Source organism: Myiozetetes cayanensis, unplaced genomic scaffold (genome assembly GCF_022539395.1).
Source record: "Myiozetetes cayanensis isolate MyiCay16 unplaced genomic scaffold, myiCay2020 scf5-8, whole genome shotgun sequence".
NCBI classification, from domain to species: Eukaryota; Metazoa; Chordata; class Aves; order Passeriformes; family Tyrannidae; genus Myiozetetes; species Myiozetetes cayanensis.
In genome coordinates, this window is record NW_026087742.1 from 15943193 (window position 1) to 16082121 (window position 138929).

Consider the following 138929-nt stretch of genomic DNA (forward strand, 5'->3'; position numbering starts at 1 on the left):
GCTCAAGCCCCGCGCGGGGGTTCAAACCTCTCCCGAGGGCGTTCGAGCATCTCAGAACCGGGTGTCCAGGTGGGTTTGACAGGGAGAAGGAGCGCAGTCCCTTGTGTTTGGGGGAGGGATATATCCCATCAATGCCACCTCTTGGCTCGTAGCCCCCCGCGACGGGGTCCAGCCCAGCGGGTCCTTCCAGCTCCCCGGCCGGGCTGCAGGGAGGCAGGGGTTAACCCTGCGGCTCCCACACTACTCCCCGCCCGCCCTCCCTCCGCCCTCCCGCCGCCGAGGAATTTCCTAAAACACCCCCCAAAAAACTAGGAATATAATAATAATTTATATATATATAAAAAACCCCAAACAAACAACACAAAACCCACCCTGCGGATCCCCCCTCCAATCTCCGCCTTTAATACCAACAAACAAACTCGGCTCTCCCTAAAGGAGGCGCCTTTGATCGGAGCGAGACGAGCCCCGCCGGGCACGGGCACCGGCACCACCGGCACCCCCGGACACCGGCACCGCGGCACCTCCGGGCACCGACAGCCCCAGGAACTGGCACCCCCGGCACCGGCACAGCGACACCGGCACCGCAGCACCCCTGGCATCGGTATCCCACGGCACTGGCACCTCCGGCACCGACAGCCCCGGGAACCGACACGCCGGGCACCGATAGTCCCGACATCTCGGCACGCCCGGGCTCCGACACTCCTGCCCCCGGCACCGCAGCTCTCCCGGCTCCGACAGCCCCGGCACCGGCAGCCCCGGTACCTCCGAGCATCGCACACCGGCATCGAAACTTCGGCACCGTCGGGCACCGACAGCGGGAGCAAAGCCCCCGGCACAGACACCGACACATCACCGGGCACCGCACCGGGAGCAGCATCGGGACATCGGGCAGCGCACCCGGCACCGACGCCGATCGCCGGGCTGCGATGCTTCCCGGGGCGGGTCCCCTCGTCTTCCTTCTCCGGTGCCTGCTGCTCCTCTTCGCCTCCGAGAGCCGAGCTCGGGCTCGTAAGTGTCCCCCTCTCCCTTCCCGGCTGCTCTGCGTCCCTTCGTGCCTCAGTTTCCCCGTTTCTTCAGTCTCCAAGGATGTGCAGGGGTGCTTTACGGGCATGGCTGGGGACACGGGGAGGTTCCTGACCATGGCAGGTGTTGCATGGACCTCCATGGCCGGGATGTCCCAGATTTCCCATCCGGCACTGTTGGGGACATGACTGTGTCCCCCTCTGCCCGCTGCTGTCCCTAGCTGCTCTGAAGGGTTGTACAGCGCCGAACACATCCCTGCGTGCTGATGAGGGGCCTGGGGACTCCGTGGGCTGGCAGGGATGTACCGTAGTGCTGGGACCCCCTTTCCATGGGCTAGAAATGTCGCAGGGCAGGGGGTTGACTTGCACACCTTCCCCTGCCCAGATCCCACCCAGCACGGGTACATCTCCCCTCCGAGAGTGCACAGGGCAGGGGCAATTTGGGGAAATTACTCCTCCCAAAACAAAGGTGGGGGCTTTACTCCATGTCCATCCCTTTTCCATCTCCATGTCCATCCCTTGCTCTCTCTCACTCCTGCTCCCACCAGGCTGAGTGGGGCAGACAAAAGTTTGGCATGGGGAAGGGAAGGGAAGTTCGGCACTTGTATAAAAAAGCTGGAAGGAGCTGGCCGGAGCTGTTTAGGAGCTTGGAGGGTACTGGAGGTTTAATTGGGGCCAGGAGGTGCGTTTGGCTTGGGTAAAGCACTGGGACCCCACCAGTGGGTGCTGAGCAACCCCTGCAACACCGCAAAGCCACCGGAGCTCCGAGCAAACCGGAGCAGGACCTGTTGTGTCCCTCCATTTATTCTCCCTTTTAATCTCCCGGAGTCCCAGCGGAGTCAGTCGGTGGCTGTGTCAGGGTGATTTACAACCTGCCCGCTGCCAGCAGTGCATTAGGCAAATAAGCGTCCTGCTGGAGCGCTGTGAGCACTGGATTGCTCATCCCGGCAGGAAGGAGGGGGGCTGAGGGGGCGGGAAGGCAGGGGCATGGATGGGGCTGCGCAGAGTCCTGGAGAGCAAAATCTGGATGAATTTGGCGCTTTGGCTTTCCTGGGCTCATCAAAGGCACCAGACCTAGAACCACAGCAGCTGTTCTTGCACAAGGGATGTTGGTCTGACTCCCTGCCTCTGCCGGGGTTGCTGTGGTACCCAGATTAGGAGGAGGATGGAATCTCTCCCGAGAATGAAACAGGTATTACGTGATGTTTTCACTCTTTGGAGGTGCCTGCTAGTGGTAGCAGAGCCCCTAAATCGTGCATAAACCATGATGAGTAGGGGCAGAAAGGGTTTTTCTGCTTTGGGAGAAAGTGTTGGGGTCCGTTTGCAGGACTTATAATGGTAATAAAGAGCTGGGAACTTAGGGGTAGAAGTAGAATTGGAGCAGGGAGGTCCAGGATCACCCACCCCCCAGCTCTGCAGCACTTTAGCTTTGCTGCAAGGCACATCTCATGGTGCCAGGGCTCCAGCTGCCCCATGGCTGAGAGCAGGGGGTTTTGGTGACAAGATCCTAATCAAATTGTGGTCTTCTCTCCACCACCCACCTCTGCAGCCTCGGATTTTTCTCAAGGCCAAGTGCTCAGGGAGAATGAAGACAGGAATAAATTAATTACGAGCAGGCTCATCAGCCAAGGGACTTAGAGTGTCGTGGCTAAAAATAGGTGAGAAGCAGAAATGCTGAGGCCTGAAGGCAAGTCAGAAAAGAAGAATTTACCCACAGAAAGAGGTTATGTTAGGGGATTTGCACTCCCAGCTGAAAAAAAATATCAGAGTCACAGGTTACTGGGCCAAATGTGCTGCTTTTTGAGTAATTTGGGGCAATAGCTGAATGCAACCATGTTTTGGCTGGAGGCATTTAAACATCAGCATCTCTGGAGAGCACAGGGCAGTGGTTTTCCCCAGGAGCTTGAAAGTTGCTGTTTCATTTCTGTTTGACGTGGTTGCTGGAGAAAAGGGCTTTCATGGGATCCCTCTGTCCTGGGAGTTCGGATCCAGCGTGCTGAGGGACTGGGTGCTCCAAGAGGGGAAGGACCAGGACGAAAAGCAAATGCTACCAATGCCATGGTAAGGGGGAGGGTAAGTTGCTCTAGACAACTGAACATTCCCTTGGGAAGGAGTGGGGGGAATTTGGGCCCCGTCTGCCTGCTCCGGAGCCCACAGGGATCTTCTAGGCTTGTGACTTTGCTTGAGTTCTCTACCCTGAGGAGCTCAGAGTTGCTTCATGAGGCTGCATTTTTGGAGCTACAGAGTTTTCTAGGCTCCCAAAGTCCTGAGAAGGTATTCCCAACCGAGAACTGAGTGAGGCAAGTTTGGGAAGCGATCTGGAGATGTGAGCGGAGTCTCTGGGATGCCACATGTCAAGGGCCCAGTGTGTTTTAACTAGTCCCTTCTCAGCTAAGTTGCATTTTAAGCCTTTCATAAATACAGGGCTGTCAGAGGAGCGCCTGGACTCTGTGTACCAGACAGTGCCTTTTACACTTTATTTATGGCCGCTCTTAAAACTTGCAAACTGGTTTGCATAAACTCCACCCCCCCACCCCCCACCCCCCATGCCTGGCACAGCACGGGCTGGCAGGTGTGGGACCTCCAAAAGAGCTGCTAGGGCTGGGAACCCGGCTTGGACATCCCCTGATGGGATAAAGCTCCAGGGCTGCCATCTGGGGATGTAGCAATGCCCCCCCTACCCCTGCCCCAGCCACGGGATAAAAAAAGGAGAAGCCCTGTGAGGTGTTTCAATGACATCCTTGGTGGAACCAGTTTGGCACCTGGAGTGAAGGTCCCTGCTTGGGAAACTGAGGCACGGGACTGGTGGAGGCTTCCTGCAGTGGGTGAGCTAATTGGGATGAGCATTTTCCACGCTTTGAGGTCTTTCAGCTTTGAGGTGTATCAGCTCCTCTCTAGCCTGTAGCAGGGATTCACCTCTGGAGACTCCCAGTGTCCTGGAGCATAGAGGAGCTCCAATATCAGTCAGGACTGACTGACAGAGCCACAGCTGGGTAATGCTGAGAGCTGTTTCCTGGGATGGTAGAGCAGGGATGTAAAAGAAGCTTAAAGACCATTCAGAATCTTCTGCTCAGGTCTGGAAAACCCAGATGTGGGAGAAGGGGGTGTAGGGGTAGGGTCTGCTGCATCTGTGTGTGTGTGTGTGGCTTGACTTCACTGAGTCCTCCAGAGGGAGGTGAAGTGAGCGCGGCTGAGCCTGAGCCAAGGGAGGATTTGGCAGCAGAACGTGGTATTTCAGTAGCCATCATGTGTGCAAGTTTTACAGCTCACCTTGGTTCCTCCTGCTGTGCTTGGGGTCGGTGCAGGAGATGATCTGACCTGTTTTGGCCCCTAGTGAAGCCGTGGCCAAAGTGCCCAGGCAGTGGGAGGAGTCACACCACCCATGGGGATATCTGTGTCCACTGTGAATGTGGAAGGGTGCGAGGAACTGGCTCAAAGGGGCTGTGCCAGTGGGCTGGAGAGCTTCAAGGGACAGGTCTTATAGATGTGATAGCCCAAGAGGACTTGTCTGCATGCAAGGTCAGGAGATGTGGTCAAATTCTAGTGGAAGGTGTCCCTGTCCATGGCAGGGGGTTGGAACCAGATGATCTGTAAGGTCCCTTCCAAACCAAACCACTTTGTGTTTCTGTGATTCTGTATCTGATGGTCCAACAAGGAGGTTGTGGGATCTTGATCATCTCCCATCATTTCATGGATTTTCACTGTGTCTAGAGCAGGTCAAGAAGAAGTGGGGTAACAACTCATGGTATCTGGTGTGTGAAGCTGTTGAGACACATCTTGAAGAAACATTCTGTTCTCATGGTGTGAGAGATGTTAGCAATTACTGGATGCAGCACAGGATGGGTTGGGTTTCTCCTCACCATTCACTTTTTCACCCTGGATTGGTGTCCCTAAAGCATCTTCTGAAGGTGCTCCAGTGCATTCAGACTGTCTTAGACCATCTGTGACAGCCTTTTGTGAGGTTTCAATCTCCTATCAGCTGGAAATCTTCCCACAATACATATCCTAAATCTTCCAGGTTTTCCCTGAGCTGGTTGCTTTTTCTTGTCCCTGCCATGACCAGAGATCACCCTTTTCTTTCTTAACAGCCCTATCTTGCCTCTTCCCATTTTACTTCCTATCTCATATTACATTCCTCCTTACCATCCAGGATGCAATTGATGCTAATTAATGACAATTAACGATAACCAAAGCACATCAGGGCCTGGGTATAGCTTCAAGCTATTTCCCAAGGGTGTCCAGACTCTTGCTACAGGTCTTGGCTGGTGCCAAACTGGGCTTTACCAAATGCCTGGAGATAGCAAGGCCGAGGTGTCTCCAGCAGGTAAGTATGGACACGAGCAGGACCAGGTCAGTGGGCGGGGTATCCCATGATTTGGATGTAACCAGGTGGTCCCCAACCCAGAAAACACTGGAGCCTTGGCAGAAAGCAGCTGTTGGATGGGAAGAAAGGGAGAACCTCCGTCCTTCAGGATGTTCCTGGCAGAGCTCTTTGGGGTGGGCAAGGTGGAGCAGCTCCCCCGTGGAGGAATCACTCTCCAGAGCATCTCCCACCCTCCCTCTGGGCCTGAGGCCACAGGACTTGCTGCTGGGCAGCAGAGGAATCACTTCCATGGCTTTCAGGTTTTTTTTCTGGTCCATAGAAGCCATAATGGAAATCTGAACACCAGGATCTTGTACTGGGAGCTTCTTGTATTTGAGAAGAAACTGGTTAGATGGCACCTGCTCTCAGAGGTTTTTGCAGCGGGGAACTTGTCCCTTTCCACCCTCTGCTCCCACTTCCAGGTCTCATAGGGCCACTTCCAAGCACGAAGCTTCTAGTTTGCAATCAGCAAGCTCTGGTTGTGTCTCCAAGCTGGTGTGGACCAGGCTGGCCAGGTCCTTGAGAAGGAAAAAAGGTGATGACTTCACCTGGATTTTTGGTGCTGCAAAGCACTCCACAGTTGTCGAGCCCTCTCTGGAAAATGAGAAGTAAACTCAAATGACTTTTCCAAGCATGCTCTTGCTGAAGACTCAATAAATAAGGTGACTGAACAGCACAGGAGCAATTCACTGCCACAAATGGCTTTTCACTCCGAATGAACTGGGGGGATATCCAAAGTGTGACCTCTGAAAATGAAATTATTAGCCTGGCATGGCAAAAAATGATCCAGAGCCTCCAGGTCTTAAGCCTTCTCCATCCATCCATCCATCCATCCATCCATCCATCCATCCATCCATCCATCCATCCATCCATCCATCCATCCATCCATCCTCCATCCATCCCCAGCTTGCTGCTACCCAAAATTGCAGGCACCTTATGCCAAATGGAGATGCCGACAAGTGTCTCCTGCTGCCCAGCGCTGCCAGTTGGCTTTAATTTTACCAGCAGCCCCTTCACAGACATGAATCAGGCTGCTTTCGAGGGCTGGACCCAAATCAGGGCTCCACTGGTGATTAAATGTTCGCACGGAGCAGCCAACTGGCAGGAGAGCCTGCAAAGCAGAGCGGGGCCACAGCGCGTGGAGGCAACTCGATTTCTTCACTCTCGGCGTAATTCATGAAGATGCTGCAAGCAGGGAAAAATGAAGTCATTTTCTCACCCTTTCGCAAAACTATTTTTGTGGATTTTTTTCCCCCCTCTCTCTCCTGGATTTCTGCATTTTCCAGCTGCATGCTCACCAGTTTTGTGTAGTATGCTGTAAGCTCGTGTCGTGCGTGGCTGGGAGTAGGGGTTTGCTGGCTTGTCAAGGGGTTTGGAGCAAGATATGTAAAGGATGATGTCAAGTCCTGAGCAGGGAAAAGGAAGGAAAATACCTCTGCCTGTCCCTCTGATGACATCCACTCCAAAATTACTGCAAATCTCCATCTCTGCAGATGCAACGCTGGCCCCACACTGCTGTGCTCACACAAGGAGGTCTGGACAGCTCCTGTCCAGAGGTACAGCTTGGGGAATCAAAGGCTTAAAGCCACCAACGAGGAGCTCAGGGCTACTGGCAGAGACCTGTAGGGATCATCACAGACCCATAGGGCTGCCCTTCCTGCTGGCCAGAGGGTCTGGCCATGGTAAAGCATCGCTTGGCTTCATCCTGAGGATGGTCAGGAGCTGGAGGAAGGACTGCAGCCCAGCCCAAGCGTATTTGGATGAGTTTTGTCTGGTTGGTGGGAGAAACCCATTAAGCGGGTGACATCTCCAGCTTTGGCAAGGTGGGACAGCACCAGCTGGGCTCTCCGAACCACTGCTGGGCCCCAGGTGACAAAGCAGAGCACAGGATGGCTTTTAGCATCTTTGAGGTGGTGAAGGCCATTGGGATCATTTTGGGGACCCTCTGCTGTTCATCAAGGAGCCCTCCCAGCAGCCCAGCAGGGTAAACATCCGAGTTCACGGAGCTAGGCACTGTGCCCTGGAAAATAGCCCTCTCCCACATCCCCAGGGTGCTGTAACGTTTTAAAAGACCCATAAAAGCTTCAGGGAGCATAAATGTCTCCACTGCCTTTGGGCAACGTCATCGTCCAAACTACCTCAAATCCCTTCAATGACGTAAGCTTTAAAATCACCTACAGTTTTCAGAGGAGCTGTGAGCACTTAAATCACTAAAACCACATCAGGCAGGTGTGTGCTTAGTCATGAAACAGCTCAAGTCCCAGTGTGACCCTCTGCCTGGTCAGGGCCTGGGGACATGTCACAGGAGAGTGGGGGCAGCCATCAGGGCTGTTACAGGGTCCAGATTCCCGTGGGTTGGAGCTCAGTCCTGCAGGACCAGGTGATGCTTGTGGATGGGAACATTAAGGATGACTGAATTGGGTTTTTTGGCCAAACTCCTGGGGTTTGTGTGGTGATTCTGGCCATGGTTTGTCCCACAGGCTCCTGCTGCAGGCGGGCTTGGTCCTGTCAAAGGATTGGTGCGTGACCAAGGACTTGGAGATGGAGGAGGTTGATAGGGAACTGCTAAAATACAGGGAGTGGGGGGGACATCTCCTTCACCATTTGTGCTGGGCACCATCTAATTGCTTTCCCTGCTCCGTGGAGAGGTTAAATCCATGCCAGTGTAGCCAGGTCTGGATTATTTCTGGGACAGACACTTCCTGTTCAGGAGCACAGCTGGAAACTGGCTCTTCTCAGGATAATAGGATCAAGGAGGAAGAAAAAGAATACATGTGTTTATGCTTTTGGGGGCAAAAAATGGATGAGGTGGATTTGCTGTCCCCATGGACAACCCCAGAAATGAAAAGCCAGTCACTCCAGTCAGACCAGTGCTGCACTAAGCCAGGTAAAGCCAAGGGGATGGGACAAGCCAGCCCAGTCCTGCTCCTCAGGGAAGATATCTGGCTGCTGGTGTTGGTGATAGTGCTTGTCCAGGGATTCTGGAGATAATGAGCTGAAGTTCTTAGAGGGAGCAAAAGATTTTCCTCCAGAACGTGTTTCTACCCAAAATTGTCTTCCTTTTTTCTTTCTTCTGTTTTGTTGTTGTTGTTGTGCAACAGTGAAAATGCCTCCCAAATTTAGGCTCTCCTATCTCTGTCACCACTCCCTGGGGGAAATTCCATCCTATACCATCACCCATCCATCTTCCAGTGAGCATTTCTACTGACCTGTTTTAGAGTGAAATCTCACTTTTCTTGCCTCCAAACCACCCATTCTTTTCCTTGCTTGCAAAGGAACTCCAGTTTACTTGGAGGAGTTGGCATTTGGGTCACATGTGTCCCAGCATAAACACCCCCCCTCCAAATCATAACAAAAAGAAAAAAAAAAAGTGTTTTGGGAATGTATTCCATCTGGGATTTGGTGAGTGGGATGTGGCCATCAGCTACTCACAGGGAGCAGCATGAAGGCACAGGGCTGTCCTTGCTGTTCTTGTTGCCAGCGGGAGGGGAGGTCTCGTGAGGACCATCTCCTTTTCTCACGTGGCTTCTCCTGGTTGACTTTCAGGGCCGGATACGTTCTGCGACTTCAACGGCAAGAAGTACAGCCCCGGGGAGAGCTGGCACCCCTACCTGGAGCCCCAGGGGCTGATGTACTGCATCCGCTGCAGCTGCTCTGAGGCACGTCCCCCACCAGGGCCACGGGAGGTGATGGGGACACTCCTGTGCTGGGGCTTTGCTTTGGCACCTAATTTGACCTGAGTGTCTAATCTGACCTGAGATGCCCTTTCCAGCCCCGTAGCGATGTCAGATTAATCTCTTCCCTTTTGAAAAAGCCATCCCGTCCCCCTGGGGGTGTTGGGTTGACCTTGTTGTTGACTGTGGGGAGACCTTTTGGTACTCCAAGGGAGCTTACAAAAACATGGAGAGGGATTTTTTACATGGACAGATAGTAATAGGACTAAGGGAATGGTTTTAAACCAGAAGAAGGGAGATTCAGATTAGATTTTAGGAAGAAATTCATCCCTGGTGAGGGTGGTGAGGCACTAGCACAGGTTGCCCAGAGTAGCTGTGGCTGCCCCAGCCCTAGATGAGTTCAAGGCCAGCTTGGACAGGGCTTGGAGCAACCTGGTCTAGTGGAAGGTGTCCCTGCCCATGGCAGGGGGTGGAACTGGATGATCTTTGAAGTCCCTCCTAAACCAAACCAGTCTGTGATTGCATGATTCTGTCTCAGCAGAGTTGGTGGGCTGTGAGTGGAGATGGCTCAGGGCTACTCTTGGACCGTGAGTGGTCTTTGCTGATGAGGCACCGTGAGCTGGCTGGGTTTGGACACAGTTTGTTGTGATAATGTGGCCACTGCCCAACATCTCCCTCCTCTTGCAGGGGTGAACATGAACCAAATGTTCCCTGTGGACCTAAACGAACCATCTTTGTCTCTCCCCAGAACACCAACATCAGGTGCTACCGGATCCAGTGCCCAGCCCTGCAATGTGCCAACCCCGTCACGGACCCCCAGCAGTGCTGCCCGAGGTGTCTTGGTAGGTGGACATCCCTCAGGGAGCGGGGGACAAGGTGGCCGTGGTCCTGCAGAGTGGTCCCTCAACCGCTCACACCCGTGGCAAGGCAGAGATGCTGGGTTTGATCCTGCTCACGGAGTCACCACAGCTCGGGCTGCTCGTGATACTTTTTCCCTCCAAAAATGTGATTTTTGATGGAAAAGGGCTCTCTGCCAGTCCACTTTCTCATCCCCTTCCTGAGAGATTTGTAGGGGCAAAATGTTATTTCACATTTCAGGGACAAAGCAGAAACTGGCACTTTATTCTGATCATTTGCCAGCAAAATTTCTTGGATTAAAAAAAAAATTAAAAAAAATTTGAAAGATTTTTAACCACCTAATTCTCTACACTGGAGATTATCTCACGTTTTATCCCCAAAATTTTCCCTCCCTGTCCACTACTGATGACCTCAGTTTACCTCTATATTTTCATTCTCTCCCTATAGATTACTATGACTTCGCTCCCATAATTTTCACTACCTGTCCACTACTGTATTATGTAATTTTTACCTCAAAATCTTTCTCTCCCCTACAGACTAACTCACATTTTATGCCCAAAGTGTTCATTTTGTCCCCTCAGATTTTTCCTCCAAAATGTTCCTTGTCCCTTACACTTTACCTCAAGTTTTGACCCCCAAATTTTCCCTAACTCTCCACTACTCAGTTTACCTCAATCTGTTCATTCTCACCCCTATACATCACCTCAAGATTTAGCCCCAAAACTTTCCCTACCTGAGTGCTGGCAAAGCCAGTCAGAAACCATCAGTGATTTGAGAAATTAGGAAGAAAAACTAGGAAAAAAATTAACCCTATTTTTAATTTTTAGCTAATTAACCACGGGAGAAGCCCTTTTTACGTGACTCCATCTGAATTTGAAGATCATTACAACCAGGGGAGGGAAAAAATCAAGAATTTTGTTAGAGGTCAAACTTCCAGGTTTTGCTTCGGTGCTGAGCTCAGTGCAGTCAGGGCAGCCCCATTCCCCAAAAGCTTTTGGAATCATAATTCCCAACCAACCCTGGCCACTTCTCCATGGGAACTGTGGTGCGTAAAGGGCTCCTTGTCCCTTCGGGTTGGGGTCATGGGGAATCTGCAGAGCATCCACGCTGTGTCAGGTCCAGGCAGGGCTGGCTCTCATCCTGCTCCATTCTCGTGTTCTTTTCCAGAGCCACATTCCCCTTCTGGCCTCCGGGCGCCTGTCAAGTCCTGCCAGTACAATGGGACGACCTACCAGCAAGGGGAGACGTTCAGCACCAGCGAGCTGTTTCCCAGCCGCCAGCCCAACCAGTGTGTGCAGTGCAGCTGCTCCGTGAGTCACCTCAGAGCCCACGGGAGGTGGGGAGGGCTTGGACTCTGCTCCTGCACCCCGACACTGTCCCACAAGCTCAAAAACCTCAAAAAACCTGGGGGTACCAGCCCATGGTGCTTTATCATCAGGATCAGGTTACCAGTGCAGAAGAGAGATTTGCCGGAGATCACATGGTCGGTTTTGGGTGGGGCCCGTGGGGCTCCTTGGGGTGGGCATGGGGACTGTCCCCATCGAGCATCCCAGTGATCTGGGCCTGTGTCTGACAGCATCCAGCTGGGATGGAGGGCCCCCAGGGAACCTGCAGGAGCTCAGTGTGCCTGCAAGGCAACATGGACACGAGGTGCCTGTGCTTGGGATTCAGAGGTTCTTGGAATCCATAGTTTTGTAGAAAGGCCTGGATTGGAAGGGACCTTAAAGCTTACTCCACTCCAACCCCCTGCCATGGGCAGGGACACCTTCCACTATGTTACTCCAAGCCCTGTCCAACCTGGCTGTGAAGACTTCCAGGGATGGGGCAGCCACAGCTTCTCTGGGCAACCTGTGCCAGGGCCTGATCCTCCTCACAGGGAAAAATTTCTTCCCACTATCTAAACCAAATCTCTCCATGGAATATTGACCTCTTGCTGTTGAGTTGCTGGGATTGAGCTGAGCTGCAGAAAGGATTTGTTGGCTCCCAACCACCACTGGGTGCCTCAGTCTCTAAGGGTCTCCAGCTGCCTCTGGCTCCTGCCCTGCATGGCTGGAGCTCCCCTAGGAGATGACAGCAGAGACACAGGGTGGTGGGCAGTCAGAGATGGCAGTGGGATGGCAAGTGGATCTTCATCCCCTTTGCTTGAGTTTAAGTGGGAGCTGAACCCAGGGCTGAGGTGTGCTTGAGCACCAGGAGCTGGGCTCCTCTAGAATCTCCTGCAGTGTTCACCAGCCCTCTGGGCCAGCAGAGATGGGCCCTGCAGGAGGGCTGAGCATGTGCTTTTCAGGCTGTCTACAAAAAGCGTTTGCAGGAAGCAGCTCCTTTCCATGCTCACTTCCAGTGACCTTTGGCAGCACCATTGTATTCCCTTCTTCCCTGACTGGTCCTCATTGTCCCACCTGAGGGCTGTGACGGTAGCCAGGACGGCCTCAGTGTGCATCTCAGTGATCATCCATCACTGACTGCTAACTCTGTTGGGATGTTCCTTCTCCAGCAATGCCCTGAGACAGGGCTTGGCTCTGTTCTACCCATCCCTCTCCCAAGGGTTGGGATCCTGTGAAAATTCATCAAGAACTGAGTTCTGACACCTTCTCGGGAGGCATGAGGTCAGCAGTGATGGGATGGTGTGTGGAGTGCCAGGAGCTGAGTGTCAGGAGATAAATGGATCAGCTTCTCCTCCTTGAGACAGAGTGAGGATGGGGGACTGGAAGTGCTGACACTGGACTCGGACACTGTGAGGAACTGCTCACACTGGCTGCTGCCTCTGCCATGAAAGAGAGTTGCAGGTGTGGCTTTCACCACCCATCATTCAGAGCCCTTGGATGGGCCCAACCTCCACAGCTCCGTGCCTTGCTTGCAGCAAATAATTGGACTAAGTTTGGCCAGGAAAGAATAAAGAGGCAGGAGAGTCCAAACCACCTCCCTCTCTCACACACAGGGGTTACACCAGTTAATGTTTGGTAGCAAAGTATCCATGATACTGGAATAGCTGGTCTGAGCCTCCGGGGTTTGCTCACACCTCAGAGATTGGTGGTGAAAGGAATAACTCAGATGTAGAAATGATACAGTTTTTGAGGCTGGTCCCTCTCTTAGGGACCCCAGATGGATGGTGGGAAACACCAGGAAGGAGCTCTTGGATCCTACTCTATTGGATTCTACTCCTACACCTTGCCCTGCTTTCCCACCTCATCCCCAGGAGCCCGTGGAGTTCCATGTCCCTCTCGGCTGTCACTCGGGCTCTGTTTATTCAGCAGGATAATGCCTTGGATACGAAGGAGAAAATAAAAGGCTGGCTGTGGAGGGGTCTCTGGGCTGTGTCTGCTGTCAGCTGCTGGAACAGCTGCGGGAACAGCTGGCCTAACCCTCCTCAAAAACCGCCCCGAGACTGGAGCCTCTGGGATAAATCCTGCTTTTTATGACATTTGCCCGAGGCAGGTCATTGCTGTGAGCTGCTGGTCAGAAGGAGAAAGAAGGAAGAGGCAGGTCTGGACTCCATGAAGAGGAGAGCAGGGTTTGGTTTGCAGTGACCTCCACCAAACCCTGTTGTTTTACAAACTTTCCTCATGCTCCTCATGTTCCTTGTGCAAACCGTTTGGCTTCCTGGTGGGAGAAGAAGCTGCTTTGGTTTGGTTTCCTAAGGATATCCTTGGTTGACCTCTTGGTTTTTGTTCAGTGGGAGCTTGTGGACACCCCAGAGAAAACTGCTGTGTGAAGAAGAGGACCTTGCTGTTGAGCTCTGACTGCTGAACATCCTTTTTTTACCCTTCTGCAAAGCAGCAAAAACTTAGTCCTGCAGTGCAAATCCACTGCCTGAAGTGGGACTGAGATGTACTAAGGTCGAGGCTGGTCTTGATCTGTGGTTTTCAGTTTGAATCACTGCAGAAATGAAGTTTCCAAACCAGCCACCCAGCCTGTGGAAGAAGGTCTACACCTGAACGTGCATCCACAGCTCCGGATCTGTGTCTGTGTGCTTGGTTCTGGTGTTCTTAAATAACCCCAGGCAGAGGGAGGGCAGAGCTTTGGCGTGGACCTGTGTCTGGGTTCAGCATCAGGCTTCCCATTTCTACCTGTCTCCTCCAGGTCCTTTTCCTGGGAGATGTCAGAGAAAATCTTCTTGTGCCCCTTCAAATCAGGGGGTTGTTACGCAGAGTTTAAAGGTGTGTCATGGCCTTTTCAGGTCTGATAGCACTGAGCATTGGTGAGGTTTGAGGATGGACTATCAGGGGGCTTTTGATCGTGGAATCATGGAATAACAGGATGGTTTGGTTTGGTTTGGAAGGGATTTGAATCTCACCTAGTCCCACCCTCCTACCATGGCAGGGACACCTTCCACTAGACCAGGTTGCTCCAAGGCCCATCCAACCTGGCCTTGAACACTTCCAGGGATCCAGGGGCAGCCACAGCTTTTCTGGGCAACCTGTGGCAGGGCTTCCTCACCCTCACAGGGAGGAATTTCTCCTGAATGATTTACGGTGGGTCTGCGATTTGAAGTGCTGGCATCCCAACACAGGGGTCATACAACCTTTTGCAATGCTGACAATGATTTTTTTTCCCCTCCTGCCCTCCTAGGAAGGCCAGATTTACTGTGGCTTGGTGACCTGCCCGAAGCTGTCGTGTTCCTCTCCGTTAACCGTGACGGATTCCTGCTGCCAGGTCTGCAAAGGTAATGAGGCTGGAGGTGAGGGTGGGATACTCCAGTTGGTTGCCACTTGACAGCAGGAGCCATTCCAAGCCACTTTAGCAGGATTTTGGAGGCCTGTGCCATAAATCAGGCCACTTCCTAGTGCTTGGTTGTACCAGGAAACAAAGATGGGGGCTTTTACCTTGCACGTTTCCCCTCCCTCACTGAGTTGTGATCTGCCTTCCTGCAGCCCCAAAAGCTGGAAGGGCTGAACTCTTTGCCCTGCCACTGGTGCATTGTGCAAAGATGGGACCTGTGTGGAGGGAAGTCCTCCAGGCCGCTCATCCACCAGGACCATGTGAAGGTGATGCATTTTACTGTTGCTCCAGGGAAGTTTCCAGGACAGTCAGGGAAAAACCCTCTTTCCACCCCATTACAGCATGGCTGAGTTTCACTCTCACAGCTCTCTGTGAGGGACAAATTCCTGAACTTGCTGCTGTTTCCCCTGTCTCACACCTGGGAGAGTGAGGAGAGAGTTAAGCTCCATGTCTCCAGATGAGACAGATCCCAGCGAGGATGGGCAGATTCACATCCTGCTGACAGTGAAGTCACAGCATAAAATGACTCTTTAATACAAGAGATATTTATGAGGCTGGAAGGCCATGGTTGCCTCCTGACCATGGGCATAGAATGACCTCCTCCAGGTACCTCCTCCAAACTCTCCCCTTCTGCCATTTGTGTTCCTCCCTCCTGGTTTTCTTTGGTGCAGCTGGGATATGTCACTGACTCTGTGAGAAATGTCTTTGGATTTATTTTTAATCATTCCCCATCACTCTTACTCTACCTCTGGGGTGTTTTTCACACCATCCAACTTCAGAAGCTTCAAAGTCATGTCTTTCCTGGAGCTGAGTTGTTGTTGATAGTGGGATAAAATGTTTTTCTGGGGTATGGCTCCATTTGCTTTGGATAATATGAATTGCATGTTCAAAGTTCCCCTCTTTCCAGATCTCCCAGGTGGGCCAGCACCCATAGGAGAGCTGCTTCCAGCCAAAGAGAGAGCAAATCTCCAGGCAGCATCTCACAGGACAATGTTCTTCCCTTGCAGATGGCTCCCATGAGAAGTCCACAGAGGAGGAACCCCTGCAGTTAAACAGAGGTGTTGTACGTGATATTTGCATTTTAAAACTCAGATTATTGCTTCTGGCACACTGCAATTAAACAGCTCAAAGAATGCCCTTGGCCATTGTCTTCTACAAAGAAATGACCCCAGCAGCTCTCGGAGGGCACTCCGGTCCTTGAACAGCAGAACCATGGGAATCTGGTTTGCAGGGGAATCATGTCTTGGAATTCAGTCTAGGTGAGGGATATCAGCACAGGTGAGACCTCAGACCACCAGGGAAAGACTCTTCTCTTCCTCCGAAGCATTTTGAGGACATGGTTTAGTGGTGGAGAGCACTTTGGCAGAGCCAGGTTAAGGGTTGGACTCAATGACCTTAAGATATTTTCCAACCTAAATGATTCTGATTCTACGACCTCTTCGGTCTTTGGAAGAGCAAAAGACCTTTGGGAACTGAAAATCTTGGACAGTTCTCCTTTTTTGCTGAGGGTTCCTTCACAGTGACATTTCAGACCCAGGTCTGTGGGATTAGGTCAGTTAGCTCTTGGCTCTGCCCTTCTCCCTACTGCTCCACCACCTATAAACCCTCCAAAATAGGCACAAGGGGACCCTTTGTGCTGAGTGTCTTGTCCCAGAACTTTGCTCTTGGAAGCCTGGGACGCTCCTGGGATTTCAGTCCCGCTAGCTGGCAGCCCCACACCAGCCCTCCTGCTGCCCACCAGGTGAGAGAGCAGGATATGGCCCATCCTTACCTTTCTTATCCTGTTTGGGTCACACAGAGGCCAGTCCTCAGTTTCCCAGTGGGTATCTAGGAAAAAGCAGCCCATTTCTCTGCCCGTGTCAGGGATGTAGGACCTCACATGCTTCTCTGAGGGCACTGGGTTGAGCATGGGAGAAAGGTGCTGTCCCAATGAAGGTGACCACACACAGCTTAAGGAGGACACCAGTGTAGGGCCTTGACTCCAGCTACTCAGTACTCCTTGGGCAGTGGCAGCAGCAAGATGGGGAAGGGTCTGGATCACCAGCAGTGGCTGAGGGAACTTGGGGGGCTCAGCCTGGAGAAAAGGAGGCTGAGGGGGGAACTTCCAGCTCTCTCCAACTCCCTGACAGGAGGGTGCAGCCAGGTGGGGGTCAGGCTCTGCTCCCAGGGAACAAGGGACAGGATGAGAGGAAATGGCCTGAGGTTGTGCCAGAGGAAATTCAGGTTGTATGTTGGGAAAATTTCTTCCCTGAAAGGGTTGTCCAGCCCTGGCACAGACTGCCCAGGGCAGTTCTGGAGTTCCCATCCCTGGAGGGATTTAACAGCCCTGTGGATGTGGCACTTAGGGACATGGTTTAGTGGTTGGTTTGTCAGTGGTGGGGGAATGGTTGGACTCGATGATTTTGGAGAGATTTTCCAACATAAATGATTCTGTGATTCTATGGCTTCTGGGTCATTGCTTATCCCTGTGACCCACGGACCTTCCACTCCTGATGGAAGGTGTGCAGGACACTGCATGGCTTTTTCCAGCATCCTTTGGAGTGAGGACAACCCAGCTGCCTGGGTCTGAGCCCCCTCCTTTTCTCTGACTGCTCACAGAGGCACTCGCAAGACCAGTGCTCGGGGGAGGTGACGGGCAGGAAGCCACCCGGAGCCACTGTGTCCACTGTCCTCAGTTCTTCCCTGGAGTTCATTCCCAGAAGCTTCAAACCCAAGGGGGCAGGTGGCACCACTGTGAAGATCGTCTTGAAAGAGAAGCACAAGAAAGGTAAGGGATGGAGAGGCTGAGAAGTCTGTGTGTGGCTTGAGGCGACTTCTCCAGAACTTTGAATTCCCCAGGGAATCTGTTTCAGCAGCAGGTTTCCAGTAACAAGTCTTACTTCCCACTTCTCCACTGCCAGCCTCGCCCAGCTATCTCAGTCCTGGAGCCCAGAGCCTCTTGACTGCATGAATCTCCCACTTTCCAAAAAGACTTGGGAGGAAATTGGTCCTTGGAGCATTTTGGAGATCTGGGACCTGGGAAGGGAGGTGCTCAGCTGGAAGGCTCCACATGAACCTTCCAGTACAGTGCCACAGAGGGACAGGATGTTCCTCCTTGCGCCTACCTGCCACGTGCTGGGTCTGTCCCAGGTGTTCCTCCTGGAGGAGAGAGTAGGAAAGTGAGATGAGGAGGCAACCCCCTTGATCCAAAGGGGGAATAACAGGTCCTTTCTCCCCCTGGCGGCTCTCCCACCATTGTGCCTCCAGAAAAACTCTTTCCAGTCCTTGGAGACAAAGCCCTAGAGAAAATTTTGGGACCTCCAAAAATTTCCGTGGTGGAGTCAGCAGGTGGCACTCTTCACTGTGCTTCATTCTGCGACAGCCTCCGAGGGACCCTGGGCTTCCAGAGGTTGGGAGGCAGGTGAGGTCCTGCCCACACTTACCCCTCGCTCACACCAGAGCGGTCAAACCCAGCAGCCTCCACCTCCTGGTGCCTGGGCCCTCTGCCCCGTGGCACCTCCTGGGTGGGGTGGCTGCAATATCCCCGTTCCCACTGCTGCCGGATCCACTGCCGGATCCTGCTCCTCGAGGCAGCAGGACCACCCACCTGTGAGGTGGTGAAATGGGTTGAGCTCTACCAAGCCTTGGGTTTACAAAGATGAGGAGGGTTCATTTCCATCAGCAGGTCTTTTCTCTGTCTCCTCCAGCTTGTGTTTACAACGGGAAGACCTATTCCCACGGGGAAGTGTGGCACCCTGTCTTTCGGCTCTACGGCCTCCTGCCCTGCATCCTCTGCACTTGCAGGGACGGCGTCCAGGACTGCCAGAAGATCACGTGCCCCAAGGAATATCCGTGTGACTATCCAGAAAAAGTAGATGGGAAATGCTGTAAAATATGTCCAGGTAGGTGGGATCCCACCTGCGCCTGCAGCTGGCTTCCAGATCCTTCCCTACCTTGGTTTAAAGCCCTGGGATAGATGTGTAGGGTTTCACATTCCTGGTGTCTTGAATCCACATCAGATGAGTTCAGATGGAAGGGTTGGCTTGTCTTGGAGGGCAGCGGGACTTTCCCAAGGTGAGGAAGCTGCAAGGACCCCCAAAAGGTTCCATCTGTTGGGAGGCCGGAGTCTGGAGGAAGATGCTCGAGGAGGGACGTGCTCAGACAGACAGAAGGTGATTTCTGGGGAGAGGGCACATGGACTGCTCTCCAGAGCTCCCTGTGGGACAAAAAGTCAGAGGGTTAAATTGTGACAGGTGAGATGTAGGAGAAAGGAGGAGAAGGAGAAGATTTCCCAGGAATGGGGTTATCTGTGGTACTTACAATTTGTTGGAATGGGAGCTCCCCATACCCGGAAATGGACGTTGGACACACAGCTGGAGCGGACCAGGGGGAGCTGGGCTAGTACTGGGACATGGGAAAGGGGCTGGAGCACAAGTCTGATGAGGAGCAGCTGAGGGAGCTGGGGGGCTCAGCCTGGAGAAAAGGAGGGTCAGGGGAGACCTTATCACTCTACATCTGCTTAGCAGGAGGGTGGAGCCAGGTGGGGGGCAGGCTCTGCTCCCAGGGAACAAGGAATAGGACAAGAGGAAATGGCCTCAAGTTGTGCCAGGGAGGTTTAGGTTGTATATTTGGAAAATTCCTTCCCTAAAAGGGTGTCCAGCCCTGGCACAGGCTGCTCAGGTTGGTGGTGGAGCCCCCATCCCTGGAGGGATTTAACAGCCATGTGGATGTGGCACTTGGGAACATGGGTGGCCTTGGCAGTGCTGGCGGAATGGTTGGACTGGATGATCTTAGAGGACTTTTCCAATCTTAATGATTCTGTGATTCCATGGTGGAGAAGACCTCTTCTGTTTTCTAATGTTCAGTGTGTTTTGAGTCTCTCAGCTGTTCCTTGGTCTTTGGAAAACTATTTTCCTTAAACCACAGAGCTGGTAAAGATGCGGCAGGGCGTGAGATCTCCTTCTGTTCCCGATGGAGAATGTTTTCCAGGTTATACTTGTCTGTACTGTCATTTATCAGGAGATGTTCAGCTGATGGACCACCCACTGCTTCCCTCTGGAGACTTTGAGTGTCTTTGAGCCTGGCTGGAGGTCTGTCAGGTTCCTTGTGATCTCCTCTGATGAGCATCTTCAAGGGGGCTTTGTGGAGGGGTCTCGCCAGGGAGAACAACCAAGGGGCACTGCCACGTTTCGGAGTGGGGGCAAACAGGCTGCAAAATCATTTGAGCTGGGATTTTTGAGGCTTTCCAGCCTCTGAGCAGGGAGGTTCTGGGATGGCCTCTATGGGGGAGCAAAGGGCAGAAGCTCAGCTTGTTTTAATAAGGTTTCTGATATGTTTATGAGCAGGATTTATGATGTGGTGCCTAGTGGGAATGGGATGTGATGACTGAGCAGAGCCCTTCCATTCTTGCATTCCCATTATAGTGGGTCTCTCTGCTTTCAAGTCGACAACTTTCCCTGCTTGGATCTCTTGTCTGCTGTTCAGTACTCTTTTTATTTCCAGTTAAACACCCTGATGCAGCCAAAATGATTTTGTTCTTGCTTTCCAGTTCTCCCAGACAGTGATCACACACACACACACATTACTCAGCCAGCTTACATCCTTGCCCTTTCCTTCACTGCACGGAGGTTTTGCCCATCTTCTTTCTCCAGGCAGTTTCTGTGACTGTTCTCCCCTTCCTGCTTTGTATCCAGTAGCTTGGATTTCTGCTTGCTAAAGGGGTGCTGATCCCGGGATTGCGGCCATGCATTGTTTGGATGGGGAGGTCATCGGAGCTGCTGTGGGCAGAACAAGTGACCTCGACCCGTGTCCCTGCTTCTCCTTCCCAACACTGTTGGGCCACTGAGTGGCCCCAGAGTGAAGCTCCAAAGCTGTTAAATGCCTGTTGAATGTGGGGTTCCTTCCCTGGCTTGAAGGTGGGGCTTTAATCAAGGACTCCATGATCTTAGAGGTCTTTTGCAGTTTTAACAGCTCCATGATTCTATGAATGCCCCAGAGCAGGGGAAGTTTAACGGTCTGGGGCAGAGGTTTTCCTGCACCCTGACTCTGTGGTGGAAAGGATGAGGGTGCTGGGCTGTGGTTGTCCCCCTTCGCCTCATGCTGAGCCTGCAGAGCTGAACGCTTGTATTCCTGGTGCTTAACCCTTTAAACTGGGATTTCCATCCCCTCTTGGAGAAAAGGAGCTCAGGACCACCCCAGAAAGCCTGGGGGAGAGCAGAATCAGGCCTGAAATAACTGTCCTACTAAAATACACCCCACGCATCTATTTATAGCCAAGCTTTCTTTCGAGTAGCGTAAAAAGTTTCAGCATCCAAAATGGCTGGGAGAACAAGGCTAAATTCAGCAGTGCTGGGCTCCTCTGCCTTCCAAGGCTCACAACCAAAGGCAATAAATCTCCTTCCAAAACCGTGGGGGATTCTTAATTACTCCAGATACATTAAAAAAAAAAAAAAAAAAAGTGAAATGTTAGCAGCTGTCCTTTACCGAGGATGTTGCAGAAGTCACGTAGGGCCCCGGTGTGGGTGGCACCCCACGTGGGGAGAGTGCTGGGGATGGTGCTGAGCTGGGCATATTGCCCAGGCAGTCCAGCCACAGCTCTGGATCCTACACTGCTGGCTCATCCCTTCGCTTCCCTGACGTTCCTCCTCCAGGACAGCAGTGGGAGTGAGATGGGGAGCGGGGAACCCAGCCTGGGCTTTGTGGTGATGGTGGCACCACGGTCCCTGCGGTGAGATACAGGTGCTGAAAATCCCCTGCCCTGCTGCCTGAGTCAGAGGGAATGGAAAACATCAGGATGAGCAGGTCCACAGGTCCTTTAATAACATCTCCCCTCGCTGCCAGTGCTGGGGATCAGATCAAGGTCCTACTCAGAGACGCAGCTGTGCCCGACGGCACCAAACCCAAGGAGATGCCTTTTCCATGGCCCGGGGGCTGAGGCAGCTCCTCCAAGCTCCTTCCTGCCCTGGTTTAATGAACTCTGTCCTTGTTTTTGCCCAGAAACTAGAGTCAAACCCACGGATGAAATAGTCACCACCCGGTGTGGCAAGAACCCCAGCCATGTCCTGGTGTACATGTTTGTGCCACCGCGCTCGGAGAACTCCAAGGAGATCCTCAGGACAATGGCCATCGAGAAGGAGCTGACGGAGGAGGTGGAAATCTACAACTGGAAGCTGATTAAAGGTGAGTACCATAACAAAACCAGCCAGGAGTGCGAGGAGCGTGTGGAAACCTGAAGCTTTCCAAGCTATGGTCAATCTTTCAGGCTTTTCTAGTGGTGCTCCAGCCCTTGAGAGGTGAATCAAAACCTGCTGACAGCAGGGTGGCTTTTCTGGCTCCCTCATTTCACCCTCTTTTCCTGCAGTTCTGTGCAGAGCAGGGGCTGGAAATCACTTTTGGCCCCACCACAAGCTGCAACACTATCTGGAGGCACAGCATGTGGGCAAACAAGACAAGGACCATGGGGCTGTTCCCCTGAACCTTTCATGGTTTTCATGCCAAATGCACATGGAAGAAACAAACAAACAAACAAAAATTGTTCTGGTTTTTGGTTTTGGTTTTGCTCTTTTTTTTTTTTTTTAACCCTAGTCCACCCACAGCTTCCGAAGGGGGAATGAATTGTCCCCTGGCTACTTTTTGGATGGGTGGGTTTGGATGCTCCCTTTGGTGAGTCCTCCAGAGGTCAAAGCACAGCAAATGCACTGTCAAATGGCACCAATCTCTTGCTCTCTCCTCATGCCTTCAGCTTTGCAACACTGTTATGGACCAGAGGGTCCCAGGGACACCTGGTCCTGCAGATATTTGCGTTGTGTTTCTCTTGGGCCCAGGAAAGTGTCATGGTGCCCCAACCCTGAGTTTCTGTTGGACATTCTCTATCCAAAATACTTGAGCATTTGAGGTTGGTTGTACCTTTCCTATGGACACAGTGACCCTCAGCCCAGGTGTTCTGGACATGTGTAGGCAGATATTCTGGTCTCTTGGTTACGGTCATGTCTCACCTCACTCCCTAGGGAGACCTCAGCCAGGTTCTTCCCCTTCTTCACAAAGGGTGGGCACACATGGATGGTAGCCAGAGAAAATAACTCCAGAGATGGACCCTTGGTTGCCACCATGTTTCCATCCTCCCCCTGCCGTTCTCCATCCTCCACGGTGCCCCTCTCCCCATCCTCCCCCTCTTCTCCTTCACAATGGCACCTTGTAGCTAGAGGACAGCTCTGAGCCCACACTGTCTGGGCCCCACCGTTTCCTCTCCTCGCTCCTTGGCAGAAGTTGACACCCAAACCTTCTTGGTACCTTCTGAGGCCAAAAACTTCATGCCTGCATGGAGCTCCCGAGCCCTGCCAGCCAGGGACAGGGAAGGCCCTTGTCCCCGAGGCCAACACAGCTCTTTTGCTTGGCAGAGCGAAGTGTTGTTATTGGGAAAGAGTCACATATGGATTCCACCTCTCCGTGGTCCATCTACTCTACCGACAGTGCAGCATGTGTGGAGTAAAGAGGCTGCAAGTCACACCTGGACCTCATCCATCTGCCTTTGTATGGCTTGTGATACCTACATGGCCTTCGCTGTTTCTGTCCTGGGAGGTTTTTCTCCCTGAAGCAGGAGCTGAGAGGAGAAACCAGTGCCAACATCCACCCAAAAGTCTTACCCAGCTGGCTGGTGGTGCATGACCAGCCTCCAGAAGAGCTGCAGTGGGGGCTTCCCCATGTTTTTAGGGGTCTGAAAACCACCAGGCATTTTGAAAAGTGACTTTCCAGTGTTTTTGAACAGGAGTTATTCGTGGAAATAGAGGACAGTGAAGGAACAGGCAGGATCAGAGAGGGACCAGCATGGTTTGGAGGCGCTGCTGTTGATTCCTGCCCTACACCTGGATTGGAGGTGTGGTCCACCCATGGACCCCTTTCCCACATTTACCCTGCCAAGCTGTTGATTAGACAGTGATCAAAATACTCCTTTCTATCCTGAAAACTGGCAGCTCTGGGTCTGCCAGCCATCCCTGGGGTTTCACCATGCTCGTATTCCCTCACACCTGGGCTGGAGGAGACCTGCAGGGTCCACACCAGCCACCCCCACGCTTTTCTGGTGTTTTCTCCTGCCATGGAGATTCTACAGCCCACCTACTTTCTTCCAGACCCACAAAGTCCTTCCTAAGGGAAGACTTTTCCCAGTGTGCAGCTCAAGCTTGTACCTTCTCGTCCTCTCCACTGCAGGTGTCAAGAGCACAGTCCTTTCCTCTGAAGATGCCATCAGCTCCCACCTCTGCCCTCTCTTACATGGTTTAAGCACTTGAATATTTTCAGTCTTTCCTTGATTTTGGAATTTTCTGGTCCTTTGTTCCTTCCCATGGCTCTGCTCTGGACTCTATGTGCTCTACTTCTGTTTGGATCCTGAGGCAGCACCTAAAGCATAGAATTTTCAAATCACAGACTGGTTTGTGCTGGAAGGGACCTTAAAGATCATCCTGTTCTGACACCCTGCTGAGGACAGAGACACCTTCCACTAGATCAGGTTCCTCCCCATCCAACCTGATCTTGAACACTTCCAGGGATGGGGCAGCCACAACTTCTCTGGGCAACCTGTGCTGGGGGCCTCACCACTCTCACCATAAAAAATTTCTTCCTCCTATCTAGTCTTAATCTCCCCTTTTTTAGTTTAAAACTATCACCCACTGTCCTCTTTCTACAGGCCCCATTAAAAAGTCAGTCCCCATCTTCCTGATAAATCCCCTTTAATGCACCAAGGAAGGTGGTAAGTGCTCAACAGCCCCACCACCTCCCTCCATCTCACCCAAAACGTTGCAAGGAATGATCCTGCCTGTTGGATGGGATCAGCTTGCTGGGAAGTGTCACTGCCCTTTCGCAGCTCCATCCCCTCCTGCCTCTCTGGTGGGTGCACTATTCTTATCTGTGCCGCCTTGTGCTCTCCTTGTGCCTGCTGGAGCATCCCCTGCATTCCTGCACTGCTCTCCACCTCCTGGCATCTGTCAGGGACGGTCATCCTGGGGCAGGCAAAGGTCTCAGCCAGCTCTGAGAGAGCTCTTGGGGGAGCATTATCTGGGTCCGTTGATTAAAAGCTGTTTATCTCTCATAGCTCTTGTTTAAAATATCCTCTTCATTACTAATGTGCTGGAAAGTGCTTCATCAGCCATGGGCACTGCAAGCACAGCCTCCTGCCCCTTTCTAAGTATAGACCAGAAGGATTTATTGAACACTTGTGCCTTCCTTGCGTCATTAACAGTTATATTACCTCCATCCAGTATCTTCTTTTGTTACTGGTAGGGCTTCTTTTCCCAACCCACTGAAAGGACTTATTAATAGTCCAAATACCCACATATTTCTCTGTATGTTTTTGACTTCCTGTGTTAATTTTCCACAGTCCGTAACATCTCATTTAGATGGACTGCAAGCCGGTTCCCTTTCATTCTGTACTCTTTTTATGTGTAATTGCTGCTGGGAATCGGGGAAAGTGTCTTAACCAAATAAGGGGGACCACACTGCCTCTCACATCTGCTGGCAGCAAGAGGCTGGATGCTCTGGGAGCCCGGGGGAGAGGTGGGGAAGGATATGCCAGGCATACCTGCCTGGTTTGTCACGCTTCGGAATATCGTAACCCCTAATCCCACAGAAAGGTCACTTCCATTGCTAAATGCAGGTTCTGGTTTGCTTGGGTCAGACGCCTGAGTCAGGCACCTCCACTGATGGGATGGTGCTGGCACGGGCACAAATATCAATCTCTGCTGAGGTCACTCGTGTTTTTTCTTGTCCTGGAGGAATTTCAGGGCTGGTGTCTGAGAGATGGAAAACTTTGGTCCCTGGCTGCTTCCAGGAAAGGAAAACATCCTAGGACGGAGGGGTATCAGCAGTCAGGGGAGATAGGTGGTCTAGAGAGAGCAGAGGGCACAGGGATCTCAGCATCTTCTTGGTCTCACCTCTATTTCTTTTATGGTTTTTTGGGGAGCTCAGAACTTCTTCAGCATGAGATGTTTTCTGGAGCAATGAAATCTTACTGTTTTCACCTGCTTCATGGTGTCCCTGCTGTGTCCTGATTTAATGAGCAGTACTGTTTGCACTGAACCATAAGGTCATGGAATGGTTTGGGTTGGAAGGGACTTTTAAAGCCCATCCAGGTCCACCTCCCTTCCATGGGCAGGGACACCTTCCATTCAGTTGCTCCAAGCCCTGTCCAACCTGGTCTTGAACACTTCCAGGGATGGGGCAGCTTCTCTGGGCAACCTGTGCCAGGGCCTGCCCACCCTCACAGGGAAGAGTTGCTTCCTAATATTCAAATGAGATCTCTCCTGGCCTTTGCCAGCCTTGGTTTCACTCCCAAACTCCCACCAGGCTTCACCAGCAGGTCCTGCACTGAGCCAGGACGCCAGGGCATCCAGGGCAGGCAGTTTCCCCTTTGCATCTCAGGAGGGGACAGAACAATCAAACCTGGGTGAGCCTTAGATAAGAATCTGATGCCTTGTGTTCCCCTCTGCAGGAATATTCCATCTGATCCAAACCAAGAAGATCAGCAAACAAGAATTCAAGCAAGAAGCACAAAACTTCAGGCTGATCACCCGGACAAACGAAGGTAGGGAGAGAAAAAATCCCTTTTCCTCACTCCTCCAGCACATCCTGCCCCAAACAACCTGCTGTTTTCCTGCTCTGCTCTGGCCATTGCAAAAAGACTGCATAAATCCCAGCACGGCATGGGGAGCTGATCCATAGGGAAAAGGCTTGTGCAAGCTTAGTGGGGTTGGAACTGACCTGTTTTCACACCCATATGCAACACTCCTGGTTAACAGCCGCTTTATGGTATTGGAAAGGGCAGCCAGCTTTCTAAAAGTGGATGCATCCTTGTGAAATCCAAAGGATTTGTCTCTCCAAAGCCCATAAAACTGTTTGATTTTTATATCTAATCCATCTGGTCTTAAAGGGTGGGGGGGGGGGGGAGAAAAAATATAAGTGATGCAAGGGATTAGAAAGAAAATAAACTGTCAAAGTGTTTTTAAAAATCACTCTGAGTGTTCTTGGATGTGCGTAAATGTTGCGAAAAGCAGGAATGCCAGTGCACATGCCGGGAGCGGCTGGACGGAGCGAAACTGCCATGCTATTTCCTGCTGGCTGCCTCTCCTCCTGGGCTGTGTTGGAGTTTAGTGGGATAGGTCGGGATCAGAGCCATTCCCGTATTGTCCAGCACCCACAGGTCACTGGGTCAGTCTGGAACAGCGCTGCTGCCCAGTGCACCCGGTGCTCCAGGGAGCCTGGAGATTTGTTTTCACCCCCAGTCTGCTTGGGACAACATCTCTTGAGCAAACCCCGGGGGATTTTCCAGTCCCTGCTCCCAGGCTGGGTTTCACACCTTCATGGAGCAATGTGCCAGCTTCTTCTCGCCTCAGTTTCCCCTGGCAAATAATACTGCTGAGAATCTGCAGCTCGCTGGTGAGGCTGCAGGCGATTGAAGGGGGTTCCTTCTCCTTCTGCACAGGATTTTGCTGTACCATAGGTAGAAGAGCCAAGGCTGATGCAGCAGCAGGAAAATGAATATAAATGTAGGGGTTTTTAGAAAACCACCCCGAAGAAATGGGGCTGACAGAAGGGAGGAGAGAAACCTACCTGCCCACTGCCCATGAAACTGAAATTTTGGCTTTCTGAGGGTGAGACAGAGGACATGCAAAATGCTTCTTCCCCCTGAAAGGCAGGGAATCATCCCAAATCCCAGACATGCCAGACAGGACATGGCCATAGATCATGTCCAAGCACCCTTTGAGGAGTTAGAGAGAGGGATTTATCCCTGTTTTGGTCTGAGCTCCTTTTCTTTTAAGACCATGCGAGGGTTTACCAGGAAGAACATTGGAAGTGCCGTTGACCGTGCCATTAATTGCATTGCAGTGGGTAAGAAGGTCCCTCTTGACCTCAGATACCATTTTAACTGCAAGGTGACAAAGTCTAGAGCTGGATGGTGAATCGCTGATGAGCTGCTCTGGCCATGGCTGGTGCCGTGGGTAGATCTCTATCCCAGCCTCTCTCCCAGCATGGTCCTTGCAGATCCTCCAGCACGGAAAATTGTGCTTTCCTTCTCCAGGGTTGTTGCTAATGTGTGTCCCTCTCTGCTCATCCAGGTCACTGGAACATCTTCCGAGCCCAGACGTCAGAGCTGAGGATGACAGAGAGCCCAGAGAAGGAAACAGAGAACTTGTAAAGCAAAAAAACTTTACCCTCGCTTTTGATTTATCTGCACCCCCACACATACACATATATATGAGAACCAGAGCTGCATTATTAGACTGGCACTTCAATAAAGGATGCACTAGTGTAAGTTCCAGAAACTCCAGATCCCAGTTGATCCGTGTCCAAGCCGCAGCCATGGAGGTGCCTCTCTCCCTCTTCTGCTATCCTTGGATATGCAGAGGGAAGAGAGTGAAACGGCAGAGGTGTGAGACCTGGTGTGACATGAAGAGGTGGGATACATCCCTGGCACCCCGGCATTCTCAAAGAGCACCAGGAGCAAAGCTTGACTGCGCATCTTTCCAATCACCGCCGCAAAGATGACCTGCAAGGAAAGAAAAATCATCCTTTGTTTCTTTTCCTGGAGCCCCTGTGATCTGCAAAGGGTTTTTTTTTTGGCTGAAAACCCTCCAAAGGGTGTTTTGTGAAAAGTCTTGTGTCTTTTCTCCTCTGTTCCAGCTGGGAGGATCCTTTTCCCTTCTTTGCAGATCGTGTGAAGATGCAGTTTTTGGGAAGACCCACCTGCTGACAGGGTCTGAGACCCTGAGCACTGCGCTAAGGTCGCTACTAAGCAGGTTATTATGCTATATACTTATATATCCTACATAATATCTACTGGGCTGTATTCACTGGAGGGGCATCTCCCAGAGGGTCAACAGGACCATTTCTGCAGCGTGGAGAGGAGGGTGGGCAGCAGCATCACCTTCCCCCTGTCTGGAAACAGCTTTGGGGGATTTTCAAGTTGGTTTTGGTACATGTATTTATCCTTGGATTCTTGTTTTATTCTGTTTTGATAAATCTATTTATTTGGAGATCAGAATCTGTCTGATAAATCTGATTAAAGCATCTTCTTGATTCAGCTTTCTGTGCTGTTTTTCCTTTCCCTCTAGGGTCTGTATTACATCTCTGGGTGGGACCCCCATCCTGGTGGGGTCTGACCCCTTGACCCCTCAGAGTAGGGATACAGGATCCTATGGATGCTTTGCTCATCAGCAGGCGATCATGCCTCCCCATTTCCTTGTGGTCTGCACATGGTTTTGGGATGAAAACAGAGCTTAGGGCTGGTGGTGGACATGGAGGGCAGGTGATAAACCCAGGCCAAGAAAGAGGAAGTCCTGGAATGCTGGCTAGGAGCCCAAGCAAGCTGCTAAGTGAGTGTAGGAGCTCTGTCTTGGACAGGCAACCACTCACGTGGGGCTACGAAAGGATAAATGTGAGCAGCTCCCACCCCATGCTTTCCCTTTCTCTCTTCATTATGCTCCAAAAAACCAGGTTTGGTGGATACAAAGTGGATGTAAACAGGTGCCAAAGCATGGAGGAGTGAGAGAGGATGCAAGGAGCAACCAGGGACAACTGGAGCAGCCGGCAGGCACTGAGCTGCCAGCACTCACCAGAGCCAGGCAGTGATCCTGGGGCTGAGCTGGTTCAGCTTGTCCAGGAAAAAATCCCACTGATGCTTTGGCCATTAGGGGTGTTCTCCATGGCATGAGGTGAAGGGAGAGGGGCAAAGTCACCTCCTCACCTGCGTGGCTATAGCTGCAGGGAGGATGCTGCCAGCCTTGGGCAGAGCCTAAGCCCTTGCTCGTCAGCCTAATTAACTCACCCTTGCTGATCTAATTGGAGCTGAGGGGAGCTGCAATTTGTGCTCATTTACCAGAAGCAGCAGGAGTTAAAAAAAAAACCTGCTCTGTTGGGTTCATGGGGAAGGCTGGGAGAAAACCAGCAAGAATTCTCATCCAAAGGGGGTTTCCTGCAGGTATCTCTGGGTTACTGAGCCCATACAGGTTGTACTGGGCCCATAGAGGTTCTACTGAGCCCATATAGGTTAGAGGGAACCCATGTAGGTTGTACTGAGCCCATATGGGTTGTACTGGGCACGTAAAGGTTATTCTGAGGCCATATATGTTGTACTGGGCCCATGCAGATTGCACTGAGCCCATAACAGGTTTTACTGAGTCCATTAAGTTCTACTGAGCTCTTAAAGGTTATACTGAGCCCATCTAGGCTGTACTGAGCCCATCTGGGTTGTACTGGGCCCATAAAGGCTGTACCGAGCCCAGACACAGACAGGCCTCTTGGGTGCAACTCAGCTGAGTGCTGCGCACATAGAGCTCCTCTACCATGTCTAGGAGGGTGGTGGATGCTTCCAGATGTTCCGTGACCAGGAGAAACCCTTTGGAGAGCAACAACAGAGTTGCATGGAGTTGGTCATTTCTCCCAGGTAACAAGTGATAGGGCAGGAGGAAATGGCCTCAAGTTACACCAGAGGAGCTTTGGGTTGGATATTAGGAAAAATCCAAAAGGTTGTCCAGCCCTGGCACAGGCTGCCCAGGGCAGTGATGAAGTCTCCACTGTCCTGGAGGAATTTAACAGCTGTGTGGATGTGGCACTTGGGGACATGGGTCAGTGGTGGCCTTGGCAGCGCTGGGGGAATGATTGGACTCAATGGTCTTAGAGGGCTTTTCCAACCTTAATAGCTCTGTGATCCCATGATTCTATGGATGTGGTCCCTGCTATCCCTCACTGAGCAATCCTTACCCTCAGCGTGGTGCTTTGTATTTCTTCCCAAAAGCATCACGTGTCTGAAGTGACCACAGAGCTGCATCCCCCCAGGGCTGCATTGCCTGGAGCCCTGGGTGAGCTCTTCCTTGGACAGGGAGGTTTGGGGATTAACAGTGATGTAGAAGATAGAGTTCCTGTGGAGAGAGGTTCATGGGGCATGAGATGGAAAAGCAACCTCATCCTAAGGAGCTTCCCACCAAGAGACGAAGCTGCTGCCTGGTCCCTCCCTGGGAAACATGCATGGCATTGTCCTGGTGCAGATGCTCTGAGGTGTGCTGGGGTGGCTCTGCTCCTTCTTCTGCTGTTGTCCTTGCACTGAAGGTGGTCTCAGCAAACAGGGCTTGGCTCTGAGTTGGTGTTGAGTGCACCCATCATGAATGGGAGACATGAAAATCTCCAAAGAAGCTGTCTGAGTGATGTAGCTGTTCCATCCTCCCATAAGTTTCTTTATTGCCCAGACCCATCACATCCACTTTCCCTGGCTGCCTCCAAACATCATTTCATCATTTCTGGTATCAGCTTCTCCCCCACCATCAGGCATCACGCCCCTGCCAGCTCTCTGTTGGTGGGAGTCAGGCTTTCTGCTGCCTCTCAGTTACCCCTTTACTGCAGCCCTGCTTTGGAACACTGTCATAAAAGGCACCCCATAAATTTTATATGGAACAGTAAAACATTTTCGCCTTGGCTGCAGTTCCCTCTCTCTTGCTCCGGCAGCACAGACCAAAGGCGTGAGCTCCAGGCTCCGTATCTCGGCTGTCGGCTCCTGGCACACAAAACTGGGATGACATTGCTTTTTGCTGCTTTGGTTGCAGGAATAAGCCTTGCACTGGTCCTGGAGCAGCACTGCTGCCTCCTGTCTAAGGGATGCAGCCATGGGGGGCACAGGACAGTTGGTCTCCAAAAGGAGACCCCAAAGCCTCCCCTTTGCTCTCTGCAATGAGGCAGGAAGGGCTCTTAACCCTAACCCTAATTATGAATTAGGGAATCACAAACTGATTTGGGTTGGAAGCGACCTTAAAGCTCACCCAATCCTACTCCCTGCCATGGGCAGGGACACCTTCCACTACACCAGGTTGCTCCAAGCCCCATCCATTCTGGCCTTGAACACTTCCAGGGGTGGGGCAGCCACAACTTCTCTGGGCAACCTGTGCCAGGGCCTCCCCACCCTCACAGAGAAGAATTTCCTCCCAATATCCCACCTAACCCTGCCCTTGGAAGTGGGAATCCATTCCCCCTTGTCCTGGCACTCCAGGCCCATGTCCTAAGTCCCTCTGCAGCTCTCTTGGAGTCCCTTTAGGCACTGGGAGGGGCTCTAAGGTCTCCCTTGGAGCCTTCTCTTCTCCAGGTGAACACCCCCAGATCTCCCTGCCTGTCTCCAGAGCAGAGGGGCTCCAGCCCTCAGAGCATCTCCATGGCCTCCTCTGGACTCACTCCAGCAGGTCCACATCCTTCTGATGTTGGGACTCCCACAGCTGGAGGCAGCACTGCAGGTGGAGTCTCACCTGAGCAGAGTAAAAGTGACCCCTGAGCCAACAGAGATATGAGGGGTGGGCTGAGCTTTCCCTTCAGAAAACAGAGGTGCAGCCATGGGACCCCACTCATCATCCCTGTCCATTATTATCCAGCCAGTCAGTTGTCTATCCACATCCATACTTTTCCAGACATAACCTTTTGGGTCCTTTGGCTTTCCCTTCTGTGCAGTGGCATGGAAGAGAGAAGAGCTTCACCTTGGTTTATCCCGAATGCTGACCAGTATCAAAGCCCTCCGTTTCTCCCAGGACTGTAAAGAACCATCCCAGAGGAGCTCTGGGAACACACACCAGGCCCACGTGGGCTGGTGACAGCCCCTAATGACCAGGAGCCTGCCCTAATGACCACACCTCCCCGCAGGGGACCTCTCAGGGGCCGCCTTCCCCGCGGGGGTGTCTCTGGGGATTAACCCTTTTAATTGGATCAGCAGCCACAGATCAGAAGCCAACACTTCTCCGTGGGTGGCATCGCCTTCCTCGCCCTGCTCCTCCTCCCTGCGTCCCTTTGCCTCGGCAGGGATCACCCCATTCCCACCCCGAGCTGTGAAGGTGGGGCTGGTCCGGGGGCAGAGCTGACACAGTGCTATGGGACCTTTCACCTCTTGCAGCACTGGCTGTGTTTGCACATCCGTGAGCGAGGAGAAACCTCAGCTTTTGGACGCAGAGATGATCATGGAAGTGTAGAACTGGGTTTGAAAAGATCTCCTCGCTCTCCACAAGTCCCTGACAGGAGGGTGGAGTCAGGGGGGGTGGGGGTTGGGCTTTTCTTCCAGGTGACAGGACAAGGGGAAATGGCCCCAAATTGTGTCAGGGGCTGTATTAGGTTGGATATTAGGGAAAGTTTCTTCCCCAAAAGGTTATTCAGCCCTGGCACAGGCTGCCCGGGGCAGTGGTGGAGTCCCCATCCCTGGAGGGATTTAACAGCCACGTGGATGTGGCACTTGGGGATATGGGCCAGTGGTGGCCTTAGCTGTGCTGGGGGAATGGTTGGACTCAATGATCTTAGAGGGCTTTTGCAACCTAAATGATTCTATGCTAAGCTCAGTCGTGGACTGTTTGGGAAAAGATGAAGCTTTCCAAGACCCCTCTGCATCCCCTGGCTGATGCATCAGAAGGAGTTTCAGCCAGCCTGGACCTTTGCTGATATGGATAAAACCCACGAGAAGAAATCCAGCACCCACTGGTTGCACCACCAAGCTGGAGGAGTGTCATGGGTCTCGATGCTGTCCCATGGAGGCAGCCTGATGTCTTCAGAGCAGAGAAACCTCACAGCAAAACACCCAAACCCTACTTTGGGATTTCAAATATCTTGTCCAAGAGAACCTGGCGTGGAGTCAGACACTGCCTCTGACCCGAGCCAGGAGGAGAGGGGGACATCAGCTCTTCTCTATCCTCAGGGAGATGTCATGATTTAATTGCTGCTTCTGCAGGATTTGCATCTCCTGGCACTTCTGGAGGACCCAGATCTCCTGTTGCACCTCCCCTGGGACCTGTATCTCCTGCCAGCCCTCCTGTAATCCTCTCTCCTCCTGCTGTGGTCTGCTTTGAGTTCAGTAAGTGCACCATGGCTGGTCCAACCTGCGCTGAGACATCTTTGGACTCTGCAGAGAGCATTTGGGCACAGTTTGGGTCCCCAGTTCCAGGCAGACAGGGACTGGCTGGACCCAGTCCAACTGGAAGATACTCCAAAAACATTTTCCCCTTCAGAAGTGCTGGAACTGCGACCAAGGGAAGGAGGGGCGTCCCATCCTTGGAGAAACTCAGCTTTTGCCTGGACACAACCCTGAGCAACCTGATGTAACTTCAGAGTTATCCCTGCTTGGAGTCAGAGGTTGGACCAGGGACCTCCTGGGGTCCCGTCCAACCTGAATTGCCCCGTGGCTGTGTGCTGCAGGGTGGATGGCAAGTCACCATCAGAAATCTTGGCTCTACCTCCGGGGTCTTAGGGCTTTTTTTACGTCAGAGCCGTGCTATTTCATGCTCTATTATCAGGTCAGTCAAAATACTTCTCCAAACTATATGTCCATGCCAGCTACACTCACTTCCTTGGCTCCTGCTGCTTTCCATTGCATTGGATTTTCAGTCATGCAAAATATCTACTTTCACCTTTATCTGCATGAAGGGCAAGCCAGTACCTCTTGGTTATGTTCACCAGAGCCTCGTTCCCCACTGGGCAAGACAGGAGAGCCAACCCTGGTGACGTGCACTGCTCACTTTGAGGTGTCACTGCATCACTGGGGCTCTGCTACGGGGAAATAAAGTCACATAAAAGAAGGTTTTGCTGGGTTTGGTGCTGCTCCAAATGTCCTGGGTGAAGCTCTGGGGATGGGTTGAATTTTTAAGCATCTCCCTATGAACTGGGATGTACATTCTCGTATCACCTTCCCTCAGCCAAAGGGGGAGAATTTCTCCTGAAAAGGATAGGATTTGCCTTAAAATCCAGGACTTGCAGCTCCATAGAGACCCACATGCCATGTTGACTCTCCTCTGTACATCCTTTTCTTTTTCAGCCATGAGAAATGGAGAAACCAGAGGGCTGTCCGTGCTGCACAGCTCACAGGCTGTTCTCGTGCCACCACAGACCTGTCTCCTCTCCAGACTAAACAGTCCTAACATTTCCTGTCTCTTCTCACAGAGAATGTGTCTGTGATCACTGTTTTCTCCTGTTTCTGCACCTTTTTGGATGCCAGAGCAGCTCAAGGTGTACCTAATCTGGGGGGTTGTCCGAGCTGCTGGGGAAATGAGCTCGCATTTCCTTGCCTCCATCTTTGTCAAAGCTCCCCAAAACTGAGAAACAAAGAAATCCCTGCAGAGAAAAGCTTTGCCAGCAAGTCAGGACTACCCAGACACTGGAAAAAGCCCCTGACTGCCTGGAACATGGGTGCAGGGAAAGCGGTGATGAGAAAAACAGGGAAACCCTTGGAGGTGGCGGCTGGTGGGGCTGGAGCTGGGGGAGGGATGGGTGGTGGAGGAAATGGGACCAGCATGGTGTGACCAAAACCCCAGAGGTCCTTTCCTCCATCGTGATGCTTCTCTGCCTTCCACGTGTGACGTGGCCATCCCCAAATGTGGGGTTTCCAAAGGACAGACCAGAGGTACAAAGGAGCTGGTGGATTATCCCATGGCTGTCCTGTCCTGTGGGATGTGAGAGAGCCACCCACGGCGAGGGTTTTTCTCCCTCTCCTATTTTTTTTGGCCACTCAGTTCCCAGTGGAGACCCCTGTTTGTACAGGCTGGATAAATGTGAAGGGAACTGCTTACAAGTCCTTCTCACCAGCGTTGCCAAAAGACCATGATTCAGTGCTGTTTTTTTGGGTAGAAATGAATTAGTTCGGGCCCATCACAATTATCTAACTCAACAGGCACAACAATAACCCACTGTTTAATGGTTGTTCATGGCCCTTTAGCACCATCTGGGTTGTCTGATGAGGGACTTTGAGAACAGTTGAAAATGAAGTAAGAAGGATTGCTTGGCCCAGACACCCCTTTTCGCCTCCCAGCTGCACAGACAATGAAAATAATCCTGATGGACCCATTAGACACAGGGAGAGGGACTGTGCAGCAAACATCAACACGTGCCCTCTGAGCTGCAGGTCCGTGTCCCCAAGTGGTAGGTGGTGGCCTTGGGAGGAGCAGGGGAGAAAAGCTGGCCATGTGTCTAAACAGCAAAGAGTTGCACCCTGGACGTGCTCCTCTTCAAGCTTCGGGGGTTGAGTTTGAGTGGGTGAAGCTTGAGACATTCCCACGGCAAGGCTGGGGGTTGAAGAGGCCTCTGCTGCTGCTCAGGAGGACTTGGACCACTCTGGAGATGGGGCTGTTTCTTGTGCATACTGGAAGAAACAAGGCTCCCCATATCATGTACATGAGGTGATGCCACCCCTGATAGCCCCTGCCACGGCCTTCCCAGCCTCCAACCTCCAGGTCCCAAGGTCTCTCCAGTAGCTGGCTGTGATCTCCCAGTCCCACCAGTCCCACCTTCCAGCCCCACAATCTCTCCAGTCTCCATCCCAGCTTCTCCAGCACCCAGCTGTGACCTGTGTCGCTGGCACCCAAACACCCAGATGTACCCGCAGAATAGAGCCAGGACAGGGAAAACAGTTAGAAATGGATCTCAGTGAAGGAAATGGAATCTAATTAATCAGACAAACTGCTCTAACTGGGGACAAATGAAGTGACCATTCAGCTGCTTTGACAGGACTGGCCCATTTATCCACTTATCCTTCTATTTTTCACATTTGTTTCTCTCCAGACCCCCTTCATGCCTCCCTTTGCCCACGATCAATCTGTCTGGATGGGAAATGTAGGCAAGTGCGTCCTCCCCCCCCCACGCCACATTGTCAGTGTTCATCCAAACAGGCCCAATTTAGTTTTTATTAATTTCTTTTTTACACCCTGCCTGTCTCTGTGTCTAGTTTTAGCTTGGTGCTGAGTGCTCCAGGCTGCAGTTTTCACAGGAAGACCTGGGAAAGTGGAGTGTTGCTCACCGAGGCAGGAGTTTGCAAGGAGGATTTGGCAGGGCGGCTGCAGAGAGACCCTCGGGGGCTCCTCCAAACCCCGTCAGGCTTCCGGCTCCTGTTCTGTGGCAGGACAATCCTCCTGAATAATGAATAATGAATGGAAATATTGATCCCCTTCCAAGCTGCTTTTAGCACGTCCCGAGAAGTTACGCAGACGCTGTTGTGGGCTCCTTCTCCTCCCAAGTGGAGCGAGGGAATCTGTATCCTACTGACGCAGCTGCCCCTTGTCCTGCCCTCCATGACCTTCCTGGGAAGTCAGGAAGACCCAGTTCCACAGTGGGTGGAGGCTTTTAATACGTGACCGTGGCTGCATCGATCCGTGGTGAGGCTGTCAGGGATCACCACCTGGGCCAAGAGGTTTCCAGGAGAAAACCTGGAGCTGGAAATCACTTTGCTGCCTTCCCGAGATGGATTATTGGCATGTGAAGCTGAATGTGAATCTCAAAAATGAACAAAAAAAGGTCAAATAGAACTGAATATAATTTGGCCCTTCATCTAAACAAACACCAGCCAGTGATAGATTCCCAAAATTACCAGGACAAACTCCCCAGACAGTGTTGATCTGTTAATAAATAAGAGATCACGTGACTCATGTTGGATTTCCAGATCAGCCTCACCAAATGCTGGCCATGGTCCTCCAAAAAGGCATTTGGGTGCCTCTTGCCCTTGAACCTGCCCTGCAGACCTGAACAGCTCTGGTGCAAATCGGGACACAATCCAAGGGAGTTTTGTCCTTCACAGCATAGCCAGGGTTAACTGTAATGCATCCCAAAGGATCTTGAGGGTTTTGTCTTTGAAATGGCAACTTAACCCTTTCTAGCTGATCATTGCCTTGGTGGAATCCTTTTCCCATCAGCCAAAACTTGAGTTTTACCTCTCTTCCTTGGCCAGGCCAAGGAAGGACTTGGTGGCCCCTGGGGTCATGTTACAGGTCCCAGGGGAAGACAGAGGATGGGCTGCATGGGGAGAAGTGGTGGGAGCTGGAACTGGCTCAGTTCTGGCTCACTGCTTGTTCTTTTGGTGAGACCAGCAGAAGAGTAGCCTGATCTCTGCATGGGGCTCCAAAATAAGCCTGGGGTGATGCTCTTACCAACCCCTCTTCATGGTGGGGATGGTCCCTCCTCCCTCCCCCTTGGAATTCTGCACCCCCGGGGAGCAGCCGTGCTCTCCACACCTGGTCTGGGGAGGAGGGATAACGTCATCCACAGCTCCTTGGCACGCAGGCCGTGGCAAAATCCCAGCCAGAGGAGAGGCCAGCTGGGGGAAAACTCATGGGTGAGCCCATGCCAAGTCTCCCAGCTGGGAATTGGTGGGGAGGGCTCAGGCTCTGCTCCTCGTGGGGCCTGCGGTTTAATTCCCTGTACACCAAGGTAAGGGCAGGGAGGAGGAATCTCCTGCAAGCAAAAAAACCCTGGGATTTGGTTCTTCAAATGTCCTGGTTAGGGATGATCCAGTAGGGAATGTCAGTGGAAGATACATTGGAAATGACATCCCGGTGACCCTTCGGGATGGACTCAGCAGGGTGGGTGCCCCGTGACTCTGTGCATGCTCCTCTCCTGTGTCCTTCTCCCTTCTCTTCATCATTTGGGTTTTTGACAAATCCTAGAGCTTTTTTTAGAGACTCATCAGGCATTGTGATGGGACACATGGGCTCCAGTCCTTGCTTTGATGGCAGCAGGGCAGAGTCTGCTCCCTTTCTATCCTGCTAGAAGAGGTGGGATGTTGGGGAGCAAATGCTGCTTCTTGATTTATTTTTTCCCCACTGAAGTGAGTTTTGAAGTTGCCAACCCCTGGCTGTGGCACTGCTGAGACCAATGGAGGTGAGTGTGCAGCCTCCTCACCCTTACAGCCTTGTCTTCCCAAATTAAGGAAAACACAAGAAACAGGGTGGGTAGGAGATTCCCCTTCCTTGGGGTGACTTCCCTCTCCCAGTTCCTTGCAGGAGATGGGTCAGGGCTTGGATGAGAATGTCACATCCCAAACCATTGTGCTCAATAGCCAAGGACTAACCTGGTACCTCTTTGAACCCACCCACAGTTTTTGGTCTTGGAGAAGGTCTGAATTCAAGGCTGCAGCACCAGGAACAACTTTGGCACCCAGTTTTAGGCCTTTTTCTACCCAAGTGACTCTCTGATTATATTCCTGATTTGCACCCAAGTGGGCGACGCTCCCAGCACTTGGAGATCAGGTTAGAAATGCCTTTCTTGATATTTGATATTCCTGAGTTTCTGTCTCAGGAAGACATCAGAGGCTTTTTCCTGCCTGGTGGGCATCATGGGGGGACATCCAACCAGCCCAGGAGACCAAAATGCTGTTTTCCAGACCACAGGAACCAGATTTTCTTTCCAGCACTCAGCTCTGAGCCAGGATCCTGCCAGTCCTGGCATAGGAAACCCTTTTTTTCCCCAGCTTTATCCATACAAGTGACAATGCTGGTGTGGGATGGACTCGGATGGACAGGGTGAACCTCCTGAAACCCATCCATAATTTTGGCCTCCACAAGGACTTGGAGAAGTTTTGAAGACGGGTGCAAGCATGGATCAGGACCAACCCAACCAGGGATGGGATATGCTGGGATTTTAGCAAAGCTCTTGGCATCATCTCCACCAGCATCCTCATGGTCAAAACTGGAGTGATGTGGGGTGATAGGAACACTCCTACTGCAGGAATCCCTGGGATGCAGGGATGGGACTGTGTCAGGTTGGTTGTGGGTGATGTAGCTGGTCTCCTTTGCAGCACATCTGCCAAGTCCCATACCTCCCAAATTTACTCCCAAAATCCTTCCCCAGAGGAGCACCAGGGAACTCAATGAGTGTGGGTAAAAAGGGCTGGGGAGTTGTGGCCATGTGGGATGGGAAGGATGCCAGAAATCCATCATTATAGGAATAATCTTATAATTTGAATATTAAAATATAAAATGTACGGGGGGGATGGCCGTGGTGTTGGTGGGTGAGCAGGACCTGCAGCAGCAGCAGCAACAACAGAGGAGGAGGAGAAGGATGAGGAGGAGTAAGAGGAGGAGGAAGGTCAGATCTCCTCTTGGATAAACAGGTCAAAAGCCTTCAAGACCCCAAATTTAGCAGGACTAGGGTGTGCAGGTGCCACGGTGGTGACGTGATGGTGTTCTGTGCATCAACAGTGTGGATGCAGCCACCAAACCCATGGAAACAACTCCCAAAAACTTGCAAACGGTCCCTTGGCACCCACAACACAGAGGGGAGGTGGAGGAGGAGATTTAATTCCCTGTGGAAGGGGGAGCTGTGTCCCAGTTCCAGCATCCCTGGGCAGGTGTAGCCCCTCGGTTTAGCCCCGTTGGCTACATCACTGGGTAAGGTTGTTTCGCTGCTGGAGCTACAACAACATCCCAGAAAGTTAATTCTGGCACCTCCTGCCTTGGCACAGGGCAGGCAGGCACCACATGGCACTGAGCCAGACCCTCTGCGATGCCGGCAGGGAGCAACAGCAGCACCGCCCGTGCCAGGCACCCCATCCTGGGGCTGTGCCCCCTTGTCGGGGGGGTGGCCTGGGGACAGTGGAGTGGCTTTTGGGGATGTGGCTGGGATACAGGGGGATGAGAAGGGGTGTAGGGCTGAGATCCCAGATTCGAGGGGCCAGATCTCTCCGTTAGTGCCTCTATGGCCTCCCTGACTGGCTCTGCCTGAGGTGTTTCAAGGGCCATGGACAGGCCTCGGTACAGGGATGGGGCTCAGCCCCAGAGACACTCCTGGCCATCCTATGAACCAGAAGGGATCTGAGAAAAGCAGGGATGTCCCTGGGGTGGCTCAGATCTTGCAGCTGGTCTCTGTACTCTCCCAGAAGACACAGGTCTCCAAATTGGTGGGACCAATCCCCACAAGCATCCCTGTCACTGAGGATGACAGTGTCCCTCAGCAGCTGGTGCTGAGCTCTGCCACCTCTGCCCAGCCTCAGTTATCCCCTTCTGGGTGTAGGGCAGGATGACATCCCAGTGCCAGCCCCCCAAACTCCCCTGGCATGAGGCTGACGAGTCGTCCCCTGCACCGGGGTCCTCTCCAGTTGCCTGCATCCCCCCTCAGAGCAGGGCCAGTAGCCGAGAAGCTGCACTGGGACCAGAAGCCCGTCCAGGGAATATAATAAAATTAAAGCTCATTAAGCACTTAGAGAAGGGTTTGCATTGAGGGGGGGTGGGCGGGGGAGCCGGTGGGGCCGTGCATCTCAATACTGGGCTATTTAGAAGGGAGAATTTAATAACAGGGGGGGTTGGTTTTTATGGCAATAGATTTATTCCACCTGGGCTAAGAAATACATTCCACATCTGCCGAGCCGTGTAACCAGACTCTAATTAAAATCGTGTGCCAAGCGAGGGCCTGGCTGGAAAACACAAAGCTGGCTTTTAGAGCGGCTGGGAACCGCGGCCGCGCCGAGCCCGGCCCCGGGCCAGGCGGCTGTGGGGCGGCAGTGGCAGGCACTGGTGGTAGGCACTGGTGGCAGGAGGTGGTGGCAGGAGATGGTGGCAGGAACCTGTGGCAGGAGATGGTGGCTGGCAGGACGGGCACGGGGGTGTTGGAGGGGCTGTGCCACCTCTTGCCTGCGCCACAGTGGGGTAGGAGGGGTGGTGGAGGGTGGGGGGTGTCCGTGTGTGTGCGGGGACCCTGGGACAAGGTGGCATCTGCATGTGTGCAGGGACCTTGGGGACAGAGTGGTGTCCGTGTGTGGAGGGACCCTGGGACAAAGTGACATACCTGTGTGTGGTGACTGTGGGGACAAGGTGATGCCCATGAGTACACAGGGACCCCGGGACAAGGGGACACCTCTCTTTATGCAGTGACCATGGCGACGAGGTGACACCCACGTGGGTGCAGGCACCGAAGGACAAGGTGACATCTCTCTGTATGTAGTGAGTGACCACAGGGACAGAGTGACACCCCTGTGTGTGCAGGCACTGTGGGTCAGGGCCGTGTCCATGTCTGCACAGGCATCCCTGGGGACAGGGCGACGTTGTGTGCATGGTGGCAGTGACACCTGTGGACATGTGGTGACAGTGGAATGGGGCAATGACCTCGTGTGCACAGTGGCCACTACACAAGCAGTGACACAGGGAAAGGGTGATGTCTCCCGGAATGCTGTGACCCCAGGGACAAGGTAGATGGTGTCTGTGCACAGTGGTGGTGACACACATCTGTGGGATGGACCATGGGATGGCTGATGTCCCTGCACAAGCAGTGCCACGGAGATGGGGTGACAGCCACATGTGTGTAGCAGCAGGGACAGCGTGACACCCCTGTGTGTCTGCAGTGACAACAGGGAGAGGGTGACACCCATCTGTCCACAGTGTCCACAAGCATAGGGTGACATCAACACATGTAGCACCATGTGGGTGACATCCACACACCTATAACGACCGCAGGATGGGGTGACACCCTGTGCTAGTGACATGGGGACAGGGTGATGGCCATATGTATGTTGTGACCACAGTGACACCCACAATGTGGGATGGGTGATGACCATGAACGAGCAGTGCCACGGGGATGGAGTCACACTGGTGACAGGGTGACACTGGTGACGTGGTGTCCACACAGCCGCGGGCACTGGAGCAGCGGTTACGGGGCTGAAAGGCCGCCCTGTGCACCCCAACATGGGACAGATTTTACAGTCCTGCTAAGTCGAGCCTAAAATGTCCTGAACAAACAGCAGTTCTGTCTCGGGTTTAATAGCCCCGTCCTCCAGACAGCAGCAGGAGCGCCAGTTCTGATGGAGAAACTCATGAAACCTTTGAAATAGTTTGTACGGGAGTAGTGAAGTGAGAAAAAACCCCAGAGCGCTCGCTGCCAAGGAAAACACACTTACCTAGTAAAGCATGAGTAATAAGTGGCATTTTTTACAGTGTGAAGATATAACTTTTCACGAAAATACCAAATAAGGCTCCGTGCAAAAAGTGGACGGCCTTTCTAGTTGATTTTTTTTTCCTTCCCTTCTCTTTCTTCCCTTTCTTTTCGTTCTCAAGGCACACGTGTGTTTTCCCCAGCGCCCGTTTTGCAGGACCCTGTTTACAGCGCCGCCTTCCCGCCACTCCCGGGTTCCTCCGCCGTGAGATGAAACGAGGAGGGAATGGAAAAACAAGGGCTGCTGTTCTGTGAGACTTTCTATTTTTAAAAGGTTAAAAATATCTATTTTCAGACACTCAGCCCAGGAAGCGCTGGGGTGAAGCGACGCGGCAGGACGGCAGGAGTAAACAAGCGCCGGGACGTGCCGGGAGGCGCGGGAGCTGCGGCTCCGGGGATGCTCAGGGGACGGGGACAGCACGGGACACCACGAGCCGTGGGTGTGGCCACAAGGAGAGGTGGCTGCAGGGCCCGGTGCCAGTGGGGATGCTCAGCCCCGAGGGAGGATGCTCCGCATCAAGGTGGGATGCTCAGCCCCTCAAGGGAAGGTGGTCCATACCCAGGGGGATGCCCAGCCCCAAGGTGGGATGCTCAGCTCCAAGGCTGGGTGATGTTCAGCCCCTGAGGAAGGGTGCTCAGCACCCAGGGGCATGCTCAGAGGATGCCCAGCATGCTTGGATCCTGAGGGGGAATGCCCAGCTCCTGAGGGGGATGCTTTGCACCCAGGCAGAACGGTTTATCTGCCCCCACAGCACAGGTCTTGGAGCCCTCATGGCTCAAGTGTGAGGGATGGAATGCTTGGCTACTGCCCATGGAACCCACTGAAGGAGAGGGATGTGGTACCCACCGTGAGAGGAGGGATGTGGAAAAACCATCTCCAAAATCCCACAGACGCTCTTCCTCCCTGCGTTTTGCAGCTTTGCTCCCCTCTCCACCAAGGTGAAGGTGCTGGTGATGCTCTCTGAGCTGGCTCCAGCAGTGGCTGTGCCCTTGTGCTCATCCCTTGGCCACACCTGGGCACCTTCTCCTGGGGTTTCCTGTTGCAGACATCAAACACGTCACGTCACAGCCCCCCAGAGCAGTGATTTCAGGGGTGACCTAATTGTGGGAGCCTACAAGGCGGCTGCAGGGGGACTTTGGACAAGGGCCTGGAGTGACAGGACCAGGGGGAATGGCTTCAAACTGACAGAGAGGGGGGGTTAGATTGGATATTAGGAAGAAGTTCTTCCCTGTGAGGGTGGTGAGGCCTTGGCCCAGGTCACCCAGAGAAGGGTTGTTGAACGTTGGAAGAAGGGGCTGCCCAGGGAGGTGGAAGAGTCCTCATCCCTGGAGCTGCTCAAGCAATAACAGGACATGGTACTCGGTGCTCTGGTCTGGTTGACAAGGTATGGATCGGTCACAGGTTGGACTCTGATGATCACAGAGGCCCTTCCCAATCTACTCAATCCTGTGATTCCATGATCCACAGCACTGACACACAGCCCTGGCCCGCTCTCCCCTCTGCCAGCGCTGGGACTCGCTGAGCAGTGCTTTGCTTCCTTATAAGGCCCTGCTGTTCCCTGCTCCAGTATCTTAGCTGGCATTGTCTGCTGGGAGGGCAAACAATTCCCAGCAGGCTGCTGGGACACCCTCCTGCCCAGCACAGTTATCCTGGATTAGCAGCGCTTCCCCACATCCCTCCTGTTTTCCTTTATCTACCCCCGAGCGGGAAGAGCCAGAGGGCGTTTTCCGAGCAGGCTCTGCCCCGCGGGAAGGAGAGTTGTAAATCAACTCTGCTACCTCCCAAACAAAGGATGGGGATTTTTCATCCCTCAGAGCAGCGTTTCCAGCCCCTTCCCAAGGGCTGCTGGTTCTGAGGTACCTTGTCCGACTGGAGCCTGGTCCATCAACAGTTTTAGGTCCAGAGGACGGTGCACCTTAGCCCACATGGAAAACAAGGATGAAACTTCCTCTGCCTGAATAAAAGGCCTTCAGGGAGTGAAGAAACACTATAAACCACACTTTATTTAATACATGAACAAATACCCTCTCCCACTGCCTCTTCTGAGGCTCTTCCAGGGGTGTAAATATGGTGGGGAGATCCAGGGGGAAAAGATTTGCCCTTGGAGTTGGATCTCCAGTTATAAATCACACATACACAAAGACCTCTGTATCTCCCAGTAGGAGGTTTTGGACCCTGAGCCCCTCAAATACCACATCCTGAGGTAGGAGATGTGGTCGTTGCTCCAAGAGCCAGAGCCTGGCTCCTGGACATTTCACCCCCTGCCAGCCCCCAGGTGACAAATGGATGACATCCACCTACAAAGGAGCCTTCTCCCTCTAACCAGCTCCATTTTCTTGCTCCCAGGCAGTGTCTGGGGACACTTCAGCCTCGGCTGAGGGGGCATCCAGGGACCTGAGGCCCCCCTGGGGCTGGCAGACCATGCAGTGCGGGAGTGGGGAGTATTAGATCATAATTTTTGGAAGTCTGAAGTTCGCCCAGGTCCTGCTCCTTCAGACATTAAGTCATTTTCCTGAGGAAGTGGCGTGTGACGTTGATCTGGTTATAGAGGGAATATAGGGGTGGAGCAGGGAGCTCCAGGGAGACCACGGCAGAGGTGAGGAGCAAGAGCACTGGGACACCATGTCCTGTCAACATCTGCCAGGGGAATAGGACTGCAGGGGTCCAAATTCAATACAAATCCTGCTGAGATTTCAGGTGCACTACAACGCTCAGTTTAAAGCTTCCAGTTTTCATGGAAGAACTCTTTACACGCTTCACCAGGGAAACATCTTTGATTTCCATGCAGTCAAATATCATAATGACCCCTGGAAACCAGGATGTGACAAACCATTTAATGAATATAGACAATAGAAAAAAATATCTGCGTTTAATGGGATATTTACTTATCGTGGGTTTTTCTTCTAATAATTAAATTGTCTTCCTTAAGCCAGAACAAGATTGTTTTTTCTTTCCCCAGGACACAGCAGTGCCACAAACCCAGTGATGCCACTGGTTTGCAGTGGATCCTCTCACACCTTTTGGGGTTACAAACTGCCTTGGGCGACATGACTTCAATCCAGCCAATTGGTCACAACCGGTGTGTGCTCAAATTTCCCGAGTCCCCAACCTGATCTCCAGGTCAGAACGACTGTAAACACACTCAGTCAGCCCTTTCACTGGCCACAGGTCAGGACATTTTCAGCTGGGTGGCAGTTGTTCCATGGTCACACTCTTCAGATTCTATCATTCTGCCAACCACAAACGCTTCATAAACCCGTGTGTACATCCATATCCATACACATGTCAGCCTAACACCACTCAACCAACCGCTGGTTGGACATCAGGAACACTCACTGGCCCAAGCTTCAGAAATGCTCAGCATCCATCCCTCTGGAAAATCTGGCTTTTTACATCTGTCTATCAACTTAAGCATCAGAAAAGCAGGAGGCACCCAAAACAACAGCTCCTTTCTGATTAACAGGCCGGTGGTGATTTACTGCTCTCCGTTAATGAGGTTCCTCAGGACCATGTGCTGTGACACACGTCCTTCAGCAGGCAGATGATGAGGTGTCCCAGAAAACTCTTCTCTTGTCTGGGTCATGCCTGTAAAAACCACTTCAGGCAACCCAAAACCTGCCAACCCCAAAATGCAGCAGGTGCCTGCCTGGTGTTATCAGCAGTGCCCTCTAATCACTCTCCCCTCTCACTCATCAGCCTTTAAGGTTAAAGATCCAGTTGCTTTCCCAACAACAACAAAGCCTTCCTCCAATTCCTCTGGAGCCAATTGGGTGGGAAGTCTCAAAGCTGTTTTTGTCAAGCCAGAGCACCAACAGTGTCGTGGTCTATAATTAGGCATCTGAGCAGTTTACAGGGGATACATTCAAGGAAGACAAGAGTAACAGGGTTTTATATGCACTTTTTTGTCCAAAAAAAAGGTTATGAAAGGCAGGGCAAAAACTATTTACCAGTCTTAGGGGAGAAATTAAATTCATTTCATTCAGTTAAAGCTGAAGCAGATGTTCAATATTTGTGCCTGTGTCTGAGGACCTGCTACGTTACGGCTTCTACCCAACGTGAACATTCAGAACAATCTGGAGAGCTGAGGGTGTAAAAAGAGAGAAGAATGCCACAACTCCTCTCCTAACTTAGCAACAAACAGGTGAAAGGCCAGATAAAAAAATATAATTTCATGTGAACAGATTAACAGTCTTCCAAGAGTTCCTCTAGATGTTGCTTCTGGCTGGCAGTTCCCACACTGCTTAGCGAAGATGACTGAAGTTATTGCATTAACAAAGAAAAGCTTTTCTCTAATACAAAATCTAGTCCAGAGGGCTTCCTTACACAGTAAGCAGGATCCCTTATGTAACCCAGGGTTGCATGTTGTCCTCCTCCCCCAGCAGCAGCAGCTGCTTGCAGAGAGACATGCAAAAACGGGGAGCTACACTCCCCCAAGCTGCCAAGAGGACCAGGAGAAAGATCCAGTTCATTTCTTCTGGAAAAAGCCCATGATGGAGACCTGTTTGTTGGCTCTGTTGGCAGGAGCTGCTCCTTTCTTCAGGGTCTTCCTCTCTTCCTTCGGTTCCTTCTTCATGGGCAGCACAGGCTGTTTGTGTGCAGCTGGTGGCTTGGGCTTGGGGAATTCCTCCTCGCTGTCTGTGCAGGACTCGCTCTCATACACCTTCTCAGTCACTGGTGGGAGGAAGAGAAGAGCAGATGATGATGATGGTTAAGGCTGCATATCAAAGAGCAGAGACCTTCCCACTGCAGCCTTCCCACTGCATTTCTGGAAAGGAGTGTTTGGGTTCAAGAAGCACCTGTCAGGAACTAAGCCCACTGCTCAAGGTTAAACAGTAGGAAATGGCCTCAGGTTGTGCCAGAGGAGGTTCAGCTTGGATATTAGGGACATGGAAAAGGTTGCCAGGACAGTGGTGGAGTCCCCATCCCTGGAGGGATTTAACAGCCGTGCGAAAGTGGCACTTGGGGACGTGGGTTAGCGGTGGCCTTGGCTGTGCTGGGGAAATGGACTCAATGATCTTAGAGGGCTTTTCCAACCCTCAGTGATCCTGTGATTTGAATTCACCTTGCAGAGGCTGACAAACAGCCCTAAGAAAGTGATGAATCTGAATGAACCAGTTTAGCCATAGACGATGGAACATCTATTTTATGGTTAAAACCCAGCATTCTGACTTGGTCTGACTTCCACAGGGGCCAAAACAGTGAGATTGTCCAGAAATCCAGACCAGACAACCCTAGAGACAGCCCCAGCCTCCCCTCACCAGCACATCAGACAGTCAGGGAAAACCAAGCAGTTTTCACCCAACTCATGAGAGACAGAGCACAAAACCTCTGGGGCACTTTCCTTCCACAGAGGTGGCCAAACGTGGCAGATACAAAGAAATCCTTTTGGAAGAAATAAAACCAAAGCCACGGCTGAAATCAGGGATATGCCTGAAGGGGATTGCCAGCTCACTGCTGTCAGCGTTCAGTGATGGAAAGCCCAGGGATATAAAACCAGGCTCACGGAAATTAAACTGGAGGCAGCTCCCCTGATGAAAGCCACCGTCAGATACTGGTAAATGTTGTTATATCAGCTTTCCCAGCAGTGTTCTGGGATTCTTCTACTAAAGCTATTTTTCTTTAGCGACTGTATTCTTTTAAATAAATGTCTTAACTTCCCTTCTTCTGGGAAATGGGCTTTCACTTGTATTAATGCATCAAATTTAAGAATGTTTTCTACGTAACCAGAGGCTGGGAAGAGGAATGCTATGAAATCCTGCTCGGCAGCGCTGGGAGAACCTCAAACAGGGACTGGAAAGCAGCCTCCCTTCAGAGGTAACAGGCTTTTCAGGGAGCAGTTTTCACAGAGCATTAGCCAGTGGGTGAGCTTTAAAAACTTACTGTGTTGCCCACCACTGTGAGGAATCTCTGGGAAACTCCCTAAGTGTGCATTTAATCCCCTGCAACTGCGAGATAACACAGTTTAGATCAACTTTCTTTGACTGCAATCTCAGCTGAACTTAAAAGGTCTGTATTTGCAGCACACAGATATAGTTACTGATGCCCCACTCCCAGTCAGACTCCCCAAAAATCACAGTAACTCAAACAACATGAGCTCTAAAATGCTGTAAAACAAATATCTCTCCAATGCACACATCTATATTCTAATATTCAAGCCCACATGTGTCCTTTCAAGCTCCAGAAAGTGCAAGGTAGAAATGCTCTAGTTTAAACCTTGGTAATTCCCCTTTGTTATAGACTAAGAGCAGGAACTCAATCCACGAAATCCCTATTGATACATGGGAACATGTCTTGTGCTTAACTCCACACATACTTTAATTGCTCAATTTCCCTCAGGGCTAATCCCTAAATTAGTTTTGCTTTTTGACACCAATTCCTTGCTATTGCAGCTATTGTGAAAACCATCACTTAAAATTGTGGGGAATGTAAAGTACAGCCTCATTCTAATGTTAGGATTTAAAGTCTCTTAAAACCTAGTCCTGGTTTAAAAAATAATAAAAAAAAAAACAAACCTCTATTTCAAAGAATAACAACAATTTACGTTACTCTGGGAAATTTATGAGTTATTTAGCCTTTGAATTATTAGGCTTGTGCGTGGAAAGGGTGGGGGAGGGAAGGCAGAAGAGAAACTGGGCAATAATCAGACAGCAAGTTTTGCACTACAGGCTTGGAGGGTTTTTAGTAGGGAAAGCAGTTCCCTAGTTCCTCAGTATCCCAGCTCCAACCCCCTGTCCATCCCAGAGGATCTGTCTCCCAAGGGCACAACAGGGGCTCGCATTTCCTCTTTCTTATAAAATGGTAGTGGATGTGAATTATAAAACCTAAAGTCCGGATTTCCCAAGGGACTATGAAACCCCTTGAGGATGAAGAGCAAAGAAAGAAAATCAATATTCCAGGTGTAGTCCATTGGGAACGGTTGAACAGAGGTAGAAGGGCTGGAAGCTGAACCCGGAACAGCCATTCCTCTGCTCTGGACGCAGAGCTTGTTCAGCTCAGCTCCCCAGCTAATGCTATTTTGTTCCATTTTCCTTCCAAGTGTTTTAACGGTTCTATCTGGGATGGGAAAGCAAAACACTCCCTCACGTCACGAGCCAAAACTGCCAATAACTTTGTGCAAGTCCAATTCTTGGACAGAAATCCAGACCTTGGGATTTCGGTCCCTAGTGCAGCCAGTTGCTGAGTGCTAGAGCTTTACATTTCTTTAAAGGAGACACCCCAAGTTAATCGGAACCACAGGATCCAGCTCTGCAGACAGGTGCAAACAGACACAGGCTGACTCAGGGCCAGGCAGCTCCGGAGCCGGGCCAGGAATGCCCGTGTCTGTCCATGCTCAGGCACCACAACAGACCTGGACGACAGCACCAAATCATCTCCCAGAACTGGCTGAGCTCCCCTGACATCCCCTCTGATCACCAAGGCTGGAGAATGTTAAGCATCCCACACAACTGAGTTGACAACAGCATTACGAAACCTGTGTTCCACACTCGTAAATGTATAAAACCTTTAAAAAAAACCAAAAAACAAGACCCAAACGAACATTATTCTGAACTTTTGCAGCTCTACTTCAGTGTCAGAACACAGAGGAAAAAAGTACAGCAACTTTCTCCAGGTCACAGGAGGAAGCAGTGTCCAGTCAGGCTAGAATTCAAAGCCCTGGACTTCTGTAGGGACTCTCTTCTCTCTCTTCCCTCCACCTTCATCAGAAACACAAATCTCTGAAGTATTTAACCCCCAACTTATTCCTTGTTTATCTGGGATACTGAAAGTTTTTTTATTATATAATCAAGTTCTGTTGCACAGCTCTGGATTTATCCCCACAGGAAAAAAAGCCCCAACAAACCCAAACTTATCTCAGCCAGAATTTATCCCAAACCCTAAACCTCTTTCTGCACCACCTTGAAAAGCTCACAGCTTTAGGGAGGAGAGTCCATGAAGGTGGTTCTCATGCTGGCAAGAGGAAAGGGAAAAGAACTGAAAGAAAATCTATGGATAATCAAAGAGAGGTAAGGATTCAGCTCCAGCTCCCTGACTCCCTACCCAGGCCTCCACCAGAAGGGCAGTTCCCTCAGTCTGGGAGCACAAGTTCCATGTGGAATAACAAAGTGATTTCATGAACCTGTAAAAGTCCTCAATAAAGTGAGTTCCACTGAGGGGTAGGGCACAGTCAGCCTTACCCATGCAGCCTTCTTCTTCATCAATAAACATCTTGGATTTCAGCACACGCTTCCTCTTCCTCTTCCTCCCTCCAGCTGACACCTGAAGGGCATGGCAGTATTGTGAGAAACCAAGAGTTAAGGCCCCATCACATACATAGGTCACAAAAGTGTCAGCTCCAGGTCAGAAATTGGTCTCTCTACTGACGATGAGCAACATTTGATAACTAACTTTGCCTTTTCCCAGGATATCTTGGTCAAAATACAACCTCAGTGAGACAGCAAGCTCTCCTGGTGCCAGCACAGGGAGCACATTCCATCTCCAGGACATGAGAGGTTTGGAAATGTGTTTGGTTATGTGAGAAGGGATGTCCCATCACACCTCCAAAGGAATGAAGAAAGGACAAGGTGTCCAGGACAAACTGCTGAGATTTCATAGAATCCTGGAATGATTTGCATTGGAAAGGACCTTAAGCATCATCCAGTTCCAACCCCTGCCATGGACAGGGACACCTTCCACTAGAACAGGTTGCTCCAAGCCCTGTTCAACCTGGTCTTGGACACTTACAGGGATGAGGCAGCCACAGTTTCTCTGGGCAACCTGTGCCAGGGCCTCCCCACCCTCACAGGGAAGAATTTTTCCATGTATCAAACTTAAATTTCCCCTCTTTCAATAAAACTACACCTATTTTCTCAACTCAGAGTTTAACTTGCCAATCTCCCTCATGCAGGAGCTCCCTTGCAATAAAAGGTTGAATACCAAGACTGTCTGGTTTAATTTCTGGAAGTTAATCATTCTAATTTGCTCTTACCTCCATGGCTGCAGGCTCCAGTTCAGTTTTCAGAGCAGGTATAGGTGGTGGAGATGGAGCTTTCTCTTCCTCAGGTGTGGGAGGTGGTGGGACATCTGCTAAGAAGAACACTTTGATAGCACATGGGTCTAATGGCTCCCCCTTCAGCTCCTCTTTTGTCTCAAATAATTCCATTTAACTCTTTTAACTTGTGTTTAGACCAAGGTTTATAATTTCTCACTCGGATTTGTGGAATTCAAATCAGGACACATCACTGGAAGCAGTCAGAGAAGGTTTACCCTGTCCTAAGGTGCGACACACTGCAGTTCCCAAAGAAAGGAAAGTGGGAGAGGATGGGAGAAGTGCATTTGGGATTTTTATGCCAAGGCAAAACAATCAGTTCCACCAAATGAAGCTTTAAATACAGGCACAGGAACGGGCTTGTTTAAGCCATACATTTCACTTGCACATTAAAAGAGCGATTGTCATTTGTTTAGAAGTCAAGAGAGTCAGGGTGTGGTAAAACAGTTGTTGCTTCACTGGTGGTGCTACACATCCCAAACAATCCAAGAATTAATTAAGTGCAATATGCTACTACCCATCCTAAAAGATTGTTAAGGGACATCTCAAGCTTTTATTTGAAAAAAGGAAAAAAAAAAAAAAAAAAGGATCCAAAATCACAAAACCCCCAAACATACAAAAAACGAAGCCTGTTCTCTCGTTGTGCCATCTCCTCGCTCTCTTCTGGGTACAAGGACAGGGACACTGGAATCCACTCAATGCCAAGACTAATTGAACCATTCAAGGACACCTTCACGAGTTTGCATGGAGCAAAAGGCAGGGTCACCCTTCTGTGGGGCTTGAGGAGCTCCAAGAGATCCAAGTGAGAAACAGTGTCACGCAAGTTCCCAGTGTGTGGCAGAGCTGGGAATGTGGGGGAAGAAACTCCTCATCTGACCTATTGCTTCATCCCAACAAGGATGTGGCTGGCTGGGAGGACAGAGCCTGCTTGGCTCCTGCTCCCAGCCCTGCTGGCTGTGGCACCGCCTCCATCCCGCTGGCCTGACACGGATTCAGGATCCGTAGCTGTCCCAGAAGATTAGGTCAGTGTGAAGAGTTATGGCCCTGCCAGGCACGCGGCCAACTGACCTTCAAGGGTTAAGAAGGGCTCAAGTGAAACAGTGGTTGGCTGCCAAGGCTGAATAACAAATTACATTCTTCAAACAAGGACTCAGCCTCCCAACTACTTCAGTAAGCGAGGCACGGAAACGCAAATGGAGTGGGATAACATGACTCGGGGTTTCACCTTACTCCAGAGGGCTGGGGCTGGCAAAGATAAAGCCAAACAACAGCTCCGCTCCGAGGTGTAAGTGCTGGGGCGGCCAAGGAGCTGCGGGGAGCTCGAAACTCTCAATATTTTATTTATCACAGTCTCACGGCAACTGCAGAGCACCAAACCTGCTTCAGCACTGCCCAGCCGGGCCACGTCCATTTGAAATACATTTTTAAGGGAGGACAGGCTGAGAAGAGCTGAAAACCAGCCTCCAGCAGAGGCTGCTAAAGGTATTTTCAATGTGCCCGCTCCACTATGGGGAGAAATTTCCACTTAGGGGAAATTTGGGCTTCTTTGGGTTTTTTTCAGCTTCCCTGAAAAAAGTTCCCCCAGCATTTGGCCGGCAGAAGGTACCTTCTCCCCACGTCAGTGTTTAGGACTATTATCAAGCTCTTTATTACTTTGTTATCCTCCTCTAGCCAACACAGCCCTCTGACATGTGATAACTCCTGAGTCAACCTCTTGCTGCTGCCCACAGTTTACTCAACAGGAACAGCTGCATGAAATGGATACAAGTTGGGCAACTGGATGTACCAAAGATGTAAATCCTGGCTTTGTTCGGTTTGCTCTGACCCTGCCTGGAAAAACTGTGAGAAGCTTTAGTGCTTCTGCTGTGGCTCTGAAACCCACGGAGTTTGCAGGTTACAGTGCCACTGAAATCACCCTCCAAAGTGGCTGTAAAACACTTGTCAACACTGCGAAAGCTGCCTGTGTTCATACAGCTGAAGTTGCCAAAACCTCCTGTCCTCTGTGGGCACATTTGTGGAGTTTATTCTGGCACTGGAAGCAAAACAACCTACAGTGACTAAGGAACCCTCATACCAATATAACTTTTTAATGAAAAATCATTTAAATGGAGAGGATTGTGCCTTATGCTCTCTCTGTACTTGCTACAATGTGCTAACGCTGGTGTAAGAGGAGCTTATTTTGGGCTCCTTTCAGTACACCAAGAGCAGATTAATACAGAACAACGCAAAAGACTTGCCCTGACATAAAAGTGCCCATACAGTGCTTTGCATCAGCCGTGTGGGCTGAGCCTCAAACCCACAAAACCTTCCAAAGTCTGCCTGAAAACAGGGGCTGTGGTTTTTCATAGAATCAATCACAGAATCACAGACTGGTTTGGGTTGGAAGGGACCTGAAAGATCATCTCATTCCACCCCCTGCCATGGGTAGGGACACCTTCCACTAGATCAGGTTGCTCCAAGCCCTGTCCAACGTGGCCTTGAACACTTCCAGGGATGGGGCAGCCACAGCTTCTCTGGGCAGCCTGTGCCAGGGCCTCCCCACCCTCACAGGGAAGAATTTCTTCCCAATATCCCATCTAACCCTGCCCTCTGGCAGTCTGAAGCCATCCCCCTTGTCCTATCACTCCAGGCCCCTTTAAAGTCTCTTTCCATCTTTCTTGCAGGCTCCTTTCAGGTCCTGGAAGGCTGCAATTACATATATGTATATTATTATTTTTTAAATCATTTGTTTCATCCAACTCACATTCTTGAATACTGAACGTAATATTACCAGTTTGGATTCATTATGAATATTCCAAAGAATTCCAATCTACCTTCTTTCATCCAGTTGGATTTAGAAGGGCAAGCAGCAGGACCAAAGGGCCGAGCTCTCTCAGTTTTCACTTTCCCTTTTGCAAGGGACAATGTGAGGGATTTCCATATTTGTATATATGTGTTGTAATTTGCATAAATTTACAATTCTAATGCACAACACAAAGAAATAAAGAGGAGGAGCAACAGCAGTGACAAAACAACCTCTCTAGTGCCTGACCAGCCTCTGGGAGAAGAACCTTTTCCTGATATCCAGCCTAACCCTCTCCTGACACAGCTCCAGCCATTCCCTCGGGTCCTGTCACTGGTCACAGAGAGAATAAACAAAAACCATGGAATAAGTGAGACCACACATACAAAAGCATTAACTGTTCAGCACATGTTATGGTCCCACAGGTATTCTACAGGAGAGCAGAGAGTTCTAATATTCCAAAATCCTGCCTGCTCCCACCCACTCTCTCTCGCTGAGAGATTCCAGCCCAGCAAGGACAGGCTGATTTCGATCTTCCCTCTTCAGAGCTAAACAACGCAGTAGGTGAGTGATGAGGAAATGGAAAGGCAAACCTCTAAAGAAACAAATACCAGAGTGTGGACATGTATGCATTTTTTTATAGACAAACAAGAAGCTTCACACAGGAATGGGATGAAATTAAGGCTGACCATGAAGAACAACTTCCCGAGAGATTTATCATCCTGTGGAATAGTCTAAGGAGAGAGAGGTGATGACAAAGTTCGCTTGAAATTATGCTGGGTAGAGGAGAAACTATGAAAACAGGCCCAAACGTGGCATGGAGACTGCAGAGATACCCAACAGGAGCCTCCTCTCTCACTTGTATTGCAGATTCTCATGATTTTCCAGTTGTTTCCAATGTGGCAGCTGCACTAAATGAAGAATCAGCTCCAGCTCTCCTGCTCCCCCTCCTCCTGCTCCTCCCTCACCTCCTCCTCCCCCTCCTCACCAATACAACCCATTTGCTGTTTCACCTTCATATACTGGAGCTCTATACCAAACTGGTGGTTTCAATTATTTGCCCATAATGATCCCCAAATTCTTTCCCTGATCAGCTTGTTGGATGCCAGTTCCATCTCACACATACTCCGGAGCTCAATCCCCACTTATTTTCCAGTTATCTGTATTGAACGGCATTTGACACCTCAATTATCCAAATTCTTTGGAATCCAGCCCTGCTGTTCCTTATTATAAGCCCAAATCCCAAGATGTTCCGGGCACCAACTCCTGTCAAAGCCAACAGCCACTGAGGAGACGCCAAGTCGCATCAGATACAGCTCAACTGCTCTGCCTCCAGTTTCTCTATTATCTAGTTTTTGAGGTTTTTTTAGGAAGTCTTGCTTCCAACACCATCTTCCAAACAATTTCTATAAATAGACAGAATAATGATACTAAAAGTGACCCCGGAAGGAGGCGAAGGTCACTTTGTGAGTGTTTACTCACCATATAAACTGGTTATGACCAGTCCTATGATTCTGGAAGGCATCGTATCTTTCACAAGAGATTTGGGAACCTCTTTCTCACATGTCCATATGACTGGTAGCACACTTGGGGAGGAGACAGCCAGGTCTGAGCTAAGCTAAAACAAAGACTGAGGCATCTCAACTCTATGGCCAAGTGCTTGCAGCACAAAGATAAACAGAGAGCTCAAGCTAAAGCCATTTCCATGGTCTTTAGTCCTCTAAACTATTCCCTCTATCGCTGACCAACAGTCTTGGATAGTCATGTTGTGGAAATCAGGCCCCTGACCTACATGACTGGCTTGTTTACAGATCTTTTTACCTTCCTCATCGCTGCTGTCAGACTCAAGTTGTTTGATTCGCTTCCTCTTTCTCTTCGTGTTCTCAGGATCTCTTTCCTCCTCGTTATCCGACCTGTCCACACGCTTCATTTTACTGCCACAAAACGGGGAAAAAAAGGGAAGGAACACCTGTTATCTCTTATGTGTGCACAAAAGCATCATGTGTCTTTGGATTCCTTATGGAAGGAACTCAAATACCTCTGTACCTCCTAAAAACATGAGCTGAACTATACACTGCCCTGCACAATCAGTGCACCACCATTTCCAAGCCTCTCATCCCAACCCATATCCAGCTCTCCAAAACAAGGAAGGTTTATTTAGCCCCTCTGCAGTTCAGCCCAGTACCTCACCTCGCCTGGCCACGGCACCAGCCTATTTCTGATCTTGTCTCTTTAGCTCAGGCTCCCGATGTCCCCAAAAGCATCACTCAGAAGCTCTTTTGACAGACTGCTTGCCACTGACTGACTATGAAGTAGTGTCTCAGAATCCTGGAGCCATTTTTAAAGACTACTGGAAAAATAAAATAGCTTCTTTCTTTTTAATGTTGGCGAGACACGTCAGACCAACAAGCCTGGAGGCTACAGGCCCACGTATCCTCAAAGAGCTGGGACAGCCCCAGTGGCCTTCCCAAATCCACGCTGCCAACACCTCCGGGTCCTTGGCTTTTTGCACAAGACTATCAATAAGACAAGCAGTTAGTGCTCAGTGTGATGGTGGGCTGGGTGGTGTGCTTACCTATTTAGTAAGAAATGGATTGAGACCACCAATTAATTACTCATAGGCCACCAGAGAGCCATCAGACTTAGTGATTCCTTGTCTCTGTCAGTTTGGGTTGGATTACACACAAAGGGCTGAACTTAAAATTTACCTGGAGCCTCAGCCCAAAGTAAACCAGGGGCACTGAAAGCAGCAGTGCATTAGCTATGGGAACCAACAAGCAGAACTTTGTGTGCTGGAAGCTGTGTACATATAAGCTTGGGAATATACCACCTTCCCTGCAGGACAGGTGCTCCTGCCAGCCCTCAGGTCTATCCTAAGTCCGCTCACAGTGTGAGGTTGTCTCATGGAAAGCCACCCCCTTCCACTGAAGACAACCTGGACCATGTCTCTTCTCACATGTAACGGCCCTGAGGCACCCACAGCACCAAGGGAAAAGGAGTTCTCGGAGAAATAATTTTAGCCAGGTTTAATGCAATTTAGCAGCTGGAAACAGGAGGTAAGCCAACATTGTAAAACCAGACAGCTCCACACAGACTATCAACAAGCAGGTTCACAGGTGACAGGGACCCTCAAAGCCATGACCTACCTTTTTCTGTCCTTTTGTTGAATTCTAGCAGACTCTGTTCTCTTCCCAGGTTTCTCTACTATAGGATTAGGGGATGACTCTTGTTCTGCCACAGCAACCGAAGGCTTGACTACTTCTTTCTCCTCCTTTGGCTGCTCAGGCACAGGGCTGACTTTGAGTTTATCTGCGAATAAACCATTCAAAAAGAACAAACACTGAGCATTCAGTATGAATGACAACTTATAGGGGAACTGGCTGGCTCTGTGCACCAAGAATACACAAAACACTCCAGATGATGTATTTAGGGATCTAGACTGCACTGGGGATTTAGCAATCCCCAATTTAGATTAGGGATCTAGATTGGCCAAGCTATGTCATACATGGAAAGAAGTGGGCATGATTAAATTTCCACCTGTTTTCCCATGGTTCTGCTGTTCCTGATGTCAAGCCACCGGTACTGCAGCAGTGGAAACTCTGTGGAAGAGGGCTGGGAGGCAGTGGCAGAAGCCCTTATAGTCCCCAGGTGCCAAGGCACTGCAGAAGGATTGGGAGCCCCTCTTCTAGACACGCCTTTGACACAACACTACATCCATTTTTAGACTCAGTTTATCCCTTCTGAATTTGACTTTTAGTTAAGCACAAACCTGCCCAGAAACAGGAGAATTAGGACCAATGAAGAGAACGAGAGGTGTGTGCAGTCTCCTTGCATAATATTAGAACCCATGATTAGTATTTTCAGTAGTACACCAGCTTGTTGTCCCACCCCAATACCAACATGACCAACAATCTCAGAATGGTTTGGGTTGGAAGGGACCTTAAAGATCCTCTTGGCAGAGAGGTTGAAATCAGCCTCTTTTATCTACACAGCACCACATACGAGGACAATTCTGCTTCAACAGGCTTCACTTAGTACCAGAGAAGAGACAGCAGGGGGGAGCAGACAGCAAAATAATGTATTTATCAATATAACCACCTAATGACAGTCTGTGAGCTTCATCCAGCAGCTTTCCACACTCCCACAAAAAGAGGGGAGCAGGTGAGACAGAAACCTCTGTTATCCCAAGCATGAGATGCCCAAGAAAAGGAGAAAATATTGAGCAGTGACATCAACTAGACCATCAGTAGGGTCAGAGGCTGCCGGGAGGGTCACGACTCCATTTCCAAACACTGCATTCTGGCAGTGCTTGGAAAACACTTGCTGCTTCCTGGAGCAAGGGGAAGCATCTCCTACACCAGCACCTGAATGACAGTTCTTGTCTATGATGAACAGCAGAAAGCCCAAGCACCCTATCACTGGTAACTCAGGACTTTCTGGCAATGGTGGAATCTTCGAAGCCAGGAGAGACGTACGCGTAGGGAATAAATCTTCCTCCTGGAATCCCCCTCTCTCTTCTATGCACATAATCATTTCCAGTTCTGCTCAGTTTGCTCCTTCCCTGTTCCCACCTCAAAGTTTTCTTGATGTGCTCCAGGACAGGACTCAGCAGAGAAGGGAACCCCTTTGAAAATTTTGGAAATGCATGCAACAAGAATTCCCCGCCTGCACTGGGTTACTTTTACCATGCCATTCCAACTGATTGGGTTTTCAGCACATGAACTTTGGTCTAGGGTTCTTCTAAGACCTTCAGAATTTACTCTGGTTAACTGTGGTGACTGTCCTTAGGCTGAGTGTCCTCAACTCCTGCAGGTTCACCAAAACAGGGACTCAAAGATCCCCAACAGGGCTTTGCCTTGTGTGCTCAGTGCTGGAACTGTCACCTGAAAACTCTGTCAGATGCCTGTTAGAAAGTTAACTTTGTTGTTTACTCTCTTCCAAAATTCTTCTTTGAAGCCTCCTGTACTCACTGTTGTAAGGGAATCTTTGAAGAAGGTCCTACAGTCCTTTTCCAACATCAATTTAAAAGCATCAGCATATTTTCTTTAGAATTGGACAATTCAGAAGGGACCTCCAGAGGCCACCTAGTCCAAAGCTCAGCTCAAAGGGGAAGGCCACCCTTCATTTTTACTCTCCAGTTATTAGTCCTTCAGTTTTTAGGAAAAAAATTAACCCAAAAACTAACTATGGACTCCTCAGTGCTGTGTGATGAAAAGCAAGCACTGTTAACATGCCCTGCAAAACAGGTTTTGGCAAATATCTCCCCACTAGTTGATCTTCCAGCCAGGAGTACTCACTTTAAATCAGATTTCTTCTGCACTAAAAAATCGTTCCTGGGTTAGTCTGCACAAATATGTCATTTTAATTGATCTCCATCCAGCAAGCTTTTTGTCTGAAAAACTCTACTGAAAACTCTTAATTTTTGTCCTTAAGAGCTGCATGCCAAAACATTAACCCCTTTAAGGCCAAAAGAGCAGAAGAATAGCATGGAAGACTATTGGGAAAGAGGGGATATAAAGAAAATCCAATGAGTTTGGCAGGGGAGGATTGAAAGGAAGAGTTCTGCTCTTTTCTATATGCCTCCCATTACAGCTCTATAACAAAACACCTGATTCCACTGAATATTTTTTACTTGTTACCCAGCTTAAATAAAATATATACATAATTTAAAAAAAAGAGATAAAGAGATTTCCCAGAACCATCAGAGGGTTTTTTTTTGTTTGTTTGGTGGTTTTTGTTTTTTTTGTTTGTTTGTTTTTTTAACACCAGGCTGTTCCCTGACCATCTCTGAAAACAGAAGAGCACTTACTCATAGCAGCTTTCCCAAAGAAGTTGTTGATGATGTTGTTTTTTGTTGGTGGTTTGCTGCTTGCTGTGGAGACCTAGGAGCAAACAGAGGAGTAACCACAGGAATTGTTCACAGCCCTCAAATGCACAGAACTGCTTCTGGACAAGCAAAATAAATAGGTATGATTTGTTCACCAGTGCCTTAGATTTTAGCATTTAGGAGAATTTGAAGATACTTGTTAGATACTACAGACATCAAAGGGGTGAGAGTGAGTTACTAAGGACTCCTTAGCCAGGCCCTCAAATCTAACTTGGGGCACATTCCCACCTCATGGTGTTGCTGAAATAAATGCTTGGGACTTGGGTCAGTTCCCAGGAAAGAACTGCTCTTTTTGCAAACTATCAGTGCCTGAATTCACAGCAACAGAGGAAAGAACATGGACTGACCACACCAGGAAGGTTTTATCCAGCTCCTCTGGCATGTAGGCTGTTTGCAAAGGAGTATCACTGCTCTCTTCCATCAGTACAGCCACCATCCAAGTGAAAAATCACACACACACACAAACCCAGGAAGCGTGGCCTCCTCACCCCAATAATTCCCATGCAAATAAAAGGCAACCAGACACTAAAGTTCCCAAAACACACATATTTCACCAGTTCTAAATTCACTGTAAAAATCAGAAAAAGGAACCAAAATGTACTCAGCTGTTATAAAAAAGCCAAACCATACACAGGGAACGTTACCATTTTAACACTCATTTTTCTGGCCAAATAGCTTTAAAAACAATTCTACTAATTAAAATTAAAATGTAATCCTATCCTGGAAAAACAGCAGTGGAGAAGATAAACAATTTAGTCTTGCACAGGTCAAGTTCTGAGACTTCCCTCGCAGCCTAAGTTTAAACACCTTGATACTTTTAAGACCTGAGCCTTCTCACATTTCACTTATTGCTCAAAACAAATCCTTTTAAGCACAATGGGGAGAGCAAGATCCTCAACTGGTTTATACATTGGGATAGCTGGAGACAACGGAATAATTGTCTCCATAAGGCAGCTATGCTGGTTTATACTCACCGGAGATTCGGCTCAAGAGGGAATGTCAAAATTACGGCAAATACACTTTTGAGGAGAGATCAAGAGTGTGGCATGAGGTATTTTTGCCCAAGGTGACTGCACATAGTTAAACACTTTCAGAGGGTCACTGAGCATTCCCAGTGGGATGTGAGTTTAGCAGGAGGAGCAGCACAAGGCGGTTGAGGTTACTGACGTGGTGTAAAAGCGGCTCATTAAAGCCATCAACCCAGGGGGGTCTGAGGTAACTTACACCTGGGGCCTCTGCTTTGGTCTCCTTATTTGTGTCCTGGGGTTTGGAAGCTGCTTTGGCTGCAAACATTCCCATGATCCCTTTGTGCTGCTGCGAGGGTTGTTTGGTAGCCGGCGGCCCGTGGCCATTGACGGCAGGAGCGCTGGGAGCATCCGTGTCATTTTCCCTCTGAGAACTGCCCTGCAGGGACGTCTGTGCTCTGGGAATGTCAGGCGGCATCCTGCGGACTGCGGCGTCACAGTGGATGGCGCTGAACCTGGGTGATGGAGGGAAAAATGTAATTAGCCTTTTCAACTCACGAGTTTTCAGCTCGTTTTTCCCCCTGTTTCTCCGGTGCTACGTTCTCCTGTTATGGAAAAAAGAGCAGTTTAATCTGTGTATGGGACAAGAAAGAAAGGCTGGCACAGAACAAGAGACCTCTGATGAAAAGATCAGCTGGACCTGTCAGCAGGAGGCAGAGCACTCCCATGCTAAACAAGTTGTTCAGCTTTCCTGGGGGAAAAGGACCTTCTCCATACCCAGGGTGGAAAGAGAGCAAGCTGCATTTTATTCCTAAATGGGTTAGAGTTTGTGGGATAAGTTGTATGGCTGTGTGAGGATCTGAAACATTTACAGCCTTCAGATGCTCTGAGAGAGGCCACAATGGCTGCAACTTCCCAGGTAAGTAAAACACAACTAAAACTGAATGAAGCACAGAGGATATTCTGACTTAACTATATAAAGTCATTTCCATGTGATCCCTGCTAGACAGAGGTGCAACTCAGCTTATAATAATTGATTGCCTGGGGATATGGAGATACAAGAACCAAATGACATGCTTGCAGTAACAGCACAACTCACTGACAGTCAGGAATAGCAGTTCCCAAAAATAACTGAACTCTGCTCCCCACTGTGCAAATCACAGGCAACGCTTTCCAGATTTCCCACAGAAATGCCACAAAAGAGCCCAGGCTCACACCTCCCAACCCACTGAATTACACAGCAGATTTCTATTTGCATAAGCAACAAACCAGTTCATTTCTGTGCCTCAGCACTGGGTGCTCACGTGCACAGGCCACTTCACTCAGATCAGGGTCTGTAATGCATTAAAAAATCAACACCATCTCTACGGCATTCCCAGGCTGCAGCAGCAACCTCTTGACATTCAAACCTTTAAAGGAAGGAAAAGAGACATTGAAGGAAAATATTCCTGCTCTCCTTTATACTTTTAACAGGGTTAATATGGCTCTCAGGACAGCTTGTGCTCCAAATCCAAACACCATCAAGCCTCCAGAATATAAATAATATTGTCAGCACCCTTCCAGGTTACAAATAATATTGTCAATAATATCGACTGTGCAGCAGAGCTCAGCTAAACTTCCCGTATTCCAAACGAGCTTGCCTTGATGCTGCTGTGTTACTATAGCTTATGGGTTTGACTCAAAATTCACTAGAAAATCACTGAAAATACAAGCAATGCTTGGACTATGCTCTGCCAACAAGGAGCTGCTTCCACTTGGAAAGCTGATGATGGCAACAGGCACTAAATCCAGTTACTGATATCAATTAGTACATCTAGTTACCTCCACTGTCCCCACAGCAAAGCAAGTCCTCTAGAAACACAGAAGAGAATAAAGATCCTTGTCCTAGAGCTGGACTCACAGGGAGGCTCTGTTTGCTACAAACCTCATATAAAAACCTCTGGATTTTGCAGGTCCTGCAGGAATCTTTTCCCAAGTGCTTAAGACAATCCAGATAGTTGACAAGCGAGACAGAACATGGTCAGTTGAATTTAGTTCAGCCAGGTCACAAATAAAGAAGCTGAATTTTTCTTAAGTTTGCTTAGGAAATTCTACTCCAAAGCCAGACAGGGCTTTACACCCAGGCTTTGGAGAGCTGTTTATCTAAATTGTCTAAACCTTCTGGATGTACAAATCCCAAATGCAGACTCCTCCAAGGCACAAGTATCACTAAACTGGGGTGTCTGAGAATAAACAGAGTGGAACGAGGCAAGTGCTGCCAAATCTCTGGCACATGGCTCCATTGACAGGGGGTTTTCCAGCACCTTGCAGGTCATTGCCTCTCATGCCCCAAACAGCTTCTAGAACAATATTTTCTCAGCCACTCTCTTGTCAACACATTGCAGACAGCTATGTTTGTCCTTTCAAATTCTATACTCTTCCTATGACACAGCATTCAGGCATCCCCCTTTTAAACCAGATTGGTCATGGCACTGTACATCCCCATGACTTCAAGCTGAAGCTGTCATGGTGGGAACAACATATAAATGAAAAGTTACAGCTGCCAGGGACTGCTCAGGAGGGGAGACAGTGACTCCTGGAGACTGCAGTCCTTCCCAATTCTTCTCTAGTTCAGCCACGAAGGACACTTGAGCTGCCTGGGCTGTTTTGTGTGCTCCTCCTACGCATCAGACTCTAAGAGATCACAGAATACTCTGGGTTGGAAGGGACCCACAAGGATCAAAGCTCAGCTCTTGGGGAATGAGTTCCTGTAAGACATCTTTGGAGAGGTGGATGAAAACACAGTTCCACAAAACAGAAAGCAAACTCATGTTTGCTGAGCACATCACTCATGGTTTTCTAAGTCTGTTTTGATTTACTTTTCCTGTGTGACTGAGAGCTGGATTAAAATGGTCATGATTAAGTGTGACCTGGAAATGAAAAAGAAGTTTCTAGCCATCAGAGGAGAAAGGTACTGGAACAGTAACCAGCAAGCGAACCAACTGTAACCTGGAAATAGCTCAGTTTACAAAACAGTCACCTATGTACTGTTTGGGGATTGGTCTGGCATGATTTGAGAAGGATATCTTTTTTTAGCTTTCTAGAAGTCCAGACCTATCTGGTAAGCAGTGACTGAAGAACAACACCAGTCCGGAATCACGGGGTTTAGGAAGAAAAAGCAAGATGGGACTCACTTGCTGCAGTTGTGCAGGTTTGTTTTGACAATGTCATAGTCAGTGTTGTAGAGTGGGGAGCTGTCCTTGAGCAAGGCCTTCTGAATGCTGTACACATGCACACTCGCAATCGTGGACAGCTTAGACTTCATTGCTGGGGGGAAAAGAGAGAAAAAAAGTCCTCTGTTAGCACAGCCTTTGGGATGGAGCAAGACTGACAGACTTTCTGAATATAAAAAGGTCTAGCTGCACCTCCCCCCAACACTCACTAATCAAGAATTCAGGGTAACATACTCCACAAGCCTGTCACGTTTTCCACTACACACTCTTGGTTCTTGCGCAACTGAAATAAGAGTGATCTCTGTGTTTACCTTCAAAATATACACTGTTTGGGATCCAGAATATCTGTGTGAGTACCTAAAGCTAAGGAGGAGTGTAGATGGTCATAGCTCTGCTGGAATTGTGCCATTAGTGCAGTGTCACAGTGTCATCCCTAGAAGAGTGCTGGAATCAAAATTTTATTTCTTTTATGCTATTTAGACTGTAATCCCCTTGAGACAAAGGCTGTTTTTTAGGAATTCTTTGTTCACTGCTTATATTGTTCTTTCCACAGAGTCCTGGTCTGAGGCTGAGCTTCGAGGCACTGTAAAAATACACACAGTAATCATTTCTTGGGGCTGGCCCTGAACTATGCAGCTCCCTCAAAAATCCCAGCCTTTTCCAAATACAAGTCATACCTTTTGCCTGCCTTCCAATAAAAGAAAACCATGAGCAACCCGTTCCTCCACACCAAAACAGAGTGTTACAGAACACACACAACTCAACAAACATGACAGGTAGTAGTGTTTGACAATCTCCTACCCTTCAGCTTTAGCTAGAAACCCACTTCAGATTTCCAGAAGGAAAAGAACTCGTCTTTCAAACAAGGTGACATCATTAGCACGGATATTTAAGGTCACAAATGCCACAGTGTATCCTCAAACGCCAAAGATGTCATCTGAAAGCAATGAAGGGCCTGAAGTTGTGTTTCAATTGCTATGGGTAAAGTTTCATCAGCAGGACCAGATTCCGGAAAGATGGTGAGGCAACTGCTAGGACATGGAACAATGTTACAATGGTGGGTTTTTTCAACTTTTACTGTGAAAGTTAATACAAAAGTGAGGTAAATGTCCCAGGAGAACATTCTAACAACCACAGGACTTGGGGCAAAGACTGCAATTGCATTAAACCAATAGCCAGAATTAGCATTCTTGGGGCCCTGAAGACTCACAATTATTCTGAGACACTACTTGGGTATTGCTGTCTTTAGGGACAGTCAGAGGAAAAGAATCACTGACAAAATGTTCGGCATCTAATAAAAAAATCGCAAGATCAAATCACAACCCTGAAGGTACTCAGCTGTTGGCTCAGACACTCCAAGTTCTGAGAAAAAGTTGGTACAAAAAGTACACACCTGACCCCAAGAGCCTGGCTGGGCACTGACGTGCAGATGGCAAGTTCTGAGCTTTGCTCATTTTGCTGTTCTTTCAAAGAAAAAAGTTAAATCCACGTCATTTTCACAATTTTCTTACCTTCCAGTTTATCCTCCCTCACTACTGCAACCTTGTGGCACTGGAAAAAATTAAACACATGGCAATCTTAAAATTCCAAAATATCTGCTGTGTGCAAGACTAATATTTTCAGTTATAAGAAAGTCTAGTGATTATTTGTGCAGCTTCACAGCTGCAAAGAACACTGCCTTTAAAAACTCATCAGCCACTAGTTTTTAAAGCTCTGTCATCCCACTTTTCAGTTTTACAGATCACCGGATCCCTAAAGAAAGGTTTTGTACTCCACTCAAGACACTGGGAGATGAGACGCAGATGAAACCAAACCTAAACACCTGTGCAGCAGAGGAAAAGCAAATTAAGAACAGCCAGAAATCTGCCTCACCAGCCCACACCACCCCTGGATATCTGGATTGCCAGGACACTTCAATCCACCAATCGGTAATCCAGGCATGGCACCAGAGAAGCTAAACAACATGAAAAATTAAGCATTAATTTCATTAAATTTACATCTAACCTAACCTAAATATCTAAGCTAAATTTAATTAAAAAGCCAGGAAGGAATGTTTCTGGAAATGGACAGTCTTCAAGGTCTATAGCTGCTCCAGGACATTTACCAGACTGTGGTTAATACAGAGAGGATCCAGACTGGGGGAAACCCAACCACCATTAATTGTGTTTAACAGATACCACAAACCTGCTTGAAGTCAGGGAAAAACCTGTTAAACTCAGGCTATCAACGTGTTATCAACCTGCCCAGCTTTAAATAAATATATCCCATTAGACAGAACTAATGCAATAAATAATTACCACAGTCTTCTTTTAGGAATGGTGAATCTCAGGGTGCCCTGGTTTTTATTTGTATATTGGAAAGCAACACCAACAAACCTTTTCTTTTTTGTTCTACTAAATAATAAACTGCTTCACATGCACAAAATATTGCCTTTAAATGTCCAAATCTGCCTGAAATGGAAGGTAATTATTTACTGTACTAATTCTGTATGATGGAATATATTTATTTAAAGGTGCACAAGTAGCATCACATTGACAGACTAGGTTTAACAGGTTTTTCCCTGATTTCTTTTGGAATTAATAAGCCTCTTAGCTCGCCAGAGCTGGAAGTCAGGCAGGAAGACCTGCCTGAAGTTTTAGATGACATTCCTGAAAATCTGACAAGAAGCAATGAGAAAAAATCAATCCACTAAGCAGCAATTCTTTTGTTTAGTAAGACAAAACACTTCAAATACAAAATATTATTTTTCAATCAGTACTAAGACGTTGCTTTAATTAGCCAGCAAAAGAGTAAGTAAATAAAGACTAGGAGTCTTGGCCCCTCACCGTGGCTGATAAAAAGCAGCAAGGAAAGGGTATGCAGTGCTTAATGGGAATTATTTGTGAAGGAATTCTATCCCTCTCTCCCTTCAGGAATCCTGCAGCTGAATCCACAGCATTCCAGCTACACCTACTGCCAGCAGGCAGTAGTGCAGGGATACCAGCAGGCACAGGAATCCACCTGGAGCTTCCACAGCCCTTTCCTACCCAAAATTGACTCAGACTGAGGAACTTTGAACTCTTCCTGTGGGTTATTCCTAATCCTGGCATTGCTTCACCTCTGCCCCCAACACCTTCCTGCACCTGCAGCTCACCCTTCTTAAGAGGCACTGATAGTGCAGCATTCAAAAATAAGAGATTTAAAAACAAAGGGGGGAAAAGTGGCCTTTATGTGTTTATGGATCTAATGGAAGATTCCCTGCCCAAGGCACGGGGTTGCAATTAGATCATCTTTAAGGTCCCTCACAACCCACACCATCCTGTGATCCTATGAACTTGTTTAACAAATATACAAGCTCCTAAGAGAGAGTTAAAAATAATTATTTGCTGCTATTTCAGAAGTAATTTGTTTGTTTTAAATACATTATGGCAAATTTAAATGTAATAGTACAGGTTGACAACTCACTGGCCAGTTCTAGTGAGCCAAGAGACTTGTTATTTCCAAAAGAAATCAGCAAAAAACCTGTTAAACTTAGGCTATAAACATCACATTACCTCTGCAGCTTTAAATAAATATATTCCATCATACAGAATTAATGCAATAAATAATTACCTTCCATTTCAGGCAGATTTGGACATTTAAAGACAATATTTTATGCGTGTGGACCAGTTTATTATTTAGGACAACAAAAAAAGGTTTGTTGAGGATTTTTTCTACAAATAGAAACCCTGGGATTTATCATTCCTGAAAGAAAACTGTGGATCATATTGTAATAGATACTTGTGTATTTAAAAATACTTAGTGGGATGTCAAAGTCATTTTGTGTTTGGCTCTTCAATTCTTCTGTGAGCAAAGGGAAACAGGCACCTAATTTCCTCATCTTCTTTTAAAAACTTCTGGAGTACCTGTCTCAAGTTTTAGACAACATTCCTGGAAATCTCACAAGCAGCAATATGGAAAAACAAATATATTAAGCAGGAATTCCTTCCTTAATAATTTTTAAATTATCAAATACTGTTAATAAATTTATGTTTGTTCACCACGATTAAAAAGCTGCTTTAATTAACAAGACAACTTCACCTATTAATTTGTTGTTCTGTTATTATTCCATTCTAAATGAGTTCCAAGCTCTCTCTGCACTTCCACCCCACAGCAGATGCCAGGAAATGGATGAGTTGATCTCAGAAGAGTCCTTCCAGAAGGTTTTATAATCTCTGCTGCTCAATAGGAGTGATGAGAGAGATGACTGGTAACAGGATTTACGTAATTAATTAAGAACTCTGGTGTGTTATTCAGCACTGTATTCCCAAGCCATGGCCAACTGATTCTTCCTCCACATCACCTGCACACTGGGACAGAGACTGTGCCTTACTTTGCACCTGTCCAGAAGACCTATCTGGAAGTATCTTACTGGAAAAAGAGCAAGTTCAGATCCAAAGATCACAAAACAAGATGGAAAAGACACGAGAACAAAGAGCGCACAGACACTTTTGAGAAGTGAAACACTCACCACGTGTCCATTCTGGCGGAGGTCTCCTGCTACTAAGTAGGTGACATGAAGCTGAGCTCCTGAGTTCTCCTTCCGTTTCCTCTCCACATAATCATACAGCATCCTGCACAAAGAAACCACTGTTAATCACCCACAAAGGAAAGAGCCTGTAGCCACCACTTCCATGAAGGTTACATAAAAAAAAAGTAAAGCCACCCTGACATGGAAACTTTTCACATTTATTAACAAGCACAGTTATTTTACCCAGGATTAAATTAATCTTCCTGAGACACCTTCCTCCTTGGCCACTTTAGAGAATCTCAGTCCAACAACAAAAGGTTTGTTGAGCATTTAGTAGTTAGTTTCAGGTGGTCTCACATCCTCTGGGCAGCTTGTCCCAAAGTCTCTCCTCAAATAAGGCATTTCTGAGACCCCTGACTGAGAAACTGGTGACTTTTTGGTCCATAATCACATGACCAGGTGTGTACGTACAATCCCAGTTACATCCATGGACGGGGTCATCAGGAACAGCAGGGAAGAGTGGGATTAGGGAGGATTGAGCTGAGCCTCAAGATTTCAGCTCCCACTCACACCACTGACCTATGATGACTGTCCCATGTACCTGGGCAGAGACACTGCCATCCATAGGGACACTGCCTGGGAAAAATACTGGAATATCGTTACCACTACAGAGACAGACTGCAAGGACCACACTGTCACATCCAGCACAATCCCTAAAATAATTCCCTTGTGTCACCAGGCATTTGCCAGCTTCTAGGAGAGAGTTTCAAGTACACAGATGCCACAGGAATTCTTCATGCCCAGGTTGCCTCTGCTTCACCAGGGCCACCTTCTTCCCAGTGAGGAGTTCTAATTTATGACGAGAATTGTTCCCAGCAGGACTCTCCAGTCAGGTCTGAAGCCCACTCAGATTTACACACCACCTAAATTGTTCACATGCACACAGAGGAAAGAGACAAAACAATCTCTTCCATTCCATGAGATGCCTAAGTTGATGTTCCAGTGGTTTGGGCAGGACAGAGCACAGCAAATGCTCCTTTAGGTCTGGGACACAGCCAGAGAAAAGGAGAGCAAATATTTGCATTATGGGGCTTGGCACTCTTTGGGAGCCTTCAAATCTTACACTTTCCCCTGCATTGTGGGAACAGCTCTGGAATCCCTGAGAGCCCATTCTTTGCTTTATAGGCCATTCAAGAGGTTACAGTCATTCTAATTCTCTAAAATATAAGACAAGGTTACACACTGAGGCTAAATTTGGAAAAGTGCAGCTGACTTCCCATCCTTCCCACATTTACCTATGCCCACAAAGCCTGGTGGAGAGCCAGGCTTGTGGAACAACACAACTGACTGTGCCTGAGAAGGGTTTTTTAATATTTCCAGAGGGATCATTTGAATATGCTCACCACAGTCATTAAAACAGGAATTAAAAGCAATTAACAAGGCTTCGGGGTACGTAGCAACACCTACTGTTTAGCCTGGTTGACATGGACTCCCAGAGTGTAGCTCAGCCATTTGTATGTCACCTGTAACAAGAAGTTAAAAAAACCAAAACAATAAAACCTTTCAGTATGAAAACCTCAGCCTCTCAACTGGTCAAATGCACTCTGTCAGACAAAACACACCAACTCTGCTGCACTGGCATCTAGGCACAACGCCATTTTTAAAATTTTTATTTATTTATTTATTCCCAAATAAATTTTGAAATAAATTTTGGAAGGAATGCACCCGTGCACAAGTTTATCGGTTTTCTGAACTGTCCTAAAAACAGGTAAGGAAGGGGGCAAGAGGAGGAAGAAGGAAATGGGGGAGAGGAGGAAAGAAGGGAAGGAGGAAAGGGGGGGAAGTAGGAGGAAGGAAGGGGAAAGGAACAGGAAGAAAGGGAAAAGGGGAGAAAGACGGAGCAGAAAGGGGAAGGGGAAGAAAGAAGGGGAAGAGAAGGAAAGAGGGAAGAGGAGGAAGAAAGGAAAAAGGAAGCAGAGAGATGGAAGAGAGAAGGAAGGAGGAGGAAGGGGGAAGAGAAGTAAAAGAGGGGGAAAGATGGCAAAGGGGGGAGAGGAGGAAAGAAGGGGGAAAGAGAAGGAAGGGGGGGCAGAGAAGGAATCCCCTGACTGCCCCCGCCGCCGAGACTCACGACGCGGTTCTGGTCGGTGACGAACTCGTCGATATTCTCCAGGTACAGCTCGTCCGCCATGGCAGGCCCGGCCGCGCCTTCCCGCGCACCTCAGCACCGCCCGCCCGCCGCCGCCATGGCAACCGCACCGGGCCGACGGCGGCCGGCAGGGGACACGGAGCCTCGGCAGAGCGGGCGGGGACACGGAGCACCAGGAGAGCGGGCGCGCACCGGGAGCGGGAGCGGGCGCGGACCGGGAGTGGGCGGGCACTAAGACCACGCGGGCGAAGGGAGCGGCGGAGCTTTAGGACCGCGCGGTCCTATGGCCCGCCCTCCCCGTCCTCCCGCCGTGCGCGGTCCTAGCGCCCGCCCGCATCCTGTGTCCGCCCGCTCCCTGTTCTCTCCAACAGGGATACGGCCCCCACGGGCTCCGCCAGCCCTCTCCCCGAGATCACAGAATCCCAGAATAGTCAGGGAGGGAAGGAACCTCTGGACATCACCCAGTGCAACCCTCCTGCCAAGGCAGGGTCACCCAAGTGACACGGGGACGTTTCCAGGTGGGTTTGGAATGTCTTCAGGGAGGGAGACTCCGCAGCCTCCCTGGGCAGCTGTTCCAGTGCTCTGCCACCCTCAGTGTAAAGAAGTTCTTCCTCATGTTGAGGTGGAACTTGTGTTTCAGTTTATGGCCACTGCCCCTCGTCCTGCCACTGGGCACCACTGGATAGGGTCTGGCACCGTCCTCTGACGCCCTGGATGTATTTGCGTGGACTGATGAGACGCCCTCTGTCTTTTCTCCAAACTAACCAGGCCCAGCTCCATCACTCATCTTAGAGGTCTTTTCTGCTACTGAGATTATGATTAAAAAAAATTAAAAATGATTAAGTGATCTGGGGGAAAACAACCCGTAACAGAGCGGATAACGAGCAGCAAGAACCAGGAGCTGTGACACAGTCGCTGCGGTCACGGGAGGGGGCAGGGATTTAACAGGACTTGCGAGGGGCCAAACAGCAGCGACTCTGTGAATGCACCGGCCTCACGTGGAGGCGTGGGCGCCGCGTTCCCAAAATAATTTCTCCTTATGCAATTCCCTCTGCGAGTCAGCAGGTGACAGCTGGGCACCACACTTGCCTGGCAGCCCTGGAGCCGCTCCTGCTGGGAATGCTGAGAGAATGTGTTGCTGTCCAGCTTGTGCAGACCAGAGCTCCTGCTGCCTCTTCCCTGCCAGCTTCCAGCACCCACCGTGTGCTCCATGCTGAGAGAGCCATGGCTGTGCCTGACAGCACCCCAGGCTTGTGCCAGTCTGAAGTGTCGATGGAGTGGTGGAACAAATCCAGGAGTCACAGAACCATTTGGGTTGGAAAAGCTCAGATCATTGAGTCCAACTGTTCCCCCAGCACTGCCAAGGCCACCACTGCCCCGTGTCCCCAAGAGTCACATCCACATGGCTTTCAAATCCCTCCAGAGATGGGCACTGCCCTGGGCAGTCTGTGCCAGGGCTGGACAACCCCTTCTATGAAGACAATGTAAGCCTTCCGTGGCACAGCTTGAGGCCGCATCCTTATGTCCTGTTACTGTTCCCTGTGAGCAGAGCCTGGTCCCCACCTGGCTCCACCCTCCTGTCAGGATTTGAGAGACCGAGAAGCCTCGTCTGAGGAAGGCTTCTCCTGAGCCCCACCTGGCTCCTCTTGAGCCTCCTCTTCTCCAGGCTGAGCCCCCTGCCATCCCCCTCAGCCACTCCAGCTGCTCCAGCCCCTTCCCCAGCTCCATTCCCTTATCTGGACACGCTCCAGCCCCACAATGTCCTTCTTGCTGTGAGGGGCCCAGAGCTGCCCCCAGGACTGGAGATGCCTCAGCAGTGCCCAGTGCAGGGGACAGGCACTGCCCTGGGCCTGTGGCCACCCCAGTGCTGACACAAACCACGTGCCCTTGGCCTCTTGCCCACCTGGACACACCTGGGCTCATGTTCAGCTGCAGTTGATCAGCACCTCCAGGGACTTTTCCAGTTTTCCAGCCACTCTGTCCCCAGTCTGGGGTGCTGCAGGGGGTTGTGGTCACCCAAGGGGAGTGCAGGCAGTGATGCCACCTGAGAGTGGCCACATTTATCAGGAGTGTCCCTTGCCCTGGGCAAAGTCGCTCACTCCATGAGAACTCCAGGCAGATGCAGATCCTCACTTGAACACAACAGTTTTTTAACCTGGTAAATGTCAAGGAAGGAAATTGCCCACGTTTAGTAAGTGTTAAAATAAACTCACGTGACGCACACGGCCCTGCAGTGCTGGGGTATTTCTCTAGTGCTCACAACAATGGCATTGCTCAGTTGGCACTGTGTTTGTTTTGCTGGTAAGAAAATGATATACATCCTCTTCCTCCTGTGTCCCAGGCACCTCCTCTCACACTCTTGTTCTCTCTTTTTCTTTGTTTTACTGTTGTTATTCTTGTACTGTGACATTCTGCTCTTGGCTTGACATTTCCTTCTTGTGTTCAGGTCTTAAATGAATTACTCATCTTTTTTTTTTTTTTAAGAGTCTCTCTTTTCATCTTTTGTTCTTTCTTCCTTTAAGTTTCCTGCTTTGAGCTTTCTGGAGGAGTTCCTGACGTGGGTGAATGTGGCTGAGAACTGTAAAATTACATTTTTCACCCTCAGGGCACAGTGTGTGCCTTGGTTCTGCAGGTTGGCTTTAAGGGTAAGAATTACTATAGGAGGTAAAAACCCTCCAGCAGAGGATTTCTTTCCTCTTTATTAAAATTCTGTGGAATCTGGTTCTGGTGTCACTCATATCTGCTTTATACTCTGAGGGACCTATATGGGCATAAGTTGAAATAAGGGAGGTTCGAACTGGGTGTCAGAAGAAGTTATTAGAATCCCAGAATAGTTTGGTTTGGGAGGGACATTAAGGATCATCCCGCTCCAAATACCCTCCAATGGACAGGGACACCTTCCACTAGACCATGATGCTCCAAGCCCCATCCAACCTGACCTTGAACGCTTCCAGGAATGGGGCAGCCACCCCTGCAAGGGTGACCTCTGGCAGGGGGTCTGGCCAGCAGCTGGGGACGGACCGGAGGTGAGAGAATCTTCACTACTACTGATGCAAGTCCAACAATTCATCCAAGCTCTGCGATTGGAAACAGCTCCTTCTGGCACAGGAAGCTTGGAGGAGCTTGGAGCCTGCCACGTTGGCTACAAGGTGGGCCAAAAAATGACGACTGCCAGGAGAAGTGCAATCAGCCAGAAACACGCACGGGCTCTGACCTGTCTCCCCAGGCCAGCAAGGAGCTTCCTTAAGTACTTCCTTAATGCACCCTGTGGTGCACAGCCCTCGGCACAGCCTGACACGTGCATTTCCTTGTTTTTCTTCCCCTCTGGCACAGCTTTGGGAACATGCTTTGAGTCAATGAATAGCTTGAAGGGGCAGAAGTGGTTCTGCCAGTGGGACACATCCACCAAGATCCTGCCCAAATGAGCTGGGGTTCTCAGCCTGAGAGGTTCCCTCACAACAGCCCTAGGGAAAGGGGTTTTTTTTGAATAACATGTAGTGAAAATGTCCTTCTAAATAACTGCAGGGCTGGTAGCTGGTGCTTGCAGGACTTGATTGATGCTGGCGTTCTCTGTAGGGAGGTTGGTTGATGCTTCTTAGGTATCACATGGGGACCTGGTGTAATTGGATCAAGGAAAAATCAATCCATAGCTTAAGGCTTCCCAGCACCACCCCCTTTTGCACCAAGCCAGGAGGCTTCTCCATCACCCAAAGTCTTGGAGACCCAGTTGGATATCAGGAATGACCAGCCAGGACCAAACCCCATCAGGGTGAAGGGTGACTTCTGAGCTCCTTTCAGCCCTATGGGAGAAGGGAGGCAGGCAGTGATGATTCCAGAAACATGACCAGAGGTGCTGCTTTGGGATAAGCTGCTTCTCCAGAGCCTGTGGGCCCCTAGCAGGGCTGGGCTCCAGCCCATGCATTGAACTCCTACCCATTTCCAATAATCCACGTCATTAGTACATGGAAACAGTGCATACAGCCCTTGAGTACAATTTCCTTGGGAAAAAACCTGAGATTTTGCTGAAAGGCTTGCGGGGAGGGGGCTACTGTACCAATCTGGGCACTCCACTCCCAGCTCTGCCCGTGATGCCAACACAGCTCTTGTCACCTCTCTGTAACACCCCAGCCTTGCCAAAATCAACAGGAATTTTGTCCCAGACTTCACTGGAGCCAAGACGGTGCCCTTTGCATCCATCTGCAGCTCCCTGTGAGCTCTGACAGACCTTCTTGCCAGGCACCTGTTTCATATCCACCACCTCTGTCCTCCCCTCCCCTTCCTGCTATTAAGCCCTGACTTGCATTACCTCAAAAGGTTCCCTGCCAGAAAAACTCTTCAATCCAAGGAACTGGTGAGGATTGAAGAGGGTTGGCTAATGTTTAAGGTACTCAAAGGAAAAGCTATGAGAGAACAGCAAACAATACGAAGACAAACACCCCCCCACCATCACCACTTTAAAAGCACTCGAACTGTGACAGAAGGATAAAACGTGAGCCATCTGTGGTTCCCTTCCATACAAATTTCCTCCCTGCTTCAAAAGCAGGATACTGACAGTAATTACCCCAGTGACACAACCACGGTCCCCTCTGTCGTCTTGTTTACGAGGATCCCAGACCTGTGACACACAACCCTCCTCATCCTACGCAGGCAGTGCTGCCACCAGCCAAAAAGGAAGAGCCCTTGGCTTTGATCTCCAGGCAAAAAGTTGAGGTTTAATCATAAAAAAAAGGAAATAACGCGCTACACACACACAATGTCGGTGCAAAATATGAGTCTCTCCTGCCAAGGGCAGAGACCCAGAGCAGTTCTCCTGAGGTTAGCTGAGGTGATGATCCCACCCTGGGTGGGATTCCCAAGATGGATGCTGCTCCATGCACTGATATGACCACCTGGTGAGGTTTATGGTGTCTTTCTCCCCAATTTTTTCCCCTTTTCATCAAGAAAATGACTGCACACAGGGAACACCTTCCTTTCCTTGCCAGCAACACAGAAATTAACCTTGTCAGACAACAGACCTGTGGCGACAAAGGGCAGATTATCAGCCCAGTTTTTTGATAAAAACAGGGGTTGGTTAACACAGTCAATTGCTCTATAAAATCAAAACATACTTTCACACGCTTAATCTCATTGATAAGGTGGAAGTTCTGCAGGCTGGGAACAGTTTGCTCAGGGTTTAATGTTTGACTCATTAGAAGTTTGACCAGATTTGTGTATTTTCTACATTTGGAATAAAAAGCTGAGACGAGAACATTTTATCTCTTTCCCACTCCCCGGGTGACCAAATGCAGCTCACACCAGCACCTGGGCAATACAAGGACTTCATTTATACTCCATGACCTTGAGGTGCAACCCCAGAATCACAGAATGTTAAAGGTTGGAAGGGACTGTAAAGATCTAGTCCCACTCCCCTGCCTTGGGCAGGGACACCTCCCACTAGTCCTGGTTGCTCAATGCAACCTGACCTTGAACACTACCAGAGTTGGGGCATCCACAGCTATCCTTATTTAAGCCCCAAATCCTAATTTTACCCCACTTTGAGCAAGTCTGTGATTGTCCAGCCCCAACAGGACATGTGTTGCCATGCTCTGCCCTCACTCCCTGCCTTGTCACTGCTGTGTTGTGCCCCGCTCACCCCATCCCACACCCTAAGGCCCTATGTCCCACACCCCATGGTGACAGGGGCCCTTCTCTGCTCCCTGTGCCCTTCCTGCAGCCCTGGGCCCTATCAGCCACCCCCAGGCCCCTGAACTTCGCCCTGTGCCTTATCCCTCATCCTCAGGCCCTGTCCTCTATCTCTAACCTCTGTCCCTGGGAAGAGCTCCCTGTCCCCAGTCTCCTATCCTGTCTTCTGTACCCCACTGCAGGACCCACTACCCTCTCTCAGACCATGTCGCATGTCCCCAGGCCCTGTGTCTCACTTTCCAACCCCAAACCACCATCCTCCACCTTCCTGCACCCTCTCTCATCCTTCATCTCTGTCCCTGTCCCCCATGTCTGTCCCCTCTCCCCGCACTCCCGTCCTCTATTCTTTCCCCATCCCCTACCCCTGTTCCCCATCCATCTCTGTCCCCTCTGCCCTGTTCTCCCATCCCCACTGCCTCTCCCTTTGCCTGTCCCTGTGCCTACGCTCCTGTCCCATCCCCGCCTCTTGTCCCATCCCCGCCTCCTGTTCTCATCCCCGCCTCTTGTCCCATCCCCGCCTCCTGTCCCCGTCCCGCTGCCTTTCCCCATCCACCTGCCTGTTCCTGTCTCCCTGCCCATATCCCCATACCCTCCTCACCGTCCTCCGACGCTCCGTCTCTCCCTCCTCTCTCTCTCCCTCCTCTCCGCTCGCCCCGCCCGGCGGCTCCCGGCGGCCCCGGCGGCCGCGGGGGCCGGTCCTTTATGTCGCCATGTCCGGGGCCCCGGTGCGGGTGCTGCTGCTGGGGCCGGTGCCGTACGCGGAGGCGCTGCGGGTGCAGGAGCGCTGCGTGGCGGCGGCGCGGGCGGCGCGGGGCCCGGCCCCCGGCCCCGGGGCCCGGGCGGTGCGGGGCCCGGCTGTCCTCCCCGGTGACAGCGCGGTGCGGGGCCCGGCGGCGCTCCCCGGTGACAGCGCGGTGCGGGGCGGCCCCGGCGCGGTGCCCGCGGAGAGCGTGGTGCTGAGCGAGCCGGCGCACCCCGTGTACACGTGGGGCTTGCGGGGCGCGCCGGACGCGGCGGCGGCGGCGGCGCTGCGGGCGCGGGGCGCGGGGCTGGTGGCGGCGCGGCGCGGCGGCCACATCACGTTCCACGGCCCCGGGCAGCTCCTCGCCTTCCCCGTGCTCGACCTGCGCCGCCGCCGCCTCCCGCTCCGCGGGTACGTGGCCGGGCTGGAGGCGCTGGTGCTGCGGCTCTGCCGCCGGCTCGGCCTGGGAGCCGCCCGCGCCCTCCCGCCGCCCTTCACCGGAGTGTGGATGGGCGACAGCAAGCTGTGTGCCATCGGTGAGCGGGGACACGGGGCAGGGACACGGGTGTGCACGGTCGCACCTCTGCTCTGCAGACAAGCCGAGAGATGGGGGTGTTCAGCCTGGAGAAGAGAATGTTCCAGGGATAACTTAGAGCTCCTTCCAGTGCCTGAAAGGGCTTCAAGAGAGCAGGAGAGGGACTTGGTGAACAAGAGCCTGGAGTGACAGGACGAGGGGGAATGGCTTCCCACTGCCAGAGGGAAGGATTAGATGGGATATTGGGAAGAAATATCTTCTGTGCCCAGTTCTGGGATATTGGGAGGAAAAAGCTGTATGCAGTTCTGGGCTCCTCAGTACAAGACAGACAAGCTACTGGAGAGGGTGCAGTGGAAGCCATGAAGATGATTAAAGGACTGGAGCATCTCTTATGATGAGACTTGGGGATCTGGGCCTGGTTAGTTTGGAGAAGACAAGACTGAGGGATCTCATCAGTCCATACAGAGTATCTCCAAGAGGTGTCAGAGGATGGTAGCAGGTGCTGTTCAGTGGTGCCCAGTGACAGGATGAGGGGCAATGACCATAAACTGAAACACAACAAATTCCACCTCAAACTGAGGAAAAACTTCTTCCCATGGAGGGTGGCAGAGCAGTGGAACAACTGCCAAGGGAAGGCGTCCCTACTCTGCACCCTGCACTTATTAGGCCATGGCTGGGTGCATGCAGCCTGGTCCCCAGCCCTGCCCCCTTCCCCTGGCCCCCTCCACAGCCCCACATCCTGCACCCCTTCCTGCAGCCCAGCACCCCCAGCTGGGCTCTGCCACCCGGGGTTGGGTTCCTGCAGGCCAGACCCCCTTTTGCAGCACAGCCCTGTGTCCAAGCCCATGGAAACTCCAGCAATGGGACATGCTGGGGGATGCACCCCATCTGTCCCAAATTTGGGGAGCCTGCCTCTAGGTTAGGGGTTTTCCCTGGCATAATTGGGGAGCACAGCATGCGGAGGGGAGGATATTTATAATGACCTGGGCTGTGTAGTCACTAAATATCTCACACTGGGACATCCCTGGCAGTGGGTGCTGATGGGTGGGTGCTTTTGGCCCCTGCAGGTGTGCATTGTGGCAACCACATCACCTCGCATGGACTGGCACTGAACTGCTGCACCGACCTCACCTGGTTTGACCACATCGTCCCCTGCGGGCTGGAGGGGAAGGGTGTCACCTCGCTGAGCCACGAGCTGGGCCGGCATATCACCGTCGACCATGTCCTGGAGCCCTTCTTTGACTCCTTCCAGGAGGTGTTTGACTGCACTTTGGACTTCTCGGAAGACCCCGGGAACTAGGAGTGTCGTGGTGCCTTGGCCTGGTGTTTTGGCAAAGCCACAGCACGGTTGATGGACATCGTGGCCGCTGCCTGGGGCTTTGTTGTGAGACAGGAGCTCTTGTGCCTTTGCCTGTAGACTCTGCCTGGACAGTGGCACAGAGGTTTAGGCTGCTGCTTAAACATCCAAACGTCTCCTGGGGCTGTTCTCCCCAGGCCCCCGGGACTCCATCCTTCAGCTGAGTCCTCCAAGGGCATCACATCCCTGTGTCACTTGCTGGGGAAATACCCAAACAGGTGCTTTTGTGTTTTTTTTTCTGCTGCTCTCCCTGCAAAAATCCCAAAACGGGTGAACACTCATGGGCCCTTTGGATCAGAGGAAGAGGGACTGGTGGGTCGAGCATCCTTCCCCTGCTGATGGGTAAAAAGAGGCAGATTTTATATAAAGAGAGTTGCTGGGAACTTTTGCTGCCAATCCTTTGCTCGTTTATTTACCTCAAGACTTACCTTTTTCTCACCCTGATCCGGGAGAAATTCTCACCCTGGGGCCAGGGAGAGTGATGTGAATGCAGTGGGAAAAGCAGGAGGAGAAAGGAAAGGGGTTGGGGTGCCCGAGGAGAGAAACCATGGCTGTCATGGACCCTGTAGGACCATGCAGAATCCCAGGTGGGTGATGGGGACCTGCTCCCACTGGGTCCGTGGTGCTGTAGGAGACATTGCTGGGGTCTGCTGTCCCAGCCACGGCATCATAAAGTGACTTTAATCAACAGGGATAAGAAAGTCCCCTGAGACTAAAGTCTCCACACCCCGCTCAGACAAGACCTGACCCCCACCCACAGCCCCTCACTGCTGCTCTGGGCCTTCTTTCTTCCTCACAAGCCTTGGAATTTCTCTGCATCTGCCCTCAGGGTTTTGGGGGGACAAAGGGTGCAACTGGGAGCAATGGGGCTAGAAACGGGAAAATCCTATTTCATGGAGCAGGCTCAGCTCTGGGAGGGAATGGTGAGCAGGGAAGAACATGCCCAGGCAGGCTCGGTGCCAGTGTCAGGGCTTGGGGACAGTGGAGACGGACGAGGAGGGACAGGAAAACGTCACCGGCAGCTTGTGCCGGGGGGGAAATGCAGAATCCAGCTCTCCCGGCCCCATAAGGCCCCGGTATCTGGCTGGGGCGAGGGGGCTGTGGCAGGATCCGTGGGGTTGGGGACAGGTTGGTGGCCCGTGGCAGGACTGGGTGGCTGTGGCAGGTGGCTCTGCCCCGGGAAGGGGAGGAGACTGGCGGCACTCCCAGCCCGGCCGCATCCCTTCCCACCGCCCGCGATGCTCAGTCTGGCTCAGCCTGGCAGCAGCGCAGGCAGGGAGGGCACCCCGGGTGAGTGCGATCTCCCCTTCCCACTTCCTGGCCCCCCTTCCCCTTCCTGGACCCACACCCTCCCTATGGTGGGTCCCTCCATGCTGCACCCCATCTGCAGGTACCCTCCTGCAGGTCTTGCCCTAAATTTTTCAGGTTCAGCCTCCTCCTGCTTCAAACTTTTCTCCAAGTCAGAAAGGCAGCCAGATCTGAGCCCATTGTGGCTGCTCAGCCCCTTCCTCCTCCTCTTTGGTATTGGGGTCTCCTCCTGAGAGGTGCATGCTGAGTTTGGGGTGACCTTTTTGGGGGGGATCAGCTGCATATGCATAGAGTAGAGCTGCTGGTGCTCAGGAGCAGGAGGAAAAAGGGTGGATACCTGGGGTGCGACAGTGGTTTGTGGGGACAGCGTGTCCCAAAGGATGGCACACGTGGGGGACTGTGTCCTGGTGTCCCTTCCTGCCCCAGGCAAGGGAAGGTACACAAAGGCACAGAGGGGGCACATGGAGGTCCAGGGGGTGCTGACAGAGGGGTACAATATCCAAAGGGGAGGCAGGTCAGAGGGGGTCTGGGACCCCTACAAAGGGGGGTTTTAGGCCAGTGACATGTCTACAGGGGTGTATGGGGAGCTGTACCAGTTCTGTATCCTGTAAGGGTACAGGATACATGCCTGCCATCCCTACACATTCCCAAGGAAAGCAGACTTTGAACCCAACCATCCTGGCCCCCTGGGTCAGCTTTGTCCCATTGTCCTCAATGGACACATGAGAGGGGGTCAGGCAGCTGCCTCAGAGCCCTGGGAGCTTTATTCCCTCTGTAGAAGGAATGAAATTTAAAGACGGGGCTGCCAGGAATGCAAAGGGTTTGGACACCCCTGCTTTGTAGCAGAGGAGGTGCTTTGGGGATCATTTTTGGGGTCATTGTTGCGTCCAGCAGGACCATCGTCCCGGGAGCTGCCCCATCACGAGGGTGGCCTGTTACGAGTCTCCCTGTCCTTCCCTGCAGCCTGGAGGAGGACATGGAAGAGAACAACCAGACGGAGACCTGGCACCAAAGCCTGCAGGCTGTCCTTAATACCTTAAACCAGACACTGCATGGGGTCATCCTCTGCCCCTCTGACCGCTCTGCCACCACTGCTGCTACCACACAGGACACCCGCACCGGCCACCCCGGCCGGAACGACAATGCCTACATGTACATCCTCTTCGTCATGACGCTCTTCGCTGCCACGGTGGGCAGCCTCATCCTGGGCTACACCCGCTCCCGGAAAGTGGACAAGCGCAGTGACCCATACCACGTCTACATCAAGAACAGGGTCTCCATGATCTGAGCCTGGCCCTAACGCCTTGTCCCCACGGAGCCAGTGGGTTTGGGGTCACGTTGCTGCGCACATGCCACTGTCTGTGGGATGTGGCAGTGCTGCTGGCCTCAAATCTCCTGGGAACCCCCACTGCAGAGATGCTCAGCCCCAGTGTGAGCAGCACCAGGACATCCTCACCAGGATACAGCTCCTGGCTGGCAGGAGCTGGCAGAATGCAACCCACAGGCACGTCCTGGTCACACAGATCCACCGCGGCTGAGCCTCGTGGGGACAGGGATAGTAAAGACATCTCCTTTCCCACCTGGTGAGGCTGACAGAGGTCTTCCAGGATGAAAATTCCCCATTTTCTGATGCCTACTGGATCAGCCAACGTTGACCTCCATGGGCTCCCAGCAGCTGTGTGACATGGGCTTTTCTGGTGCTGAAACCCTGTAATTTTTGAGCTGGGCTAGGCCCTGTTCTTCCGGCAGGGAATTAAAGGAGGTGATGGGTTCCAGGTGGGGTTGTGTTTGCTTCTTCTCCGAGCAGAGTTGCTGTTGGGGGCATTCTGTGGGGCACCGCTCTGTGCCAGGGCCCGGGGGATGCTGGAAGGGCTAAACTTGCTCCCTGTGTGCTGCCAAGGTGGATTCAAGGGCAATCCCTGGGTGACGTCACAGCCCCTATGATGGGAAAATTCCTGCAGGATGAAGCAAGCCCTACCACCCAAGGAGCTGCTTTGTCTCTGCTGCTGTCTGGAGAGCATTGTTGGAGCCCTGGGCACTCTGTGAGCATGGCCCGAGTTTAGCTGGAGTCGTGTGGCTCCACGCATCTCCAGGTCTCCAATTTCCGGACGGTGATGCTGGAGTTTTTCCTGCTTCCTTCCTGCTGTCAGCTGTAGCTTTGGCCTTTTGTACTGCAGGTCCCAAATGTGTTTTCCATGGGGTCAGGGCGCAGTGATGGACGGGAAAGGGATGTTCTTGGGTCCTGCTCAGCTCCTTGGCTTTGACTCTGCTATTAAGCTGGCTGGGTTTGGATCTGGCCTGTGGAGTGGCCGGTGTCCAGGACAGTGAATGTCCCTGTCCTTCAAAACAGGCTGTGGGGCAGCACCAGTGACCCAGTCTCCCACAGGTCTTAACCTGTTCATAATGGCATAATGAATGTCTTTAATTGCAGCTAGATTAGCTGGCCCACAGGAGCCTTTCCGCCGGCATTCCAAGGTTAAACACGGCTGCAATCCTGAGCCCAAACAGTGACGCCAAACCCTAATCCAAAAAATAATAGTGGATGTGAGCGTGTTTGGGGTAGGGCTGGAAACCTTGGCACCAGAGGCACTGATATGGCAGCAGCTCAGCCACTAATTCCTGATTTTCCATGCCCTCAGCTTGGGCATAAAACCTGAAGCAGGGGTTTTGGGGAGCTCACTTTGGGGCTGATCCCACTGGGATTCTTGAGTCAGCAGGGCTTTCTGGGGGTCCAAGTGCAACCACTGTCCTCCGGCACCTGGCCCAAGCAGGAAGTACCTGGAGAGGCTTTGTTGTGTTTATCTTTCAGTTGCAGCGCTGGGAAAGGAAAATAAACCTTCTATCTGCAAATAAATCGGGGGAACTGGGCCAGGTGGGAACAAGAGACACACAACCCGCTCTTGGGTTTCCTCCACCTCTGTGGTGTTTGTCCTCCTCCAGTGGGAAGAGCCATGGAGCAGCCTTGTGTGCCAGGGCCAGGAAGATGGGGCCCTGGGAGGGGAAGGGTGCTGGATGGTGAGTGTGGCACCCTAAATCCCCCCTGGTAATCTGGTCTTTTTGCTTTTCCCACTTCTGGGAGAAAGAGATGAATCTGATGAGTCTGGAGTCTCTTCTTCTGCTATGTCCTAAGGGGAGTTAAAGAGTGGCATATCATAAAAATGATTTTCCCTAATCCAGCAGAGTCTAAAGGGGAATATCACTCCTACAAGACATAGCTTCTGCAGCGATCATTATTCACCTATTCAGATTTCTGATCTATCGGCAGCTCCTCCTGTTCACCCCTGCAGTTAAATTTGGACCAGAGCCTTTGGCAGGCGTTCCCCAACCCTGGAGCTGCTGGCTGGATGCCACCAGGCTGGGTGATGAGAGGCCAGTGCCACCTTGTGGCAGCTGTCTCAGGGTCCCAGTGCCACATGGTCCTCTTTCCCAGGACACTCTGGCACCCCTGGAACAAGAGCAGATGGACTTGTGTCCACGGGACCATCGGCTCCTGTTTGTCTGCCGTTGTCCCCATGGAACCCACATCTCCAGCTTCGCTCATGTCCCCTTGGGATCTGTGGCTCTGGCTGGTTGGGTGTCCCCATGGCTCATGTGCCCTTGGGAGTGGTGGCTCTGGGATGGTTTGGTGTCCTCGTGGCACCCACAGCTCCAGGCTGGTTTGTGTCCCTCCTGCAGGGCTGGTTTGGTGTCCCCTTGGCATCCACGGCTTCAGTCTGGCTGGTGTCCCCTTGGGATCCATGGCTGTGGGGCTATAGTGCCCTGGGGACAGTTGCATCCAGTTGCAGTGTTCCCATCTTGCAGAGCTCTGGAGCAAGGCACTCCACCACGTGGCTGTGTGGCACACTGGGAGAACTCAGACATCCTGGTCTCACTGCATGCAAAGAGCGGGGAGGTGAAACCAGTGCACACCAAACACTGTGTCAGAGCCTTTCCAGGATGATCTCCTAGGAATTTTCAGCTTCACTTCCCTTTCTCGGCCCTATCATCTCTCTCCTCCCATGCAGGCTCCCATCTCAGCCTCGTCTTTCCCAGACTCCTGCTCTGGGCAGAAGTGGTGGCCCTACTGCCAGCCAGGCGGAAGCATTTGGGGCTTGGAGCGAGCTCCCAGGGTCTGGCTAAGTGATGCTCCACAGCAAACCCTATGACACGTAGCAGAGAAAGCCATGACAACTCACTCACATGACAACCCCAGCAGCCTGGTTTGGAGTTCCAGTGGGAACACTACATTGGGGAGTACCATTCCTAAAGCATCAAAGGAGCATCTTTGTCAAGAATATAAGCAAAGCCCAGTCTTGTAAAGATTTTTCACAACTTGCAAAAAATAGAAGAGATAATCAACTGCAAAGCATTTGCTATGTTATACAGGTTAAAATAGGAGGGGTTAATAAATGAATGAATTAGAGGAAGAAAAAAAGAAATAAATTCCCAGCAAACTTACTGTACTGGTGGACTCATCTGGATGGGTTTCCCAAATACCCATGGCTTAGGATCTCCTGGGACATCACTGGGAGAGGCTTGGGCAAGCTGCCCCTTCCTCTGAGTCCTTAGTTTGGGTTCCCCACCTGCCATTGGGTCCCTTGTGGAGACAGCTGATGTCTCTCCTTCTTCTGCTGGGCAGGTATGGTGGGGTGTTCCTTGGACTCCCTCACCTGCCTTTGCCTCACTGTCCTCATTTGTGGGTGTGCAGCCAAGCTCCTTCATGGGTAACCCAGCAGATCCACTCTCAAATCCAGTTTGGGAGTTGCTGTTGAGGTTTTCAGCTTCTTCTGAAAACAAGCACCAGCAACTTTTTTGCTTTCTCCGGTTCCTCTTCCACCTTTTGTGAGGTGAGGTGCTTCGTGTCTGGTCCTACAAGAGACCCAGCACAGTGGTGTGGTCATGGCAACAAAGCTCTACCTACCATAACCCAGGGAAATGATGAGAAGATGAGAGGGTTCCCATTCCCAGCAGGACTAGCAAGAGCTTGCAAGGGAAACAGGGAACCCTTGGGAGGTCAGAGCAAAGTGTCTAGTGGGGGTGACTGAGCTGTGATCACTCACTGGTTTTGTCTGGGGGTGCCACCAGCCCCTCACTGAGCACCTTTGGGTCTGCCTGACTGGGAGGGCAGGGCAGACTTTCCTGGGGAAACCTCTGTGTGAGGCTGCAGGTTACAGAGCCTGAGCTCTGCAGTGCTCCCTTGCCTTTGTCCAGAAGGCACGTCCCATCTGCCCTCCCAGGCACTTCCAGTACCTCTTCCCTGCCTTTCCACCTAAGCAGTGAGTAACGTTTCTCCTGCACACTCCAAGCCAGCAGTTCAAAGCTCGAAGTAGTTTTCCCTTAGCATTGCTAGAGGTGAGATGGGGCACGTGCAACAGCAACAAACCTCCTTGCTATTTGAGACTGATGTACCTACACCCTTCACACACTTTTTCCTTTTAACGAGAAAAAAGTGTTAGCAAGTCTCCTGTGCTCCCCTGCCTTCGCTATAGTTGAAGGTGGTGAACCTTTCACAGGGAACTCCTAAGAACTGCCAACTGCAGAGATTAAAATAAAGTTATCTAGGACTGTGCTGGGCCATCAAAGCAACAGAAGACTGGGACTTCCCAGTCCCAGAGACATCTGTCTATCTTCCTGCTCTCATTTAATGAAAAGGGGACATTTGGGGAATCTGAGCAATATTTGATAGTAACTCACATCTGCTGACATGGAAAAGTTCTGTACTTGGGCAAATGTTACTACTTCTTCAATAGGCTGAAGAAACCTAGAGAAGAAAGAGGAAATTCTAAAAGGGTCTGGGAAGGTAAGAGGGCTGGTTCTTGGGAAGAGAGGGAGTAGACTAGAGCTGAGCAGGGAAAGGACAGTACTGAAGTAGTAGGGCAAGAGCAGAGGTAACCTCAGGGCGGACAGGCAAATGCAAAGTTCTCTAGGCAGACCAGCAATGGCAGAAGATTCCAAGTCTTTTTGTATTCAGAGGGGAACAAGACACAAAAATCCTCTTCTGCCCTGTTCTGTGTTCTCATGTCAACTGTTTCTTTTGACAGGGACCAGGCTCAGCTCAGCAACCTTCTCCAAGTTTTACAAAGCTCTTTGTACGTTACCTTCTCTGGAGCTCGTGGTGGCTGAGGTGACGTGGATTCTCTGGAGTGACAAAGCCTTTGAAGTTAGTGAGAAAGAGAGTAAGTAGAGACCTCTTGTCCTAAAATCCAGAGTTCTTTGTTCCTCTCCTTTTATTTATTCACCTGTGATATTTCCTGCATGCTGGTGGAAAAGGCAATCTGAAATTCCTTCTGTCATGAGGTCTATTCTTTATCCTTTCCTCTGCCTTCTGGATGGACACATTCTGCAGTTAATATATTTCTTTGCTCTTTCCTTGATTTCTGGACTAATAACCTATTGTAAGCAGAGCAGTTTGAGCCACTAAACAGTGAAACCTGAAGAGGTTTAAGGAAAAGGATACAATGCAGGTGACCCAAAGTTGCCATTATTTAACAGGGAAATTAAAAAAGGATGACTGGAGGCTGTGACACAAATTCCAGTAAAATCAAACCCACTGAGGTGTGCTGCCTGCTGGAGGCTCAGCTGATTCAACTTTTCCTGCCTACTTGTTTTCCAAGTCCTTGGGGAGCATTTCACCATATATTCAGTTTCCTTCTCAACCACCAAAGCTAACTTCTGCTCTTTGAAATGACACCTTTGCACTGTTTTCATGATCTTGCTGCCAGAATCATGGAGGTGAGGCCCTTCCTCTCCCCCTCCTGCAGCAGTCTCTGAACCACTCATCTGGAGTACCACTGGTTGCTCTCTCACAATGCTGAGCCTGCACATTTTCTCTTTACAATTTCCATTTCCTGGGAAAAAGTTAACTTTAAAAAGCAGCAGTTAAATTCAGTCATCTCTTGTTTTGTTGTGTTTATACAACTACATTGATGGCTTCCAATGAGAGCCCCAACTGAAGATCACACAAACATCTGTGACTACCATGGAAAAAAAATCAGAGATAATTTGCCTGAAAAAAAATTATCTTAATGAACATTCAGTCTCAGGAAGCTCTAATCTAAGGAATGCCAAGCTGAAGACCTCTTTGTCACATACACCATGGGACATGACAGATTTCAAGGCAAGTTGAATCAGCACGATTTTCAGAATGCAAGGAACGGTTGTCTTCTAAATGCTGAGCAACTCTTGCTTGAAACATCACCCAAGACTGATTTCTAGAGGTCCCTCTAGCACTGCACCTTCTTTTATGCATTGCCAGCCAATCTGGCAGTGTGGAGAACAGACTTGGGAACGTGTCCCTATTCCCTTCCCTGGTCCTTGGTGAGAGCTCTGTCTCCAGGAGAGCAAGGAAGCACTGAAACTCAAAGCCCAGTTCCTTCTCTCAGTCCATTTCAATCAGCAACCACAGTCAGTCTCTGCTGCAGGAAAATGCTCATAGAATCATTTAATCATGGAACAACAACTTTGGGTACGACGGTTGTAATTTCTTGATAGCTGGGATGGGGTTGCCGGATACCCAAAGACAATATTTGAAAGCCAAGAGAGAGAAAACACAGTACTGGTGAGTTACTGTTTTCATGACAGGCTCACTGGAGGCGCTTTCCCTTCCACTGGTGATCTCTCCCCCTAGAGAGTACTCTGCGGCTACCAAAGACAGTGCTCTGTGCTGAGGCTGCACTCAACACAAGCTTCTTGGAGGGGCCTTTACAAGAATACATTGGAAGCACATCTCTAACACACATCGTGTAATGACACGGAGAGCTGGGGGGGAACTTTTCCAGCTCAAGCCCTTAAAAAACATAACTGTTTTTTTTTTTTATAACAGTCTGGGTATAGTTCTGTGGGTCTTGCCACATCCACAGCATAGATCCTTCTTCCTGATCGCTTGTGAGACATCAAAGGGATGTGTCACCTACTCACCAGCTTGTCTGGCTCGATCTGTTGCTCAGATTTCCATGCACGCCCGCTCCAGGTGCTGCAACAGGGACACACAGGCTCTGCCCCTGGTCCAGGCTGGTGGCTGGCACTTGGCTTCCCTCCCTCAGGTCTCCCCAGCTGCCAGCACCCAGGCACATGTGGTCTGTGGATTTGTCCCAGCTGCTGGCACCAGGCCCCCATACACACCTGCACACCAGCTGGGGCATCCCTCACCTGGGAGAAGAGTCAGAAATGGAGATGGGACACACCATGGTGAACAGGTGCTGGGCGTGCCCAGACAAATGTACTGACCAGCCTCCTATATACCCTTTTATTCCTTTATCCATCCATTTTCCATTACTTTTTATTCCCAGATCTCTTTGTCTCCTCACCAAAGTATCCCATAACAGACCAGTCCTATCCCAAAGTACACTTCTTTTGCATGGCATAATGTATCCATACCCTTTTATTTTAGGCAGTTTAAAACTTGTTATACTAGTGGACTCATCTGGATGGGTTCCCCAAGGACCTCATGGCTTAGGATCTCCTGGGACATCACTGGGAGAGGCTTGGGCAAGCTGCCCCTTCCTCTGAGTCCTTAGTTTGGGTTCCCCACCTGCCATTGGGTCCCTTGTGGAGACGGCTGATGTCTCTCCTTCCTCTGCTAGGCTGGGGAGCAGATTTGGTGGGGTGTTCCTTGGACTCCCTCACCTGCCTTTGCCTCACTGTCCTCATTTGTGGGTGTGCAGCCAAGCTCCTTCATGGGTAACCCAGCAGATCCACTCTCAAATCCAGTTTGGGAGTTGCTGTTGAGGTTTTCAGCTGCTTCTGAAAACAAGCACCAGCAATTTTTTTGCTTTCTCTGGTTCCTCTTCCGCCTGTTGTGAGGTGAGGTGCTTCGTGTCTGGTCCTGCAAGAGACCCAGCACAGTGGTGTGGTCATGGCAACAAAGCTCTACCTACCTATACCCAGGGAAATGATGAGAAGATGAGAGGGTTCCCATTCCCAGCAGGACTAGCAAGAGCTTGCAAGGGAAACAGGGAACCCTTGGGAGGTCAGAGCAAAGTGTCTAGTGGGGGTGACTGAGCTGTGATCACTCACTGGTTTTGTCTGGGGGTGCCACCAGCCCCTCACTGAGCACCTTTGGGTCTGCCTGACTGGGAGGGCAGGGCAGACTTTCCTGGGGAAACCTCGTGTGAGGCTGCAGGTTAGAGAGCCTGAGCTCTGCAGTGCTCCCTTGCCTTTGTCCAGAAGGCACATCCCATCTGCCCTCCCGGGCACTTCCAGTACCTCTTCCCTGCCTTTCCACCTAAGCAGTGAGTAACGTTTCTCCTGCACACTCTAAGCCAGCAGTTCAAAGCACTGAGTAGTTTTCCCTTAGCATTTCTAGAGGTGAGATGGGGCACATGTGGTGTCATCTACCCAGTGTGGCTGTCCCATGCAGCAAAGATATGGCAGCAGAAGCAGACCCCAGGTCTCCATGGATGGGTTTTGTCACAGTCCTCCTAAGTGGAGGATGTGAATAATTACTGGAAGCCTTGGGTGTTTGTGTTACCTCCTTTTGATGAACAATGTGCTGGTCTGGGGGTGTGTGCAGGCTCAGAGAGGCCTTCTCGCCTAGGTCTTGGTGTAAGCCTGTTTCCTTTGCAGGTGTTCTGGGTGCAATACAGCTGTTCTGGCTAGAAAAAAACCAACACTATTAATTAGTCACATAATGCTCAGATACCTCCTGTTATTTAGAGTGAATTGGGCTGAAGATGCTGTTACTACCTGGATGAGTTTCCAGGGCAGGTATATATGAACACCAATAAGGAACAGGCAGGGAAATTGCCAGGTGAACACAGGCAAGCCACAACATTTGCAAGAAAACGGAAATTATTCTTACTTTCCTCTTCTTCTCTTGATCAGTATCATGACACAACATATCACGATGGTCGAGAACACAGTTATTACAACCAGCAAGATGATTATGAATCCCTGAACACCTGCCAAAAGAAACTGGTAAGTTCACACAGAACAGGAAGTGATGCCAACATGTGTCTTGTGTCTTCTTCACGAGGTTGGAAGTGAAGTGGAACATTCAGCATTTTGTGCTGTGTAGGAAATCCTCTTGCTTTTTAAATAAATGCTGGTAATGTCTCCCATTTCCCTGATATCGGGGAAAATAGATCTATATATGCACACAGCCACCACAGAGACACAAAGGTACCCCAGGGAAGAGCCTTCTGCATGGTTTCAAATCACAAAGACTCCATCTAACAGGAGATCTGAACTCACAGAAGATTGTCCAGCAGGACCTACGTAAGTACAGGCTGCTCTCCCACACCTGCATATCCTTGCCCAAGCACTGCCCAGTACATGCTGCACCTCTCCATACAACTGCAGCCTACCTTCCTCTCCTTTTTGCTCCAGATGAAGTGCCTTTATTTTCCTTCCTTGTGGGTGTTCAAGCAGGCAACACAAGGCATGGCGGTGGTTGGCAGAGAAGGTAACTCTGCTTGCCACTGTTACAGTTCCATTTCGGTTTTGGATGTAGTGTATTTGAGGGGACTCATCCAGGCCTCTCTCATCCAGCCAGGTGATGTTGGGAGCAGGCTTTCCTGTTGCAGAGCAAACTGCAGCAAGGAGACCCTCGGTGGGCAGGTGTGAATCAAACTCGACTGTGAGCTCAGAAATTGCTGAGAGCAGAAAGAGAAGGTACTTTTTACAATCTGTGGTGAGTTTGTGGTCAAAGCTGGGTGGATCACCTCTCCATACAGGGTCTCTTATCCAAAAGCCTCTCCTGCCTTATTTACCTGCACCTGCTGTGAGGGATGGAGCGTCAATCTGGAGACTTTCCACCAAGGAGGTGCTGCAGCATGGAAAGTCTCCATGCGGCACTGGAGGGGATAATGACCCACCCACCTCCTGACTACACCAGACCCGTGCTGAGTGCCAGAGAGTGAGAAGATATTAGTGTAAAACTTACTCTGGATGTTGAGGAGTATGTCTTTGCTGAAAGAGCCGTGACGGAACACATTGAAAATGCATCTGTAATAGGACTCATCCTCAAATGTGAGATTTTGGAGGGTGATAGCCGAGGCCTTTGAGGTTCCTGCAGTGAAACGCACCTTCTTCTGAAATGTCCCTATCAACCTCAGCCCGTATATTGAGCTGTAGGTGGCTATGTTCTGGAAGAAAGACCCATTTATCTTCTGCCAGGTGACTTGCAAAACCTCCATTGAGAGCAAGAAGTTGCAATATAAATTTGCCTCTCCACCAAAGGCTGCTAGGATGACACTATCGGATTTGATGACTTCCTTCAAACCTAGGAACAAAGATATCATCTTGTCAAACCCTCAGCATAGCACCACCACAAGCCCCCTAAAGCACATCCACAGGTGCCGCATCCAGATGCCTCCTGAACATCTCAAGGGCACCAGCGCCCTGGGCAACTTATTGCCATGTCTAACCCCACTTTCAGTCAATTCTGTTTTCTAATGTCTAATCGGAAACTCCCATGGTAAAACTTGAGGTCAGTTCTTCTTGTCCTTTCCCTTGGGACGGAGCAGAAGAGACCAACCCCCACCTCAATACAACCTCCCTTCAAGTAGTTGTAGAAAGCGATGAGGTCTCCCTTCAACCTCCTTTACTCCAGGCTAAACATCCCCAGCTCCCACAGACACTCCACAGGTGACTTACGCTCTAGACCCTTCATCAGCTTTGTTGCTCTTCTCTGGACACGCTCCAGCACCTCAATGTCTTTCTTGAAGTGAGGGGCCCAAAACTGAACAGAGTGCTTGAGGTAAGGCCTCACCAGTGCTGAATACAGAGGGACAATCATTTCCCCAGTCTTGCTGGCCACACTATTCTTGATACAGGCCAGGATGCCATGGGCCTTCTTGGCCACGTAGCCAGATCCTATCCAGCTGGCTGTCAACCAGCACCCCCAAGGTCCTTTGTGCTGAGCATCCCTCAAGCCACTTCTCACCCAGCCTGTGGCACTTCTCCCATTAACCAGGACTGCTGGTGAATGATTTAAAGTGGCTTGTCAAGCTCTCTCACCAGCTCCCTCATCCCTCTCATCTCATCTGGGTCCATAGACTTGTGGGTGTCTAATTAGCCTAGCAGGTCACTAACCATTTCCTCCTGGATTATGGGGGCTTCATTCAGCTCCCTCTCACTAACTTCCAGCTCTGGCAGCTGGATATCTTGAGAACAACTGGTTTGGGTATTAAAGACATGGGGAAAAAAGGCATTAAGTAACTCAGCCTTTTCCTCATCTCCTAACACTGTGCTACTCTACTGGGAAGGCTATAGTGCCTTGCAGCATCCCTTCACAGAGCTCTCATCTTGCAGAGCTCTGGAGCAAGGCACTCCACCACGTGGCTGTGTGGCACACTGGGAGAACTCAGACATCCTGGTCTCACAGGTGGTCGTCACATCTTTAGCCTCTGCTGTACATATCCTGTGGAGAGGAGGAAGGCAGACTGGGAACAGCAGGGTGGGCAGGCTCCTCAGCAAGCACAGCAACCACCCAGAGAAAAACCCTGTCACTCCCAAGAGCGTCCCTGCTCCTCTGTCACTGGCACCTGCAGGGCTGTGGGGGGAGGTGGAGCAGCCCCGGGCACCCTGCAGACAAAGGGCTGGAGAGAGATATCCCCCTGCTCCAGCCTGTGCCCAGAGAAGTGTGCACCATCCAGAGATGTACACTGGAAATGCAAACCTGAACCATCCTGTGTACTAAGGAGCTTAGCAACAATTAGAAAAAAAGAGAATATACAGGCAGAACATAACAGCTTGAGTGCAAAGATTATCTGAGATCCTCTTCTGACCTGCCTTTCTCAATCTGAACAATCCCCAGGTTCCTAGCTATTATTGCAATACCAATTAGTATTTTTTAGTCAGGATAGTGTCTGGGTCTCCTTGCTTGTCAGGAAAGGCTGATGTTGCTCCAGAGTTAACCTGGTGTGGATAAAGGACACTCCACTCACCCATGGCTGGTTCCTCTGGCTGGCAGCCTCCACAGAGCAGAAGGTGGCAAAGTTCAGCCCAGAAAAGCAGGGGGAAAGCATTGTGGCACAAAGCAATTGTCTGAGAAAGCTCATCTCTTTCCCCATATCCCTGAGGGTGGCTGGTGTGCCCAGAGGGAACGTTGAAGATTTTTGCGCCTTTTTTTTTTTTAACGCTTACCTTGGAGGCCAATCAGCAGCACCTGGGAGGAACAGTCTCAGGACCCTGGTGAATCATTAATCATTGTTTCCTGCAGCAGCACTGGCTCCAGAGCTGGAAACAAACAGCACCCACTTTTTTCCCCTCAGCAGCAAGGCTTGGTGTTGTCCCTTGCTAGCCCTCTGTAGCTGGGCTTTGCTACGAGCCATCTGATGGACCTGCACCTCACAGGGTGTAATTGTGGGATCTTCCTGGTAAGCAAGGATGGTGGCTGGTGGAGAGGGAAGAAACAAGGGACCACAGGCCCCTACAGCCCCTGCTCTGTTCGGCAGGAAAGGGAGGCGCTCCCTGTGGATCACCGCCCCAGCTGCCTGCTGGACACCGCGCTGGGTGCCGATACCGGACTCCTGAGGGAGATCACTTTCCTCCCCTGGATCTGGCGGAGAGGAATCACAAGCAAGAACAAGAGATGATTCCCCACCAGAGGGCAGTGTGGAGACACCTGCAGACAAGCAAACCAAGCTGGATTAGGAGAGGAGTCACCGCAGGTTTGCCTGAAGCCTCCCCACCTCAAATGTCTTTGCGCCTTATATAATTCCAGAAGGGAAAAGCCGGGGTGTGACTGTACTCCTGGGCTTCAAGGTGATGTCTTGTGCCCAAGGGTTTTGCTGTAAAACCACACAGCACAGCTCCCTGCCACCTGGTAACTCAGCATGGTGAAGTTCCTAACTGTGCTTGCAGAAGGATACCCACCATACTCAGCACATGTTTTCAGTAAGAAAGGGAGAAAGCTGTCTTACAGGAAAATATGAGAAGCCAATACCATGTACACTCTGTGTTTGTCTTTGCTGTTTATGAATTTGACTCTTCATCAAAGCAGCATCATCAATTTCTCTAATTCTCATCAGTTTTATGATTTCTTTCAGGTCTACATGAGTTTGCATCCTCCCCCTACCACTCCCTGCCCCATCTTGTAGACTAATTCATAACAAGGTGAGATCGACTCCAGGACATCCCTCCTGGAACCTCGCCCTGAGGGGAAGGGGCTCCATCCAGCCTCTCCTTTAGCCTCACAGCACTGCAGGCAAAGAGCAGGCGAGGTGAAACCAGTGCACACCAAACACTGTGTCAGAGCCTTTCCAGAGGATCCCTCAGGAATTTTCAGCTTCAGTTCCCTTTCTCGGCCCTATCATCTCTCTCCTCCCATGCAGGCTCCCATCTCAGCCTCGTCTTTCCCAGACTCCTGCTCTGGGCAGAAGTGGTGGCCCTACTGCCAGCCAGGCGGAAGCATTTGGGGCTTGGAGCGAGCTCCCAGGGTCTGGCTAAGTGATGCTCCACAGCAAACCCTATGACACGTAGCAGAGAAAGCCATGACAACTCACTTACTTTCCCCTTCCCAGGGGCACAACTGCCAACCAAATTCACTACATTAACAGACTCAAAAACCTCAACAAAAACAAGCATCAGAGATTCTTGCAGAAGCAGCTCAAGACAAGAATTGGTGGGCACGGACAAGAGAGGATGCAGCTATTTCTGTAGAGGTCACACAGGGAGCTTTCCTGGCTTAGAAGGGCCAAAGAGCATGTGAAGGTGAATATGCTCAATGTACATGGCACTCACACCTCTAGAGGGGCCTGGTAACAAGTCAGATTATTGAAACAGAATCTGCCCAACTTCTCACATTGTTTCCCACATCCCCCTTCCACAACTTTTACCTTTTTCTGTATAGTTCCTGAACTTTGTGAATAAAAAGGAGGTAGCTTTTTTCCCCTTTTCAGTAATTTATCAAAGTTTCTGGAAGATGCAGTTCTTTGTTTGTTTAAGCAGAACTATCCCAGAGGACTGCTTGTCCAGGCCAGACCTCAAATGCTTTCAACTTCTCAGATAAAGCAGCATATTCAGACTTTGAGTACTGAAGGCTGTGACCTTAATTACTTAATTCTGATTTTCTGAAGAAAAACACTAAGTAAGTTTTAAAGTCTACCTAAGTGTGCTAGGTTTGAGTTGAAAAGGCAATGTTCTGTGGGCTTATTCCTTTTTCAGGCTTCAGTTTTGCTACTTCTGCTGATGCCAAAAAGGAGAATTACTAGTAAAGAGAAAGACAGTTAATCAGCAGTTTTATGGCATTGTATTTCCCTCCACCCTTTCTGTTGGTTCATGTTTATTGTTCTCAGTTATGCCACAGGCCAAGGAACACCCTGCTCCTGCTTACAGCTTAGGTGAAAGGAGAGGGGAAAGGAAATGTTGGCTCTCTCCTGGCTGCAAGCCCAGACACATCACTGAGCTGAGAGGGGCAGACATCAGCCTGGCAAAAGCCATGAGAGCAGGTTATCATCAAGAAAGTTCACCCCCTGGTTTCCTGCTGGTATCATATTTTCTTCAGTTCGGAAGTTATGGGGATTTTACTCTTTTGATCACAAATCAGTTGAGGAACACAGAGTTTTGCAGTACCCAGTGCCAGTTCCCCACTGCTGTGTCAGCTCCTAGCTGTGCCCAACCCTCATCTGCCCTGGCTGCATTATCCATAGCCACTCTTATGTCATATGCTGGCCATCAAGGGTCAAAAAGAGGCCATCCATCGCTAATTAACTCTGCAGACTTTGCAAACTGGGACTCTTGCTCATGCTCTTAAATGGTATGCTTTCCAAGCACCCCTCAGTTCTTTTGCCAAGCCCTTGGCACACGTGGTTTAGTTGCAAAACTGGGCAAATGCCTCAAGCCAATTAGTCTGCTAATGCCTGCAGAAGAGAGGCCACAGAGAGGTACAGATCCCAGGTAGTGTTCTCAATGCAAAGATAATTTTATAAGAAGTGTTACTCCTGAAAGTAGCCAAGACCTAAGCACCCATTTTCTAACAAATTGCCAACTTGAGAGATTTCCTGTGAAAACTGTTCCTGCATTTGACTCCATTTAGAGTCCTTTCCCCCATCTTCAGGCTCTGTGTGTGCCCTTTTGCTCTGATCTTTCTTTCCCTCCTCCCTCCCTAGCTCCCACTTCCCAGATCAGCCCTATGACAACCCTGGTTGGAGAAGAACAAGAGGTGCCCAGCAGGGCAGAGGTGATCCAGGTAGGAGGACAGCATCTGCAAAGGTGTGATGAGACAGAATAACATCAGGGAGAGGAAGCAACCTCGAACCAACCAGGAGATACAAATGACGTGGCTGTGTCAAAGCAACAACAAAGCAAAGGACAAACTTGTTATTTGTGGGATAAGTATTGCACTGGTTGATAGTTCATCAAGTCTGGATCCCATGGACAAGAAGAAGAGCAAAGAAGGAATAAATATGATAAGGGAATGAAGGAAGCTGTAGAGAATCAAATAGAGGGGCCCAGAACTTCTCACTCACCTGTCAGGAAAAACAACTATCCCCCTACTAATGACTGGTGGCTTCTGGCTTCAGTTTTTCCAATCTGGCCTCCCAACCCATGTCTGCCAGTTCCACAGCAGAATGACAGCCACAAATCTGAGAGTAGAGGAGTTAAAACTGCACAATGACCACAAGATCCTCCTGCTAGGCCAGAGCCCACTGGAGAACCTGATGCATCACGCCCCTTCAGTCTGGGATGTTATCACCTGTGACCCAGGATTTCACCTCCTTTTGTTTTGTGTCCTAGTCAGAGGGTTTCCACCCCAGAGGAGCCTGCAGGAAGCTCAGCACTCTCTCTTGGTGATGCAGCTAGGTCTTGTTTTCCCTATGCAACCTTGAGCTAGACTCCAAGGAATGTTTTCTGGTTGTCTTGATGTGGTCAGAAGTTGTTATAAAACAGATTTGCAGAAAAAAATGGTTGAATTTATATACACAGATACAGAAGTATTGAATAGAGAACCTCGTTTCTCCTGATAAATCCTAGAAAGCAGACAGCATACATTTAGTACCCTTAAACCATTCTAAAGTAGGTATGCAAAGATTTTCTGTTCTTTGTGTATAGGTTCTGGTGTTTTGAGAAAAACCTGCAGCAAAAAGTGATATTTCTTGTGACTCAGATGATGGGCAGCTGAAATCACTGCAATCTCACTTACAAAAATAGCTACATTCCTGTAGACAAGGAAGGCTCAGGGCAGACTGGCTTCTTTAAACCTAAAATATAAGCTTGGGTGTTTATGATGAAACACTGGACTTTCTGTAAGTTATTTGAGGGAAAATAGAAAATATTTTGATTGGAAAAAGAAATTCACTTTTTTTAGACTAAAAGTTTAGGGTTTTTTTCCGAAAACTTTTACTTGCATCTTAATCCTTCATGTATAATTTTAAGTGTTGTTATACTAGAAAAGCTGCATTTTCCTCCTTTTTCCTTAGGGTGGTTAAAGATCACAGCTTCTGACAAGGTAGGGAGCTCACCACTCTGTTTATATTGTGTATGGGTCTTAGGCTGAGGATTCCCTCAGACTTCCCAGAAATTTCTGGTGGAGGCTGAGGATTCCCTCAGACTTCCCAGAAATTTCTGGTGGCTTTTTTCAAAGCTGAGCAGACTGCAACAGAGTCCACAAACCAAACTCTTGTCCACAAACACTTGGACAAAAGTTCAGTGCTGCTTTCACACACAGCTTTACATGAACAAAGATGAAGGAAGCAGAGATATGAAAAAGCCCTTTGTATGGCTTCCAAAATGTGAGTAATTACTGGTATACTGAGAGTGAAAACAAAAATATACTTTTGTATCTACCTGGTTTGATAGTCTCATTTATGAAAGAGAAAAATGTACTCAGTTAGTGCGATTCTCTTATTTCAGCTATTGCCAGGGCTCAAGTGCTGAAAACCGAATGAAAAACAATAGGTTATATTTTCTTCCGTGTCTGAGTTCGTAGGAAAATTTACTGGTGTGGTATTTAGATGAATCATTCCCCTAGGGTCATGCAATAGAGAATTGAGGAATAATGCTTTCAAACTTCTATCATCAAAACAAAGTTAGTTTTGGGACTAAATCCATACAGGAAAAAAAAGTTCCTTTTCACTGTATGAATTTAGTCCCAGCCCACTGGCAGTAGTGGTTTCAGAAGAAGAATATTCTTCCTATTTCAGCCATGACTTGTAAACTATCTAAGGCCAGCATTTCTGCTACATTTCAAATTTACATCTTCAGCCAGAGCTGTTGGGGCAATTAATTTGCCCCTGGGCAGAGAAAAATACCAACACAATACAGTTTTGAAATAGCCTGACATGCCAAAACAGGAACATGGGCATTTTATACAGCCTGAGAACCCTTCATTATATATCAACATATATATATATATATATATATATACATAATACCATCAGTTAAAAAGGACATTCCTTACATGAGTTAAAACCTTAACCCAGACTGGTTAATGCCAAGATCAAAGGATCCCAGAGCTGAGAGGTGCAGGCTAAGTTTGCTTTATAAAGCGAAACACATTACCCAGAGCCAATTTTACCCCAGTAAGATGCAACCAGGAGGGTGACATTGTCACTTGCCTTCTTTCCATCTGTTAGGAGAATTATGCCCTGCAGCAACACAACTATTGCCCTGGGCTGGACAAGTGGTAGTGACAAGAGGTGGCCAGAGGCAGAGTTAGGTGAGACCAACAACTGTCCAGTCACAAAAGAGACAAACTCCTAGGCCTTTCTTTTTCTCTCTCTCTTTTTTTTTTTTTTTTTTTTGTGATGGCCATAGTAGCTCAGAACATTCCTGTAGAGTTAATGTTGAAAATATGGTCTGCTTCCATTTACTTACAAAGTTAACCTGCTTTATATTGGCTGTATTGGAGTAGCAAAGCAGAGCAGTCTATTTTACTTAAATTTCCTACCAGTTTTATTTCTGCTTCTCATCTCAAGCCCCATACCACCCACCCACCTACAGCCATGCAGGGCCCCTGCAGCCAAAAGGTGTTGGGGATCAAACCTATCTGTTCATGAAAGCCACCTGTTTATTAAAATATATACTAAGCTTCTGTATAAACCCCCCTGAGATATAACCTCCAAGGAATTACTGTCAAATGGTTAACAGAGGTAACTGGGCAGACAAGCACAAAATAACCACAAAGAATCCTCAGAACAGCAGTTGGGGTGTTCATCACCCTCAGTCAAAATTTCTGATCCCCCCAGTCACGTGCTTGTTTGTTCCACAAAAGGTGGTTTGTCTTTATTTCACATCCCTTTTCCCTCCCCCACAACTAAAAGCCAGTTTATTATCCATAGTCTGTATGCTTGCATTCATTTTGTTGCTGTATGAAGCCAAACTCCACTGCACTAGCACACAGCAGTTTATGGCACTGCATCTTAGTAGATGGCTTTCTATAGCATGAAGGCAAATACATGCATTAGTTTTAAGTGTTCTGCCTTTGGAGGTCATTTGCTGTTCTCATTTCAATATTGTGAAAGAAAAATAAATCTTGTACAGAATTCTGCTTATGGGTAAACCACCTCATCCCTCTCTTTTACTTAGTCTCTGGACCTATCATGCCACAAAAGCTTTTCACAATTCAGCATTCAGCTAAAAAGCAAAAGAAATTGCAATCCCACAGATACTTTCATGACTCCAAACCCTCCTTTCCCCCCCTCCAGGTGATCAGCTTGTAGAAAAGAATAGTAGGTAACCTTTGCTGTCTTCCTGGGTTTGAAAAGGTTTCTTTGCAACTTTGTGCCTTTCTCTCTTCCCTCAGAAAACCCTTTTCATTATCCATGTCCAGACTCTCTGTTTCAGTGAGAGAATCCTTTCACTTTTTTTTTTTTTTAAGACCCCTTAGTCTAAACATTAGCAGAAATCCTATGTTCAGACTCAGGTAAGCCTCTCTAAATTGCAAGTGCAGATTGTGCAGAAGGGTAAGGGCTGAGGCTGCACAGCCTGCTCAGAAGGTGTGCCAGGGGCTCTCACCCCCTTCTTGTTCTCCAGGAACCCAGGGGTAAAACCCACTTCTCCCCTGGCCTCTTCTCTCACAGAGGAAGAAATGAAGCTGCAATGCTGGAAAAATTTGGAAAAAAACATTGCTTCCTTCTTTGAAAGTTATGGAGCTCCGGAGAAAAAAATCCCAATTGTGACAGCTGCAGCCAGTTCCCTTTTCCCCTCAGTCACCAGCTGCTCTATTACTAAGTGTTAGGGAGCCTAAAAAAAGCATTTTATGGCAAGTACCAGGTTTATTCATTCTCAACTCACCCACTTGCTTTCATTTTAGGTTACTTGGCTCTTTAACTACAACTCAGTCTGATTCATCTGGGATGCCCATTTGAAAATAGATGGATGAGGAAAAACCAGATGACATGCACTTGCTCCAGGAAGCCAGAAAGAGAGGAAACACGCTGCACTTACAGTCTTCATGCTCCCCACAAGACCAACATCAGCCAGGTAGGCTCATTTCTCCTTCCCTGGGTCTGTCAAGTTTCATGAGCATATGGTGCAATTCAGAGAATTACAGGAGATTACAGCTCAGATCTGACCTACAGTCTAGAAGCAAAGAATTTTCACAACACGCAATACTTGTTGCCCTGTCATTGTGTATATCTGCCCATATGCAGCACCCACCTCCTTACACCTGCCAGCCTCCTGCATCCCACTGTACTCACCTATCACCACTCCAGCACAGAAACAAAACAAGCCAAACAGCCCTGCTGCCCCTCCAACTGCTCTTTTATTGCCCTGCTTCCTCCTGCAGGTGGGTGGGCTGCCTGGAAACACAAGGCAGCTGTGATGGATCAGGGAGATTACTAAGGGGGCTGTGGAAACCGCTGAGAAAGAGGGGAAAAGAAAACACATCTGTAGCTTTGGCTTTTGCTTCATTTTCTAGGAAAGGCTAGTGCAAGTCAGAGTTGGCACTTCTGCATCCCTGATGACTCCTGGCTTGAAGCCTGTTGCTCCTGGCGCCTGGGTTACAAGTTCAGGCTGGCTGCAGTCTTGGCCTGATCTCTTGTGCCCTTTGGGGAACAAGTTCAACACTTGAAGCTCACAGCAGTGTGCTGGGCTGCTCCATGGGTTTTCTGCAGCCCAGCTCCTAGCTGAGGTCTCATTTGGCCCATTAGCAACACTTCCCAGGCCACCAGCCCTACAAAATGCTGCTCCGTTTCAGACAACTCCCCCACCCGCTTGCAATCTTAAAATATTGCAATCTTAAAATATTGCAAGAAAAGGAATAAACATGATATTCAAACCTCGAGAAAATACAAAGAACAAGTTTCATTAAGTGGATCCACACAGTCAGCCTGAATCTCAAATAAATACTTTACAGCTTTTTTTCCCTACAAAACGGAATGTTATAGTATAACAAAATAAATAAATATCCATTATAAATTGTCCTTTTTTCTATTACTCTTGGAGAGAGTCACAGCAGGTTTGCTTGGAAGCTTGAGGTGCTGTTGTAAGAGTTTCCCTCTTGCATATGTAGCGTGGGCAGTTTCTCAGGTGTTCAGTGGTGCACTGGGGCTGGAGGACCCCACAGGAGCCCACCCGCCTGCAGCTCCGTACTGCCCGCACTTCTTGGCCTTGCTACAGGCAGGAGGTACCTGATGGAAGAGAGGTTGGTTTTGTTTATTTCTTAAAAAATACAGGGATATTGTAAGTGAGAGGGTAAAGATCCTGGCTATATGTGTTGTGAAATGGGTCCTTGCATCTCTCTGTGTGAGGGGAGCCTCAAGTTTTCCCCTTGCAATCCCACCAGCAGTCTTCAGCTTGGACCCACGGGCATAGTGCCTGTGGAAGACATGTACTGCATTTCCTCCATTGCTTGTTTTTGTCCAAAATGCTCATCAAAAGTCAGGCTGTACACGTTAGTCATATCCTGCAAGGAGGATGAGGAACCTTCTCAAAACTGGGCTGTGATTTTCTGAAACGATGCCACCTCACTCAGTGTATCCCCACCTCAAGCTTGCATCCTTCATCATCAGGATGGCCTCGGTGAACAACCAGCAATGCCTCAGCTCCTACCACAGCATGGCACCCTGGGCTTTCCTCACAGAGGCACAGTTTTCCTCTAAGACCCCATTTTGTTTGAGACACATCCTCAAAGCTGCTGCCTTTGTGAGCTGCGCTGGGCGTGCTGAGGGAGGTTATTTTAGGAGCTGCAGAAGAATGGTGCAAGGGTCTGGCCATTGCTTGCACAACTATTTTGTGCATAAATATAGTGGTAGAGTGACTCTTCTGCCACAGCATGCATTGTCATTGACACAGTGAATATCTTCTAGGTGCTGGTGCTGTCAGGTGCATATGACCTGGCTGTGCAGAATCAGGTTTCCCCTTCCCAGCGTGCTGCTGCCCAACTCTCTGGCTGGGGGCTAATCCCTGTGTCTCTCTCCAGCCCAGGAGCAGCTCGGGCTGGGCAGTGTGTAGGCAGCCCTGGCGTGGCTGGGCAGAGCTGGGTTGTGGTACTGAGCCCTGTGGCCGGTGGGGTTGAGCCCTGCAGCACTCTGGGGAAAGGCAGACCTACCCAGCATGGCCAGGCTGGGTTTCTCTCCAGGTCACGTCGGTGCCTGAGGCAGTGGCAGAGGAGAAAGGTGAGAAGGAGGAGGGCAGTCAGGGGGACCAGTACTCCCACTGCAATGGCGATAGTGGGTGCCACGGTGCTGTCCAGACCTGTGGGGAAGGCAGCAGGTACTCAGTTTGTGCATGAAGTCAAACAACAACCCAAAACCCATTTCAAACATCCCTTGGCCATTCCCTGGGGTGAGATGGGGTGGATAGGGGCACTGGGAGCACATGCCAGCATGACACACACACACAGCAGTGCCAGCAGACCTGTGCTTGGGATCTGGTATCATGGTCAGATGTGAGAAACCCAGCCCTCCAAGCTACCCAACACTGGCACGTCTTGTTGGTGCATCAGGCTATGTGACAGGGAAACCCATCACAGAGGAAAGGAGGCTGGGGCACATCATGGCATATGGGGGGACCTAGGGAGCAGTAACAAATTGTATGCCATAGCCCAGGGCATTCAGATGCTCTCAGGCACCTTCTCCATCCCTCCCAAGCCCAGCCCGGGCTGCTGTTCAGGATGCCTTCCCCACCTGCCCCGAACCCTCTGAGGAGTTGTGTGATCTATCCCAGGGGTCTTTCTCCACCCCTCCTCAAAGCAGGAGCAGAGTTACGTACTGACCCTGCTGCAGGCTGTCCGTGGGCAGGACCCGAGTCACGTTTAGAGAAGGGTGCTGGATCATGCAGGCGATGGGATAGTCATGGAGGATTTTGGAGTGGGTGTGGGTGAAATTGCTGATGACAGTCACGGTCTGGTTGCTGAACTTGATATGGTATTCCCTTGGTTTCTGCTGCAGGATGCTGGGAAGGTGCCAGGTTATTTTTGGAGCTGGTTTCCCAGTTGCTGAGCAGCTTATCTCCACCACTTTCTCAGAGTCCTCAGTTTTGTCTGGACTGGGTATAAGTTTAGCTTCCACTTTGGGGTCCGAGATGGCTGTAAACGACAAAGTGACAAAATTCATTAGTTTCTGCCCACATTTGAGCAAAGAGCGTCTGTATTTAGAATTACCTTGGAGCACGAGCTTGATGTCTCATCTTACTTCCCCCTTCCCAAAGCCCCAGCAGTGGCAAATAAACATGAAAGTGATCAGGCAGCAGTCTAGAACTGAAGAGCTAGACAAAAATAAAGGGCAAGGGGTAGAAACATCTGTGTTTCAGTTCTGTTATTAGCAGCTGCACCGCAGCATCCCAGCTGAGAAGTGGTGATTATGGATGGGTTAAAATCAGTAAGTAGTGAAACCATGAAACTATATGTCTTCCTCTCTCTGGAAGAGCTGATCTGCTTGAATGAGTTAAAATTATTGTTCTTTTCCCTTAAACTTACATGCAGGATTAGCTTTACTGCTGTTTGAGGTGTGTAGAGTTGCAGAACACAGGACTAAATGCATTTATTTATGCAAGACGGTAACAGTGATTTTGTATGTGGTTACACCACAGGATTTCATCTGTGGAGGGTTTGAGTTTGTATGACTTTCTTGCCTCTAAGTGCTGGGTTTTGAGTGCATCATGGTATCCCTCAAAACCTTCACAAAAAATCACTTCTTCTGGACTCTTTCTCACCCTACAAGATTTGAAGATGCTGTCCCAATCTTAGTCAGCGAGAAGGATGAACTACAGGCATCACTCATGCTTATTCACTCACATGAAGCCTGCTTGTTGATTCCTATTTATAGAAACTTCAATTGCAAGGAACAGAGAAAGGAGGGGAGTTCAGGAATCTGTTTTCAATCTGGATAGAACTCCAGGTGAGATCTGAACACATAAGAACACACCTGTCCCATGTGGAAAATCACCTATTTATCCTTGGCCATAAAATCATATCATAATTTAAGTCAGAAAAGACCTCTGGAGGTCATCTAGTTCAAGCCTCTACTCTGCTTAGGTCAGTTTGCTCAGACCAAGGTCTATAAAGGCATCTAGCTCTATTTGGGAGTTCAGCCCATGGGTTTCTGTATGGCAGCTCACCCGCCTGCCTTCTACTTCAGTGCATGTGCTGGTGGAATAGGGGTCCAAACTGCACTCCACTTCTAGGTCCCTGATTCTGAGAATATTACTTCTTTAAACCATTTAAGTGCAGTTGCAATTCTAGTTTCAGTCAAGTCTGAGTTGCTATGAACGTTCTCTGATTAAGAAAGTATCCATGATTATATTTAGTAGAACTCCATATGTATATTACTATTTACATAACAAAAATAACAATGGTCAGTGCAATATTTATGCTGAAATTAATTTTTTTCCCAATACTAGCAAACACCCCACTTTCATTTAGCAATTCTGCTTTTAAACAAACAAAGAAACAAACCTTCTATTTATTCCTCTTAGGAAAAATGATTATTCTTCCTTTTGTGAGGTAAACAAAGATTTGCATAGGAATGAGGTGTAGCAAACACTGTGAAAGGGGAAAATGCTTGTGCCAGATACAAAAAGGCACCTATAACCTCCTGGTACAATTCCAGATACATCTCATAGGGTTGTTTGCATCCTCCAAGCCGTAAGTGCCAGAGAGTGGAAGCTAGACTTTGTATACCATCAGCTTTGCTGCTTCTTGTTTGTTGTTTGATTTTTTAAAAGCCCGACCTCATTTATTTACTGTGGTTGCGGCTGCCTAGGAAAAATAAGTGTGTATTTCTCATTTTTTGTATCACCAATAGATAGAAACTCAAACCCCACATAGCTGCTGAAACCTCTGAGAGCAACAAGGAAAGTGTGTAGGGGGATTTCAGCTGGAACTTCTCAAAATCTCCCAAGTATGAAAAGACTAGTGTCACAAACAGTTTACGTTTCGATAATAAATGATCTCTGAACTTCTTCTTTCACTCACGGGATGCATAAAAATAACATATCCACCCCCAGCATTAACACAGCATTCAAATAGGTTGCAAAATTCAAAAGCAGTCAAAGAGAGTAGTCACAGATGTTTCCAAAGAGGATGAGAAAAATTGCTTAGTATCTTGCCAGAAACACATGCACTCCATGCCTGCTCTTCTCCAGACTAAAAAGTTCTCTCTCTTCTCACATTGGACCCCAAGGCCTTATCCTGTAGGGCTGAGCTTCTCTCTAGCAAATGTCTGTAATAGATGTACTCTCAAAAGCTGCAAGTGCTTGCTTTTTCAGTCAAGTCCCACTACACTGTTTGCTTGTGTGTGCCCGCTGTTGATGTTTGATACACACACTTAAATTAACTGCTTCTTTTGCCTCTCATCAAAATATTTGTTTCCAGTGAAAAAGTCTTTGAAAGAAAAGTTGAGTGCAAGTACTTGCTTTAGTTGCTCTTGAAGAGAAGTAATGCAGATGTTCCAAAATTCAAGCTCTGTCAGCATTCCCAAATATTTGAAAAAGAGAGTTTCTAATGACGTACATCACTTTGATTATCTGTAATGGCTTCTGTAATTAGAGGGAGACTGTCAGGTCACGATGTGCTTTATATGTTTAAAAACTCTTGACAGTGGCATCATAGAGACTGATAAAAGATTATAGGCATTATAGTTTGCCTCGTGGTGACATCAAGCCTTTTCCAACCATGTGGATGTTCACCAGCAGCCCTGTGCCTCAGTTTCCCTGTCTAAGAAAGAGCAATGGCATTTCTCCACTGTGCTCAAGACTTCCAGGCAAATGATGCTGCCTACCATGAAGGCAGGTCTCTGAAGATGGCCCAGCAACTGCCCAGGGAATTTTGTGACCCAGCAAGTCTTGCCCATTCTTGTGTATCACATCCCTCTTTCTCCACCCCTGCTCCCTCAATACTCTTTCTGGATTTCATTCTAATGCTCTTTGGCAGTGAAGGCTGACAGAACACTTCCAAAGTAAAGTCGAGGGGGAAGGGGAACAGATTATTTGAAAGAGACCAACCGAGCATGACTGAAACTATTCTGTTCCAAAATGGATTATGCCAAAGGGTAAGAAATTTCTGCTTCTTCCTGGGTTTGCTGTTTCCAACAGGCAAGTCTGAAATCCCTCCAGTCATACCTGTTTCTTTTTTCACAGTGTTGTATCCAGTTCTTACAGGGTTTCGCTTCCCCTCACCCCGCAGCGAGGGTGCCCATCCCGGAACAGCCGCTCTTGCGAAGGCTGCTGTAATCGGGCAATTACCACCTTGTAAACTCCCTGGCAGTCCCCTCTTGAGGGCAAAGGCATGGCACCGTTTCATTTTCAGCTGGTGACTCTGGCTTGCTTGCCTTGCCCCATGTCCCTGAGCCTTGGGAGATTCCTGCTGGCTTCACACTCCGTCATGGGACACCCTCTGGGCTTGTTCGGACAAGTTATTCCCATCATTATGTGTCAGGGGATAAGGGAGCAAGACTGTGGCTTTTGAGTAGCATCACATGCATTAATTTCAATGAAGGATACCATATATGAACCAAAATCTTCTGTCACAGTGCTGGATACTCAGATTGTTCATGCTGACCCCCCCAGGATGAGTTTGATGCAGCACATTACAGGAAGGCCACCACGACCCCCAGGAGGCAGCCCCTGGCAGTGGCCCCCAAGCCCATGAGAGAACTGAAACCCTTCTCAGTTGATACATTTTCATCTGAGGTGCAGGAAGAGACGCTTGTATGCCTGGCAGCAGAAAAACAACTTCTTTTTTTAGAAGTAGTGCTCTGGTGAAGGATGAACCAGAGCCACAAGGCTGGTGTTTTTGGTAAGAAATTCCCCCACTTGGATAAAAAAACCGCAAATCAAACCAAAAACAGAAACAAAAGAAATCTAACTTTATGTTCAATTTACATGATAAACAAGAATGGGATCCATCTGCAAGGCACTTCCATGTTTTTCCTGTAATGTATAATTGGTGTTTACCGTCCGAGTGACTCAGAGCTGGGTGCCTTTAAGAAAACCTTCCTCTTCATATATGAAATATTGCGTGAATTTATCCTCATTTGTCTTTTCTGCTCTAGGAGTTTTCCCAAAAGATGGGAAAAAGTACTATTGCTCCAGGCTTGGTTTTCTCCTGTATTTCCCACCACCTTTCCTCTATTGCCTAAGTCATCTTTTCCCTATAATCCAGGGGTGTCTTTTCTCCACCAGAGAACTCCAGACATGGGTGTGGACACATGGATCTGTGTCTTTGTCAGCAGAAGGTACTAGGGATAAGCAAAATACTCTGCAGAGGTCATATCACCAGCGACAGGTCACACTGATAATCTCCACATGGGACATGACCTTTGGCCAGTGTCCTCACAGCAGAGTCTTGCATGAGGAATTCAGGAGCCAACAGATTGTCCTCAGAGCATGTTTAATACCTCAGCTTTTTCACAGGCAGAAAAGCAGCAGCCTTCCTCAAAAGATAAGCAACTTTTCACTTATTTCAACTAAGTTAATCTATTTATATTTATTTCAGCTTGTACTTGCTAGTTGACGATTACATATGGTGACAAATATTGCCACCTTGACTCATGGTATGTTTCAGCTCTCTTCTTTAAGGGAGTTGATGCTGACTTGCTCAAGATATTCATGTGGCAAAACTCATGAGCTGTGCCCTTTTCCTGGCCCAAGCACAACTACTGTCATTTTTACTATTGCTTCAAAATGAGCTTTCAACTACTCTGGTCATGCATGTGCCTCTTTGCCTTTTGAATACTTTGCAATTTTTTTAAGACCAAATGCAGAGCAAGGAAATAATTGCTGAGTTCCAGGCTTAGGGTGTGAGAGCAGCAGTGAAATTAAGCAGAAGAAGGAGTGCAGGGTTCATGGCTGTGGCCAGCCAGCTGTCAGCACAGGACCAGGGAAACTTGGAGGAAGTTCACGGGTTACACATCAGCTTTGAATCTCACTGTTGCTGACTTGAAAGGGAAGAAAATAAAATAAATGTTGAACGCTGGTTTCCTGTCAGAGGTAAAACTAGAGAGGGAGAGTGGGCCAGAGAGGAAGCTGAGCTTTTCCCATAGCAATGTACCAATGTCAGGGAAGGTTTTTCACAGTGAAAATTACTTGGTCCTCAGAAGAAAGCCTGTACACAATTACAGTGCCTTACCATAAACGTTGAGACACATCCTGCCAGTGACAGCCCCTGAGGGAAACGTGTTGAAGATGCATTTGTAGCATCCTTCATCTTGGAGGGTGACTCTGTGAAGGGAGATGGCCGAGGCTTGTAGGTCGCTGTGGGCGAAGCTCACGTGGCTGACATAGCCCTTTGCTATCTTCTGGCCGTTCATTGCACTGTAAGTCGCTATGTTGTCTTCGGGCCCATCCCTCTCCTTCTGCCAGGTCACCTGTATCACATCTTCTTTTGTCACTGCCCGGCACGAAAAAGTAACGTTTCCTCCTGCCTGGACCGACTGGACTTTTCTGTTCATCACCTGCACAGAGGCTGCAAGAGAAGCAGGTGCCACACTCAGCATTTCTCACGGTCGTGTGCAGCCCACCCCCAGCAGAGGTCCCCACAACCCTTCAGCCTCACTTCCAACCAGAGCAACACCAGAGGCATTCTCTGCCCCTCCATCCAGGGAAAAAGTTAAAATACAGCTTGAAAGAGCTACTCTGAGAGTTTCACTGGACCTGCCACCTCTCACACCAAGCATCTCACCAGCCTGATACCTGTGCTGTAGAGAGCACCACTGAGAAAGGCAGCTCTGGTGTTGGGAGCCACTGATTTCTGTCTGCTAGGACTGCTATCCTGTGGGCACCCATGGAGAGGTTCCCTAAAGTTTCAGCTGTGCTAGTGACCAAACAGACATTGGGCCATTACCTCTCTCTTAGCCCTCCTGCAGTGCAGAGTGAAGGAGATCTGTAAAACTTCTAAAAATTATGTATCTCACTATACACCGGGCATTGGCACTTGTCAGAGACTGGCAAGAGAACAGAAAACCAGAAGGAAAAAGCAAGGTAGGGAGAGCAGAGGCAAACTGCATTTGTCCTGCTCTCTCAGGCTTGAGGCCATGCAGCTGGGAAGCAGCTGCAGAAGAGACCTTGCTGAAGGCCCACAGACAGAAAACTTTCACAGCATAAATGCCATGGTATTAAAGGTCTCCAGGGAAAAGAAAACACAGTCTCCTCTTCCGATTTATAGACATGTGAAAAAACTATTAAGGGTACAGGCAAGGAAAAGGGATGCTCCCAGGCTGACAGCTCAGCTCCACAGTCCTCTTAGGATAATAGTTTTCCAAAGTTTGTTCACGTACATCAGCAGGGGCAGGAAGATATCAGCAAGGACGAGTGCATCACTGAGAACATATAATTCAATGTGTAAGAACACTAAATATCTTTGCAGGCTTTAAAGAGGAGTGAGGCTGTCTGCAGTGCCCAGAGGTACACTTGGCTAACCCACCCGACAAAGTGCTCTCAGGTTCTGGCTGTGGCCGTGGCCAGAGAGATCTCCACCAGAGACCAATAACCCAGCTGTGAAGCTGTACCAGTCATTTTGCTGTGCCACAGGCAGAATACAAATCATGATCATGAAAGTTAGTTTGAAACTAATTCAGCCTTTTATACATGATTTTTAAATACAAAACCAGTGTACACACACACACACACACGCTTTTGGTGGCCTGAGCAGATATCTACAAGCAATGTTTGGCTGGTTGCAATAAATTTGTACATCTCTCTGGAGCTTATAAATGCACTGGTGGTACATTAAGCAGCAGATACTGTCAACACAACCAGCAGTGACATGCCTGAAGCCCCAGGTGAGCACTGCAGTCGTGTGCAGTGCCACATGTGCTGTGTCACCTCTGGGCTTGCCCTGGAGGGGTGAGAGGTGGGGACTGCAGCATCCAGCAGCACAGAAGGCTGGCAGGGCCACAGAGGTACCTAAGGCCGTTACAGTAATGGCACAAACACACAGACAGACAAAGGAGTTACCTGATGCAATGGTCCAGATGCTGGAGAGGAACAGGCAAGAGACCATCATGATCTCAGCTATATGCTCAGCGAGATGAGCGAGCGACTGATGCATCGAGTGTGACTTCCCCCTTTTTATACACTGCGCTCGTACTCTAGGGACATTCCCAGTGCCTTCAGCTACAGTAAGAGGGACCTCATAAAAACTTCCTTCCCCTCTGACACTCAGCTGAATAACAAAATTCTGGGGGGACATGACAACAAATGTCAGTCAGAAACTGATGATTTCCCAGCGGGGCTGCCACACAGGCAGGGGTAATGGGTTTTTCACAAGCACCTTTTCCATAAGGTTGGGTTTTCACAAGTGCCTAAATACAAACACAGATTTCTAACCTGGCTGACCAGGGTCTGTGGGTTGCAGGATGAAAGGCCACCTTGGTCCTGACCTGAGCTCTAGGAAAGGAGTTTGGATCAGTAGTCATGCTGCAATGAGTAGTGCAAATGTCCCCGACTCAGAGGACCCAGTTAGATTTCTGCACCCTTTGTGTAAGTCATTGGACACCCAGGAGCTGCTGATGCTGCTGTAACACAACTCTTTTTCTAGGTTAAGGAGACCAGAGCAAGCCAAGTACCAGACCCAGGACCTAGGTCATGTTGCCTCAGAGAAAAAGCAGAGCTTTGTTCTCCGCTTTCTTCCACTGAGGTTGGCCCCATCTCCAGAGATCCATGATCCCTCCCTAACCCCGTCCCTAGGAAAGACGGGGCTGCTGTCCCACAAGGAAACCCTTGCTCTCCACCCTCACTTGAGATGACATTAAAATAGGTGACACAGCTGGTTTGAGCCACTGTTTTTGTGCACTTCTGCTCTGTCATTGTTACTCCTGTGTTTCCCTTTTCTCTGTGGGTTGCGATCATATTGCTGAAACCAGCCAAACCCTCAGCCCACGGGTGGCTCACACACCGCACAGTGGGGCAGCCAGCCACTGACACCTCATGTGCTAATCAAACTTCTACTGGTAAACTGTGTTTCATGTTTCTGCTTTCTGATGAGGTGGCTTCCAGTTTTGAAAATTCTTACTACTCCAAATGACTACGATTGCAACTAAAATGTTTTCTTTCAGTTGAATGGCTGCACAGATTAGCCTTGAGTCATGCAAATAGTTTGGGGGAAGCCAACGGGCCCAAGTCATAACTTCACACCAAAAATTCTCAGACGTACTTACACATTTGCAGTTCCTTGTCTCTTCCCAAGAGGTAATTAATCTGAAAACAGAAACAGCTCGGGTATCAGTATGTCTGTAAAGAAACATTTTTGATGTGCTTTTGAGTAGGTTCAGTAATTAATTCCCATCAGTCTGCAAATTGCAATTGGTTCATACTATTGCCTTTTTCATTTGAGGTATCTTGTTTTCCTTTCCTTGAGTTATTTTCATAGTTGCATTTTCATGCAAAACTTCTGGAAGGGCATTCTGGACTGATCAAAATGTGAAATCAACGTAAAAATGGTTCTTGTGTGGTTTCCCAGACCATTTTACAGCTATTAAGCAATATAATTAGCTCCAACAGGCTCTGGACCAAGACTCAGGAACAAGTCAGACAGAAGGCTGCTAGCCCCAAAAAGGAGATTCACAAGCAAGTATCTAATTTCTGATTGCCAGCCTCTCAGAACTTCCAAAACTGAAAAGAACCCCCCCCCAAACCCACAACCCATTAAAATTTGCTGACACTACATCCTTTTGCAGCACAGTCTCTTAGGAGGGTGCAAATGATCTCTTTAAAGATTGATTACAGGCTTTGTTTATCTCCTCATCTTCATTCTGCTACAATTTTGAAACAGTAGTTTAACAGGAGAACTTTCCACAAGCTTGCAGACACTGTCCTTATAGCTGACACCACTTAGTGATCACAAAAGGAACTGCACTGGATTTTTAAAAGAATCACAAGCCCAGCTGATCTATAGGAAATGTTTGTGTCAACTTTACCCGTCGTATTGTCTGTTAGAAACATTCTAATCTTCCAAAACCCTGAAATCTGTGTGCTGCTAGAGAAAACACTTCCTGAAAAAATCCTTCAGTCTTAACAAAGAACAGAGATGGGAAAAATGGTGGGAAAAATTTGTTGGCTCCGTTTGCAGCACCCCTGTATACCCAGCATAACTAGTGATAAAAGCCATGTGTTCTGGCTGCTCTTTCCAAGCTCTGCCTTTTTCCAGGTTCTGAGCACATCTGACTGCTGCAGCATCTCTGTCTGATCCCGTCCCTTTCTCCAGGGACCTGGCAACATCAGCACTTGATTAATTACTTTCAACATGAGGCAGGCAGAAATATGAGATCCACTCATTAACCCCACCACTTCTTTAAGTTTTGTGAGTGTATCTTTAAGTGCATATGTTCAGGCAGTTCCTACTCTGTTCATCTTTACATAGACTTTTGATGGATTACAGACCTCTTTCTTCCTTACAGATCTCATGCTCTTCTGCTTCAGTTGCACAGCATCTTCATTTCTGAGAACTGCACACCATGCCTGAGCATCAGTCATGTTTTAAAGTCAGCGAAAGCTTAGGAATAAATCAGGCAGAAGATTGTTCTGCAACCACTGCTTGAAAAACCCAGTGATTCCCATTCGTTTCCTCCTTTCTGCTTCACCAGGGTGTGCTCTCTAGTTCCCAGTAAATCCAAAAATGACATACAAGAATTAATTGCACAGTCATGAAATGCCAACGTTTCCCAACAGCCCAAATGACTAATGAAGTTGATAACTCACACAGATGAACTTTCAGAAAATGTTCCCGATGGGAACCACTCAGGCACAGTCGGAGTGCAAAACCGACTGTTTGCCAACCATCAGTCTAAACCACTGTTTTTTCAACCACCCAAACCCAGGTTAGCAACTGGGCAGCTGCCTACCTTGTCAGCAGGATTCGGTGCCACCTCTCAAGGCATTTTCTGTAAAGAGAACAAAACAGATAGGGGTGATTTCATTCACTTGTGATTTGTACTTACTTTTGGAGTTTGGTTCTCTGGTACTAGTAGTAGGTACAACAATTGGGAAGCAGCTTGTCAAATGCAAACGAACATCTCTGGAGCTTTATAACATGTTTGTAGGTAATGCCTGGATATGGCAAATCCCTCCCCATCTCCACTGAGTTTGGAGAGCTGCAGTACACTGGGGTTAAGACAGTATCTGTATCTAGAAACATATGCTCCAGCCTATGTCACTGCACCAGGGGGAGCTGCAGCAGGACCTGCAGTCCACAGCCCAGTGTTGCTGCAGGACTGAGGGGTGCTCATTTGAACTGGGTTTGGATTAGAGTTAGGGTCCACAAACACAGGGTGTACCCTAAGGTCCACCCTTAGGTCTGTATCCACAGTCACAACTGTTTATCCTTGGTCATGTTTGGGTTGGAGGTACTTGATTTGTGATCTCCCCCCAAACTGGACTCCCTCTCTCTGCCAACACACTGCTGTCAGCTAAAAGTTAGAGCTGCTGGTGCTGAAATGCAGTGTGGGACTGCCTAGTAAAGTGCAAAAGAGAAGCAAAGGAGGGGGCTAATAAAGCTTGTGGTGGTGTACATCTATCTGCAAAACTACATGTTCCCAGGGGACAGCACAAGTTGTCAAACTATCCTGTTAAGTGCCCAACCCTTCTTTTACCTCTGAGTTTTGATGAAATTGCTTCAGACACCTAAAGTCTTACAGAGATTTTTTTTTTCTTTTCCAGCAATGTATCACAATTAGAATGTGTAAACAAAAATTTGCTCATTTTCTAGACCACCACCCCTGCAAATAGTATTTCTGGTTCTTTTATTTTATTTCTTCCTTATAGCTCAGGAGGAAGAGAAAGGGATAAAAATTATTGAAAAAAAAAAAAGGAGAGGAAGAAGCAAAAAAAGACCACACTGGAAAGCTTTGGTAGGAAAGGCTGTGCTTCGTTGGGGTTTGAAGTGTTTGGTTTGTGCCATTCAGTGTGTCACACCATTTCTCAGAAGAGAGAGATGGCCAGGCATGTGTTTTCCTCTTGCCAAAAAACACCCTAAGTTGCTATTTTTGGTCAAGGGAACTTAGAGGAGTCCATGCTGCAACCCCCTAGTCGCTTCATGAAGGTCATCAGCACCAGCACACACACCAGTGTCTCAGGAAGCCACATCACTCATCCATTCCACCCTTCTTCCTCTCCCACCCCCACTTAAAATGTTTTCATGCAGCGGAGGCTTTGGGGTGATTTTGGTTTTTTTCAGGTGAACAACATCTAGGTCCTGCGTATGTCTGACAGTGTGAGAGATAATGAGCTGCTTTGGTCACTGAGTTTCATTCTGTAACACAGACAGTACAGAAAACAATCTAGCCAGAAAGGAAACCGCACCAAAATTGGCTACCCAAAGTGCAGAGATCCAGTGGAAGCATGGGAAACTTCCTACCAAAAATAAGGTAGGTCCAATACAACTTTATATTTAATTACTAAACAAGGCGATTAAGAGATGGATTCCATTAAAATTGGAGCAAATAAGACCTTCAATGAATCAGACTTAAGGGACCACGTAAGGCACCGGGAGGAGCCTCTTGATTAAAGAAAGGTAATTTAGAAAGCAAATTAGGACGAACAATATAGTTCTTAGTATGTCAAAGAGTATTACCTCAGGATGATTTTTAAGGAGGTGACTTCATCTGTAGGCTCCCAGCATGGAGAGCCTGCTGAAGGGAGGACGGGTGTTCATCCTGGTGAGGAACACAAGGAACAGAAAGTCCTTGTCATCTGCTCCAAGTTTCCAGGAAGGAAAACTGCATTTAGAGGTTCACTTTGCCATCTCTTATCTGTTGGCACCATATCTCATAGAGATAAGCTTTTATATAAACTATAAAAAAATAGATTAAACTGTACAATGTATTTAAATGCTGTACATGGGATACATAAGTATGCTATAGTTATGGACAACAGTGGTTAGGAATAGATTATCTCCTAAGGAGCTGTGAAGACAGAGGAGGATACTCCGCAGAAGCCACCTAGGACAGGTAGAAAATTCCCTTTCTTTTCCCTTGTTTTCTGAAAGAAAGAAAAGGTCTTGCAGTCTCTAAGTGCTGTATCCTGACTGCTTACTTGGTCTTATGGAGCTCAGATGAGGCACTCCATTGCCAAAATTAAACGTTCTGCTTGTTTCCAAAGAGAATCCATCCCTCATCTCCCTGCAGGTCTGTGTCCAGACATCTAAGTCATGACCACTTTACCTGGTCTTGAGGGAAAGGGCAAAAGTCCCCAGAGCATGAAGCCTTACAAAAGCAGTTTGAGTCAAAGCCAGCAAAATCCATGTGATGCTGGTGGGTCCTCACCTGTGTTAGCAAGGAGCAGAGATGAGCTCACGTGCCTTCAGGGTCTCAGCTCCAGGCTCTTTGCTCCCAGGCTTGCAAATACCCACTGCTTTAAGTGGCTGTGTCACACTTACAAGTGGGACTTCTGATCCTTTTGAAATCATTCCTGACTGCTTTTTAGGAGAAGGAATCGTAACTGTGAGCAAGGTTTTTGTAAAGCAGATTTTTCCTTCTACCTTGATAAGGCCATGAACCCCATATCCCCCATGAGAGCAGAAGGGAGGAAGGGCCACTACTGTACAAGGCATCACCAGCGTGGTGCTGTGTCCCAGCCTGTGCTCATCCACACTGCATTTTCCTCACTGTCAAAAACTCTAACAAATCACTGCCGAGAGAAGTAACTCAGGGAGAGCACTGACCAGCTGCCCTTGCAGGACAGAAACTGTAATTCATCTCTCCAGCTCCTGTCAAGGAGCTGTGCCAGCCTGGTGTGACTTTTGTGTAGCATGTCACTCCTCTGTCATAGCTGCCCAACTGATGATGAAGTCGCATCTTTCGGAAAAATCATAGACTTTGTGAAAGTTCAGAGTAATGGAGAAATAACAAGGGTAGGGGTTTTTTTTGTCTGTTTATGGGTTTTTTTTCAGAGAAACAGCCATACCTCAGCGACCTTGCAAAGTTCTGGTGCTGCAGAGGTCTAGTCCTGGCTGCTGCTGCTGCTCACTAGGTAGCATGAGAGGCAGAGACTGGAGGTTAGCTAGCAAGGGCTCCTCGGCTCTGCAGCACTGGGCAAGCTCAGAGCCTGCCTAAAGAAAAAGCTCAGGTTACAACATAAAATTTGCATGAAACTTGTAGCAGTCAGCCCATCCACACCAAATTCCTAAGGAATGAGGCTCATGTGGGTACATCAGCCAGCTGTCAGCATCTCTCCTGAGTAACTTGAACCAGACCTGGGGAAAAAAAAAAAAGTAAATGGGCACCTACAGGTGGGGTGGTATCTACAAGGCTTGGGAAAATTGGCAGTTGGGTGGAGGAAATAATCCCAAATTATCACTCCTGTGAGACTGGCAGGAAAAGTTCATCAGCTTCAGGTGAATTAGTCTGTGTGTAGGTGCTGGCCAACCATGGCCGGTGGGGCCCCAAGACGGAGGGGACAGGGCCAATTACAGGGGTGACAAGAATTAAAATGTCCTGAAGTGATGGGGCATTGAGCCTTTTTTGCCATGCAGCCAGACACAGAGCAAGGATGACACCTTTTCGCTTGATTGGATGTGGGGGTTTTGAGGTATGGAGTTTTGTGTCAGAGGTGGTGGGTTTAAGGAGTAAATTAGGAACTGCATATTTCTGGAGGAAGGTCCAGCTGTTTCTGGACCAGTAACCTCTCACTGAGGGACACCAAGCTAGATGGAGACAAGAGCTGCAGCAGCTCCCCACTGAAGCCCTTACTCCTGAAAGCTGGTGCTGTCAAGTCCCACAGCAGGGCAGAGAAGCATCATATTTCTGGAAGCAGATGGGGCTGGTGACACCCCTCATAAAGGTGGCTCAGTGAGTCCCTGTGTGACCTGACCAGCAGATTCCCACTACCTCTGCCCAAGAAGTCCCCCTTCATGGACAGAAAGTGCACCTGCTGCCTTGTCTCTTGGCCCTTAGGCAGTTGGATCAAAGCAAAATCAGATTGAAGGTAATCTTAATTTCAGGTGTACAAAGCAGACCTAACACAAACTTGAGCTTTTAATAGTAGGTGCTTAATGCTGCAGCTGCTGGGAGAAAATGTTGCAGATTTCAGACCCCATCATTTATCCATAGCCTCTGCTGCTTCCTCTAATTAATTTCTTGACTGTCTTTCCTTCTTCCTATACATCCCCAAGTCTGCCACTTCATCTCTTCTGTTTGAAGAGTTCACTTTTAAGCAGCACTTCTATATTTGGTTTGACCACTTCCTGAGCAAGACAGCTCATGCAGCCGCTCTGCAAAGAGCAAAGTGAAACTATAGAAAGAAAGAAAGAAAAGGAATTTTGCCTTTGTTTTCATTTTAATAGTTGAGTCATATTTCTCCTCTTTTGAGACTGCTGGTCAGAACTATTTCCCAGCATTTTCTGTGATAAAGCTATGCCTTCAATTGCCTCTAAAAAACCCCACTAAGATCCAACCCCAGAACCACTCCAACCAGCCCAAGCAAGTTGGGCTCCCTTCCTCCAGCTGCTGGGGACCTGCCCCAGAGAGTCACCATGTCTGTAGCATGAATTCAGATGCTGAGAAATGCTTTCAATTCTCAGACCACGCGACGTGTTTTCCCACAGGATTACATATGATTGACTAAATTAGAATTTATCTGGGAGCTGTGCAGCAGTTTACAGGTCTAATTTGCTAGAGGAACATGTGCTATTTATCTTTTGACAGTCCAGGGGAAGAGCTAACTAAGCCCAACAGCCTTTCCACCTGAGGAAGGGACTAAAAAATGAGAAGCCAAGTCAATACAAACAAGAAAAAGGGGAATAAATAATGGTCAGGAAACAAAAATACTTATATCAAACTCACAGTGTCTGACAGTTACAACAGACTCCTAATGTGAATAATGTGTATTATAAACATACGTGCATATTTTGTTTTAAATATATCTCATAGGGATTCTAGGACTGAATTGTATGAAACAGTCCCCTGGCATCTCCAACAAAGCTAGAGGAGTTTGTGCTCAGTGTAGGAAAAACACTATATATAATTCAAAGAAAATCAAGTAGGCAACCTGGAACAAGGTAGGATTATAGCTTTATTTTTAGACACAGATATTAATGAAAGCAATCTAAATTCTTCCACTAAGCAGAAAGTTGGGAAGTTTACTAATATTTTCAAAACTTTCTGCTACTCTTATAAAAGCACCAGAGGCACGTATAGAAAGAAATTATTTCAGGCAAGTTGCAGAACATGGGTAGTATATAAAAGAAATGAGACCTAAGAACACACATTTAGCAAGGAAAGTATCGACAACAACAAAGAATCATGGCATTAGCTATTTGCCTCAGTCCTGGGAAAGAAAGAGCATATGCAAATAAGCAATTAGAGACGTAGTCATAACGTACCTCCACCAGCAAGCTGGGCATAATTCCCAAGTTCATATGACTTCGCAGCTTTACACCCCTTAGTGCATTTTTATTATATATATAAATCTAACATATAAATATTAACAGTATGTTGCAAAACGTTTGTAAATTACAGGCATTTTACAAGCACAACATTTTAAACTGTAAGCGATAGCACACGCCCCAGCAAGCCTAGTTCTTATTACCAAGAAGCAGGGTAGCAGCCATCTGAACATAATGTAAAGGCTCTAACTTTGCCAAATAACTTCAGGACCTAAACCTGGAAGTATAGTCTTCTGCTTGAAACAGCAAGGAATTATTTCAGCTGCTGGAGACAGATGTACCAGAAGCTGTTGTGTCTGCTAGCCTTGCACTCACCCCTGTGTTTGCAAGTTGTGTTGCACAACTGCTGTGTTCTTCTTCCTTTGCTTTTCACCAAGAGACACTAAAGGTCAGATTGATGCAGATCATTTGTGGGAGCATGAGACTGGTTCTCCCCTATCTCTCCCCAATATTTACTGCTCACTCACTCATCTAGAGGTACTTAATACATACAAGTCCAGAAAGGCTGATTGCTCCTCAAAACTACAGATTTTGCTGAGGTACTGCCAGGTTCCCCATGGGGACACAGGCCATACTTCCCAAGAATAGCTACGTGCTGTAACACATGCCAACAGCTTGTCCCTGCCATCCTTCCATCCTAGGAGCCGTGATCTGTGCCTCTACACCCCTGTGACAGCCCCTGCTCCTGCAGGCTTCCAGGGCAGAGCTGGGTGCCTTACCAGGGACTGCCTTCAGGGGAGAACAGCAGCAGAGAAGCTAAATAAAGTGCCTTATCCAAAAAGCTGGAGAAGGGGTCTCTCTACGGGACCACAGGTGCCCATGGGTTGGCAGTGGGAAGGGAGGACTATGAAGGGCCAGACCTACCTGCTCACCTTTATTTCCATGCTCTAGGTGGAAAGTACCCATCCCAATCAGGAGAAAAAGATATTCCCACAAACAAAGTAAGTAAACAGGCTCCTTGAGCACCTTGGGGGTGATGTGGAGTTGCATGGGTGGGGGCAAGGGGGAGCTCTCTGCCAGCATCCAGCATCGCTGCAGAGGCAGTGGGCAGCACCCATGGCCAGGCATTTTGCATCCCATCCAAGGGAAACCTCCTTGCATCCAGTGGGGGATACCTGCCCTCTTGGTGCCCCACCATGCTAGATTATCTGGGGCCTCTTGTCTGTTTTGTTTCTGGAGAAGGCAGCATGAGGGGACAGCCATCCCCTCCCGCTACGAAATTGTGTGTGCCTCAGCCACCACTCTGCAGCTGCCTCCTGCAGTGGTGAACTGGGTCTTCCTACGTCACAGCCGGACCCACAGCATTGCAAGCACTCAAACCACGGTGGGGGAAGCTTCTGCTGTGCCCCTGTTTCATCCCCTGCAAATGAGGTGGGGGGCTGCTGAAGGAAGTGGTCTGCCAGCACAGCACAGCCTGCATTTGGTCACACACCAGCCCCCATTCCCCGTACACAAGCACAGTTTAGAACTTTCTCTAAACAGATGTCAGTATGACATATTCTCCTAATAAAACAGTTTCTGCATATTGAATACGCAAATAGGGAAGACTCACATGATAGCCAGGATCACATGCGATCATGTGAATCAGGAGGTCTTGGTTTCGATTCAGACTGCTACATTTTCCTTCTGTGGGTAAAGCCATTCATGTAGCAAAGATATAATACTTTTACCATTTTCACGAGCTGCAGTATTTGCTTAGCAAAAAACAGCTTCTTGTTAGTCATTTACATCAGCAATTTCATGGCAGTGTTTAGGCAGCACAATAATGTTTGAAAACACCTTAAATTCTCTAAGATAGCAGCTTAACACAATACTGAGAGACTGATGTCTCTCCTTCTGTCAGGTTGCAAAACAAGTATGTTTAAAAATCCCATTATCTTATGCAAAAGTGAAAACTCAGCTCTAAAATTTTACAGGAGCCATCCATAGTTCAATCAACCTCCTAACAAGAACCAACTAGACTGATAAAAACAAGGCTGAGAGAAAGCATGATGCAAATGACAGCCCTCTGCCATTTAGATACTTATGGGACAGAGAGATGAATTTCCAGAAGGGCTCAAGCCTGTCAGACCTGTGCACACAAACACCCAGCACACAGTCAGGCATGTGGTGCATCACGTAGAGCCTCTGTGCCCCAGTGCCCAGCCAGTGATCCCAGGCACAATTCAGGCTCCATTGGCCATAGAGCTAAAACGGAGAACGAGCAAGCAAGAACTTCCATTTCTAAGACAGACATGGACAACTGATTTCGGTTAATTAAACCTCCTAAAGCAAAACAACAAAAAGAAAAACCCACCAAGGTTGCAAATCTAGGTTTTATTAAGGCCGTTGAGCACTGCTGCATGACACAAGTGTGTGCTAAACTAGAGATAAAGCTTGAAAAGTCATCAGGTTTATTTAGCCCTCAGAGATTCAGCTCTTTCCCCAACTAATGCCACGTGAGCTCATGCTTTTGCACAGCCTGTGCTCAGTCTGTAGCTAAGTCCTGTGCTGCTGAAAATCCTTGTCTCATGTTGCTGCACCAAAGCATGACAATCACATGTGTTTTCTTCCTCTCTCCTCAGCACAGACCTACAGCTATCCATCAAGTACCATGAAGGTAAAGACTAAAAGCAATTGATTTTTTTTTTTTTTTTTTTTTTTTGCTGCTCTCTGGGGCAATTGAGTCAAAACATTAACTTATCAGAAAGATGTGGTGTCCATCATGTTCCCGTGGGAGAGAGAAAAGCCCGTAATCAGACTATTTGCTTGGGACAGAGAAAAGCATCAGTTTAAGCCTATGTAAAAATAAGTGTATGCACATAAAACTCTTAACACCGATACTCAGCTGCACTCTTGGGCAGCCAGCAGCCAAACAGGCTGCAGCACTCACTCATAATTTCTGAGGCTTGCTGTAATGCTGCCTGGCCCAAATCAGACAATTCAGGAGGCTGAACCTTGTTATCATGTCCTGGGTGAGTGTCCCCAGTGACTGCACAAGTTACAGCTGGGGAGGTGCTTTTCTGTCCTCTACCACCTTCCCTTCTCCCTTCAGCTTTCTGGTAACCAGCGTAGCCTCTCTTGACTACTGACATGTTTCCACAAAAAGTTTCAGTTTCAACATGACATTTTCTAATCATTGAATTGGACTATTGCCAACCAGGCTTAGTAATAAAGGAAGTCTTCTGTTGAAAAACAAAGGGAAATTTAATCCTTTGAGGCTTAAAGGTTAATCTTTACACTGTAAATGTAATGTAAATGTAAATTTGTTGATGCCTCAACAAATGGCTAAGTCTCTGTTGGAACAGAATAAGGTTTCCCTTTCCAATGTCCCACTGACTGTAGAAGGAAGAAAAGAAAAAAAAAATAACCAAGCAAACATGCCCTTTCAGGTTGCATATTTAGTTTCTTATAAACCATTGCAACACAGAAAAGACTGCTAAACACTTTGCCCCGTCCCAGCTGCCTCCCTGCTTTAGGGTTAGGTTTAGGAGTTCTGGCAATGCACCCCAAGGTAATTTAAGAGGTAACTCCATAAGCTGGTATGTTCCCTGCTTCTGTGCCTGAACTTATCATCCAAGAGGGCAGGGATGGGGAACAGCCACTTCTCAGTCTTGTGTGGTTGTTTGTCTTTGTTAATATGCTGGGCTCCTAGAGGCAGCAGCTGAGTACTTGTGGTTTGCTACCTCTGCTTTGTAAATAGTTCATTTTAGCAGAGGGTTAGTGAAGTCGCCTCGAGTCCCTGATGACGAACAATCAGCAGAAGCCCTATGTACCACAGAACAAAACACTGCCATTTAGCAGCCTAACTGGGTTCTTTTAGGTGTTTTTTTTTAAATAAAGATGACATCAGTAAAACAAAAGTTGGTGTCCAGCAGATAAGTGGGTGTTTAGAAGAAAATTTTGAAGAAGATGGGCAAGATGACAGAAAACAGCGTGATGAAATGAGTTCATCGTTTGTATATGTAAGTGTGGGATGGACTGTGGGGTAAGAGGAGGGGGTGGAACTGTAATGGGGAACCTGCCAAGTAGCTGTCAAGTTCTGAGAGTTTTTGGAGTTCTGAGGAAAAGCTCCAGAGCATGGTTCAAAGACAGTCCCAGGAATTAGTGCAATAAGAAAGATGTCCTTTCTGAGCGTTCCACTTAGCCTGTGAATAATTAAGGTCTTCACTCTTGCTCCTCCTACACCATCAGCACGTGGGAGAAACGAGTCCACCTCTGCACTTTGATCTCCCCGCTGATAAGAGAAGGTTGATAATAATAGCCTTTTAGAACACAGAGCCTGGAAGGATTCTGGGAAATTTGGCTATGAGCAAGTCTTGGTTAGATACCTGTATGTTTGACAGACAAGAGGTGCTCCAGACTTCACTCAGTGGACTGGGAGCCAGTCACTCGTTAAAATTAAGAGCCTACCTATTCTCATTTTATAGGCACATTAAAAGAAACACTGCTGTCCTCCCAATTCTTTGCAATCATGACTCGGTGAGGAGAGAGCCATGCACTTGCAGATAGGCAGGAAATTCCTTTTCTTAGGCAAGTCTACCCTGATCACTCTGATCCTTAAAATTTCTGGAATTTCTAAATCTCAAAATTTTATAAAACCTCAAATAAAAACTCAGGATTTATTTTCAGTGAAGTCTTCTCAAGGTCAGGAGATCTTTCACACCAAGGAGAATCTATAAGACAATATGATTTACATAAGCTTGGAAAATCTGAAACAAATTCTGCAGGAATTTTGTTCTAAGAATTCTTTCTCACTTCTAGGTTTGAAAAATAAAATCTAACCTTTTGGGTTTTTTCACCCATGAAGCAGAGACCATTATTCCACTTACAGGGTGTGAAAGGTAGCTACAACTGTCATGTGAACCCAGTAACACTCACTAGAAACACTGTCACTACTGAGGACAATCACTATAAAGCCTCTACTTACTCACTGGTTTCACTAACCAGTGGGTTCAAATCAAGAACACCAGGGCAAACAAATTTTTAACTTCTGACTCCAAGTACTTAATCACTTCACATTGTCCCTTTAGATTTAATGAGTCATCCTGCAAGCTATTTAGATGCACAATCACCCACAACCCATTAGCAAACACCTTCAAGAGGCAAAAGGAAGGACAAGTCTAAACAAAGTTGGGAAAGCATTTGCCCACACAACCTTACCTCCTCTGCTAATGGCTCTTACAGAAATTACAGCAGACAGGAGTTAGAGAATATTCTGAGTTGGAAGGGACTCTTCTTTCTTCTCCCTCTGTTTTCACAGAGGGCATTAGATGAGGACTGCCAGGGAAGGGATTAACGATGGTTTCATCTCCAGTGAGGCCAGGGCCCCTTCCAGGACAGCGTTGTCTCCTGCACAGACACACGCAACACACACTTGGGGTCCTAGACCCTACAGTCTCTCTGGCAACTGGCTGTGACTCCTCTATCCCTTCCTTTATTCCTCTGTTTTCTTATGCATTTTACTCTGCAAATCACCCTGAACCCTCCCCTAAATATCCCATGTTAAGTCTTGTGCAAATCCCAAATGCTCTCCCTTCACATAAATCGATAAAATGTCCCATGTAACTCTCCCTCCACCCCCATCAGCTCCCATTCACTGGTTGGGTGGATGTCACCGTGGGCTCACCGGGATGATCTCCCTTATGGGACAGCCCCAGGGGGAGTTGGGGCAGGGAGTGATTCAGGCTGCTCGGCTGCAGTTGTGCTGCTGTGCTCCCTCACGTGGTGATGAGAATTTACCACATAACCCGCTGCTGGCAGTGCTGGTTCCTCAGGACACCAGTCAGGCCTTCACGCTCCACCCACACCAGGTGTCCATGTGTTTCTGTACAGTAGGGAAATGACTGTGGATTCACAAACCCTTCTTGGTACTGTGTATATTGGTCAATAGCACTGCAGGAGCGTAGAAGCTATACTAGGTTTGTTCAGCTTCTTCAGGGTATAATTGTGTTGAGCTTCACTCTTTCTCCTTCTCCCATTCCCACCCTCAGGAACACGTTGCCAAAAGAGATTCTGTGAATTCCAGCGAGCTGTGGTACTCAACTCTCAGCCACAGTGTAAAACATGAAGGGTCCGAGATTGACTGCAATAGTTGGACAGAATATGCCCTTGTCCAAGTGCCCAAGGAGAAGGAAACTATCACCAGCCCTGAAGAGCACAGTGAATATGATGATGTCCTGGTGCTTAGAAGGCACTCTTTAACTTGAGTGTGTGCAGCCATGATAACCATCTTACCTTGGCTGTCAGGTCCTCAAACAAGCAAGTCTCTCTCAGCCCCAAGCTTATGCATTAGGATACATCTACCAGTTATTTTCCCATGAGACAAACCTGTCCATGAAAGGGTGATTAGAGAAAGAAACATGGACAGGGTACAGCACTGGACAACTAAACCAGGAGGAATAAATAGCAGCTGCCACCATAAAGACAATGTTCCTCTATAGAAAATTAGGAGCTTCAATGTTAGAAGCAACTGAGTCTGCACCTTTTTCTGGACTTTTATAATACTTTTCAAAGGAGTCTTAAATAACTACTGATGCAAATCTCAAAAATGCAATAATAACAGGGTTATTTTGTATATCTGGGCGGTCTTTTATGTTTTAAATGAGAGCATAAGCCTTGTGTTAGGTGCACTTACGCTTTTTCAAAGTTTTTCTGTCCTGCTTGATTTATACCGTTGTACAAGGCACAATTTTTATAAATAACTCATTTCTCAAATTCCCCTCTTCCCCTTTTAATGTAATACTACTTATCTAAGAGTGAAGTCTTAATGAAGTTGGAATTAAATAAAAAACCCCAATAAACTGCATGCAAAACAAATATTACACGCCCTGAGTAGAGTGTGAATACTGATGCTGTCCAGGTGGTAACTACCTCTCAGTAGTAGAAGCCCAGGTGTTCTTCCATGACACAACTCTTCCAGCTCACTCCTGCCGGAGTCTCAGGTTTGGCTTTCTGCAATGCTAGAATATAACCTCCTCACAGCCCATCACTCCCCTGCAAGAAGTGTTTCTGGACATGCTCAAAGGTCTGAAACCGGTTATTCAGCTGTTTACCAGAGCTCATAAAGCGATTATGTGCCTGTGTTCTTGCTTAAGCACGGGTTTTTTTTCCTCCCTCCATTTTTGTAACAACACAGTTTGGAAGAAAGTGTTGTAGAGTTTTCCTGAGTTTAAGTCTTCCTTTGTCTGTGATGGCTGGCTGCAGCCCTGGCTTTATGGGGTAGTGCCTTTGCCACCACCACCTGTCATTTCAGTGCCAGGGGTGGTCCCACAGGTGAATGGCTGCCTGTAGCATGGAAGGACACACACTGCCTGCAGGTACTACCGCTCTGACAGGCAGCCGAGTCTGCCCAAAACTGGTACTGGCTGTTGTAGTTACACAGATGACTGACTACCTGCTATGGGATTTTAAAGGGCTGGTTGTACACTCTATAAGCTGCTTCTTAACAGCATCTCAGTTGTCTCAGTTGTTAAAGTATTACGCGCATTCCTTCTATTAAAATTCACGGTAAGCATCCACACAAAATATCTACCTTGATGAAAAAATGTGTTTTCACACTGCTGTGTCCCTAATGAATTGAATCCTAATTAATACAATCTGTAGACTGTAAAGTTGGATATTTCCTGTTTAATATCACGTCTTACTACAACTCCACCTTCTTCTTTCCTGGGGGTTAAGGTACTGGGGCAGAGCAGGATGGCTGGGTAAAAAAAATGAATGCTTATCTCCTTTTTTTTCTCAACTCTTAATGCTCATAGGGGTATCACCACAAAGTCTAATCACTACATTATTTTTCAGCTCTCAGAATTAAGATAAAGAAATGTTCAAGGATATATTCAGGCATCTTAGTAAGAGCAATAAGTTTGAGCAGCATCTCAATAGCAACTTATTTCTTTGCTGCTGGTACTTTCATAGCCTGCTGCTTTTGGGTACAAACCGTACAAGCATTGAAGTTTAACCTTCCCCAGTGTAAGAATCAAAAGGAATACCTCTTCTAGCTGTATGCTGCATAGAAAATTACAGCAAGAGAAAATATGGTTCTTACAGCCAATGCTACATCTTACAAATCAAGACGGGATCAGAATTAGCCACAAATAAGAGAGTCATGCAAACTACTAATTTGGTCCAGAACGTTTCCCAAGCTCAGATAAAACTCACGCAACAACAGCTATGTGTTTGAGTGTACAGCTCTGTCAGACAGATGCTTCAGACAGCTCTCAGCACTTACAATTCCAGAGGTTATTTTCCAGTTCAAACAGCTGAAAGACTGGAGCTTGAAAACAAACACTTTAGGACTAAAAATAATTTAATGCACAATAACATTGACAGAGTACTCCTTAAATAAAATAGTAATATTAGAAAAGAAAACACAATTTACCATAAGGTGTTTCTTAAAATACAAAATTTTTCTTAAAATAAATGTGTCTATCCAACAGCACTATACACTATACAGGCTATAAATAAATGACAAGAAGGTATACTTCACTAACATGGTAGTGAATACATTCCATTCTGCATAAAGTTAATGCTTCATTTTCAGGTTATTGCCAGTTACTGTCTATAACTCCACTGCCACGCTGGTCTGCATGGTCTGCTTCAGCACCTTGCTCTTGGCATTGATCCGTCTCATCTGATCTCTCATCAACAAGAACAACCATTTGCTGCCTTATTAAGGCAAAAGCCTTGCATCTGTTCATTTTTATCCCCACTGCTGGGACAGGGACTATAGCTAACGGAGTAGACTAGTTTGTCTTCAGATTTACAAACACAGGTCAAATATCTGTCTATTCACTAGTAGCAGTAGTTAATTATTAAAGCACACAGCTGATTTTACCCTTGAAAGATTCCTGTGACATTCAGATGCGTTAGTGAACAAGACATGTTTCTTCATGATGTTTCTTCCTTCTTTTCTATTTCACATTGAAGAAGAGAAAAATAGAGCAGATACCACCTTATCCAGGAAGACTCTAGGATGAATAAGGAGAGTTAAAGCTTCCTTGAGAATCTAGTGCAAAGGTCTTACATGTAATTAAAGAATACGTATATATATATGTGTGTGTGTATACATATATATATATATATAAAAGTTTTCAGGCTGTTTTACAAGGAAAGAGCAATGGGAAAACATGGCATATGATGAAGTTAGGAGGGGAAAAAGCAGCAACATGGGGGGAAGTGAGCATTAAGGGTGAAGCTGTGCAGATAATTTTAGATAAACCAAGAGAAAAAGAAAGCCATGTGCAAGACCACTTTTAAAGCTTGCACAGAGCATTCAGATTTAATCATAAGGCAAGACAGATTTAATCATAAGGCAAGACAAAGCAGAGCTTTCAAAGTCAACAGAGCATCAGAGAAGATACGTGATTTCCACCAGGGCAAACTGGATTGTTGAGGTATCAGGACAATAAAGAAGGAGGTAGTGGTGTTATAGGAGTGCAACACTTATAAAGATGTCACATATTCCATTTACAATATTGCACCATAGGCAGCATTTACGGGAAAACAACTTTAGGAGTGTTTCTACCTAATGAATAGCTCCCTGCCCTGGGATTACTAATAGATAGGAGATCCCATCTCTTCCAGGTGGTGATGAAGATGAGGAACTTTTCCATCATTTCTCTGAAAGTTAAAACAGTACAATATTAAAATTAAAATGAAACTTATATTATAATATGAGTTAATCATAATATACACTGAATGCTGAAGTATTGGTCTAGGATTATTCTGAAAGCACATAGGTTTGACTTCGTAAATTGGGGGTGGGGAAGCAGCTCCACAGCATTGTTTTCATTATAACTGCAAAGATCATGGGACTTTTATACTGGCATTTCTATCAAGACAAATATGAATTTGTTGGAATCACTGCCTAGTCACTGGTAGTCATTGGAACCACTGCTTAGAAAACCTAAGAGAATGAACATTTGGTGATTTTAAAAGGTATCTGTGTGCATAATAGATTAAAAAAACCAAACAAACCCCAAAACAAACAAACAAAAAACCCACAAAAATGACCCTCCAAAAAGACAAAAATTAGGAGTCTTTCTCATCCTTGATTGTGAAAAAAAAAATTGAGAAATTTAATCCCAAGTTACTTATCCTGTTTTACTTGCATTAAAATTTGGTTTGTAATTATTCAAAAATGAATGTACAATAAAGAGAAATATTTCTCATTATTTGTCTCCCCGCTATGGTACACATACATCTGAGGAGAATTTCTTTGTGTAGAGAAAATGTAAGAATAGATCCGAGACGTTAGGTTGGAGTCCACAGCTAACCTGTCTCATCACTCTTCCCTTTCTCATCAGATGACCTGGCACTGAATCCTCGGTAATAAGTTATGCACAGCAGGGCATTCTCAAAACTATTTTACAGTGTTCTTAATGTTGTTGTGCAAAATGTATTTCCTAACAAATCTCAACACCTTTCTAGAATTATTTCCATTCATTACCATAAATACTTCTGCTCTTTGTAAAAAACCACTTTCTGTAATGTACAGGACTTACATGTGAGAGAAGTTCGGTCAAGCTTTAACCCGTCACATTCAGATGTCCCAGGATTAAAAGTATCGTCTTCATCGTAAATATTCTGACGTAAAATGTTCCTTATAAAATCTGGGTTCATAAGGTTTTCCATAAATCCTTCTGTTGATGGTGGCACAGAAAACACTAGCTGATAAATTACACTGGAGCTTTCATTACTGAAAAACAAAGTCAGGTGTGAATGCCCTCAAGCTCCCCCTGGGTGTTTTATTTTTTTGAGAAGACTGACTTTACATACCAATGTTGACACGGATTTTTTTTTTTTTTTTAATGTTTTCTAAAGCAAAGCATTATAAAAGAAAACTGTCATCAAAGCTTCCAGTTTCCTCCTCCCCTCTCCTCCCTTCTCAGAACAGGTCTTGAAACTGAGCCCGTACTTGAAGCCAGCCAGACATGTTTTCAAATGCACAAAGGGCAATTGGACATGTGTCCTGATGGGGTGTGGTTTTCAGCACCCCTGCTTCACAAGTACACACCGATAAGAGGTGGTGTAATATCCTATAAATAGGTTGGCTAGGAGCCTGCAGAAAGGTCTGCTCTCCTGCCACCAGTACCTGGGACCACCCAGCTGCGCTCCTGGCTCAGCTCTGAAGTGGATTACACAAGCCAGCGAACGGGAGACCACCTCTGGAGATTTCACTGATTGTGGTCTACTACATCCACTGTCGACCATTCAACAGTTACATTTTGTGCTCACAGAATTGAAACATTACAAAAAGTAGCTGAATGTGAGAAAAAAGGAAACTAAGAGAGGCAGCAAGAGAGAGACATGCAAACAGGCAGAGGGGGAGAGATCAGCTGATCAGTGTATATGCAGAACTACACCTTTGTACTTCATGGTCTAATTCACAATTTTTAACTTAGAGGAAATAAGACTTAGAAGCTACAGTTCACCGTGGAACAGAGCTGGCATGCCCAGGGCTGGCAATGCGAGGGAGCAAAGTGTCCTCAGGACTGCCCCTTGTCATGTCCCAGGGGAGCTCTTTCTCTGTCCTTGCTCCCTCAAGGGCCTTGGGACTTTGCGAATTTACTTTCCTTGATTTTCTCCAGTCTTTACAATTCCTTTGTAATCCAGCATTTTCAGAACCGCTCGAGGAAGCTCACTGTCTTCCCTTACCTCTCTGCTATTTCTCCATGACAGGAGGCATGTATATTCTTGTTGCCTTTACCTCTTCTGGGAACAAAACAGTTCTCTCTGCCCCATGAACCTTGTTTTATTTATTTAAGACTATTTAGCCAAGTCAATTTTAAGTGTCTCCACCAATTAATTTTCCCTTTAATAAATATCCTTGAATATGTTTGTTAAGGGCTGCAACTGGGACCAAAAATAATAGAGATGATACTTTACAGCAATGAAATGCTACTGTCATATGCTATTAGCAGCATTTTCCATTTACACCAGAGAACCTTTTGATCTATAAACCTAACTTTCCCCCAAACAACCTATATATACACATGCCTATGTGTTTATCTCATCAAAAGCGTGTAATTTTCAGATAATTTTGGTGACAAATTGCTTACCTGAAAGAAATCACTTGAGCTGACCTAAAGTAACGTCCTAAAGCTGGAGATGAACTGTAGACCTCTGTTAGCTGGGATAGAGAAAAAAAAAAAAGAAAAAAAGAAAAACATATTTCATCTATTCAATCTCTCTTTTCCCTACAAAAAAACCCCACAGCAAATCATTCTTAGAAGATATCTTAGGGGCATAAACACAGGTACTGAAAGTCAAACATCAGCAAATATCTGCCCTGGAAGATGTACACAGTCCTTTTAAATTTGACAGAAAAGATAGTTGCACATTTGAGTGACTGCTATATAACCTTAACACAATAGAGGCACTCAGGGTGATCTAAAATCATGCACTCGTTGCCATGTGCAATTCATATGGTTAGGTTTGGGATTTAATCAGTGCCAAAAAGCTCTTCTAACTTTTACTTGGTAGAGGGAAGGGTTTCTCTACTGACGCTCCCTTTTCACGATGTCTAAATGAGCACTGCCATGTCTGCTGAGCTTATTTCACCTGAAACTAAGAACTGGGATGGCTTGATGGAAATTGCAGCTATAAACCCAGGTTGTCATTGTGTACTAATGAAAGAATGCAGCACACAAGATTTTCAGCACCTATTGGTTTTAAATGACTTTCACAAGCCCCTCCTAAATTATTCAATGATTCTGTGAAAAAGGTAAAGACTGTGTCCTAACCATTAGTCAAACGTGGTGGAAGAAAATCAGATGCTCTTTTTGTGCTTAAAAGCAGAAAACTCTGTTTTTCTAGATCAGGACTTTAAGAAGTAGAATTCAATTTTTTGTGTGGACTTGCTACTCAGAGAAACAGAAACTTCTTGAAAGGAAAAACACTGAAACTGTGTTGTAAGCAGAATCAACTTTGCCAAGAAACACATCAAGACATACCCTCTTAGTAATGTCCTCAGAGAAAACGTGTGGGAGACCACACATTAACTCCAATGTTCCCGAAAAATTGTGAAAACTTCCACTGTTTAGTAGTGCATCAGGATCCCAATAGTCATCCTCATCTGTGTAAACATCTAATAATCGAAAGGAGATGGAAAGGGAAGGAAAAAGTTCCGGTTAGCTGAAGTACTGAAAACAACCTTCTTGTCTTGCTCTGTGGTGGCTTTCTAACAAATTTCCTAGGTAAGGTCTGACTGGGAGTGACAGGAAGAAACTGCAAGTGTTAGACACCAGGTCAGTTATTACGGAGTCAGAACCACCTTATGGGAGAGTGTGTGTGTGTGTGTGTGTGTGTGGAGGGGGGAAGGGATGGATTGGACCTCACGGAGGTGGGGTGGTGTTGTGTCCCTCATGGCAGCCCCTGGACCCACATGGAGAAGCCCTGGAGTAGCTGCCAGTCACAAACAGCCCTTGGAAAACTGTAACACCCCACATCCTGCAGCCCCTAACCCAGCTCAGATTGGCAGGGACAGTGAGGACACTGCCCCTCACCCTGACCTGGAACCCCCAGAGTGGCTGGTGGTCAGAGATCCCCCTCAGGGGGTTTGGCCGGATAAAACCAGTGCAAATAAAACCAAGGGCATGTGTTTGCCTCCTGTCACGGCCCTGCCATTGGACTTGTGAGAGCTGGTCTCCTACAAGGCTTCAGTGGTAGCTGTGTGATCTGTCTCTCCCTCTTTCTCCTTCTCTCTTCTTGATCCCTCTGCTTCTCTTTCTCTGCTCCTTTCTTGATGCTTAAGGTGGTTTGGAGCTGGAGGGATTGTATCTTGATTTAAGTGTTGTTGGTTTACTGGATGTTAAGTGTTGTCAATTAATACATGCTGAGTACCTAGTACATGCTGAGTCAGTATTGTGGTGGAGTGTTTTTGTCTGGCTTGTGTGGTGTCCTTTTCAACTTTGGCCAAGTCCCCTTATTTGCTCCTCTAAATTAATAAAGAAATTCCTTGGGAACAAGCCCGTGGCTTATTCTCTTGATGCTATCTGGAGATATTAGTGAATCCTATATCTATATATTAAAGCAAAATTCCCAGCCAATCCTGTGAGCTGGTAGCTCCCTGGGCTTGGACTCTTACAGCAAGTCACCTGAAGAAAAGTGACAGCATGTGGAGGTCAAACACCCACCCCCATCAGCAAAAGTCAGCTGCCCTGGGAGCCTGGGTGACAATGACACCACCTGAGGGGATCTAAGTGATCCATGGCACTGGTTGCAATGTGACAAACATAATTTCCATCCTCATCCCCATATCTCTCCTCACAACATTTTCTCACCTAGCTACAAACTGGAATTGCCACCTGATCAGGATAGAAGTTGCTTGCTGCATGCTAAGATAAAAGCATTCACATCCACTACCCAACCCACCCAACCCACCAGACTCTGCAGTCAGTATCCTGGTCCCTTCAGCAGTTTAATGATAGAGTTTAAAGGATGCTATTGTTGCATTTGTGTTACATTAGACTGTAAGTATTGTACATTTGTATTATTGCAACCAAGAGTGAGATACTTACTAGAATAAAGAATTAGGCTGATGAGAATGACGAAGAAGATTACTAGAAATATTGAAGTTATAACCATCCACAGCTTACACTTCCAGAAAACTACTTTCCTGCATGACTTCCAGTGGTCTCTCTCCTAGTTATAAAAGGGAAGGACGTATTGATTAATGAAATAAGGCAAGAAAAAAATACTGAAGCAAGTCTCTACTGTCCCATTTAGAAACAAAAACCCCCCATAGATGGGAGAACCTCATAGGTAAGCAATGCCCTACACCAGGGGTTCCCACCCTTGACTACTGCTGCAGGTGGGAACGTAGACCTGCAGAAGGTGAAGGACTTTCACAGGAAGGCGGAAAACATTTAATTCCCATTTGTGCAGAATTTCCAACTCCTAAACTGCCCTTAAAGCCAAAGTACTACAAAGGTGTGTTCTTGGCTCCCTCTTTAACTACGTGAATTTGATTTGCATGTTCCACAAGCTGTCCTTTTAATGTTTTCCATCTCTCCCAACCAAAAAGGTGTCTGTAGAGGTATTTCCAAAATCATTCACCTTTGCAGTGTTGATGATGTCAATCTGCATAGCTGCTGGGTACCAGCACCAAAGCAAAGGGACTGCTATTGAATAGATGCTGTTGCATTATATCCACCATAAAATAGCTGAGACCTTTATAGCTGGCTCCCTTTTTCTTCAGAAGATGGGAAACTTGAAGGTTGTTGAGTATATTTAATAGAGAGTTTAATGGGAATCTCACCTGTTCTAGGAGACCACAAGAAAACTATCTCCAAAGTGATTGTGCACATTCATGTGGGAGAGAAAGGACAATACTTGCCTGATATTTAATTTTTAATACTATTTAAGACCATAGCAAGAATTAGTCTTTTAATTAGTTAACTTAGTGGTATGAATATTACAAAGCAAACAAACAAAACCCCAGAACCAACCAAACAATAAGAACCTCACTTAGGTGGCAAAGCAATACAGAAAATTTCAACTGCTTTGTTCCACAGCCAGAAGACTGAAGGAAGGGCTTGAATTCATAAGCAGATCATGCTGCCTTTTTATTCCTTCTCCTTCCTCCTCTCCATCCATCACAAACCCAGTAGTAAGCTCCACATCCTTTTTGACATTAGTACCAAGTAAGGAAAAGGTTGTCTAGGCCACACACATGCAGATTGGCAAGAGGCACTAATCCAGGTTACCTCCCTTCACTTTTTAAACTTTCTAAGAATCCAGCATAACAGAAAGGCTTTCACTGAATTTTACTGAATCCACTGACAGGCTAAAAGTTTTTGTGAGGGTGGCAGGTGGACAGGCAGAGAAAATGGACACTTACAGAAAGAGCTTACAAGAGTCATTTCTCCAGGAGCAGGGGCAGAAAAAGGGAAACACTCTCTGCACACAGAACTTTGCTTTGGTGGAGAACAAAGAGCAAAAACTGAATATGGTTTGACTTACAGCATGCTTTCAGTTGTTAAATAAAAACAATTATATGTATTTGTATTAATTTTTAAAATGTGTTAGAAGAAAGAAGCTTCAATTTAATACTTAAGACTAGCATATCATTTTGAATGTAAAAAAATTTTAAAAGCCAGTAACTATTGCCTAGAGTGCAACTTTGAAATCAGATATAGTGATAGCAGTTCAGACAGACAGCTGTCAAGCCCAAGTTTCGATTGGGCCGCCACGTGTTTAGACTATGACAAAGTGTAATTCTTAATCACACGGAGCAAACTGCCTTGATCTCAAGAAAACCTTCAGCTCTGCAACTAGTCCATGAGCCTCTGGGCAGTGCCCAGAGGCATCACAAGACTGCTGGGGGGAAGCAACAGCAGCAGAGAAAAATCTCTCCCTGATGGGCAGGGCAGTTCTCATTAACCTGCCACCTAACCAGAAAGCAAAGCAGGATAACTTTGCAGCAGTCCCTATAGGACAGGAAGCCAATTGCCAGAATCAGCAGAAACAGAGCTTGAATGAAAACTCAATTCTGAGAAGGGGAAGGATAAACTTAAGGGTAAAGTTTTGCAATATAGCCAAGCAGATCTAGCTCACCCCTGCCTCTCTTTCACCCTCTCCCGTTCCTCTTTGCACCTCCCTCAAATTTGTCTCACACTCTAGCAAGCTGACTCAGCTTACCAGGCCAAAGGAGAAGTAGCTGACCCCTGATACAGTAGAATAGATGGGGGTTTTGCCCAGCAAGTGGAATGGATCAGCACACAGAGATGATCAGTAGGGCTGGCACAAGGAAGCATTTGCAGTTACTCCACCAAGAGCAGGAAGGGAGGGGTGGTGTGACTAATACAGGCAGCTCTCAGGGGGGCTCAGCCATGCCTAGAGAAAAGTGGGAAACATCTTTGCTCTGTCACAAATTTTCCTGGAGTGAGTAATGTAAATCATTGCACAACAGTCACCTATGAACATACATTATATCTCTGCCAGAATTAGTGTGCTCTGTAGCTTTAAGCTAAGTACTGGAGCTACCGTCCCCAGGACTCATATGTTAGTCCTGACTGAGGCTTTGGAGCATTCTGTTAATACAATGTTAATACATAATGGTTAGTAACTGTGAATTACTCAAAGATAAAGAGAATCCAGAGTGCTCTGTTGGAGGACATTTTATTCTTGTTTTGGCAGCACTGTTTTCTGGTTAGTTTGTACTGAAGGGAAGCTTGGCTTTAAAATCGATTTCAACTTTTCCCCTTTCTGATTTTGATCCCAATCCCACTGAGAGCGCATGAAAATAGAAAGCAAAACTCAGGGTACCAAATATAACTTCAGTTCCTAAGTTAAAGCTTAAAATGCCACTCCAGTATTAGAACACCTCATTGATAAGAAGAGAAAAAGTAGGTTTTCAGCTCCTTTCCCTCTCCCTCAAACAGCAAACTGGACCCCCCCCAAGATGTTTCTGCAAAGTATCATTTCTCTTCCCGTGTAGTGTTTTCCCCAACAGCAACAATCTAATGAGCAAGTAAAATTCCTACCTTTCTCGTTCGAGCATTTAGAGGCTTGTCGTGATCAGGCTCGCTTTCCTCCACATTATCTTCTTGTAATTCAATAATCTCATGCTGCTGAGCAGAGCTTTGCCTTTTCATTTCTTCTGTCTCTGTGCGGGGACCTCTGTCTCTAAAGCGAGCACAGAGGCAACTCATTTCCTTCTGGTTTCAGGACAGTCAGAGTTCTGATCCGAGGCTGGAGACAGTAACAGGGAGAGTCGGGATAGTTTTCGCAGGAGTGGTCTCAAAACACTGATAGACAGGGGGAGTTCCTTGGAAGAACAAAAAAAAGGTGGCTGCACTAGCTGCAAACAGGAGGCAGAGGAAGTATCAATTTGCCCAGCCGTGAGAACTACAGTGCTCTCCTGTGCAATACTAGGTTTTCCAGTTTGCCAACCTTCCTGTACCAGCCCTTGACAAGCAAGTGACTAAAGCTTCAGCAACGTTATCGTTCGCTGAGGCGGTTTTGAAAGCAACCAGAGTGCTTTCCCTGCTGCTGTCAGCCAAAGCAATAAATTACTATTAATGTTATCCATGCAGCTAAACAGATGTGGTTCTGAACAGCATAAACTGAGTAAAGGATCATGTAGCTTGTGGTCTGCTTAGGCTGTGACTCTACCCACGCTTGTAATTCTGGTTTCCCTGTATGGACAAAAAAGAAATGAATGCTACTGATCTTTGTGCTGTGAACTGTCCTTTCTCTAGCTGGTTATACTGCCTAAAATCACATCTGGTGTTAAAGAACCATTTCTGTCTGTTAACATACGATCCAAACTAAAACTGAGAAGCTGCTTTCAGATAAAACAAACAAAAAAAACCAGCCCAAGAACACAAAGTACAGATCTGAGAAGAGGAAGGTGACCTTCAATTTCAACCTATGCTCTACAGGGCACGTTTTTACGAAGCAATCAGGGTGATCTGGTTTACATTAACTTCCCATGTGAACACTGCTGTGCACTTAAAGTCACTCACAACCACTTACTGCAGACAGGGCTGATTCCACCCCCAATCTCTCCACTATCCTTCATCCTACCTCCTCTTATTTCTGCTGTTCAGACTCCACCCTCATGTTTCTCCTTCCTCCCCACAGAGCATCTCTCTCCCCTCTGGATCTACAGGGCTGGGCACATAGCTGGTAACTGCATTCTTGCTTACTCTTTTGTTCCAGCACAGGGAGGATCATGCATTAAGAGCCAAACAAAGCCTCTCTCAGCAACTCCCTTCTCTGCTGCCTGGGTATCCAACTCAGACTACTGCTACTTCTTTTTCCTGCCAAAAGCTTGGGATGCTCTCTCTCCCCACCCTGCCACTTTGATTTTTTAAATTTTTGCAACTCATCTGGCTACTGATGCCCAGGGTTCAGATTCCTGATGTTGTGTCACAGCCACCCAGGCAAAGGCCCTCCATGGAACTGAGTACACGTCTTATGTTTATTCAGCAAGTAAAAAGAAATACAAACTGTATAACCCCATATTTTGGTTCTGAGAATCCTGAGGACTGAGGATGAAGCTGTGTGGTCATCAAGATTATAACATGTGTCTGGATCTACAAGATTTTACCTGGGACATCTTCACTAGAAAAGCGTTTCTCAGCTGGTTCTCAGTACACTGGCTGGAGACCAGCTTCATTTATATAATTTCCACTCACAGTAAAAGGCATTACCCTCCTACAGAATTGTCTGAAACCAAAACGGTTTTTCTAAGTCAAATGAGTTAATGATTATGGATCTCACCATGCACAGGCCAAAGTCCTTATTTTCTTTATATATCTGTGAAGGACCTCCTTAAAGTGTTGAGTTCCTTTCATCTGGGGGAATCTTCCACACTTGGTGCTCTTCTTGCATGTGAAGTGCCAGCCCTTCTGACCATGTTGCTGAGAAACTCTTAAATAAAATGAGAAGTCGAGAACTGGCCTGAACTCTCTGGGCTAGGCTTTTATCTAAAACAGAATAGCAGGAAAACTGTTTTCTTGCCTAGCCAAGACATCTCTGGTTTCAATATGAGGAAAAGAAACTTCTGCCTTTAAACGTGCACTTTAGAAATAGAGTTACACTAGGCTCAGCTTTACAAAAAGATGAAACTCCAAGGTACAAATGTAGTTCTGATTGCACCTGGGGATTAGGGTTTCAGAGGCAAAAACAAATAAAACATATCCACTTGCAGTTTTAGCGGGTGTTTATTAAAAAGGAAGATGTGAATGCCTGACTAGCCATTAAAGATAGTAAACTTCTAAAATATAGGCTTTGAGTACACCTTATGCTGTAAGTTTGACAGAAGCCAAGGTAAGGTGCCCAACACTAGATAGAGAAAGGAAGGAAAAGCAATATTAGTGTTAGAAAG

At 48.4% G+C, this 138929-nt stretch overlaps 7 protein-coding genes and 1 long non-coding RNA gene across 19 annotated transcripts; 3 read left to right on the top strand and 5 right to left on the bottom strand.

Moving 5' to 3' along the window:
• Positions 1 to 493: 493 nt before the first annotated feature.
• CHRDL2 (chordin like 2) lies at positions 494 to 28627 on the top strand. Of its 2 annotated transcripts, none has more exons than XM_050334184.1 (11): positions 494 to 1008; positions 8932 to 9044; positions 9808 to 9901; positions 11085 to 11227; positions 14487 to 14580; positions 15644 to 15699; positions 17235 to 17403; positions 18323 to 18517; positions 21612 to 21794; positions 26095 to 26187; positions 27719 to 28627. In XM_050334184.1, the coding sequence occupies exons 1-11, from the start codon at positions 927 to 929 to the stop codon at positions 27796 to 27798; spliced, it is 1302 nt and encodes a 433-aa protein (XP_050190141.1). In that variant the 5' UTR covers positions 494 to 926; the 3' UTR covers positions 27799 to 28627. The 2 variants fall into 2 exon arrangements, with proteins under 2 accessions (XP_050190141.1, XP_050190140.1); XM_050334183.1 differs by lacking the exon at positions 494 to 1008 and adding an exon at positions 3069 to 3083.
• A 15652-nt stretch (positions 28628 to 44279) lies between these two features.
• On the bottom strand, positions 44280 to 77209 carry POLD3 (DNA polymerase delta 3, accessory subunit). 9 transcript variants are annotated; one of them, XM_050334176.1, is made up of 14 exons: positions 77084 to 77102; positions 73743 to 74603; positions 72717 to 72958; positions 70122 to 70177; positions 68655 to 68757; positions 65677 to 65716; positions 64127 to 64259; positions 61213 to 61468; positions 59911 to 59983; positions 57248 to 57410; positions 55923 to 56035; positions 51260 to 51357; positions 50469 to 50550; positions 44280 to 46965 (listed from the first exon to the last, which is right to left on the bottom strand). In XM_050334176.1, the coding sequence occupies exons 5-14, from the start codon at positions 68754 to 68756 to the stop codon at positions 46760 to 46762; spliced, it is 1266 nt and encodes a 421-aa protein (XP_050190133.1). In that variant the 5' UTR covers position 68757; positions 70122 to 70177; positions 72717 to 72958; positions 73743 to 74603; positions 77084 to 77102; the 3' UTR covers positions 44280 to 46759. The 9 variants fall into 9 exon arrangements, with proteins under 9 accessions (XP_050190133.1, XP_050190134.1, XP_050190137.1 ...); XM_050334177.1 differs by having other exon boundaries at positions 72717 to 74417; positions 77084 to 77209; XM_050334180.1 differs by lacking the exons at positions 72717 to 72958; positions 73743 to 74603; positions 77084 to 77102 and adding exons at positions 55584 to 55676; positions 70786 to 71885 and having other exon boundaries at positions 55911 to 56035.
• LIPT2 (lipoyl(octanoyl) transferase 2) lies at positions 77196 to 79502 on the top strand. Its single transcript, XM_050334185.1, has 3 exons — positions 77196 to 77293; positions 77360 to 77763; positions 78830 to 79502. Exons 1-3 carry the CDS (start codon positions 77196 to 77198, stop codon positions 79060 to 79062), a joined length of 735 nt encoding a protein of 244 aa, XP_050190142.1. The 3' UTR covers positions 79063 to 79502.
• A 1739-nt stretch (positions 79503 to 81241) lies between these two features.
• KCNE3 (potassium voltage-gated channel subfamily E regulatory subunit 3) lies at positions 81242 to 86583 on the top strand. Its single transcript, XM_050334187.1, has 3 exons — positions 81242 to 82203; positions 83368 to 83442; positions 86448 to 86583. Exon 1 carries the CDS (start codon positions 81404 to 81406, stop codon positions 81713 to 81715), a length of 312 nt encoding a protein of 103 aa, XP_050190144.1. The 5' UTR covers positions 81242 to 81403; the 3' UTR covers positions 81716 to 82203; positions 83368 to 83442; positions 86448 to 86583.
• On the bottom strand, positions 83171 to 92103 carry LOC126649762 (OX-2 membrane glycoprotein-like). Of its 2 annotated transcripts, XM_050334181.1 has the most exons (6): positions 91289 to 92103; positions 90711 to 90998; positions 90206 to 90305; positions 89876 to 89999; positions 84866 to 85275; positions 83171 to 83552 (listed from the first exon to the last, which is right to left on the bottom strand). In XM_050334181.1, the coding sequence occupies exons 1-6, from the start codon at positions 91644 to 91646 to the stop codon at positions 83546 to 83548; spliced, it is 1287 nt and encodes a 428-aa protein (XP_050190138.1). In that variant the 5' UTR covers positions 91647 to 92103; the 3' UTR covers positions 83171 to 83545. The 2 variants fall into 2 exon arrangements, with proteins under 2 accessions (XP_050190138.1, XP_050190139.1); XM_050334182.1 differs by lacking the exons at positions 83171 to 83552; positions 84866 to 85275 and adding an exon at positions 88970 to 89230.
• Positions 92104 to 100985: 8882 nt separating this feature from the next.
• LOC126649719 (OX-2 membrane glycoprotein-like) lies at positions 100986 to 109274 on the bottom strand. The gene is made up of 4 exons (XM_050334113.1): positions 108863 to 109274; positions 103511 to 103822; positions 102845 to 102990; positions 100986 to 101924 (listed from the first exon to the last, which is right to left on the bottom strand). The coding sequence occupies exons 1-4, from the start codon at positions 109227 to 109229 to the stop codon at positions 101820 to 101822; spliced, it is 930 nt and encodes a 309-aa protein (XP_050190070.1). The 5' UTR covers positions 109230 to 109274; the 3' UTR covers positions 100986 to 101819.
• Positions 109275 to 110728: 1454 nt separating this feature from the next.
• On the bottom strand, positions 110729 to 113755 carry LOC126649724 (uncharacterized). The gene is made up of 3 exons (XR_007631129.1): positions 113574 to 113755; positions 111891 to 111930; positions 110729 to 110911 (listed from the first exon to the last, which is right to left on the bottom strand). It is a non-coding gene; the product is annotated as an uncharacterized LOC126649724 (long non-coding RNA).
• A 13640-nt stretch (positions 113756 to 127395) lies between these two features.
• Positions 127396 to 137066, bottom strand: CUNH3orf52 (chromosome unknown C3orf52 homolog). Of its 2 annotated transcripts, XM_050334115.1 has the most exons (6): positions 136579 to 137066; positions 133612 to 133735; positions 132046 to 132179; positions 131152 to 131222; positions 129595 to 129788; positions 127396 to 128710 (listed from the first exon to the last, which is right to left on the bottom strand). In XM_050334115.1, coding segments are annotated over exons 1-6 (693 nt in total). In that variant the 5' UTR covers positions 136747 to 137066; the 3' UTR covers positions 127396 to 128708. The 2 variants fall into 2 exon arrangements, with proteins under 2 accessions (XP_050190072.1, XP_050190073.1); XM_050334116.1 differs by lacking the exon at positions 127396 to 128710 and having other exon boundaries at positions 129599 to 129732.
• Between the last annotated feature and the right edge of the window lie 1863 nt (positions 137067 to 138929).

What these genes read in the sequence shown, in the direction of transcription:
- LOC126649762 (XM_050334181.1), bottom strand. Translation starts at nt 91,646, where the DNA reads ATGATATCTTTGTTCCTAGGTTTGAAGGAAGTCATCAAATCCGATAGT. An exon ending in CATACTCCTCAACATCCAGA is followed by an intron (nt 90,999 to 91,288) that starts GTAAGTTTTACA and finishes TTCTGCTCTCAG; the next exon opens with CAATTTCTGAGCTCACAGTC. An exon ending in ACATTGTTCATCAAAAGGAG is followed by an intron (nt 85,276 to 89,875) that starts GTAACACAAACA and finishes GGTCTCTTGTAG; the next exon opens with GACCAGACACGAAGCACCTC.
- LIPT2 (XM_050334185.1), top strand. Translation starts at nt 77,196, where the DNA reads ATGTCCGGGGCCCCGGTGCGGGTGCTGCTGCTGGGGCCGGTGCCGTAC. An exon ending in GTGGCGGCGGCGCGGGCGGC is followed by an intron (nt 77,294 to 77,359) that starts GCGGGGCCCGGC and finishes CCCCGGTGACAG; the next exon opens with CGCGGTGCGGGGCCCGGCGG. An exon ending in CAGCAAGCTGTGTGCCATCG is followed by an intron (nt 77,764 to 78,829) that starts GTGAGCGGGGAC and finishes TGGCCCCTGCAG; the next exon opens with GTGTGCATTGTGGCAACCAC.
- KCNE3 (XM_050334187.1), top strand. Translation starts at nt 81,404, where the DNA reads ATGGAAGAGAACAACCAGACGGAGACCTGGCACCAAAGCCTGCAGGCT.
- POLD3 (XM_050334180.1), bottom strand. Translation starts at nt 70,845, where the DNA reads ATGGCGGACGAGCTGTACCTGGAGAATATCGACGAGTTCGTCACCGAC. An exon ending in TGAGGAAGGTAAAAAGATCT is followed by an intron (nt 55,677 to 55,910) that starts GTAAACAAGCCA and finishes GTGTGCTACCAG; the next exon opens with TCATATGGACATGTGAGAAA. An exon ending in GGTCATAACCAGTTTATATG is followed by an intron (nt 51,358 to 55,583) that starts GTGAGTAAACAC and finishes TGTTCTTCTTAG; the next exon opens with CAGATGTCCCACCACCTCCC.
- CUNH3orf52 (XM_050334115.1), bottom strand. Translation starts at nt 136,746, where the DNA reads ATGAGTTGCCTCTGTGCTCGCTTTAGAGACAGAGGTCCCCGCACAGAG. An exon ending in TAAATGCTCGAACGAGAAAG is followed by an intron (nt 133,736 to 136,578) that starts GTAGGAATTTTA and finishes TTTTATAACTAG; the next exon opens with GAGAGAGACCACTGGAAGTC. An exon ending in CAGCCTAATTCTTTATTCTA is followed by an intron (nt 132,180 to 133,611) that starts GTAAGTATCTCA and finishes TTCGATTATTAG; the next exon opens with ATGTTTACACAGATGAGGAT.
- CHRDL2 (XM_050334184.1), top strand. Translation starts at nt 927, where the DNA reads ATGCTTCCCGGGGCGGGTCCCCTCGTCTTCCTTCTCCGGTGCCTGCTG. An exon ending in CGAGAGCCGAGCTCGGGCTC is followed by an intron (nt 1,009 to 8,931) that starts GTAAGTGTCCCC and finishes GTTGACTTTCAG; the next exon opens with GGCCGGATACGTTCTGCGAC. An exon ending in CAACTGGAAGCTGATTAAAG is followed by an intron (nt 21,795 to 26,094) that starts GTGAGTACCATA and finishes TCCCCTCTGCAG; the next exon opens with GAATATTCCATCTGATCCAA.
- LOC126649719 (XM_050334113.1), bottom strand. Translation starts at nt 109,229, where the DNA reads ATGCTGAGTGTGGCACCTGCTTCTCTTGCAGCCTCTGTGCAGGTGATG. An exon ending in GATGTGTCTCAACGTTTATG is followed by an intron (nt 103,823 to 108,862) that starts GTAAGGCACTGT and finishes TGTCGTTTACAG; the next exon opens with CCATCTCGGACCCCAAAGTG. An exon ending in CACGGACAGCCTGCAGCAGG is followed by an intron (nt 102,991 to 103,510) that starts GTCAGTACGTAA and finishes CCTTCCCCACAG; the next exon opens with GTCTGGACAGCACCGTGGCA.